Here is a 144,179-nt window from a genome sequence, read left to right as displayed (position 1 = left end):
CTGTCATGACAACAGATGCCATTCTGAATTAGGACTGTAAGCTGTTTCACACAAAATGAAAGGTGTCATTTCTGTATGTATTCACAAAGTGTGTATGTTTATTTTATCAACATATGAAAATGTTTACTTGTGGAAAATACTTACCATCTAAAAAACTCTTGCTTCCATTTAAGTTTTCCAGCTGTATAATGGGATTAGTATTTTGAGTTTTGAAAGAACAGCTGTAGTTACATTTGTTTGCTGTTTTTTGTTACTATATTAGGAAAAAAAAATATTCATTTTCAGTTTGGTCTAACTGGTAGTATCACTTTAAATTACAATATTCGGACGCTGAAATGCCATCGTTTAGCATCTAGTTTATTGGTTTTCCCCTTCCCAGAGATTGAAGGCAGAAAAAATAAACAGAGATAAGTAAACACAAGAACATCACACTTACTGTTTTTTTTTACTAAATGCAGTGTCAATATAGTTGTCCTCAAGAGCTTTTTTGGGTATCAGATTCCCAGCCCTATACTGGAGGTAACTTTCAAAATGGGGATGCTGGTAAAGAAATATTGATCAATTTTCACACCCTGTGCCATTTGTTTAAGACCAGAAGTCATCTCTGTAACTGCAAGAGCTTACAACCTGGGAAACTGTAAAGCAGTTGATAAACATTTCTCACTGTGATACCTTGTTCCTTCCTTCCTCCTCCCTCACCAGCAGCCTCACCAGCAAGGCACACATAGGAAGGGGGAAAATGTAAATTGCTCAGATGCTGCTGTTGCCTGACTGCCCTATAGAGATGAGACTGCTGTGACACTGCTGAAAAGCACTGCTGTTCGTTGTTGACAGAATCTGTCCAAAAGTGATTGTTTCTGCCCAGGGAGCTGCGGTAAGCGTAGATGCACCCCCTTTATCAGCTTCAAGTAAGATAAGAGTGGAGCCAACCAAAGAGCTGGTACTGAGCATTTCAGCCAAGCCCTGTGGACATAGGAGACGGTTAACCATTAGTTAAAGGCCTTTAGTTCTGTTAGTTCCACAGCAGATCAAGTAGCCTATATGGGTAGGGGTGGTAGGAAAACACGGTGTTACTTTATTAGTCCATATAACCCCTCTTGGGCTTGTCCAGGGAACTGTAGGTCTGCAGCCTACATCTGGCGTTGTTTCCCACCGTGGAAGCGGAGCACTACACTGAAAGATGAAGTGTGGATAATACGTGATGTTTTTTGATATATTAGTATTTCGCGCCAACTGCATTCCTGTGTAGATACTCAATATTTCTGAGAGCTTCAGGATCAATAGATGCCTAAGGACTGGAGGTAGCAATGGAAAAAAAAGGAAACAAAAATGAGGAAAATATGGGTGTCTTTGGCTTCCTGGGGGCTGTGCTGAAAAGCCTGATCAGGGGTATGAAAAGTTCAACCATGGCCAGTGGCAGCCGAAGTATCTGCTGACTTGAAAGCTTTAAGTTCCCTAGCTTAGGGCTAGGACTAGATGTCTAACCAGCTTGGGTAACATTAAATCAGTTATGCAGAATATTATGGAAAACAATAGAAAACAATTATTCCCCCTGGATATTTACTGAAATCTTTGAAACAGAGACTTCCATGGAGAAAAACTGTCAGCCTGGGTGACTTACAGTTCTCTGAGGAAAGGGCAGACCCCGGGCAGTCTATGCCGGCAGCCCTCAGAGTGTGCTTAACTCATTAAATGGTAAGGATCCTGGATGGAAAGATACAATACTAGCCAGCCTGAGATTTTTATTTTTATTTATTTTTTTTGTTGGCTACAGCTGCTGCTAGGGCTTCTGACAGCTACCCAGGTGTTCTTGTTTTCTGAAGGCTGTGTAAAACTAAACCGCAGTCAGACTGAGTGATTTTTATGGTGTCACAGAACTTTCTTGACAGAGGCTGGTCAGACCAGGTCGTATTACTGTCAGGAATTTCCTGTAGGATCATGTAGGGGTTGCTGTTGTTACCTCTTCATCTCTGAGTACGTATGAAGTAGAGATCATACACAGGCACAAGACTTGCAGTGGTTCAAATGAGCCGTATGAATGACTTGAGCAGCTTTTTCACTCCAGGTTGAGAATGGCTTACATTGGTTCAATTGGAATCTGCCACTAATTGACTTCAGGAAGTAAGAAGCAGGAAAATAAGATAATCCACACAGTAACTGGCACCAGTTTAACTAATGCCACAGGTCCTTGATCAGCTTAAGCAGGATAAATGGCTGCTGCTGCTACTACAAGGATGAGTCTCCCTCTGTCTTACACCATGGACTATTTGTTTGTACTGCCTTCCTTACACTGCCATTACTGTTTGTGCAGCCTTGAGTGAGCTGGAACAGGGAGTTTATCTGAATGAAAACTCAGCTGGCACAAAAAAATGGTTAGCTTTCAGCTGGATCAGTTCCCTGATGTGCTTCACCACATGAGCACTAGTGCTGGCAGAAGCAAGAGGCAGGGATAAGCGGCCACGGCTGTGTGACGGGCAGCCCCTTTCTGTAGCAGAGCTGATTTATACCAGATTAAATTGACTGTGGAATTTGTAAATAGATTTCAGTTCATAAATTTAAACAGGTGTTCCCCTCCCTAGGAAGTAAACCACAGCCAATATATCCATATGATAATGATACCACCTTCTATGCTCTCATCCTATTAGCACTGACTAATACAGAGGAGTAGAGCAGTCATCCCTCTTTCTGATAGCATATGGGTGAAGGTTAGTATAAACAAGATGGGAGCACTATTATCAAATGAAAGGAAACCGCTACAGCAGTCACTTGTGGAGCAACCTTATGCAGATGTTGTACAAATATGTAATGCCCTGTCACAGGCTGACATAAACTCATGGAATAAAATCAGCCTCATAGCAGAGCATCTTGTAGGTTTTCCTTCTACCGAGCCTAACCTTTAGTCATTAAATGTAATGAAAAAAAATCAATATGATAATGAAAGAGATTTTTAATGAAAATGAACGTAGTTTATGTCTTTCGGGTACAGAAATAAAAATAAAATAAAAAATTCTACTGCTACACAGGAGAATTGATAAGAAGATCTCAGTTATCTTCCTCTGAGGGAAAGTTTCTTTGTCAAACGAATCAATATGAACACCGAGAGACTGCAAGAGTGACACTTCTTTCTTCTTCTTCGTCAAATAAGAGAAGTTTTGATATTTTATTGAAGAAAAAGGAAGTACTGTGGAAGAAGTTTTGCACAATTATTTATTTTAAAGTTTGAAAAGATGGTGTTTTAAAGACTCCAGGCTCTGCAGAGAGCCAGAAAGTGTTTTTGTATGTTTAGCAGTGCTGAGCTCTACCACATTTTTGGCTGAAAGCACTTCTCCGTGTGCTATCAGATGTGTGTTTCTGTCTTGTTCACCATCAGGAGGCTGTGCCAACATTTCAGGTTTAAGAATGGCCTCAAGTTGCGCCAGGGGAAATTTAGGTTAGATATCAGGAAGAATTTCTTTACAGAGAGGATTGTGAAGTAATGGAACAGGCTGCCCAGGGAGGTGGTGGAGTCCCCATCCCTGGAGGTGTTTTGAAAACGTGTAGATTTGATGTTGAGCAACATGGTTTAGAGACCCTGAGAGTGCAGGGTGAATGGTTGGACTCGATGATCTTGAAGGTCTCTTCCAACCAGATGATTCTATGATTCCTTTTGGCTGCGTAAAGCTCACCAAGTCTTGTGCTGTCTTACTAAGGGGACATTTGGGGAGACTGTGTTAGTGCAGTCATGCACTCAAGCTGTATCTCTCCTGCAAAATTACCTTAGCCATCTATCTGAAAATCTATCTTTTCCATATATGAAATGCAATTGCTTGAGTTTAATGGCATGTTTTGACCTGGCTCAGCAGTCTTGCTTGGTGCTGTCAGCTGAAGCCAGAGTAAAATTTTCACTCAGTCAGGTGATCCATCGCTAGCAGTAAAGGACAGAAGCAATTCAAAGGTTGAATGGCTGTCAGGTGTTTCCCCCGCTGTTATCTTTTGGAAGTATTGCGGTGTTGTTAGCCTGTTGTTAACAGTGTTGCAGCAGGATATGACCCCAAAAAGCCTTCTAGGCTTAAGTGGCATGATACAGACGAGGAATTTCATAGCAGCCTTGAAGGAGTCCCTAATGAAATGTTGATCCCATAGCTTAATTCAAGGACAGAGATACACATCCTAGACGGCTGTGAATGGAAACTCCTGCATAGATCTTGCCTTTGACCTTTAAGATGGCCAAGGATACTGGAATTTCTTTAAGATGAAGCTACATGTTAAAGCTGAGCCAATGTTAGAAGGCTAATCCCCAAGTCAAGCATATGCTGGGGTTAGCACTGGCTCTAGTGGCATTTGACATCTTAGGAGCTGAATTCATTTGTTAACCTGGAATAAACCTATCTACATTTTTTTCTGGGATAATTTTCTGGCTTATGAATTGAAGCACCTCAGTGAGAGGTGCAGTGAGCACTGGAGCTGGCATGTAGAGGGGTGAAGGAATGAGTGGCTGGGAGCCAGGCATTGAAGGAAGGAGGCACGCAGGACATCTTCTCAGGTGTTATGATCTATTAGATTGTCCTAAACCATATTGCCTTGCTTCATCCTCCTTTTTCCCCTTCTTGAATTAACTGTTTCAAATACAAAGTAGAAAGCAGCTTGGATATATATATAAAAGTCACAAAATTGGGTATCAATGATGAGATATGTGTAAGGAACAGATGTGACACTTCTTGGAGAGTTATCCTTGTAGGCACTAGAGATGGCCGGCAAAAATGGAAGATCTAGTGGTTATTCTAATCTATGACGATAGCCGTTAAATGTTAGTATCTATTAAAATAGAAACAAAACACTGCTTTCAGCAGTCCACGCTTTCCTTTTGTGTCCAGTCTACTGCTCCACTTGAGAGCTGTTGTCCTCTGTGCCAGCCTTGTGTTCCAGCTCAACCCTGGCCCAACAATTCAAAATGTTCTGTGTGTGCCACTGTTTGCAGATGGCTTGCGCTCCTATTTTCAGTGAGGAGTGTATTGAAGTTGAAATTCTGCCATTACAATGGCTTCATTTCTGATCCATACTAACTGGGGAACTTTGTGAACTGAACTGGAGCTGCATGGGTTGGCGTCTTTAAAACACATCTACATACCACAGCCGGAAAATACGTAATGATGCTTGGGGAAAGCTGCTTTTGACAACAGAGGCCAAATTTTAGTACCTTCATCCAGGTACTCAGAATGGATTGCCATATCAAAAGACGGTTTCGAAAGTTTCTAGCCTGTGGGTGTTAGGGGCGGTTTGTGAAACACTTCTGAAAACACAAAAATCCTGGGATAAAAAACAAACTAGAAACCCTATGAGTGCAGTCTGGAATATAAGGGTTATTTTAAACAGTTGGATGGCACATGGGGTTACAGAAGGAAAGGAGCCATCTCTCTTTCAGCAATGGTCAACTCCAGGGTGCTGGAGTGCTCTGCATTGACAGTGGGATTAACGCGGGGTATCCCAAAAGCAATAGTGGGATCTGTAGAGGTAGAGTCATGCTCTTAGGGACAGAGCATGTCTCAACATATGCTTGACTTGGGAATTAGCCTTCTGACATCACTTTTCCCTTTTGGTTTGGGAAGAGTGATTACAGATTTAAGGAAAAGTGACTGTTGTAGTTCCATAGGCTGTTCCTAGGCATCTGCAAATGGTAAAACTTTTTCTTTTTTTTAAGTATGGCTATATCGTGAGAAGAAGAAACAGTTACAAGTGACAAAACTAATTATGACAAACTCTGCTTGATGACATTTGTTTGTTGAGACTGGTGAGATGCGTTGTGAAAACCCGATTTTCTGATTACTCTGCAGATTAAGAACGATGTGACACTGACATGGTAGGATAGTCGTTCTGCCACAGAAACTGGTGGTTATAGTATGAATGTTTTTTGTATAATTCTCTGAAGACAAGAGTGTAGAAATAGTCTGAGTCATCTAACGTGGGCATATTTTGAGCAGTTATATTAAAGGTGTGACCGCTCTAACATTAAACGTTCTGAGGAGGAATATCTGGAAGCCAGGAATTGTAAATTCATAGAAGATTTTTCTAGAACAAAAAGTCTTACTTAAGGACTACGAACGACACAAGACAGGATGTCAGCTGCAGTTTCACACTACGGTATACGTGTGCCTATTTGTGCAATGGTAACTTTTTTTTTTTTTTTCCAGAAAAGCCAATTTTTATGAACTTCCTGCCTTGCTTCTCCTCCCACAAACTTCTGTCTCCTCAGTTGTGCTGCCCAAATCATTGAGGTCATCGTTCAGAGCAGAGAAAAGATTCAAGTTTCCAATTATTTCACTTAAATTTGGGCCGTCAAAAATTTGAATTGATATAACTGTATTTAGGTGAAACCTTCACCTGCATGCTCACCTCCTCTGAATGACAGAAGAAGAAACTTAAACTTCTGTAAATATGGTGTTTTTTCAGAAGTGTTTGCTTGTAGCCACCTTTAGGGGTAAAAAAAGATTGAACCAGTTTAATAGATTACCGTGATGTCCTGAAGTCTCCAAGGGACATAGAGACTTGAAATGAGAACATGGTGTGTGCACGTTTTGTTAATGCAGTTTTGTTTGGCTAAAGATGAAAAAGAAATAGTTGGGGAATTCTGGTGAGCAGTAAACTTCATCCTAGGCAATGACAGCAGAGAAAATATCTGTGAATTTGGGACGACTTTACAGCTTGAGATGAGTATGTGTTTAACATTTATGGTGAAGCTTGGCCTAGTTTAATTCATTTCAATTGGTGCTTAATGGATGCTTTGGGAACACTTATAAACTTCCTCTTTAAGTGAAAATCTACCATTTTCTCTGCTAAATCTTCCTAGTTTTACAGGGGCACAGATTTCCAGGGGCCTATGACAGTTTATCATTTGGAAAACTGCCCTTCATTTCAACACATAAAAATTGACAAGAAAAAAATGCTTTCTTCTTTTAGTAAATTGTGTTGATGTTTCTCCAGTGGTATAAAATTTCCTCCACAGATCTTTCCCTGGGTACGTGTGTATTTGTAATAGATTAAATCTATTCAACAGAACAGATTCTATTCACAAGAATAAAACCAGAAACTTTTGTGGGAGAGGAACAAAATCCCTGATCCAGGTGACGGAACCATGTCATCATGATAACCCCTCTGATGTTTGGCAGTGTTGTATTAGCTGGGAATAGTGCTTGTGCAGCGGGGGCTAATGCCACTGAAGCATTCGTGCCCACCAGTCTCATAATGATGGATTTGTACTTGCATGCACATGTCTTATGTGCTCTTATCAAAATTATGGCTGCCGTCTATAAACTACTGCAAAACATCTGGCAAGATAATTTGCAAATTAGATGCAGAGCTACATTAATGAATATTTATTCTGGCACTGCTTCCTGGGATGTATTTTAACACCCAGATAGTGATTTGATTCGATGTCCATCTATGTGTGCCTGACCTTGACTGACGATGTCATGATAATTTTTAAGTGTCATCTTGCTGTGGTTTAACCCCAGCTGGCAATTAAGCACCACACAGCCACTTCATCACTTCACACACCCCCATCCTCACCCCATCCCTTGAGATGGGGGAGAGAATCGGGATAGTACCTTGAAGAAAATCAACTCTATCCCAGCCAAAATCAGCACGCTTGTCTTCACCGTGGTTTTACCCAGAGAGAACTCTCTCCAGTTAGCTTGTGTTTTCCCTAAAAACACCACAAGTCCGTCTGTTGAGGCAAAGCCACACCACCATATTAACTTTGCAGGCATTGCCTGCAGCTCTGCAGAGCTGCATTCACCCCATGAGAGCACACCATACCCCTTTCTTAGGCCTTCGTTGCGTTTGGAGGCTAGTCTTTGTCCTCCTGCACATGCTAATTGTTAAAGGGAGTTTGCTTTCCTCCAGTTGTGTGAAGGAGGAGAAGGACTGTGTTAGGGATCGTTGTGCTTTTTTACCCCTTCCTGCACGGAGTGAGCTGGCAGACTGGGAGGGATTTATTGCAGGGGCTGAAGGCTCGTCAGGGTGTCCCAAGGCTAACCTCTCATCAAATTGATACGATTTGCATTTTACTTTTCTGCTGGGCTTTACCACTGCCCAATTTGCCAGCTGTCAGCCAGGGCCTCATCATTATCTAGGACTCTGTTGGGATAGGCGCAACCAAATATTGACGAGTAAGAAGACCTCCACTCCATAAAACTTATAGATCACTCAGTACTTAAGAGTAACTCCTAGCATCACAGTTTTATGGTAATGAAGGAAAAAATGGGAAATGAATAGCTACTTTTCAAAGCACTGATCTACCAACTGCTTCTACAACTTGATAAGCCTGATCTTCTGTCTGGTTGTTTTTCTTCCCATAGCATCTAATCTCTCTATTCTTTCTCACGCAAACTTGCCTCAGTGCTAACTGTGTACCCCTCACACCGGTTAACCTCTCCTGGATGCTCCCTGTTTTTTGCCTTTTATAGGCTCCATCCCAGAGATCAGTGAAACTGTCAACTACAATCTCCTGGCTTCTACTCCAGCTCAACTTTTTGTCTTGTAGAGACCTGCCTGTGAATTTGTATCAAAAAAGGAAGATAAACACATAAAAGATTTTGCAGCAGAGATTATTTTTCAGTCTGATCACTTTCTCCCATCTCATTTACAGCATAGCCTCCCAAACCCTTGAGTAACACGTCTGAGAGGAGGGTGTACTCTGCTGTGGAGACTGGAAGCAGGAGAAGAGGTAATGGGAATATTGTAATTTGTTATCACTCTTGAAAGGGGAATTGAACTTCTAGGAGGGAGTAAAGGATAGAAAAGCCACAACGAGGTTGAAAAATATTGTCAAAAATTCAAATAAAAGGTTGGCTATATTGTTTTAAAAGTAGGGTGCTACTGCCAGTGTAGCTTATTCTGTGATAAGGTTTTACTCTGCCAGAAAATACATTCATTCCCAAGTGTTCATTTAGCAAAAAGAAGACTTATCTTTGGATGCAAAGAAAAAAAAAATTAAAATGCTCTGTCTTTATGCCAAGTTGAATTTCTGGGCTTGCATAGAGGTAGCCTCAGGCAACCATTCTGCGAGTCTGACAATGAGGATGCAGTCCTATAACTATGGCTGGTTGGAAATGTTGACAAATTGGAAAAGGCCCGATGTCCAAATGAGATGCTGTGGAAATGTATCGTTTTGACAGAGCATTGTTCAGGAATAGGAACTCACCTTCAAAAGAAGGAAAGAACTTGACAGTTGTAGCTCTCAGATGGGATTTGTGAGACCTAGGTTTGAATTCCTGCTTTCTCTGATTTAGCCAAGGAATGGACTTGGGTTTTCACAAAAATCTAATTTTAGTGTCCTAGGCAAAAGTGTATTAGCTATTTTGAAGCCCGTCTCTGTTCATCTGTTTCTACCTTCCTCTGTATTTTGTGCCTCGCAGATTTTCTGTGTTTTTGTTTTTTTTTTTTAAAAAAAAAGAAATAAAAGACTTGGCTTTGTATTGATGCAAAGCAGGAATATGTTTTACATCTTAACATTTGTAGGACAGGGAATCAATTTTCTGCCCAGCTCTGTCTGGAATGTAATTATGGCAATGTTAATATCCTTAGCTTTAATTCTTATTATTGATCCTTTTATTGACCCATGTCTGCTTGTTGTTGTGTAAATGCTGGCAAAGAGACTGGTAGAAAATAACAGTTATCAGGTGGTATCAATTAATTTTTTTCTTTTCCAAATAATGAAAGGAAGAAAATTCTTAATGTTTCTAGAGCAAAAATCCAAACCTCTCCCATGCTCTTCACAGTCTCTAATGCAATCTTTGCCTTCCTTTGGTTGCAAGCATTTTCTAACTCTCTACGCTCATGTTCACACTGAGTGGCTAAAAAATCTGCTGCGGCTTAAAAAATGAGAACTGGGGGCAGCATAAAACCAAAAATAAGTTCTATGTCCAGTTTGGAATCAGAATGTAGGAAAAAAGCCAGCAAAGGGCACTGCACTGACTGCAATTATTGCCATAATGAGTTTGGTTTTGTTTTTCAAGTATTACATTCAAGTTAACTGCTTTGGTAAGTGGCTGCAGAAATCCGGGGTGGAAAGGAGATAGGATACAGTCGCTTAGATTGTGAGTTTACATCTGATCTGAGTTCTTGACTGTGTCTAGGCAGTTTCTGAGCTTCTTCATTTCTGATGTCAGAGCATGTCTAGCATCCAAGGCATAGATAGCACAATACTTGGATTCAGTCTGTTTTAGCATGCTTTGTGCGTAATTAAATGGGTTATGGGTAGATTATTTTTGTCAAGTACCTTGGCAGATTGTTTCCCCTGCATGGTCAACATGAGGAAAATGATGACTTAGCCCTATTTTTATGTACTTACTTTATTGTTGTAAAAAAAGTAGTGATAATGATTTTGCTGTGCCCATGTATGCAGTCATGATAGACATTTGTCTGACAGAAATGAAGAGCTCTTTTGCTACGTTAGTCAAAGCCAGTTCTTCCCACAGAAGCTAACTTGAACAAAACTGTTGGTATTTGAGCAGATTTTAGTTTTTTTCTCTCATTTTATTCCAATAGAACTACCTAATGCAGACAAAAGGTATTATCTCATTAATAACTAGCAATAACATGTCAACCTGTGCATATTCATGGTGAAAGTGAAGGGCTTTGATGCAAGCAGTATGCTGCAGCCACGATGAACTGAACAGAAGTAGACCAGGTCACATCCAGAGACAGGTTTCCAGGAAGGGTCTTTTTTGGTGCTCTCAGTTTGGAGTTGCTGCCAGTTCTTTCTTCTGGTTGCCATGTGCAGATGTGGGGAGGTGGAGGGAGGAAAACTGTAGTGCAACACAGCAGCTAAAGTACACGCAGTTCTATCATGTAATTGCTGTGCATGAAGATGATGGCCAAGGTTGTGCCCTCCTTGTGCTAGGGCTCCATCTGGCCCTGGAGTTGTGTTGGACAGTGTTTTTGGGCAAAGTCAAGAAGAATGCCTCATCTGTGAGTACTGGGACAGTCACAGGCCACAGCTCCAACCTGTGGCTGGAGTCAGCGCAGCTTGAGTTTTAACTCACTGTACCAGGACGTGACAAATTGTGAAACTAAAAAAAGTTCTGAACTCTTTTCCAAAACCGCATGATAAAATATAGGATGAAATAATAATGAAAAACAACAGAAGCTGTCAGGGGAAACGAGGGATGATATTTGGTTGGAAGTTTAGAAAAAAGGTTTAAAGAAAATCCTTCAGGCAATTAAATGAAATCTAATCTGTTTCCCTCTCTGCAAGACCTCTGGACTGTAGTGTATTCTCTGTTATTGTCATGTTGCTTTCCAACAATGGAGTTTTAAAACTAATTCTTGTTAATTAGTTTGTTTATTTTGCAACCACCGGGCTTCTTCTCTCCTGTCATAAAAGATCTGACAGTTGAGCAGCTTGGTGAGTGTGCATGCACATTCGCTCACAGAGCTTTACTGTTTTTGGCAGTAAAACTTCTAAAATTTTGAAATCTAGATTCAAATCATATTTGCATTTGGATATTTGGAAAAGAGTCCAGGAAAAAAAGGTTGCTTGAAGTTAGCACTTTTCATTTCATAGTTTTTTCCTTTTGAGAGTGTTGTTTGGACAAAACAAAAGATGACAAATACCCTGAGGACAGAGTGAAGAAGGACATTTAAATATCTTCTCAGAAATTTAAAAAGTTTAAGTTAGTGTCTGGTCATGCAACTGTACTTCCACAATCTATAGATTACTTGGAGGTGCCCAGAGTTTGTTTTTTTTTCGCCATCAGGGAAGTATAGAAGTGCAATAGAAACAAATTGCAAAGCCTTGGGACCTTTTTGAAACCAGCCTGGGGTTTTCTAGGCAGCCGTGTTTGAGAAGTGAGCACAGGCTCCAGGACAAAGCAGTGTGTAGTTTATAGCGGGATTTTCTCCTTGCTTCTTCAGCTCTGAGGTTACTTCTCGTAAGCAGCAGCCTGAATTGAGAGGGAGCCCAGTGTGAACGCAACGAGAGGAGGGAAGCAGCAGAGTTACTGCCCCTTGCACATCTTGTAAACGCCTTTCTTAGACTTTGACCCTGGTCTGTCCTGCCAAATCCTACCTGTAAAATTTGTCTTTTATTATAATAATCTTGACATCATGTTTGAACACTCAGTTTAAAAACCTGAATTCACTAGGCTGTCAGGCTCTCTGCCCATGCAACTTTGTAGAGATCTTGTAAAGCATTTTACTCTAAGTGATGATTTCCCTGAAAGTATGAACATGAAAAATTTCAGGGTTGATTAATAATATCTTCTTTTCCTAGATGAATTCAAATTAAATAGATACAAAATGCACATTGGCTTGGATAACCTAGTATTTACTGTGAGGTACAGACAAGCTCATATGTAAATTATCACCTTATGGAATTGAAAATGACTCTTTTTTCACCTGAGGGCAGTGAACTTCATTGTCACTGCATAATCAGAACAAGTAGCTATGCAATTACTGTGAAACTACTACCACGTGATTACTTGTTACAGTGCTTTTGGGGCTCCTATGTCTTGATATAGGAAATTACTGCCCAAAATATAAGCATAGTGAGTGTAAATTGTCTGGAACACACTGGCTGATTTGTGTGGTGGGTGGAAGCTTATGTAGAATAAAAACTCCCTGTATCACATACAGGTAAAGGACAATGAATTTGAGAGTGTGCGTATCAAAGATATCCATACCTCGTGGAATCCTATCAATGCTACTGCTCCAGCTGCTGTAGTTACAAAGTGTTCAACAAATTGCCCAAAGCCTGTGACACCAGTTTGTCTCTTCACAGGCAAAGGTTCTGCTTGAATGTCTCTTCTGACTGAATGTCTCCCAGCAGCTCATCTGCTGAGGCTGCCAAGGCAGCTCCTGCTAGAGGATGAGCTGCTGCCTTGTGTGGTGAAAGGTTTCAGGTTTCCTTGATGCGGTAAAAGAGTTGAAAGGCTTTCTGTTAAATGACTGCAGAAATAACAAAATCTGTGCTGATAATGCAAAAGGATCACTGGATCTGTGATATGTCAGGACTGCATCAAGGAGAATAAGCTGTAGCAAGGTTATTAAAAAAAGCCATAGGAAAACAAAATGTCTGCTTTCAACTCTTCTTTCTTACCAGTCTGAAGGCAATGATCAGGTCCTCTTTGTATCTAGAGGAATAGGATGAGACACTGTACGACTATGAGGCAAAAGGACAGATAACTCACTCTTTTAAACACCAGAGGGTACTGAGGGATTTCTAATACTCCTCTGCTTAATTTGCTCCTGTGACACATACAGCTCGGGTGTTGGGAGTGCTTTCCTGCTTGTGTCTCATGACCTGTTGAATTCAACACACTTGATCTGGGGGACTTTTGTGCACCTCCTTTCTGAATGTTTTATTGCTGAGTTATTATACCAGAGTTTTAGACAGTAGGTGGCTGGAGACATGTATTCTAGCCCAAGGCAATTTAAACTCATGTCTCCTAGATCTGGTGAGAATGACCTTACCACCTAACTACAGGCTAGATTCTTAGCAGAGAGGTCTAAACTTGTAAATGCTCTTTTGAAGCTATGTTCCAATGCACCAAAAAGCCCCATGGGATATAGAGAACAGGAGGCATAAATCTGTACTTCTTATGCAGTGACAAATATATGGATTTTTATCTCAACTGTCTCTATGTAAATCAGACAAAAATCTGTAAATGGAGACTGGCAGCCCAGATCTCTGCTTTGAAAATGAGTGCACTTAACACCAGAGTAAATCAAAAATGTAACTCTCTAGTTTCTCTCTAGTCCAATGTGCTTGTGTGCTGGCACAGCTTCAGTAGCAGCAGTAAAGGATGCCCTTGCTGATACCTAAGCTTTAACATAGTGCTTGCAGCTCTCAGCTTGGGAGTAAGAGAGAGATGAAGGGGAGCTGCTCATGCTGAAAAACAGATTTTCCATTTCTAGATGAGCAGCTGTTTGTATAAAGATGAGTATCAGCTCAGAATCAGAAAAATATTTTGATTCAGAGAGCTGAAGAGGTATAATGACTTGATTCCTTAAAGACCGTTGTGCACTTGGGTTAGCTATACACACAGACGTGGTAGATAGAGACTGAGAACACAATTTTGACATTGATCTAGGTAGTGTTTGCCTATGAATAATGACAGGGAAATCAATAGCAGGTAACCTACACTATGGATTATACCTCTTCTTTATACCTGTGTAATTTTTCACATACACTATTTAATGCCCAGCATAGATTTATCCGTAATTTCTTTGTAGATTAATCTTCCTAGAGAGGAGCCTGTCTCCAACTAGAAAGGCTAGCACTTGTTAAATAACATCTGTAGTCTCAGCTCCCTTGGTTGACTTCTGTAGAAGTTATTTGGTCTCAAGTAGTGAGAAAGGTATAGATTGACTGTTCTTTTACCCAAGCGCCTGCTAAAATCTATCTGAACGCAACTGAAGACGTGTGCTGAAACAGCTGTTTTGCTCTTTGGTGTGAAAAATTAGCAAAGAGCCTTTGCAGAGATCTTCCTTCTCTTTGCTTTAGGTCAAAACCAATTGTTTCACATAAAATTTAAAAAAAAAATTATTAGTAAATATACTTTAGAAATGTTCCACTAGCAGCACGAAAATTTTACTTTCTGTAGTGTTTACCTATGTATACTTAGGTAGTCAAAATCTTCTTGTAGCTAGATTACATTGTCCTTATCCTGTCTCAGAAAACTGAAATTCTCACTTTCTTATTTAATCATTCTGGTAGACTTAAGCTTTTTGAAGATCTTACTTAGTACTTACTTTTTGAAGATAAGTATCAAACTTTTTAGGGAATGAAACTCTTGGGCTGTTCATGAAATATGAAAAAATATCACAGGAAGAACTATAAATTTGTGACATACTTGTTAATTCTGCAGGTGTAAGAGTTCCCAGAAGTCAAAGACTTAAGACTGTAAATTTTGGATATTTAAAGATCCAAATTCTGCTTCCTTTTTGTGGATGTCCAGCCTAAGTGTTGAAATTAATGCCATCTGTCTGGATTTATTATGCTGGTGTAACAGCTCAGATGGAAAGGACAGACTTGACAACCAGTTTATTATCTATAACTAGCTTGCATTTATAAGTGCTATAGGAAAGGTTGTTAGTTGGAGTGGAATTCAGCATTTGAGTCTTTGCCATTTTCAGTTCATTGCCTATCAGGGTGAAGGACTGAACTCATTATGATAGGATATACGTGATAGTTGCAAAATTCAGGAGACACAAAGGAAGAAAAAGCAGTTTAAGCTGAAAAATGTTAGTCTTCAACTACCAACTATTTAAAAAAAAGTTAAGATATGTCACTACACAGCTGCCACAGTCCTTGAAAGGCGTTTCAAGGACAAGGCAATCATTGGGCACAGTCAGCATGCATTCACAAAGGGAAAGTCCTGTTCAACTAATTTTATCCTTCTGTGATAAGGCCACTCTCCTACTGGGTGAAGGGAAGGTGGTGGATGTAGTTCTTCTCCATTTTAGTAAGGTTTTTGATACTGTCTCTCACAGCATCTTTCTGGACAAGTTGTCCAACTGTGAGATGAGCAAGTACCTGGTGCACTGGGTGAAGAGCTGTCTGAATGGTAAGAGTCAAAGGGTTGTCATGAATGGGACTACAGCTGGCTGGTGACTGGTCACCAGTGGTGCTCCTCAGGGCTCAATTCTAGGGCCAGTTCTGTACAACATGATTATCAACGATCTGGATGCAGGAGTTGAAGGCACCATCAGCAAGTCTGCTGATGATACCAAACTGGGAGATGCTGTTGACTCTTGAGGGACAAGAGGCCTTGCAGATGGATGAAGATAGATTGGAGCATTGGGCAGTCATTAATGGCATGAAATATAACAAGAAAAAATGCCAGATTCTGCACTTGGGATGGAGTAACATTGGACACAAGTATAAATTGGGAGAGGAGGAGATGGAGAGCAGCCCTGCAGAAAGGGATCTGGGGTGCTGGTTGACAGCAGGCTCAGTGTGAGTCAGAAGTGTGCTCTGGCAGCCAAGGGAGCAAACACCATCCTGGGGTGCATCAAACACAGCGTAAACAGCCAATCAAAAGGGGTGATTATCCCGCTGCAGTCAGTGTTGGTGCAGCCTCACCTTGAGCACTGTGTGCAGTTCTGGGCCTCACAATTTCAGAAGGATGTTCAGGTCCTCAAATGCATCCAGAGGAGGGCAACAAAACTGGTTTCAGTGCTAGGACATGTGGGAATTGTTCAAAGAGGCATCGGGGGGGTTCAGACTTGACATGCACTCTTCATCCATTTTGACCGCCCATGAGATGGATGAAGAGCTGCTGATCCAGCTGTTGGGGGTCTCCCTCCAAAATTGCAGAGCGACTTTCATGCAACAGCTTATCTGTGTCGCCATGCGACAGTGCAACAGACCTACATCTCTGCAGCTGGTCCCGAGGCAGATGTTTCCAGCTGGGGGCTCTCCAGGGCCAGCCACAGAGGAACCTGCTTGCCTCAGGCAAGCAGGAGGAACCTGGGGAAAAGCAGCGTAGGGTGAGGCTCTGGGGGCAGGCAGGCAGAAAGCAGTGAGAGGAGGCCAGGCCCCACCACGCTGGAGCTACACAGAGAGCTGGAGGTCTGACCTGGCAGGGGAACCCAGCTGCAAGACATGGGCTCTCTCTGGAGGCCACAGAATGCAAGAAGTTCAGACTTGATATTAGGAAACGTTTCTTTATCAAGAGGGTGTTCAAACACTGGGAACAGGCTTCCTAGAGAGCTGGTTGATGCCCCATGTCTGTCAGTGCCTTAAAAAGAGGCATTTGCGTAATGCCCTTAGTAACACACTTTAACTTTTGGTCAGCTCTGAAGTGGTCAGGCAATTGAACTAGATGATCATTGTAGGTCCCTTCCAACTGAAAATATTCTATTCTATTCTATTCTATTCTATTCTATTCTATTCTATTCTATTCTATTCTATTCTATTCTATTCTATTCTATTCTATTCTATCCCATCCCATCCCATCCCATCCCATCCCATCCCATCCCATCCCATCCCATCCCATCCCATCCCAACCCATTCTACGTATGTCGCTCCAAGAGACTGGCTCTGCTCAGAGGTCAAGTGTCATTAATTCATTAATTCAAAACCCAGTACTCCCACAGATTTCTTATCTATCCTTGATACATAAATGATTTAATCTTGATGACCAAAACTGATGGAAATATAGAATGAATTATTTTTTGAGTCCCTGGAGGTACTGGCTGGGACACACTGACATAAAAGTACCAGTAGAAGTAGATGTTTAAGGGCTGATCTCTTATTTTTTGGAATGCGGACTTTGGTTCTCAACCTCTCTCTATTCAAACTCTTCATCATTATTATGACCAGACCTAAACAAAATGTGGATGAGCAATAAGACTGCTTGTTTTCTCACAACATTTTGCGCCGTCTAAGAGCAGCTGAGGTACTCTCACAAGTTGAAGAGTTCTTTCCATATTGAAATCTGGCACCCGGTCTGGGGCTAGTAGAATAGCATAGAACATAAGTGAATTTGACTTGTTTTTTAATTCTGTGTAGGTTTTGCAGTTGAGGCACAGAATAGGTCCATCTACCTTCCCCCCAAACCTAAGGTGTGGGAAAGATCTTAGGGAAAAGAACATTACACTTTACATCATTCTCAATGGAAGGTGTGTAACATCTCCACAACTGGGATATTACTGTATAGGATGACACCTGATAAATACTAATTCCATTATACATAAGTTCCCAAGAAAAGCTTGCAGTCCTTGAGGAAACCTTCTTTCAGAGAACAAATTATGAGATATCTCAGCAAGATAATTTTAACTGGCCTAAGCGTGCAAGTGTTTTTTTCTTACAATCACTTTGGCAAGGGGTGTAATTTCCTGATATACATCCTCATGTGAGTGTGCATTTATACAGCAGCAAAGGTACTTATACTATAGAATTACTCAAGAATAATTACAAACCTATTTTTACTGCTGTAACTTGATCTGCTTTAAGTCATTGTTACTGCTTTAGCGAACCAGAGTGGGTAACACATAAATATTAACTATGTAGTTAATATGGCACCCTTTTCAAAACTGGAGGATAAACGATAATGACTCTCATAAGAAGGATTGCCTTTTTGGAAAGCCTGATGCAATCCATAATGAGGTATTTAGAGTGATATAACTTTCAAAACCTCAGCATATATCCCTTTTTCTCATTCTGGAGCAAAGGGTGAATGGGAGGGGAAGCCTTCTCTTTACTTACAAAATAAATACATTGCTATGAGCTTAAAAAAATATAAGACTTTCAGTCTGTAAAAGGTCAAGCAAACAATTTATGTTAAGTCTTTACACCAGCATCCGCAATTCAAGATGATCACTCAGTCTCTTCAAAGAGGCAATCAACTCATAAGATGGATGATATCATCTGTAGGATGATTTTGGAAAAAGGTGGCACTCATTAACAAAAAAAAATGGTAATTGCCCATTAGAAAGAAAGAAAAATAACCCCACTCAGATAACAAATTATTACATCGGCATGTCATTCAGTTAAAATGAAAAATTGAAAATTATGAAGGGCAGTTGCCAAAGTTTTGCGGAGAGAGGGTTAAGTTTAAACATATGGGAAAAAACAGACCTTGTCACAAACTATCTTGTGAGCTTGCAGCCTGGCACCAGCTCCTGCTGTGCACAGCAGGCATTTCCCCTCCAAACTAGAGCATGTACTCACAAGACACTAAAGAGGATCACAATTTCTCCTGATCCCTCCTTGAGGAACACATATTACCTCTGGCTTTGTCAAGAGGATATAGATCCATTCTGAAATAGGATTGAAAAAAGCCAACGAAAATGCAGGCAGAGATAGAGTATTAAAGATGCTGTTGCTGACTTTTGCTAGCAAAAAAACTCACCCCAAAAAGCTAAGTGAGCACACCAAAAACAATCAAAGCACTGTAAGTTATTTTCTTCTCTTTTTGTCTTTCTTTCTCTCTTTCTTTATGTGTAAAAGTTCTGCTGGTACACAGATTTTTCCTGGAAATTTGGAAAAGAAAAATCCACTGTAGATACAATCACATCGGCAAAATATTTGTTTTTTTTTTTTCTCCTTGTAGGTCAGCACAATCCATATTTTCAGCTACCTCAGTAGAGAGACAAAGCAGTACAGAATCCATGGTGTGGTCAGAGTTGCAGTGGAAAAGTTGATAGATACTGCTGAAGGTATTTTTGTACAGCTGGCAAAATGCATAGGTGAGGTTAAGAAGTGGCTGAAAGAGTTTATTCCACTAGACCTGCACTACCAAAAGCCTTTTAACATCAGCATTGTGCTACTGTTGGATGTCCTTGCAGTCACTTATTCATGCTTATATTGGTGGTGGTGGAGGAGTTTTTTTCTTGCTGCTTCTAGGCATTTGTTGATATTATCTGTCTCCATAATTTTTTGAGAAGCACAAAGAGAGGAGATGGACTTTGGCCTAAACAAATGACTTTAAGCCATTTTTATTCTGTTCCGTTTTGGGACACAAAGGTTAGATTTGGTGAGAGGTATTAGTTGGGGCTCTTGTAAATTTTTTTTCCAGTTTGTCACAACTAGTGATATGAGGTGCACCACAGCCAGAACCTCCTTGCTGTCGCCTGGAAGGAGTTGCTGAAGGAAGGCGTACCATCATCCTGTCCCTGGAAGACACTTTGTTGCAGTTTAAATGAGGAATGCTGTTAATAATTGGGTCATTTCAGACTGGGCTCTGACATCTCTCAGTATTCAGTGCAAGGCTGCCTGGATAATAGTGCTACTGTTTCCCTCTTCCACCTGCTACCATTCAACATCTGGAAGATGAGTCTGAATCTACAGCAGTATTTGAGGGCCTTTTTTTTCTGTGCATCTGCTCCTTTTTCAGGGGCGTCCACCACACAAAAGGTCTATCTAGAAACAACAGGTGATGCAAAGCATCTTTTTAGTTCACATTTTTTGGCCTACTGTACTCTTTGACATAATTTGACATGACACCTAAGGCATTCATGAGTTTTACTTTTCCTCCTGAATTGAAGGGGGACCAATGCCTAATCACCAAAGAGAATCTGGACCTAATTATCCGTGTGATGCATAGATGGGTTGTTGAACTTTTCAGTTCACCTGCTGAAAAGATTAGGTCTGACATTAATTAATTAGCAGTGGTCATTTCTGTTTAATATACCTCAGTTTGAATACTTGTTTTTCTGGTAGAAACTCTTGAACAGCAAGTGAGAAACCCTCATTGCTGGTTGTGTGCAAGGTGAGATAAATGAACAGCTCAGAAAAGGGCCACAAAGCATGACCCTGTATCCAGTCTGTCCCACTGGGTAAAGGTGCTTAGACCTAACATTTTGATTCAGGACCCATCTTTAATTTAAAGCTTCACTTGACTGCTTTAAACAGAAGACTGATTGCCTAGACAGATTTTCAGTGCTCCACAGCAGCAGTCTATTAACCTGTTTAGATGGTATCTACAGTGGTAATGAGATTAGAAACTAGAAAGGAAACTGGGAGAGAAAAAGAATTCAAGAAATTCAAAAGCACGTTAAAATTTTCGTGCTTTTTTTGATGAAAACATCAGAAATAAGGGTCATATTGTCCCACAAGTGAGTCTAGCCAGCTGATATGAGGTAATCTTGTAAAGACAGTCATGTACTAGCTAGATTCTGAATGAGGCTAATGCCTAGATAATATAAACCAATTAGAAGATGTTATGCATTTCTCCCCAGTAACAGCTCCTCACAGACTAACTATGCTCTTGGGACCACTGTTTGCAATAAAAGTAGTTTTTCTGGATTACAAAGACCTGAAAGCTGTACTTTCCAAACTTTCACTGATGACATTAAGTGTAAGCCTGTTTCAACAATTAAATTTCCATCAGGCTCCTAATTTGACAGCCACTGTTCTAGGGCAGAGACACTGTTCTGGGTCTCAGAAAATATCGTATTGCTTTTTCCAGAAGTACCTTTTGTTCCAGAGCTACTTTGTCTCTGGATCTCAGTTTTACAGCTTTGAAACGACAATGGATTTTAATTTATCCCTAATTTGACTGTTTTGCCTGATATAAGTTGTCACCTTCCCAGTGGTAAGCTCTGTTTCTCTCTCTCTTTATATTGGTTCTGTCTTCGTGAGATATTCGTGTTGCTTTTAGGCCAAGGAGATGTTCTTGCAAAGCATATATGTGAAATCCGTAGTTGCTAATTTGCAGATAATTCCTTCGATTATCAGTTTAGGACCTTACCGGAAGCTGAGGATCAGAGGGCTTCCACAATAGATCTTTATAGCTATATTTTGCTATTTGATCAAAACAAAGACTGGGCATCCTGCAGCCCTGCAGCAGGAGGGAATTTGTTTTTCATGGAGAAGCACAGCCTATTAGCAGTTGTGAGCACAAGCTATTGCCCATTACAGCCATTCTTAGAAGAGACTGCCTGTGTACACACATGGAAAAGTCTGATTCACTGGACTATGCAAATCAGGAAATGGCCACACTGAGATCAAAATCAACGGTATTTTAAAGTCTGCAGCTCAGCAAAAAGTCCACCAGGTGTTATGTTACAAAAATGCTTTTATATAGAAGATATTCTTAAAGTACAGAGTAGGTATCAACTGTAGACAAAGTTTGAAAATTGTGAACAGTTCAAAGAGTAACAGAGGAAACACAAGACTCTAAGGTTGCTAAGCCTTTTATTTATTTATTTATTTATTTATTTATTTATTTATTTATTTATTAAAAGTTTAAGCTTCTGGTAAGAGGTAAATGATTAAAGGAAGGCCCTGCGATAATATTATGGGCTTTGTTTTTCCATGGTTGAAGTACAGATATTGCTGTGGCTAAAATAGCAGGTTATAACACAATTAGATTTGCAGTTGTTCCACTGCATTTGCATGTGCGTGGCAGAAGCACTTCTGACCATAGAAACAGGCATGTGTACACAGAAAAGTCTAAAGTAAGGCTAAGTGATACTCAGTTTAAACTTACTGACTAGGTAGAGAAAGGAAAGCTTCCAAAGTGTAAGGAACAGTAACCTCAATTATCTAAAGAACAGTCGTAAGAAAAATCACCTAGTTGCTGAGAAAAAAGGTGTTAATAACTAGTTACTTGAACTATTTAAGTGGATACTGCATTATTTAATTTTCCACTTTAAATTTTGTACCAGTCATTGAAACTAATATATTAAACCCTTAGAGTCTTTCTTAAAGAAAATGTATTCTCTCTTACCTTGCAGTACTTGAGAGAAAACCCCACTACTTACAAAATTCTGTTCTTCTCAAGGAAGATAATTTGGGGAATTAGAGACATAACTAATAGACTTGTCTAGATGTCTATGAAAAACGTACAGATATTCAAGGGAACAAATATCTTTATGTTTGTAGAAAATGACATCCTGTGTCAAAATCTCTATTTGCAAATCCCTCCCCTCTCCCCTTTTTTTCCCCTCACAAACGAGTGTGAAGATCTCTGGATAGTGACTTGAGGTCTACTGACAGTCTTCCACGATGGCAGAAGCAGATCCCTGCAGGTACAGAAAGACACAGCTTTAGAAGAAATATCTCCTTTCATTTCTCAGGACTGTTAAAACACCTCGGAAAAGCTGATGTTGCTAGTTAGGGTCTACAAAACGTTTCTGTTAACAAAACCCAACTCTGAAATCTCGCTTGTAAGCCCAAAGACAAGTAGAAATGTTCTGGACTGCTTCCATACTGTAAGGGAGAGCACAAGCAGTGTGAAAAAAACCACAGATGTTTTCTGCTGGTAACACTCGGAAAGTATTTTGAGAATCTCGTCTTTATCCTTACTTTCCTCTGCAAGCGTAAATCAAAAGGAGGAATTCTTTGAACAGTGAACATGCACATTTTCTCCTTCTATTCAAAAAACCTTTCTCAGCCATTGGAATGCATTTCTGTCGGGCACTCAGGAGCACAGGAAATTTGAAGGGAGCTGTGAATAGCTGCTAACGGCTGCATTCAGAAGAGAGAAGATAGTGGAAGCTAGAAAAGCTAGAGCAGCAGTTTATTCTTTATCTAGTAGGCAAAAGTCAGATTATTGGACTTTTAGGTAGCTTACTAAAATCGCCTTTTTATAAACCTGGATTTTTCCTTTCTCGTTGTTTGATTAACACAGATTTTTGATTTAGCGTTTTTCCCCTCAAGTGACTAGAGAATTGTCTTGTGATATCAGGTTTCTCGGAGATGCTTTTTGACATGTTTGATGTCCTAGTTGTAATGTTCGTGTCAGCTGCCTTCTGCAACCTAACAGTTTAGGATCCTGCTTAGTGAGAAAATGTGTACTGTATATCTGCTGTCTCAGCCTCTGAAGCTAATTTACTTGCCACAGTCATCCTGAAATATATACCATGCTATGCGGAGTCCTACAAACACATTTGTACAGAGAGGAGTTAGTTCCTTTCTGCCACGGATAACAGCACCACAGTTAAGCACAGAAAAATACAGTGCTTTTAAAATGAGCCTGTTGGTAAACCTGTAGAATATAGACTTGCTTTAAAAAATTTCCTATGTGTTTTTTGTTCATCAGTCACAGTATCGGCCACAGGAGTGTTTGGGACATTCACTAAAACCCTGCCCAAGGCACAAGTTCTTCATTTTTGCATCAAAGTTTAATAAATTTAACAACTTACTTGTGAAATTTTCTTAAAAGTAGTGTTATGCTCCTAAATCCTACTTTCATATGTTCACATGTTTTTACATCTGCCATCATCTGAGAGCTATAAATAGTGATGTTCCTTTGATTGTACTGAAATACAATGAACTAGGAAAAAAATAAGACATTTTAAAACAAAGAAATATTGGAAACGTCTGTTGTACAAGGACTATATTGCTTTTGGGTATTCTTCATCCTGTCCTGGACCACAGGGCAGGACAATAAGATGACTTCTTGATGCCTTGTCTCCCTGTTTTTTGTGGCTCTGTAATTGCTTGATATTCTTTCAGCAGAAGCTGAGAAACAGGATTGTCCTTCAGTACTATATTTTCCCCATGTTATTGCCTAACACAGATTGAAGTCAGGGTGAAAGGAGGAAATGGCTCTGTAAAACTATTTTTAGGAAAAAATCATGCCAGTCTGCAATGGTTGGGGAGCTGTATTAATTTATTACCAGCATCACTTTGGCAAATATACAGAGAAAACGTGTGACTCTTTTTTCAAGTGTGAGTGCACCTAAAAAAATTATTTTCAGAGAATAAATTTGGGCTGTTGCCAAAGTTTCAAAACATGATCATGAACAGGATAAGTTGGTTGCCTCACCCAGTATTGGCCTTTCCCTATTAAGACCAAATGCCTGTTGATATAAAAAAGGTTATTTTCAAAGCACAGCATGTATAGTTCATTTCCCACATGACTTCTCTTTTTTAAAAAATATTTGCTTCAAGTGATCGGAAAATAGGTTCTTTGAAACAGCAAGCTCTCCCTGGCTTCCAACATGAAAGACTTTTAACAGTTTCAAGTAGAGGTTGGTGATTACGTAGTAAGGTTACACCTTTGAATTGTCATAACTGGTGGTCCTCTTTATTGTAAGTTTTCTAAATTGAGAAAACTTACAAGCAGCAGAAATACTTTCCTACAAGAACGATCCCAAAAATCCTGAACATTTATGTTAGAATGATTGTAAAATAGGAGCAAGTCAACTAAATTGAGGACTAGAAACATGCAGAGCAAGTATGGTAGTCAAACAAAACTTTAGAAATTATATACAGATAGCTTAGTTGTTTAATAACTAGCTGAAGAGGAATGAAATTTACTCAGAGACCATTAGCAAAAGAAGAAGGAGAGATGAAAGTCACTAAGGTAGTTAGTGTGAATTATTCAGCCATGTTGCCACAATTCCTATGGTAGAAAGATTCCTCCAGTGCATATTCTTACTGTGTGTGAGGCCAGGGACACATAGCTGAGGATATACCTTTGAAAATATATTTGTTCCATTGATTGACTCTAGGGAGAATCGAAAATATCTCAGGTGTGGTTGTGTCCTAAAGCAACTGTCTCTGTCCAGTTCTGTGGGTGTCTTCTGTTATGCTCTTAATTTTAAAAAGTGAAAATATACAATTAAAAAAAAGAGGGGAAATATTTTCAAGTTTTCCCTAACATAATGAAAAGACTCTTACCAGTTACCATTCTCAGCTTCACTGTGTCAGAGAAAAGAAGCAGAACCCAAACAAACCTAAGACAGAAAAAGGGATTCAGCAGAGGTATGAGGGACAAGTCTAAGTTGCAGCATAAGCAGGAAAGGTGGAGGAATCCCTCAAAGCAGATATATATATGACTGAAAAAAATCCCTCATTAGCAAAAGTTCATGTTAATTAAATTCAACCCATCGGAAAGACAGAGAAATCTTTTCCCTTCACTTAGTAAAAACATCAGTCGAGAACACTGACAGAGCTGCAAAGAGGATCTTGACCTTTCTAGCCTGGTAGGGAGGCTTTTACTTATTATCCTTCTGTAGCCTTTCAAAACCAAGGAAGAAATAACAACATACTCTGTCATGGAGTCCCTCTAGCCATTGCTTACCATCATCTCTTTCATGAACAAATCACTGTGAGAACTTGAAGAAGCTTTCCAGGTTGTGTCCTGTAAGACTTAAAAGCTGCTTCTTCTGCCTTCCTGCCTAGCGAGTCAGTCAATAAGCAGCTGAAAGGCAATTATCACCTGCCTACCCCCCACTCCCACTATGGATATCTGCACCACAGCTCACCTGAGTGAACATATGTCACAGCAGATACAGGCTGTCTATGCCTCTTTCTGGCACATACTGCCCCAGTACTGCACACATTGTGCAGCAGGTGTCAGAGGCAGATGCGATTTTACTGCTATAGTGGGATGAGGATTTATTTATAACGATGCAGGCATAATTGCTCCAGGAACATTTTGGAAAGCCAACGGGTAATGCGGAAAGATTTTTGTGAATGAAAAAAAATCCGTCTGCAAGAAATTCGAGTAAATGCCTAATTAAAAACTGAAACACTGCAGCAATGCGTCGAATGATTTCTCATCTTTAAAAGAAATCCTAATTACATTAAGCCTAGGATGTCCAAATAGGGTGGAGTTATGCCTTAGCAGAGCATTTTGAAAGTTGATCCAAACCCTTGCTTCCCAAACAGGGGCTCTGGCCATTACTTGGCGTTGGAACTGAAAGCTTCCACAAATTGGCAAGTCTTTAGTCCTCTCAAAGCCTCGTGGAATCACAGTATCTCTAGGTAGGCTTAAGGATCTTCCAAGTCAATACAAAACTCGGAAAGCCCTGTATGTGAACCTTGCCTCAATGCAGATGGATGCCTGCCTCCAGGAAATTTGCATCTGTAAAGTTTAAATTTGAACAAATCATCAGGTGAATGTCAGGCAGGTGGCCAAGGCTCTTGAAGTCTAACACAAGTCATCGAAGCTTTGTGGGCATTGTAAATTATACATAAATTGACATGTCAAAGGGCCCAGTCCTTTGGGAGAAATGGGATGACAATATGGATTTATGCACTCATTTTGCAACACAAGGGCACAACACAAGGTCAAGGCAAGAGAGAATAAAGGGCCAGAAGCCATACCTCCATTAAGGAAATATGAATGTCATTTCATAAGGGAGCTAATAATCAGCCAGTTCCACCACTGTTGAAATTAGTGGCGGCCCCTTGTGTAACCTCTGTTGGTGTTTTGAGTATGCCGTCATCTGCAGCTATTTGGGACGGATCTCACTGAATTTGTGCCATTTCCTGAGCACACAGCAGAATGACCGTACTGCAAGCTTTGGGAAAACAAGCATCTCTTTTTCTCATATGTGCAAAGCTACGTGTGCAAAACGCAAAATGACTTGCGAGGTAACTTGGAGAACTTTAAAGGGCAACTATCAGTAGGTGACTACTGAAACTTTACTCTGGGATACCAACATTCCTTGGATGCTTCTGCATTTGCCTGGTTTTGATATAAAGCAAAAAGAGAAACCTTGAGGAAGGGAACAGCAATGTCTCTTTGCAGATGTGTAGCGAGAAATATCTTCAAGTCATAGACTCCCTTGTAGCACTTGCATAGTTTTTTCATTACCTTCTTCTTTTGCTAACTTCAGTTTCTTGGTGTTAAATTGAGCTGGCAGTGTTACAGGCCATTTTAGACTGGTGCTTGCAGAATGCAAAAAGTGTGAAGCTGCCAATGAAGAGTCAACGAGAAGGCAGTGATAGCAGTTATCAGCTCCTCCACACAAATGTCCCGAGTTCTCCAGCTGTGTGAACCTTTCCAAGTTTGATTAAAAACGATTAATGTTTTGTGGGTTTTTTTTTAATATGTATATGTGTATATATATATATATATATATAAGAACCAGTTTGTATAGGCTTGCAAATTATAACCCTTCAGACAGGTTTACATTTGAATGCACCCAATTTTCCCATGGCGAACTGTGATTTTCAACAGCTAAGTCAGTTTTGGCATGGACGTAATCATACTATCTTGCGTGTGGTTTGCACCAGTTCATTGTTGTGCCAGAACTGACAGAGGTTGTGCCTCACCAGTGAAGCCAACATGTTCGTTATAGAATCATAGAATCATAGAATCGTTATGACATCATTCACATCGCGCTGAAAATACAGAAGGTCCCTAGTGTGTGAATGAGGGCAAAGATTTTTTCTTCCCTTCGTATTCCTTGCTATCGATGTGATGCAGCTCTTTCTGGATTAGTCTGGGCAGGTCATGCTGTTTAATAGGGAATATATGAGCTGCTTGTGACCAGTGAACTGCTTCTAGTCACTGGTTGATCACTTTCTCCCATCCCTTCAGACAGAAAGCAAGGGGGTTGGACCTAGATGATCTTCAGGGTCCCTTCCAACCCAAACCATTCTACGATTCTATGAAAAAGTGTCTTTTTCTTTCTTTGGCCTGTGACTTGAATTGGCTCAGCTGATATCATATTGGATGTTTCTTAGTCAAAAATAAGGGAGGTGGGAAGGGGATTTGGAAAATGAAAGAGTGGGAGGCATGGCTTCTGTTTCTATCAGCAAGCTCTGTTAACTCACCACCAGCTCAGCAATCCCACTGAAATTCGCCTTGGAGATAGAGTTGGCTAAAAACGTAAACATGGAATGTTGACTCTTAAAAACTGTGTCAGAAACATCACAATCTCTCTCATCTGTAATGCAATGATAATCCACAATTATTAAGACCTCCCAGCGAGTTTGCTGGGACAAGGACTGGCCAGCAGGCCAACAGCATTTTTTTTTTTTTTTGGTTCATATATCTGAAGATATAACACCATTTTACGTTAGCCTGATAGACATTAAAAAATGTGTACGCGCTGAGGCCAACAGAACTACATGAGTTAAGTTCCCAGCTATGTAAACTGGAATAGAATTAACTATGTTTTTCTCTGCATGTTTTCTGTATTCTTCCGGAAACTGTTTAGGCAGAATGCCACGGATGTATCAAACGTGTAGCAACTTAGAGATCCTGCAAATCTATGTCTTCTCTTAGTTGGAGTTGTATTTGCAATTGCCAGGATATAAATCCAGGTGAAATAATCTGTTAGTAAATCTACTGTGAGTTTTTCCCCCATGTAACTGTAAATACATTCAAATCCTAGGGGATGATTTGGGTATGGAGTGTTAAATGATGCTGAGTTAGGTAGCAAAGTAACATGACTCCTTTCCTTCTCATGTACAGACAAACATAGGCTTTAATTGCTCTGTCTTCCACACAGTATGCATTTTTCCTAGTTCTTTGAGTCCTGGCATCCTGTGTTGTTTGGTAATTCTTGCAGAGTTAAGGAATCTGATAGAGGTATCCTTTACTCAGCTCCTGTGCTGTTGTGGGTCAGTGCTGTGCCAGCCTCTACTCTGTCCCAGCACAAACTGGCTTTGAGTAATTATGGGTAGGACACAAGGAGAGGGCTTTTCACCTCCAAACAGAAGAGATGAAGGAGCCTCTTTTTCGATAGCGCTGGTGGGGTTTGATCAGCTGGTGAAAAATGGTCTGACTGGTGCCTGCAATAGCAGGGGACCAAATCCAAAGACCCTGGAGCTGAAAGGACCTTCTTAAAAGATATTTTCACCACAGTGGCTATCTATAAAATGCTATTTGAATAATGCCTCTTCTTTTTGGGTATTTTGTTATTTTCACTGTCGTGCATAAGCACTTCCTATGCTTTTTTGAATATCCGTTTTAGAAGTCTGTAATCTTGTTGCTACAGATCATAATGTCTTACAGTCCTAGTATAAATGCACGTTTATCTATTGCTGGAAATAGATAAAAACATAGCAAAATATTTATCTTAAAATTATTACCAATATCTCTGATTTTAAACTTTCTGAGAAATTATTACCAACTCTACTTATGAGTTCATTGTATTTGGATTTTTTCCACCTCATTCATCCATCTATAAATCTGTAATACAGTTATTAAAGCTGTGCTAAAGATTGGGCTTATTAAAACTTCCCTTCCAAATCAAAATGATGAATTTCGGTCTTAATGGGATAGTTCATTTAAACAAATTAAACACCATTTAAACTGTTTTTAAGAATCATTACATTCTACCAGGTTAATTATTTTAAAGTTATTATTTAATCTCTATGAATAGTCCAGACAGAAAAAGGATCCTTCATCCTTTCTTGCAATTCATCATCTACTGTGATAAACTGCTTTGTCTCCACCTGTAATTACCTTCTGTAATTGCCACTGCCCCCTCTTGTAATGTTTGCTTGACAGACTGAAAGGTAATATATATTTAATGATTGTAGCACCTTTAATATTGGCTGTTGTTGACAATACAAAGCTCAACTGCTTAAAGCTGTACTGGTAATGGCTAATGCTGTTGTTAATGTACTGCTAGTACAGAATTGGCTGGTGTGGAGCTTTTCATATGGATGGCTGGCAAGGTCTTCAAGTATGTCTTCTGTCTCGAGACTATGGCACATATCTGCTGGTGAGTCTGTGTGGCCACAGAATCACAGATTCATAGAATCCTTTGGGTTGGAAAGGACCTTTAAGATCATCAAGTCCAACTGTTAACCCAGCACTGCCAAGTCCACCACCAAACCATGTACCTAAGCACCACATCTACCTGTCTTTTCAATACCTCCAGGGATGATGACTCAACCACTGCACTGGACAGCCTGTTCCAATGCTTGACAACCATTCCAGTGAAAAAATTTTTCCTAATATCCCATCTAAACCTTCTCTAGCACAACTTCAGGCTATTTCCTTTCACTCTGTCACTTGTTACTTGGGACAAGACACTGACATCCACCTCACTGCAATCTCTTTTCAGGTAGTTGTAGCAAGTGATAAGGTCTCCCCTCAGCCTCCTTTTCTTCAGACTAAACAAACCCAGTTTCCTCAGCTGCTCCTCATAAGACTTGTGCTCTAGACCCTTCACCAGCTTTGTTGCTTTGCTTTTGACAGACTTCAGCATCTCAATGTCTTTCTTGTAGTGAGCGACCCAAAATTGAACACAGTATTCTAGACGCAACCTCCCCAGTGCCGAGTACAGGGGAATGATCTCTTCCATAGTCCTGCTGGTCACACTGTTTCTGATACAAGCCAGGATGCTGTTGGCTTTCCTGGCCACCTGCACACACTGCTGGCTTACATTCAGCCAGCTATCAATCAATACATCCAGGACCTTTTCCACCAGGCAACTTTCCATTCACTCTTTCCCAAGCCTATAGCCTTGGATGGAATTGTTGTGACCCAAGTGCAGGACCTAGTACTTAGCCTTATTGAACGTCATACAATTGGCCTCGGCCCATTGATCCAGCCTGTCTAGATCCCTCTGTAGAGCCTTCTATCCTCAAGAAGATCAACACTCCCACCCAACTTGGTGTCATCTGCAAACTTACTGAGGGTGCACTTGATCCTCTGGTCCAGACCATTGATAAAGATGTTAAACAGAGCTGTCCTCAGTACTAAGCCCTGGGGAACATCACTTGTGACCAGCCACCAACAGGACTTTACTCCATTCACCACAACACTTTGGGCCCAGCCGTCCAGCCAGTTTTTTATCCAGCAAAGAGTACTCCTAATCAAGCCATGAGCAGCCAGTTTCTCCAGGAAAATGCTGCGGGAAAGGGTGTCAAAGTCTTTACTAAAGTCTAGGTATTCAACATCCACAGCTTTTCCCTCTTCCACTAAGTGGGTCACCTTGTTATAGAAGGAGATTAGGTTATTCCTGACTGGGCAGTGGAACCCAGAAAGGGCTGCTAGGACCAGTGTCAGTAGTAATTCTTGAACCAAAGCACCTGCCAAACTCTGTGCTGGCTCTTCCGCAGCTGAGTGGTGGGACTCCTGGAACAGTGTCACCTCCACCTTGTGTACTATTCCCAGAACTCTCCAGGCCCTCAGTTCTCCGTGGCATGGGGATATATATATCTGTATATCTATATCCATATATATCTAGCTTGTGGCTTTTGGCCATGTGAAAATTTATAGGCTGCGAGGTCAGCAAACTTGGCGACTCTGTCCTTGCAGAATAGTCTCTTTTGCCAGAGACTGTACTGTGTTCCTGCTAAATATTTGATTCAGTGGCATCCACCTTCTGTTAACTAGCCCCGAGAGTCCTGTGTAGAGGAGATGCTCGACTGTATCTGGGTGAATTACCTTATCAATATTAATGTGTGTTAAGAATGTTCATAAAATTAAAACTTCTCCTTATCCTCCTCCAGGACTCCATTCTTATTCTTGGTCTTTGTATTTCGCTGCTTTCAGGTTAAAACCCAGTATTCTATATGAATGAAAACCATTAACAACCCATTAGACTGCACAATTAAATTATTTCTCTTCTTTTCAGGGCTGTCTGTGGTATAGAGAAGGAAATAAAGCGTGGAGAGAAGCAGTACGAAATTAGCCTCTTATAAGAGATACACTGACCCCAAACTTTTCATTACTACCCTAGGTCGAGCTTTTTTGCCCTAGTTTGAGCTAGCTTCTTATGTGCCACTTTGAAACTAGAAATTATCCTTGTCTGATGGCCCTCTCATCTGGTCTGCAAGCTTAGGAAATTCACCTGGACTGTTGTTGTCATATTTATTAGGTCATGCCAGTGTGATCTAAATTTAATCTATAATTGGTAGCATGACACTGAGTTGAGAAATCACTCAGCATTTTTTTTGCTGTGCTTATCTGAAAGTTGCTTCTCTGGGAGAAGATCATATCCAGATTCCCACTTCCTCTGCTCATAGTTTGTAGTTATGGATTAAAACTCCTTTTCCCCATGGCTCTATCTTGCCTTATAAAGTTGTGATAAGAATTTGGCAAAAGCTCAAAAATATTATGCAGTTAGGTGTAGAAGAGGTGGCTGGCTGCACATGAGCAAGGAACAAGTTTTAAATACTCTTGATGCAAATTTTCTATTTAAGCCATCTGGGTTACATCTTTATTGTAATTAAGTCTTTCTTCTGACTCCTGTGTAGTCCAAGAGGTGTTTCCTGAGTCAGTAAAACATTAAAATTACCTGATGTTTCTAGGTAAATAGAAAGTGATTCCAGCCAACCTCAAAATGCTTTCTGCGAACGTGCTTCAAAATCCCTTCATGGTCTGCTCTCACCTCTGCACAGTTGGTGAAAAGAAGGCAACGGGCAGTATAAGGGTGATTGCTATCTTGGTGGGCAATCCTTGGTCATGAGTCAGAATCCCAAAGTTCACTGTGAACCTTCAGCTCAGTTTTCTTTGAATAATCATGTGCCAGAATGGCAATATGAGGTCAGATTACACCTTTTCCCTTCTAAAGACAGGAGTGGGCACCTAACACACCAGGGTAAATATGTTTTCTGTTTTCTGATGTCACATTTTTTCCTAATTCACTGACCATATGACAGCCTTATGAGTTCTTACAAGGAAGCCACAATGATATTTAGTCTGTTGTTTTTTTTTTTTTTTTTTTAATTCTTTGGTGTCTCTATTCTTTTATTTAATCAAATTCAGGTTTATTGCCTTTGGATTTGGGGCTCTGCAAAGGCCAGTTCTATTTTTTTATTTGCTTTTGTGTTTTCTTGTGGCAATTAACTTCAAGCATGAGGTGTTTAAGGGACACTGACAAGGCATGCCGGCTACCGAGACAGGTTAAATATCAAAGGTTGCTTATGGAAGAACTTATTAGCTTACTATGAGCAGGTCAGGAATTAAAAATAAAAACGTATTTCTAGATTAGAAGAGAGAGATGGCTTCTCTCTCTCTCTCCCCCTCTCTCCGCTCTCCCCCCCGCCCCCCATCTATAGCTAGTACTTGTTCATGCTGTTCCTCCAGGAAAATTACTGTCTGTAGCCTAGTAATAGAGACATAGACTCCTTTGTACTGCATATTGTATACTGGACTACAGTGGGACTACTGGGACAAGGCAGTCATGCCAGAGCATTACGTGTTATAGTATCATATTCTAGCACATATTCTGCAAAATAGACTGTTGCAGCAGATTTATCTCTGAGAGTCCATATGATACACAGAAATAAAGGAGAAAGCAGACATTTGTATTCATCTCTCCGCAGCAGTATTGTTGAAGATAGAAAAAAACCTCAGGGTTCAATGCCTTAGACGAGACAAGCTGAGTGTCCCTGTCAGCTGGACAGTAGATGGCACCGTTTGTTTCCTTCTTAAAAGCATCCTCTTCTGCTGTGGTTTTGTAAAGCAGCAGGTCTGCCGGAGGGGGTGGCAGCAGTGTGTGTGCTGCTTCGTAGCTGCCTTGGAGTAGGAACATTCCTTTGATTTTCTTTAGTGTACCACAGCAGAGTGCAATGGGGCATGAGCTGTAAATCCGTGGGGTTCTATGGTGCGACGCGGTTTTCACAGGGCCAGCGAGTCGCCTCGTCCTCTCAGATGTACCACCTGGACAGGCTGCCTCGGCAGGGTGTTGCATTTGATAGCCCAGCCATCGGTTTGCTCCTGTGCAGACAAAGGTGATCATAAGGGGAACTGAGCTTTTCCATGTTTCCCCTTCTTCTTCCAGGTTCAATTGTCCTTGGAAAACAATGAGTTTGTATTGCTTGATAGTGCCCTATTAGACCTTGATGAAGATATGCACCCCTAGAAAGAGCTCGTGCTGCTTCGCTGACTTGGTCAGGGTGGACGGATAGCTATGGTTCGCTACCTTTAACGACACATCTAATAAGGCTGTCTGCTAAACCTGGCTCCTACCAAAAAGCCTCCTATTCTCAGCAATTGCTGGTCAATCAAATGTAACATACATCTCATTTCTGTTCGTTCACACCGATGGGCTCCTGTGCCTTTAATTTGTTGCACAATTAAATGTAATAAGAAAGATCGATAGATAACATGCCCATTATTACGCTCAGAAAATGCTTCTTAAATGAGGTGATTCAGTTCAAATCAGGTACAAGTGTAAGTAGCTCCAAAGGGAGCCTGAGGTTGAGTAAAGCTGTGCCTCCACTTAAAGTCTTTGTTCATCTTTCGCAAGGAGGGCTGATCATCAAACGCTAATGTTAATATTAGTATTGACGTGATTTCATCCTGGGATCCCTTATAACCTTGTTAACAACCTCCTGGGAAGAACTCAACCAGTCACAGCCTTGTTGTCTACACAAAGAAACTGGTAAAGTCTGCGGTGTCTTGTACAACTCTTGATTTTAAGTGCTGTATTTGTTCTCCACAGTGCCTGCAAAATCCTTCAAGAACTCTTGAACATTCTTTCTGTCATGATTTTGAAGTCCTTATACATTTACTGGAGGGCAATTTACCTCTGGACAAACAGCCTCAGTGAGCTGAAATTATTTTTAAGACATTTGTGAAATACCAGGGACAACTCTATAGGTATCTTGTGGTTCTTTGAGAGTTGCTTATTCCCAGAGCACTTGGGAGCTGTGACTCTTGAGGACTTACCTACTATGTCAACAGGTTTCCTGATGAAGTCCCTAAACAGCAGCAGAGGAAGAGTTTGCTTTCAGTAGAGCTATGCAATCTCACCAAAAAAACACAAGCTGAGCCATAAGCCAAGACTGCTGAAGCACTTGTGCGAAAGCGGAGGTAAGTCTGCACAAAAGACTTCATAGGACAGGTAAGACAGCAAGACAGTGTGACTCACAGCCCAGAATTACAAATGTTCCCTGAGACTTTGCCCATCATACAAATGCTCTGGGCACATTTCAGAACAGCCATATCTGGGCTGTAGCTCTGCCAAGAGTTGTAAATTGGTTCTTTCCTTTGGTGCATTCTGAGATTGCACAGAAAGGGCTGACCCCTCAAGGCTGAAAGGTTGCAGATATAGGAATCTGCCCTGCTGAAGTGATTTGTAATGTGACTTGTGCATTCTGCAGTATTATTACAGTTATTCTGCAGCTCTGACAGCTCGAGACTGAAGGCCACATGGATAGTGTGAAAACAAAGCAACAAGCAAAACCATTTTGTTTTGCTGAACAGTTCTGTTCACCATGCGATAAATTAGTATAGCAAGTTCTATCCCCTCGTCAGCCTGACTTTGTGTAAGTCTTCTAATAGATTTTGCTTTGTTTTATGCTTATGGGAAACGTGTCCCTAAAAAGCTGTTAATTGTCACGTGTTTCCTTCTAGCGGGTGCTTTGATTTTAGCTATGCTAGAAACGCTTCTGTTGTCAGTCTTTGTTGTCTGAAGCTCTTCCCACTTCTACTCACACTAGGTCTTGGCTGGAGCCTGTGTTACCCAGACACTCACCTGAATGTCCAAATTCTTCTACTGACCTTAATTTAATTGCATATTTTTATCCGTAGTGGAGTGAACAAAGAAGAAAGACCAGAAAAACTAGTGTATCTATTCCAATTAATTACCTATAGCAACCATTTAGACAGTAGATTATGTTGTTAGTATCTTTGCTGCCTGTACTTTGTGAGCTTTCTGTAAAGTGGCACACAGGAAGAGATTGTTTAAGTAGAGGAACTGTGCTCCAGCTAGAGCGGAAGTGGAAAAAAGAAATATCCTTTTGTTTGTTTATTAATAGTCAACTTTTGGTTACCCCTGTTGGATTATCTGAGTTGTGCATTTATCAGTGTCATAGGTGGAGGACCTACTGCCTTAGGACAGTAGCAAGGTTAGATGAGTACAGCGATTCATGATCAAGACTGTATTGCTTTCAGGGTGAGCTCATCACTGGAAGCAACGTAGCCACCGTCTCATGGAGCAGCTGGCTTCACACTGCAACAGCTTGGGCATTTTTGCATGTTGTTCCCAAGACCGGGATGCCAAGTATTTTGGCACAGGCTCCATCTCCATTTGGCGAGAGCTCCAGTTCGGTAAGGCTGATTAGCTCCGGCAGCCAAAATGGACCTGTCTCTTTATGAAATGACTGCTTCGGCACTGCTTCCCAGGCAGTGTTCCTCGTCCAGGAAGATGATTCAGTAGACTGCAGTGTCACATGAGTGCGTAGACCCTGTTTGGTCTGCTGGATCAGCTGGATGAGGAGCCCTTCGCAGGGGAGCACCGCGGCAGGTGAGCAGTGCCGTGTTTGAGACTCTGCTGAGGCTGGTTTGGCTCTGGCAGACTAACACTGCCGCTGCTGCACTCCTGTGCAGTAGGCAGAGGATACCTTTGAGGGAACTAGCCTCTGTCAGCCAAACATGCCTTAAATTGGATCAAGCCCTCCAATAGTTTTGGCTGGATTCAGACGAGCCTTCTGTCTGTTCACTGGTCTGTGCTGTCTGCTGCTCCCTTGTCTGTGGTGTTATCCATACTATCCAAGCTTTCCCTGTTATTGCCGATATAGCAGCTCCCCTGTTAACTCCAAGAATGGACTATGCTTTGATTGAATTTGTGCAACCTTAGATGCAAAATGTAACTTGGCAACCTGGTGTAGTGGAGGGTTTCCCTGCCCATGGCAGGGGGATTGGAACTAGATGATCTTTGAGGTCTCTTCCAACCCTAACCATTCTATGATTCTATAAAATGCTCCGAATGAAGCTGGTTTTTGGAGACACATTTAGGTATTGACTCAAGTTACAACATTTCTTTTCTTTATTTTTTTTTCCGTAAAGTACATTCAGATTCACCACTAAACAATATTGTATATTCTCTTTCTCTGTCTCCATCTCTTCAGTCACTTTTTATACCTCCTCTAAATCTCTTATGCCCTGCCTCAGTTGTTCTTCTGTCATTGATGTCTTCTCCTTCATAGGACAATTTTTTTTTTTTTTTTGATTACTTGTTGTCTACTTCACCAGCTGATCTCTTTTTCTCATTCTCTTCCCAACATATCCTAAATCTCTCCTTCTCATGGATAGGCCATGATTGTAATTTGAAGAATGGCTGATCTATGACTCCTTGACTAGGGCCAGGGAAGTAACTGCAAGGTCACCTGTCTGTTGCTGAGACGGTATTCAACATTTAAAGAGCACAAGACCTCTTACCTTCCTTAGCCAAAATCAACACCTGTGCAGCAACTGGTGGATACTGAAAAAGTGAGATGGAGATGATGTATCTTAATTGCTAATTAAGAATTATTTAATGTTATTGTGTTCTGAACAAAAATATAGAAACATATTTTCCTAGGCAGTGTATAAGAAAGCAGAACTATGGAGTGTGGTTTTCATCACACAAAGGATGCACTCTCTCTGCTCCAAAGTATTGCCTCCCTCACTGATTGCTTCATCAACTCTTGCAGCTGAAGTCTGATATGCATCACTGGTACAGGAAATCCACATAGCTATTTGGCAAAAATGTGCATGTTGATGGGCAGATGTATAAGAAGATAAAAATATCTTTGGCAAATTGGATGTGGTAGCCATGATCAATACACTTTTCATCATTGATGTTTGTGAAGAGTAAGATGACCGAACGGTAAGGACTTGTGGTGCAGATCTTTCAGGCATGTCACCATACCTTGAAACATGCTGCATCGAAGAAGATCAAAGTGAATTTTGATAGTATCTCCTTCAGGCTTGAAGACAGAATTGAATGTTTAAATCCGCAGTTCATGGTTTTCCCTGATTTTCTGCTTCCATTAGGGCCAATGTGATATGATTTCAGCGAAGGCATTGAAAACACAGCAATATAAAACTAGTATCTGAAGTTTCAGCCAAGCCCAGCTGCTGTAATTAATGCTCATGATTACTGGCAGTGATGAATAATAAACAGAGATGGTTGAAAAATGCCAGTTTTTTTTTATCAGAAAATGAAAATATTTTAATTGAAAAGCTAAATTTAAAAGGAAATTAAATCAGAAGCAAATTTTTGAAAACATTTCTGATGAAAAACTTATTTTTTTAAACATCAGACCCAAAACTTTGTGCTAAAACTGCTTTCTTTCTTTCTTTCTTTCTTCTTTCTTTCTTTCTTTCTTTCTTTCTTTCTTTCTTTCTTTCTTTCTTTCTTTCTTTCTTTCTTTCTTTCTTTCTTTCTTTCTTTCTTTCTTTCTTTCTTTCTTTCTTTCTTTCTTTCTTTCTTTCTTTCTTTCTTTCTTTCTTTCTCTTTCTTTCTTTCTTTCTTTCTTTCTTTCTTTCTTTCTTTCTTTCTTTCTTTCTTCTTTCTTTCTTTCTTTCTTCTTTCTCTGGTTAGGTGTAAGTCAGTTACTTTTTGACAAGATTTTCTAATTACGAATGGGCTTATTTTGTCAAAGGTACAATCAGGAAATTTCAGCCATTCATGCTGAATCAGGGCCCTGATGGGCCTCCCTGCATCTTCCCCACTCTTATCCCCCACCCTGTCCTGGGGTCCTTCCCCTCCTGCCCATTGCCCAGAACCCCAAGTCAGCCCCCCAGGGGCCACCAGCCCCTGCCCTGCCACGTCAGTGCTGCAGCAAGGATGATCTCCAGCTTCTCATGGCCCTGCCCTGCTGCACCATGGGGCAGTGCTAATAGGCAGGAATACTGCCATCAATACCAAGCAGTGAGCACAAAAAAAGTGAGCTGCCATCAGCAAGTAAAAGCAGAATTTGCTGTAAATCAGAATTTGCTGTAAATCAATCACTCATGGCAACTGCACGGTGAGCGTCTGTGCACATATGCGTCTATTTATCTCTTGCGCTTGCACAGACGTGGGAAGAGATAGTCTGTACCAGTGGAATGCAGACTATGTGTTGGTTTTTTGATTCTCCTTGCCCTTTTCCAAGGAAAATACATAAGCATGAGTAACATTAGCTCTGTCACGCTTTCCGTGGTGCAAATGAGATGCTGCCCTGGTGCTGTTGTTTCTTGCCCTGTGTTGAGTCATGCAGTGTAGATACTTTATCCTGCCTGTGTCTCTGCTGTAAGACCACAGATCATGTTATCACTTTACAAATATAGCATATTAGTACGTCTGGAAGGCTAGTCACGCTGTGGGGTTCAAACAGGTCTGGCTGGCCATGAGCTATGCTGCTGCTATAAACAGCCTCAGCGTCCCATGTTGAATAACCGCAGAGTACACACGGGAGCTCTGGACACTCATGTTCTTTAGTAGTAGGTAAGTGACAGTTTTGCTGATTGTTGTGTTTCTCCAGATGTGTGGGGTCAAGGTGGGAAATGGCAGGGAAAGTGAGAAGTCATTATCAGGTCTTCGTTGCTGCTACCAGGCTGTGGATTTTTAAATGGTAACGTATATGGGAAAAAAACCTGAAACACAGAGTGTTAGTCCCAAGTGGTGTGTTCACGGGATACCTTTAAAGATATTAAGATTCACCCCATATAGAGTTCCTTTAAGTAGATTTACACCTGTGACAAATCCAAACTTTATAATTTAGGAAAGCTTTCAAGACTCGCTCCGTGACTCAATTGTAATAAACCCTTGCTATTACATCTCAAGGACATATGCTGGTGCGAGAATGATTTTCAATAAAAAAATGATTGGAGAGGTTGGTCATTTATCTTTGTTGTCTGTCAAATTTTAAAGTGGAATTTAAAAAGAGTTATAGAACTTCAGATTCTGAAGGCCACTTACAGCTAATCTAACTGGTACAGGAAATCTAGCCTGCTAAATCTTTTGTGAACAAAGCCTATCATTTAAAGTCAAATATTGTCATTATTGTTGTTGTTGTTGTTGCTACCAGAAGTATTTATGTGCTATCACTGACATGTTACTTTCTGTACGCTAAAATGTACCAACCAGCTCTCTTCCTCTCAATAGTAGTTAACTGAACAACATTTCAAGGATTGGTGATGGATGATAATGCCCATTAGCCAAAGAGGTAGATCGTACCACACAGTTTCATCCACTTTGCTCTTCTCAGACAGAAGGTGAAGGTGGAGAATTATTCCAAGGACGATGTCCAGCTGTCCATGCCATCTGTGTCTCCTATCCACAGGCGTGGGAAGGTTTCATGCGAAAGGCTAAAGATGCAGCTGTGATGAGGGAAGAGAGCTGATAAAATACAGCTGCCACCTCTTGACTGTGTGGTGAGATTTGGACCATTTAAGCTATCATAACTTGTCTACTTGAGCAGTTGAAAGCAGCATCTTCTTTCACTTACCCAAATTGCCTGCCATATCTTCTTAAATCACAGAATTTGACTGCTTAGGAACTGGCTATGAGCATTTTACTAACCCTATGAGTAAAGTGATCTAGTATCTAACACTGGAAATAGGACTAAGAGGCTTGATGCCATAGGTCAGATGTAGGATTTTACTCCCCTTCTGCAGTAGAGGGAGACACAGGTGATAGGATTGGATTCTTGGATCAATGCATGGAAAATAGACCCGTGGGAGCAAAAGGAAATGATCAAAATTTTGAGAGTCTTCGGCTAGTCTCAATTAGGACAGGGAGTCCAAAACAACATTTATGATGCTGCTGTCCACACAGATAACTTCGGAGGCTGGACCTCGTATGTGAAAGGCAACAGTAGTAGTCTCACTTCATGAGGATGGTCCAGGGCCATCAACCTTAAGACAAACAAGAATAAGTCAATGAAAAATTGTGCTAAAAACCTGTATGGCATACAACAGGTCTGAAAAACATAAGACTGTAATTTTATGCTTAATTAAGATAATTTGATTGTATATGAAAGCCTCCATGTTTTGTTCAGTGACACTGAATGCTATTTTATTTGCTGGGGGTCTTTGTATGAGTAATTAAGTGGGGTCTTTCTAATCAGTTCTTAGCACATGCTCTAGCTTTCCCAGGACTCTGTTGTCTACTACTTAAGACAATTGTTTTCACCTGCTGACTACAGTTACCTTCATAGATTCAAACAACTTTAAAAACATGTAATATGCTTTTGAGCTTGCTGTTTTTCCTTTGTCAAGAAACAACCTTAAAATGTATGCCCGTTTCAAATATATTAGGCCTCTCTCAATCTTATGAGAATTAAACCTATCTTCAGCAAGGTCCAGTGCAAAAAAAAAGAACGGATTTATGTCACAGAAGTCAGTCCAGTGTTTCATTAGCTTCATTGTCAGTGGAAGAATCACTTTGAATAATTAGTCATCTCACTGAAGTGCTGAGGGAATACATCTGTAATAAATCCCCTTGCATATGTAACATCTATCATGCTTGATGGCAAACATATTAGTGTTACAAGAGTTTAGGAAGTATAAGGAATATTGTAATTCGGCTGCTAATTAATCCATAATTAAAGACCTAATTAATGAATAACCCTGTGAAAAATTGTCTAAAAATCAAGATGTGAAGACTGCAGTGATAAAGAGGAATCTTGTTTGTGAGACTGGTTAATTTACATCTAGAATAGGAATTGATTAATGAAAACTGTCAGAAAGACATTGTGCTGCAGCACTGGACAAAGCACGTCAAAATGTATGGAAACCAAGCTCAACCTTTGCATATCTATATCCACATATCTTTTCAGTTTTATGAAGTTCATGGTTATTTCTACCTGAAGAATAAGGAGTAGGTTAAGAAAAGACGTATTTGCCCTTTTAGTTGTGGTACATAAACAATGCAAAAGTTATTTATCTGTGTGTCAAAGAGGCTAATGTCAAATCTATTCTTAAATGCCTCTTTTATGAAATAGCTGAAGCAGAAAACTCAAAAAGAACTTGATTCATCAGAGCATTCAGGATTAAACCCTGTGATACACAAAGACACTAATTTCTGAAATTAACTTTGTTGGAAGCTGGACTAATTAATAGCTTGAAAGTGTCACTGTCTGTCTGTATTTGTTTATCTGGGAGCCAGCTGTCTGAGACCGTGCTCTTGAGAGAGCGGGAGGGAACATTTCAAACTCCCAAAACATCTGGGCTCGCGTCCAGGTGTCAGGACTGCTTTCTCCAGCCCTGGAGCAGCTTGCCCCTTTTCTATTTATTCCATAGTGCAGCTGCGTTTGCTGCACCTCTGCGGACCCAGGCCTTCAGAGGTGCACCTGCTGTGATCCATAGCATTGTCTTCCCCATGTGCTCCCCAGTACCCAGCCATCACATGCATGCATATACGATCAGAAGCACATCTGACTTGGACGGGAAGTGCAGCTTCCAACTCCGCAGTCCTCTCCCACTCCCCAAGTGGCACAGGAGAGCACTACCCCACTTACAAGCTGTGCACAGTTAGCACAATATAGTTGTATACTATTGAGCATTGTCACCATTTCTATTGCTCTTTCAATCACAGTATGTTTCTGTAATTTAATCTTTCCTTGAAAACACAAAAAATGTGTTCAGTTGCTATCCAAATGCCAGGATTCCTTTGAATTATTTAAAGACTTGTGAGATAAATGACTTGATCATTCTGAAGCACAGTTTGAACAAGCTTAGTTCCTAAGAAATTATTTGTGGGATTGGTAGGAAATACGTTCACCGACATTTTCCCCTACATAATTCTGCCAGCAATACTCATAAGATCGCAGCACATCTCCCACAGTGATTATCTGAAAGAAAAAGGACCCAAGTGAACAACACTGTTAAACAAATTGAAGAAACTAAAACATTAATAATCTGGCAACTCATGTAAAGCAGCAAAGGAAAGTATATACCGTGCTGGTAGCGAGGGCAACCAGGCCCCGTACAAACTCAGGAGGGCTGTTACAGAGACTGATATTGGCTGTATCTGCAGTAACAAAACTATGTTGGACATCTTCCAGACTCAAGAGAAGACACAGGTCTTGTTCTGCAGAACACACTGTTCACAGGCAAGTTAGCCAGCATCAACACTGATGCCAGCTGTGTTCAGAGGAGGCTAGACTGTAGTATAATAAAGCCAATCTAATTTTAGTTTATGACTGGTTGTATTCAACGTGCTCCAGACAAGACAGAGATAACGTTGGTAAACAAGGAGGAGTCGTAGAAAAATTGGTACACCTAGTCTTCGAAGGCCTCACAATTATCATATCTAACACGGCTTTTCCCCAGTGCTCCATTACTTTCCTTTCCAAAGAAGACTCTTTCCTCGATTTAATTTTTTGTGGTGTGCTCCTCAGTGCATCTATAGATTGATATATCTTAGATGCTGAGATAAGTGCAGGAAGGCTGCAAACAGATCGTTCAATGAAGCTGTTGATTTGAAGAACACTTCTCTGTGGAAAGCCTTCTGTCTGGAATTCAGTGTTACTTTTAGATTACGTATCCTTTAACGGTTTGCTTCTTGAAGATCAGGTAGATCATGATATCTTGTGATGCAAGCACAGGTAACTGAGATGAAACTCCTTCAGCATTAAAGACCAGCAACTGCCAAAAGACAGTCCCATTTTAAAACTCAGTTGCCCGAGCATTTGTTCATATCCCAGGTTGGTTAAAATTCCAGAAGCATTGCAAGTCATAATTTCCCCCCATTATATTAAGCCTAGGGAAAAAAAAGAAAAAGAAAAGAACAAAGAGTCAAATGTCTAATTTGGGTTCAGAGGCCAAGTAAGTGGTCATGAGATCACTGGCTGCTGTCAAAGATGACTGGGGAAACATCTGGCAGGTCTGTGGCAAAGCTGTAAACAAGGGATGGAGATATCAGTAGCTGAAGGGAGCAAGGGCATTTATGGGGCAGAATACTAAATCTCTCCAGTTTTACTGGTGGGTTAACATGGTCTGAAGCATGCATATCTTTGTAGGAACAACGTGAATAACTATATATAGAAAATAATAAAGATTATAAATACTACAAGACAGATATCTTCTTTTCCATTCTGTAGTTTTTCAACACCTGACTGAATAGATTCTGATCCAGACCTCCTGAGTACTCCTATTCTTTAAAGAAGGAAGTCTGAAGTAGATGCTAGAGAACTGTCTGTGTACCTTTAGGTGAATTTATACAATAAAATAAAATAAATGATAATATAAATGATAAAATAAAAATAATCCATGCAGATACTTAGGCGGACGCTTTCACTAGCAATAACGTTTGGCATCGATGTTGTATCATTTAAATGAAAACATATGAGTGTCATCGCTAAGATTTTCCATTTTGCCACCTAATCCTCCAAATGCTTAGGAGTGACAATATTCTTATGCATATGAACACTCTGTTTGATTTAATAGGCCTATTTATATCTATGGTTAAATGAATAAAATTCTTGCAAGATTGTAAAAATACAGTGTTGTTTTCTTTTTGAGACCAGAAATCTCATAGAAGAGTCTGTAAAAACATTTTTTCTGTTCCATACATGCAGAGGTAGTTCACGGCAATGAGAGACCTAAACTCAAATATTAATTGAAAAAGAATAGTCTTACGTGAGCAAGCACTTCTCACCTCAGCTGGCCCAGAGAGGTGGTGGATTCACCACCAGGTGGAAATTCACCTGGAAAGAAGTAAAGACGTTTCAGTGTTGAGATGGAACCTGCAGTAGGGCAAGGCTGAGAGGGCTGCTGAGGAGTGAGGCTTGATAAGGTGCTCTAGTGAAGGCACAGGGCTCTGGAGTGGTGAAATTGAGAAAAATTTGTAGGTCATATGATCTGGGCCTGAAAGTACAGCCCTCTGGAGAGAAACAGGAATTTGTAGGTTAGAATGCAGAGAGGGGACATACTAGTTATAAGGATTCTTGTGAGTGCCTTATTGATAAAAATTGGGACAAGGTTCTAGATGACCTAGCCTGCTAGTTGAGAAAGAGAAGATGTTGCAAAGGCTGTGATATTCAAAGGGATTTTTTTTTTTTAAAGATAAGTGTTTTTTTTTTTTTTTCTCCCTCTTCTTAAGCAAAGTATAAAGAGAGGGAAGGAGCGAAGCCAAGGGAAACTTCTTTCCTCTGCCATTAGTACAAATTTATCTGGTTAGAAACTCCAGTATCACTTTGCCAAATAAAGCAAATGCTTATTATAAAAAGCTCTTTTTAATTTCAAAATTAATTACTTAAAATATATATTACTTAAAAATATTGCCTTAAATGTAATGTGTAGGTGCTTCTGAAGGGAAAATCTTGCAATCACTAAAAAAAGAAGTGTATCCTGATTGGCCAGCTTTGTTTCTGAGCTAATCATTATGAGAAAGATAAGAAACCAGACTGACTTCCCAGTATGTTGCCTTTTAAGGATATTGATTAAGGACTTGTAGATTACCTCTTGGGAGGTGTAAATGGCTAGGGATAAGATTATTTGCTTCCATAGACACACACACAGAGCTATTTTCTCTGCAGGTGATCCTCCTGTAAATAATATCTTTGCCTTCTCTTTATGTTCCTGAATCCCTTTTCTCATGGAAAGTACTGTGCTTTTGTTATTAGATGTTACTGAAGAGCCTTGCTTTTGTGATCTATCTCACTAATAACTCATAAAACTGAATGAGTGTTATAACCACGCATCATCCAAGAAAAGTGTGCAAGTGATCTACAGCATAATTTATATGTAGATGTCACCGGAGAAAGACGGCATTAAGCTGCAAACTCAGTGTGGTTATGTAGTAGAGCCTTGCAGATGCAGGTGATGGTTGCTTTTGTGTTCAGGACTTGTCCTTAATGAAAGCAAGACTGCCTGTTTCTTGCGTCAGAAATAACTTGAGTATGGTTTTTGTTTTTCACTTGCTGCCATATAAGGGGGTCTGGTAATCCTCACAAGTATGGCCAAAGCTGGTCCTTAATGAGAATGTGTAAGTATGGAGTGCAAAAGTGCGAAAGGAGCAATGCTGAGTTACAAAATAATGGGAAGATTGGAAGAGGAGGGGGGCTGAAATATGTGTAGAGCTGGTTGAATAACTGTGTGACTGCTTTGAGCAAGGCAGTTGGACTAGATGACCTCCAGAGGCCCTTTCCAACCTCACTGGTTTGATGATTTCTGATAAGGGGTAAAATGCTAATAATGATTACCTGTGAAAAGTCTAGGTGTGGGAGGGAACAGAGGTGTGGAATGCCAACTGGAGAGAAGTTAGAAAGAAGTCTATAATGAGTCACTTCTCCACCCAGGTATAACTTCCCACCTGTGACTAATAGGCGCTAGCTTTGGGTTTTCTCGTTTAGGCCTAACCTGATGATTGGAAGAAAACAACTGCTGTATGTGAACTTGAACAAGTAGAGCCTTATGTATTTCTAGAAATGGACATTATTATCGCAAATTGCTTTTTTCTGCTGCAAATTCTTGCCATGCATGAGTAGGCACCCTGAAGAACCTGCGCTTAGGATCAGATAAGCCTAGTTTCTGCCAGCTTGCCAGGCTCTCTTTTCAGGGCAACATCTCATCATCAGGAAAATGGTGGCGTCTGAAATTTGGGAAATACACGTTCTGCCATCATGCTTGACACTTTATGCCCATTTTTTTGACTCGGACATGGAGTCAAGCAACTGCCCCATGAAGGTTGTTGGGTGACCTCTTCAAAGTTGTAGATAGCAGCAAAGTTTCATGTTTGTTGTGATGAGCACTTCTAATGCCTTAGCCACCCCGTGATCTGATCAGAATTTGTGGCTTTTGTCCTTCTGAAATGGTTAGTCCTGAGGAGTTACGATGGACACCTCTCACCCTTCACCCACATTTCTCCTCTTCTTGCTTTTACCATTGAAGAAAAACCCTGATGCATTGCAGCCTGATCCAATACGTGGATAAAAGCTGTATGAACTTTTCCAAACTGAGTGTCTAATAAATCAGTGTCTCAATAAAGAACAGATGACTTAACCTGGGAGACAGGAAGGTGGAGAACAAGTCAAGGAAATAGAGTACTTTCACAGTTTATTCAGACTTTGTGTTGATTAAGGCCATCTAATTCCAACAGAGGTCAAGTGTCCAGCTGCCACTTCACTGTCTCTCAGCAATTCAGCTCCTGTAATAGCCCTTCTACCAAAACACACTGCTATGAATTGGTCTATTAAAATGAATTAGATCCTGCAGAGTGACTGCTGGTTTGCAGCTACTGTGGGAGGAAAGACCTTGGCACTGGGTTTGTTGGTCTGGGCAGCAGAGGAGAATGTTTTATTTTATGTAGTAAACAGTTTCCTGTAAATTATTAGTGAATGTGTTTTAGAAGGGTGTAGTTGATTATAGATAAACCTTTCCACTGAGAATAAGGTCACCATTCTCATTACACTGCTATTAATGGGGTTTTGACTCGGCTATTGTCAGCAGTCAGTTCCAGATAGGCTGGGAACTATTTTTGCCTCATTGTTAGTGCTTGCAAAAATAAGCAAGCAATGGGAGCACCTTTATGAACAGCAAAGATAGCAGTTTATATAAACATCCTAAGATACAGAAGACCATGTCATAGAAAAATTTTGGTCTCTGACCAGTATCTGTGCCGGTACTTGGAGGTATTTGTAAGGGTGTTTCTTACCGAGATGACAAGTAAGGTGGACACATAAGAACATTTCCTCTTGGTGTACCTAAATATAACCCTTTTTAGTACACGCTGTGCATTTTCCGGAAGACATGAGAGTGTTTTGCTGGCTCAGAAGAAATTATTCCTTTACGTGCTACATATTACCAAGAGATGTATAGGTGAAAGGGGGTGAAAGAGAAAAAGAACGGTTATGAAGCTACAAGAGGAAAAATACAGAGGGAAAATAATTTCACCATCCTCCTCAGTATTAAACAGAAGGATAGATAATAAATAGCCCCAGTTGAAGGATATAGAGCTTGGAAAAAGTGATCACAGTAAGGTCTGAGGAAAAAGTAATCGATACAAGCTTGAAAACACTCAGTAAAGGAAGGAGCAGATTGCTTTTTAAATGATCAGTGGATGATCCAGCAGGGTTTTCTTCTTTCCTTTCCTTTTTTTTTGTTTTAAGATTATGAGTGTTATAATAAATGTGGTATCTAATGAAACCTCAAGCAAAGTTTAAATAACTGATTTTCCTTTTCTCTACTTTTATCTTGGTATAAGCAATTATTTTTAAAAGGCTTCAAACTTATTTTTTATAAGGTTTTCTTGCAGTGGTTCGGCAGACCATTTCGTAAAGAAGTATGCATGACAGAAGTCATGGATGGATGCGTGGATGATAACTTCCTTCTCCAAGTGGTAGAGGAATCAATGAGGAGAGGTGTTTTGCTGGACCTTGTTCTCACCAACAAAGAAGAGCTGGTGGGGAATGTGATGCTCAAGGACAGCCTTGGCTGCAGTAATCATGAAATGGTAGAATTCAAGATACTTAGAGAAGCAAGGAGGGTGCACAGCAAGCTCACTACCCTGGATTTCAGGAGAGCAGACTTTGGCCTCTTCGGGGATCTCCTCGCTAGAGTACAATGGGATGAAGCCCTGAAGGGAAGAGGGGCACAAGAAAGCTAGTTAATATTTAAGGATCACCTCCTCCAAGCTCAGGAGTGATGCATCCCAACAAAGAGAAAGTCAGGTAGGAACACCAGGAGGCGTGCATGGATGAACAAGGAGCTCCTGGACCGACTCGGGCACAAAAAGAAGGCCTACAGAGTGTGGAAACAAGGACAGGTAGCCTGGGAAGAATACAGAGTGATTGTCCGAGCAACCAGAGATCAGGTTAAGAAAGCTAAAGCCCTGATAGAGTTAAATGTGGCCAGGGACATCAAGAGCAACAAGAAAAACTTCTCTAGATATGTCAGTGATAAAAAGAGATCTAGGGAAAACGTAGGCCCTCTCCAGAAGGAAACGGGGGACCTGGCTACTGGGATATGGAGAAGGCTGAGGTTCTCAATGACTTCTTTGCCTCAGTTTTCGCTGGCAAGAGCTCCAGCTGCACAGCCCAAGTCACAGAAGGCAAAGGCAGGGACTGGGGGAATGGAGAACTGCCCACTGTAGGAGAAGATCGGGTTCGAGATCATCTAAAGAACCTGAAGGTGGACAAGTCCATGGGACCTGATGAGGTGCATTCATGGGTCCTGAGGGAACTGGCTGATGAAGTTGCTAAGCCGCTATCCATCATATTTCAGAAGTCGTGGCAATCTGGTGAAGTTCCCTATGACTGAAAAAGGGGAAACATAACCCCCATTTTTAAAAAGGGAAAAAAGACCCAGGGAACTACAGGCCAGTCAGTCTCACCTCTGTGCCTGGCAAGATCATGGAGCAGATCCTCCTGATGACTACGGTAAGGCACATGGAAGATAAGGAGGTGATTGGTGACAGCCAACATGGCTTCACTAAGGGCAAATTCTGCCTGACTAATTTGGTGGCCTTCTGTGATGAAGTTACAGCATTGAGGGATAGGGGAAGAGCAAGTGACATCATCTACCTGGACTTATCCAAAGCATTTGATATTGTCCCACATGACATCCTTGTCTCTAAACTGGAAAGACATGGTTTTGATGGATGGACCACTCAGTGGATAAGGAATTGGCTGGATGGTCTCAGTCAAAGTGTTGTGGTCAACTGTTCAATGTCCAAGTGGAGGCCAGTGATGAGTGGTGTTCCTCAGGGGTCAGTACTGGGGCCAGTGCTATTTAACATCTTTGTTGGCGACATGGACAGTGGGATCGAGTGCACCCTCAGCAAGTTTGCAGATGACACCAAATTGTGTGGTGTTGTGGACACGCTGGAAGGGATTGCATCCAGAGGGACCTTGACAGGATGGTCAGATGGGCCTGTGAGAACCTCGTGAAGTTCAACAAGCCCAAGTGCGAGGTCCTGCACGTGGGTCGGGGCAATCCCAAGCACAAGTACGGGCTGGGAGGAGAATGGATTAAGAGCAGCCCTGAGGAAAAAGACTTGGGAGTGCTGGTGGATGAGAAGCTCTACATGAGCTGGCAATGTGCGCTGGCAGCCCAGAAAGCCAACCGTATCCTGGGCTGTATCAAAAGAAACGTGACCAGCAGGTCGATGGAGGTGATTCTGCCCCTCTACTCTGCTCTTGTGAGACCCCACCTGGATTAATGTGTTCAACTCTGGAGTCCCCAACACAAGAAGGAGATGGAGCTGCTGGAGCGGGTCCAGGGGAGGGCCATGAAGATGATCCAAGGGCTGGAACAGCTCTGCTATGAAGACAGGCTGAGAGAGTTGGGGCTGTTCAGCCTGGAGAAGAGAAGGCTGCAGGGTGATCTTACAGCAGCCTTCCAGTACCTAAAGGGAGCCTACAGGAAAGCTGGAGAGGGACTTTTTACAAAGGCGTGTAGCGATAGGACAAGGAGCAATGGATTTAAACTGAAAGAGGGGAGATTTAGATTAGAGATAAGGAAGAATTTTTTCACTCAGAGGTTGGTAAGGCAGTGGAACAGGTTGCCCAGAGAAGTTGTGGATTCCCCATCCTTGGAAGTGTTCAATGCCAGGTTGGATGAGGCTTTGGGCAACCTGGTGTAGTGGAGGGTTTCCGTGCCAATGGCAGGGGGATTGGAACTAGATGATCTTTGAGGTCCCTTCCAACTCTAACCATTCTATGATTCTATGATTCTAAGTCCTCTGTAGACAATCTAGTTGCATTTAATGAAAACCAGTATATTGCGATGATTGTACCCTCACCAGTGACTCCGATAAAGAGAGTACAGTTGTACCTATTTTATCAAGATTTGTGTCTGTATTTATGTTAGTGATTTAGTAGCTGATTTCTTTCCTTTGTTGGTACTGAACCATTTCTACGATTTAGTAAGGGACACCATGTTGCCAGCCATGCTGTGTTTCACAGGATGTAAATCCAAGGTCTTCATCTCTTGTGGTTGCTAGAGGTACTACAGTGTGTTTTTTCCCTCGAGTGAAAAGAACGTAGCACTCCTATTGCGTCAAGCTCAAACGCCATGCCTGCTAAAGGGAATGAGAGCTTTGTCATCGAAGCCAGCGGGGTGCAAGGTTCTTGCAAGAAGCTTCTGTGATTTCAAGTGAATATGGAAAGCTTGGCGAGTTAGGGCCCAGTTCAGCTCAGTCCTCAACTGCACAGGATCTAATACATTGATACCACACCTTCAATTTTCAAAACGCAATTCTACACATACTAATATATCGGGACCATGTGTTCACAAACTTTTCACCTTATCTCTGCTTTAGGTAAGTTTTCATTGTATGTTACAGGGCTGGTCTTTCAAGGCCTTTCACAGATAAGTACCTACTTATGCAAACATTGGAAATTCCCTAATTCCACTGAAACAGGATAGCTTGGGTGCATAAAGATAAATACATGAGAGCCTAAGATGAAGTGCGTTTGCATGATTTACAATGAATAAATTCTTTATGAGTACTCGTTTTAATATTAGTTACATAAATTGTTAAAAATAAGTCTTTGAAGCTATTTTTGTCAGTGTTACTTAATCAAATTAATATTTCTTTGCTACTGTGTCTTTATCTTGGAAGGGGAAAAGTGCAAGGAACACAAAAATTCAACATTTAGCTGTTGCCATAGATTTTATGTAGAAGTCAATTGTATGCTACGTTTTACTGCCAGCACAAAACCCTAGACAAATTAGGTAAGATGGAAAGCATTCTATGTTAATATTTCTTATGACTTCAGCTCTTTTTCCCCAGTTAATTTTAATGAAACATGATTGTTGAGTTCCTTATTTTGCTCATTATTTCTTTCCTGAAGTGTTCATGATGGCTTTTTCTTGCAGGAGAAGTTAATGTTGACAGCATGGGACATCAGGTGATAATATTTGACTTTTCTCTCATAAGAGGACTGTGGGAAACTCGAGTTAAGAAGAACAAAGAACGTCAGAGGAAAGAGAAAGAAAGATTAGAAAAAAGCTCATTGGAGAAGTAAGAACTTTTCTGCTGTTCATTTTAACTGAATCCATTATTGTTATTATCCACTAACATTGTCATATACTAAGCATTGTCAGATGAGTCAAATTTTTTTTTGAAGGAGTTGATTTCAATGATTTCTCACCTCCTTTCCTTAGATGATTGTAAGACAAATGCAGCACAAACTGTACTTGTATTTCATTAGTCCCTGTTCTTTCCTATATAGATTATGACTTACTAATGGTGTATTTTATTGTCTGCTGTGTAGCTTTAATTTGAACAGAAAAAGAACACATTTTGTACTTTTCTATTGCTCATATGCTATATAAAAGTATGGCTTTTTATTATGGAATTCATGAAAACATGCTCATAAAATTCAGTACTAAGAAATACTCTAAGTCTTTTTCTTGAGTTGATAGGAGAAAGAAAATGAATTATATAAATGGACACATACGATTGCTTCTGAATAAGAGAGAGAGGATAGAATAAAAGAATTATCAGAGGATTTTTTTCTTGTTCAAATATTAAAGAGAGCCTTGATTAAAATGCTTACACCCATTAATCATGTTATTGGTTTTATTATATTTATTTATTGTTTCTTTAAGCAACATTTTGGTTTCTTTATGTTCATTTCTGTTAGAGATAGTGAAATATTATACTGTGATGACAATGTTGGAAACATGTGACTTATCATTTTTCCCTTCTGAGAAGAGAACAAAGCAATAAAAATAATTTTATATTTTAGAAATAAAATGCACAGGGTTAAACAGTGCCCTTGTCTGAGACCATGATTTCATTGAACCTTCATGTGGTGTTTCAACCATCTCAGGAGAACCCAGCTCACAGATTCTAACTATCAACAGAGTGGCTGGGCTAAGAGTAGACCAGGGTAACAAAAAGTCTGAATGCCCTTTCTGCAAGACTTTTCTTTTAAATATATCCATAGTCGCAGTCATGGTTTTCCTGTCTCTACCCAAAGCCTGCATTAAAACCAATAATTCTAACAAAAAAAAAAAAGAAAAAAATTGAAGCTGGTGCTTCAGATTAAATTCTCTAGCAAGGGTAAGCTTTGCTTTTGATATGAGCTGAGGTATAGAAAAAGTTAGCTGTTGTGAGTGTTACCTTCATGGTGGAAAAGAGAAGTGAAAGGATTTGGGATGAAACTTGATCAGATCTCATTTCCGACCTGGATGCTACATTAAGAAGTGGCTTTGAGCATTTCTATTGCAGATAAAGCAGACGGCTCTCTACTTTACTTCTGTATATGTCAGCTAGTGACTCCTGGGGTGCCACTACAGCCTTCTTCATAAAAAGAGTATTATGGCTGGAAATCCTCCCCTATAGCTTCTAATGGCACATGCAGTCATCTACAGAATTTACATTGGTCCCAATGTTCACCTAAATGTCGGCGTCCTCCTGCTGTGTTTTGTTTCGTTTTTGGTTCTCTGTGGTGCAGAACATAGCTTCTCAGTTCACTAGTACAAAAGCAAACCGGAAGTGCCGGACATGGGGAATTTCTGTATGGAAGAGGGAAAGAGGATGACCTTATAATCTCTGAGGTAGCTAATTTCAGCTACTGTGTTTTTTGTCAGTAGTACACATTAAGCCTCATATCTTACTGTGACTTGTGTTTTCCATAAAAACAATGCCTTCTTCACACCGTTTCTGCCTGTGATTATTTGCCATCCCCTAGCTGAAAGAGTGGCGCTTGACCACCTGTTCTGCTCTTTTCCACTAATGAGATCTGAAGTCATTCTGTTATCTTCCTGCAACAACTGGAGGTAGGGAATTTGGGGAGCGATGCAGAGAAGAAAAAAGTTCCAAGTGCACTTTCAGCGTTCACGAAAGATTTTTTTTTCTTTTTTTTTTCCCCTTTAACTTGCAGTTTGCATATGGTACTTTATCTCATTGCATATCCTCATGCAATCAAATTCCATGTGTGACCAAATTCTGGTATTCTACTCAGAGATTAAAATTTTACCACTGTCAGGTAGGTCCACTGAAGTCAGTGCTATTACTTACTGTTAAGTCACAGTAAGAAAGTATTTTGGAAAGGATTGCGACCTAAAATGATAATTTCAAAAAGGCATTGAAAGAAGACAGTTTCCCAAACTGGGGACTGCATTCCAGCATTTAAGATTCTAGATATTTACTTTTGCCAGCAGCCAGAGTGAATTCCCAAGTAGGGCTGAAATTAATAGAGTTTTTCTGCAAATATGCTAATGTAACAGCTGAGTTTGGAATCTCGCCTGCTGAGACTGCTTTGCTTTTTTTTTTTTTAAAAAAATATATAGTTTTTCTCAAAAAGGTTACAATTCACTAATGTCCTTGAGATTGTGCAGTTCCTATAATCCATGTTGCTATGTAAAACGACCTGATAATATATAGTGAATTGTAGTGTGCATTATTTGAGGAAAAACTCCCAATTAACCTCTAGGGAACTTTACTTGCCTTGGGGCAAGGTAGTTTAGTTCCTGAAGGGTCAGTATATAGTCACGTGTAAGACACTTCTCTTTTTTGACTGAAGATTGTTTAACAGGAAAACCTCACAAATAAATTCAAAGCTTGAACTGTGTTTGCATTAATGGTGAGGTCTTGTGCAGATTTTGGGAATTCACAAGTCTAGTACGGATGTTTAAGCAGCTGGCCAGTGAAAGCTGATTCTGGAGAACAGTCTGCTGAGAATATTGTGAAAGGCTGATATCAGGCTCATTCTGATACTGATATTGGATCACTCTGAGTGGAGATAATCCAGTCATCTGTTTCCCCTTTGGTCTTTTGGGACTGTGGAAGTACAGCAGTTTAAGGAACCCTTGCTTCTGGGGGCACATGTAAACCAGCAACTGAATATAAAAGGAGAAGAAACAGAGCAGTGTTGTGCAGGAGTAATTTCATTTTACTTCATTTCCTTAACCCCATCAGACAAGTCCATTCTAAATCTCTCATAGGATATGAAACACGAACTGTTAATAAAAATGTGCACTGTTCATGGTTATCTACATGTTTATGAAAGTCCGTGTTATGGAAAGAAGCTTGTGTTTATAGCTCTGTTTTATATTTCAACTTCTAGACTCTGGTAGTGGTGAACGATCTTATACTGTACCCCAAAAGCCTGAATGCTGTCAGACTAACTTAATGTGGTATGATAATTTTCCTCATTAATTTTTCCTTCCTACCTGTCAGTTGTTTTGGAAAGGGAATAAGAGTGAAGGTTTACAGTTAGATTTTTTTTTTATTAAGGATTGCAACATGTTTGTCTTCTGCGAGAAAGGCAGGTAAGGTAAAAATTGAAAGCTGGCAAATTAAGCATTCAAGTGAGGAAATGCCAGAGCTGTTTGCCCAGATTAGCTATCTAAACCTTTGCTGTGAAATGGCACAGCCTCTCTTGTTCACCAACCAAACATGCATCAAAGATAACAGTTTGTTCAGCCACCTCTTCCAGTGTGCCTCTTCTCCAAAAATTTCCTCTCAAGGTCTGGCTAGATAAACGTGCATGTATTACTTTTCTGAGTTATGCACTTCCTGAATGTTAAAAGTCAAAAGAAAACTTTCACTCTACAGGCAGACAGTGACTTTTTTCCCCTGAGAGGTTATGTGCTTGTTTAATAAAATAGATTTGTCTCTACCTCTCTGCCAAACTTCAGTGTTTAACTCTGTTGTATTTGTACCTGAGCTAAGATCTTATTTGTGATGTTTACCTTTATTGTCCCACTTGATAGCCAATTCAGAAATTTTTCTAAACAAGACCAAAACTCAAGCTGGGAGTCCTCAGCCCCAAACACCAATTATAAGCAAAAAGTTGAGAGTAGATCTGCGGCATTAATATGCACTTCACTTATTTGCCTCTGTTTTTAGGCACTTGTGCATACAGGTCTTGCATCTAATATAATGTACGCAAACGTGTTGAAAGATAAAAGCTGCTGTTCAGCCACAATCCTTTACAACCCATGGAAGATCCTGGCAGAGGAAATTGGAATTAAATCAATCCAGTTGAATTTGAAGAAAATGCTACTCGTCCATCAGGAATATTAGTCTGGGCTGAGCTCCAGTTTAACTGTGCTGCTCTTATAAAAATTCCATAGGCTTATTTAATGATCCTGTGTGACTAGTGATTCTGATTTAAGTGTCACCCAGGAGTACTAAACTGGTGTCACCATGGAGTGTCCTGGCTATTTCTTCCATCCTGATTTAGAGGAAATAGTGACATCTAATGAAACTTCCTTTCTTTACCTAAGAAGCATAGCTTTACCTCAAGATCTCCTAATCAGACGTTGAGCAGTGGATGACTGCAGAAGGAAGAACCATTCAAAGAAACCCAGCTACTCCTTATTTACTGGGATGGCTTTGAAATCATTACTAATGCAAACTTCTTGATTTCCAAGCTGGTTGCTCCTTAAAAGGGTTCAATCTTTGAATTTAGTCTACCATAATTCTTTGCATCAAGTTGATAAAAATTGTGATTTTGCTGGAGAATCTAAAACGCCAAGCAAGGAACTCCCATATCCTTGAAAAGAAATACGTATAATAAAAAACTTTAATTATATGTTGTAAAATCTTTTTGCTGCAGACACACTCCAGCAGTGAAGTAATGTTTGGGGAACCATTACCTAAGACAAGTTTGGAACCTACCAATTCTGTTTCCCTGCTGATCCTGTTTTATATCTACAGTGTATTGTCCTGAAAGCTTACTGAAAAACAGCAACGTATTGGGAAATATCTTGCCAGAATTAGCCTTTCCTCTATACCATTTACAGTTCTCTTTAGTGACAGATGTGCTTTTGTGTTACAGATGTAAAGGTATGAAACATAACTTTTTTTTTGACAAGCATGCAATCAGCCTTTTTAAAAATTAGTTGGACTATTTGCATGACTGAAATGGAAACACTGGAGTAGTTAAGAGTTGGAACCTTAGATCTCATCTAGATCCTATGTCCAGAAATATTTTTTTTTTTTTTGTATTCATACTCCCACCTAAATTAGGCTTGACTTGACTAACATCCACTTTTTGAATACTGAAAATGATAGTTGTTTCTTTAATCTGACTGCCACTGTTTGATCAAGCTCTAGAGGAAGATCGAAGTATTTTATTACTGAAGAGTAATAAAAAGACATAAACTTCAGGAAGGCTGTGATTTTGTAACCAGCTCATTTGTTTGTCATGTGAAAATGTGTTCCTGGAATATCAGGAGCCTTTAAAGTGCCAAGACCAGAAATTTAATTTCTCTAGAAGTATATTAGCATATTTAAAGACTGATTTTATTTATGTGGATATTTTTTTTTCTCTTTGTCACAAAACTTAGATGCCTTTCCTGTCTTTCGTTTCATGCAATAGCCTCCAGATATGACAAATGTGGTGGTAATTTTATTTTATTTGAGAATTGTCACCAAAGGAAGACTTAAAATGGTCTTTATTTTCACAAAGATCCTTTAAGAAGTACCATCATCTCAATTTTTTGACAATGACAGAGCTGAATGACAACCATGTAGCCGGATACCTTTGGTTTGATCTCAGCTGTAACCTGCAAATTACAGTTTTGTAATCTTTGCTTAATGATACATACTGGCTTGATGTAAGTCATACCTCCAGGCCAGGAAAGCTCATATTGATTCATTTGGTTAGTGTTTACCCCAAGAGTACAAGCGGTGATTGTAAATTATTAGACCTTTTGCCCTTGGGATATATCATATTTTCATTCTGAGATGTATTGTACAAAATTGTGCATGTTTGTTGCTCCTTATTAATTCACTTTCCATCTGTTCAAAATGTGCTTGTACATAGTATTTAGCCTGGTGACCATAAACGGGCATTCTTTAAAAGCTTGACAGAGAACGTTGCCATCATTAAAAGTATGAGTAAAGAAGAAATTTGACACAAGATTTCCACATCAGTGTGTGAAATCCCTGTTGAATTCCTAACCAGGTTTAATTTTTAATGCTTGTCTTTCTTCTGAGGTCAATATTTTGCTGACTGATTTGGTTAACAGCAGTTACTGTTATGTGCATTTTATTTATTTCGCTAACAATGTGTCATGACCTCTTGAGATTTCTGTTTTTCACATGTTATCAGTAAAGAGTCAGAGGATAGTTTATTCTTTCATCTTTAATGTAGCTGTTTTCTTGTGATTTTCTATATTCCTTGTTGTGAGAGAGCAAGATTTGAGATCCTGAGATCTTGTGTTCCTGGGGTCTACCTGACAGAGCCAGCACTGAGGTGTACTAGAGGAGCTCATTGCCTTACTTTTTATCAAGAGTTAGATTTTTTGACCTCTTCTTCCTGTTTGTTAAGTTTCTAACATTTTTAGAATTTATACTGAGAGGAACGATTCAGTTGTATTTTGTGCATGAATGAAGAGAAACGAATACAAAAAAGGCATGTTGGCAGCAAGCTTTTTCAGTGCATTGAATTACGCACTGAGATCAAATGTTTATTGCTTTGGTAGAAAATGAAGGAAATTCTATGGAAATGAGAGGTCAGTAATGCAGAGTTAAGCTTCATGGAGAGACAGAAAAGCTGTATGTGGAGGATTGGAGGAGGATGTGAGAAACAGCAGTACAGCAGTGGTAAGTAAAGCTAGGATTATTTAGAAGGCTTAGAAAAAGAGAGTGCCAGGGGTTTGGTCCTTTTCAGTTCCTGCCTTTTAATAGTTCAAATCCTTTTGTTGCTTCCATCCTGGAGGATTCAATTAGCTATGCTCACTGGTACATGAGTTTTGGAAAAAAGATGAGTAGATGGTTTTGACCTGTTTATTTTTCTTATAGGATATGAAGGTGTTATTGTCTAGCTTTACCCAGTGATCTCTTGTTATCGCGTCTTCCCTGTGTTGTGCTGGTGGTCTCAGGGGTTCAAATTACAGATTGAACAGGCAAGATCAACACTAAAAATTGAAGTGTCTCATGTGTCAAGGCATCTGAAAGAGGTGTTTTAGCTTTCATGTCTGCTGGTATGGAAAATTCTGTCATCTGAGTGCTTCCAAACAGCAGCTGGAGGCAATACCCTTTGGTAGGGCTGCCTAGTTCAACCAGGTGCTCGTCTCTCTCTCTGTCTCTCTGTAACCAGAAGTATCAGATACGGCATGTTGAAGGACCACAAAATGGGCTAAGGAGCTGTGTCTGCACTAACCTATTTTCTTGTCTCTGTCATAGAAAATAGCTTCAGAAAAGATTTTGAGATGTTGAGGGTTGGTGGTGGACTCTTCCTTGACTGTACTAACTGTCGTGTGTTAGGCCGCTCCAGCAACCGAACCCCACCCCCAGCCGCTCACTCACCCTCCCCCACCCCCAGGAATGAGGGAGAGAATTAAAGAAGAAACGGGAAACCCGTGGGTTGAGATAAGAACAATTTAATACAGATGATTTAATACACAGCGTAGATGCTCACCACCCCCTCTTATCCGCAGCCCGTCTCGTCCCGAAGCTGCAATCCTGGACGAATGCGAGGCCCCGAAATAGAGAGGGGCAGAGAGAGAGAGTACTCCGAGAGTGGGAGTACTGGGAGAGAGAAAAAAAAAAAAAGGCAATAGAGCAAAAGCGCAGCAAGCGCAAAAGAGCAAAAGCGGTGAAAGAGCCAAAGCGCAAAAGCCCTTCTGTCCAGCTGACCCTCACTTTTATACTGGGCATGACGCTGCATGATATGGAATACTAATTGGCCAGTTTGGCCCTCAATCTTAAGTTCCACCACAAATCACAAGGGGAATCGTGTCCCCCTTGTCCCAACTATGCTCCTCCCTTATCCCACCGTGCTTCTGCACTCCGGCACACTGAAAAGTCCTTGGAGTTTCACGTCCAACCACAAACATCAACTTGCTATCAACATTCTTCTCAGAGCGAGCCTCTGAGTAAAACCAAAAACACGAGCTCTTCTAGCTGCTAAAAAGAAGAGCTAACTGTCCCAGCTAAAACCAGGACACTAACAGATTCAGTATTCCTCTAGGGACTCCCTGAGCTGAATGTCTTCCTGTATATGTTTTCTCTCTGTCCAGTCTTTTTCTTCCTAAGTTGTTTACGTATCACAGCTCACTGTGATGTAAAGTAGTCCACAATTAGACAGTGAGAGAAACCAAGAGATTTACTTCAAATATATATTTCTTTATTCTCAAGTCTTCTCCATTGACACTTTAAATATCAGAAAGTCCTCCAGATGTCTACTTGTAAAGACCATACTGATCTTTCTAATGAAAAATGAAGCCAAGGATAAGTACCTTTCTGCAGCTCTCAATAACTTTTTAAACTATTCCTTCACTGCTATTTTCGTATTTTGATAAGTTATTGCCCCCACTGCATCCCTGAGAGGCTTTCTGCTTCTGATATGCTAGAAATCCTTTTCCTACTCATGTGTATACCTGCTGTAAGTGGCTTCACTTGCTTTTTTTTTTTTCTGTTTTTACATTTAATTTATCAGAGCTTATACTGCCTTCTCGTATCTTCATTTGAACTAGTTTTGTGGTTTTTTTTTTTTTTTATTTTTCTATTTTTGGAAATGAGGGGAGAAAGATCCTTACAGTGGCTTTGTCAGAATGTACTTACTCAGCGGTTGTGTTATCTTCCTGCAGTCTGCCAGCACTTTACCCAGTGAGCTGTACTTTTAATCGACCTTGCTGTTATATGTAGCTCATCTTCTGAAACATTTGTAGAAGACATTTTTCCTTATTTTCTCTTTATAAAGATGTTGCATGGGAATACATTGCGGTCATTATTACAGAAAGGGCTTTCTGTAGTTCTCTGATGACCCATGAATAGTGTGCTGCTCCTTGAAACTAGATCAGGTCCTCTTGTGGTCTCTCAAGCTAGCTGCTCTGATAAACAGCCATACCTAGTCTTCAGGAGTATATATAGTCTTCAGTGTGTCAATGTGCTGCATGCATGCCCATAGCTGAAGTCTCCTGCTGTTGCTGTACGCTGCTTTCAAGCCTCTCTAACACCCCCTAAGGTTTCAGTAAGCACCACAATTTATGCTGGGCAGTTTACAGCTGTCTCAGGAATACATTTCCTATTTAGGCATGCAGTTTTGATCCAAAAGGATTTATTTCGATAGCATTGAGTCAAATATGACTTTTAATCTATGCTATCATACACCCATAAATATGCCCTGCCCTGCGGTTTCTATCTCATAACTTGCTATGAGTGTCTAAAATCTACTTGTTTTCACCAAGTTCAGAAGATTCTTCTTGTACCTGAGTTTGCAACTGATTTTTCATATGTGACTTAAAACCAGACATTCTATTTCATGTGCCATTGTTTTAACATCTCAGCATTTTAGAGAAAATCACACGCTCAGCTGAGAAAATGCTTACACATTTTGTTACTTCTTACTCGAACTTTACAAACTTGCATCTGATTCTCTTTATAGGACATGTCATTTTTTACTTTCTCTAGTGGGCACATTATCCTGAACTTTGTACCCTTCTTCAGCTGTCGGTTTTCTTCAATTCTTTAGCTTAAAATTTCTGCCAGAGTGTGGACATTGCATAAATGAATCTCATGCACCACAAGAACCTAACATTCAAAGTGTGAGATCAGATTTATGATGCAAGGGGCTCTGCAGAGTCTTATTTTGGTATAAGGAATGCTTGCTTCAGTTAATCAACCTGTTCCTTAATTGACTGGGCTGAAATAAATCTCTCTTAAATTAAAGCACGTGCTTTTGGCAAAGCTTTATTATATCACATTGAATTTGCACCTGAAGTTATATGGGTAAAAGCTTGTCCTGGAGGTAAGCCTAAAGTTACACTGGAATTTAATCTGAAATTAGTTGTCATGTGATAACTTTGACATTTACCTCCACCTTCTGAGATGATATTGGAAGGTAATATGTACAAAATGAAAATAGATCATTATACTTGAACAAGAAAAGGCAGGGAAAAGGGAATATTTCTAACTTCTTACTTCCTAAAATTACTTTTTTCCAGCTGAAAAATTTTGCATATATCACTAGGTCTTTGTTTTTATTTACACACGTATCTTGTTCCAGGAGAATGTATTTCCCACTCTATTGAAATAAAGGGTGTAATTCATGCTGTTTTCAGTGACAGCACCTCAGTGTGCACTTTTCTGTTATTCCCTGTGTGTCACTATTTTGTTAACAGTACATGAAATCCTGCTTATCTGAAATGTATGCATAAGTCCAGAAAATCTAAGTATGACTCCAGGAATGCCATGGTGGTGTTTTTCTTTTTTTTAATGGCAATACATTAGGTGCATAATTATATTTTGTTAAATACTTGTGCAAACAAAGATCAAGTTTAAGACTTATTTGCCATATTGTTTCAGCTCATTCACGTAAACCCTTTTTGACACTATTTCAGGATAAAGCAGGAATGGAATTTCATACTAGAGTGCCGGAAGAAAGGCATTCCTCAGTCAAAATACCTCAAGAATGGCTTTGTAGACACTGATGTGAAGATCTTGGACAATTGTGGAAAGACTCCTCAGCTCCAGAAGAGGCATGCTTTGTCAGACGAATCAAATAAGGAAAGAAACAAGTTTATTTTTCAGCTTTCTGGAGAGCAGTGGACGGTAAATATAATGGAAAATATGTTTCTGTTAAAGAATTTGGGTAGCTTAGCACTGTAAATTTAATCCACAAAACCTTTTTTTTTCCCAATGCATATGAAATTGATGCTTTTTTGTAGTGTTAGAAGTGACAAAAGCATTTCCTATCTTACTCTGAACTAGTGGTTTAGTTTTCAAATATGCTTATTTTAAGTTCTCTACTGATACATGCAATTTAGCCTTCTCAAAAATTTAGGTATAAGCAATCATATTGCAATAATGTATCTTTCTCTGAAACTCCCCAATGGATGGAAAAAGGTGAAAATAATATTTAGGCTTGTTGTTTTGTTGATGTCTTCTACTACTCAGAGATCTGTCTTCTTGCTTAATGATGTGATAACATTTTTCTCAAGCTCTGTTTGAATCAAAACTAATATTAGCTTCAATCCACAATGGTCTTGCTGAAAAAAACCCTCTTTTTACTTGCAGTTGTGTTTGATGTGAAATAGCAGTTTGGAAGTAAGATCTGAATTAATGCTCTTTTCAAATTCACCAAAAGGTGGATTAGAGTTGGTCTGAAGTTTTCTAGAGTTGTTAAACCTCTGAAATATACACTACTTTATGAATGAAAAATTAAAATTAGAACTCTTAGTTTTATGTAGTATATAATTTTGAAATATATTTTTTGGATTTTCATTACAAAAAATGCAAGTTTAAAAGCCAATTGATGAAGTGGCTAAATTTTACTAAAACAATTCTTTTAATTGACCTGAAAAGTAACTTTGTCCTAGCTGATCTTGAATATGAAAATGTTTCTTTTTTCAGCTGTTGGGTTTTCTTGTTTTTTTTTTTTTTTTCCTGGCTTTAGATTTGTCCGGAACAAACATAAAATAGATTAAATTTCTGGAAAATAGAAACCCCTAGTTCCCATCCAGCGCTAGTAAGGAGACTATTTCTTCAGCCAATGCCAATCATTCATGCAGCAGGATTGGTTGCTAGAGAGCTATCACATCTCATCTTTCAAGAACCTTGGATGTTGAAAATGATGTTAAAGCTTTGTAGTCTCATATTGCACGCTTTCCTGTGTTGTAAACTTTGTAGATCCATTAGGAGAAAAGAAAAAGATATCACAGCTCCTTAAGTAATGATACAGTAGCAACTGCAAATATTTTCAGTATGTCAGTGAGCAGAGAGCTGCATAACTAGACTTTTTTGTTGCTTATTCTCTTTTGTGAAACAGTTAATATTTTCCCTTTGCCACCATAAACAAGGCTTTACATTAGGAGGCAAAATCAAACATACATAGTTTGCTCTGTTTTCCAGAGCATTTCATTTCAATTTGACACGCTGAAAGATTGCATTTAAAAGATATCTGTCCAGCTCTAGCCTGGTTAAAATGGCCTTCCTATTTCAACAAGATACTGTGACATAGTTCAGGTGTCTGCAGACAAAGATAAAATCAAAGCTACTTTATTTAGAGAAGATCAACGCTCCTTCAAAATCAAGGAACATTACCAGTCTCTAACAGCTAAGAATTATTTGAAAAATGTGAAAATCCACTCGACAAAGTTCTGAAAGAAGTTTATTTCCCCTTATTGCAGAAATGTTTTTAAAATTATATTGTTTATACAAATCATACCACTTATCCTGCTTTTTTTATTCTCAACAGCTGCTTCTAAACCAAAGACAGAATCAAACATGACACTCTTTTCCACTATTACTCTCTCACAAAAAAGTGCACTTAGGCAAAATGAATTTGCAGACTATACTACCAAAGTTACACAGGCTGGCAATTTGCATGGGAAAAGATCTGTGGACATGTGACAGTTTTCTCAGAGACGTCTGTATGTTACGTAGCTGGGAGCTGTGGTATCAATTGTGGGCTAGTTTTTGTAGTGGATTTTGCACACAAATACATCTATGAGTTGAAAGTTTGGAAGATTAAGCACTCAGACACTAGGAGAAGTCAGAGCTGCGATTGCCTGTGCAGTTTTACAGGCACATAACCAGCTTCATTTGCTGTTGGCTGGCCACTTACTGCTGGCAGCAGCAAACAGCATAGCCCCGTGAAGTGTCCATTTGGGAACTAGCTGCTGAATCCTCTATCTCACTTGCTTTTAGCTGATAAGTATTTCTATTACGTTTCCCCTTTCCTCTCATCAATGAAGCAGTAATATATCCTCCAGACAGTTGATAGCTAAATCTGAGTAGGTTGCTGGTATGACTTACAGATCTAATTTTGAGAACTGAGCTTGCTTCTGGGCTGTACTAGTTCTCTTTCTGGATGCTGTGCAGTTAAGTGTCACAGAGGAATAATCCCCAGCATAGGGATTTTTCAAAATTGAAGCAAGGGGCTTTACCACATCCTTCCTGTAGGTCTCAATATCAGAGCTCTCATTGGAAACTTCAGCAGCAAATGAGCTGAGTGCACAAATCAACTGATGGTGTTATTTGCAACGTTGCAGTCAATTAGAGTGGTAGCTTGTGTTGGACACTAATCAGTGCCCAGGGTGTGTAGATGGTAAAAATGTAGGCATGTTGCAAAGATGCTATTGTCTCATGCTCCATAACCGTACAGCCTAGCAGTGAATCTGGCACAGTCATTCTGCGTTGTTTAGTATGAGGTTAAAAATGGGTTTTGTAAAACTCTCCATTGTATACTGGGATAGCTTGGACAATTATTTCAAAAATCACCTGGATAGTGCTGTTTTGAAACTTAACTCAGATCTCCTTCTGAGAACCTTTGTAAGGGAGAAATTTAGAGCAGATCGCGCATTTTGAATTCCTAATAGGAATTCCTTCAAGGCCTCTGTGCCACTTCTTTCCCACCTCTCAAATGCTATTGAAATGATAATGTGTTTTCATTAGGTGGAGACCCACTGTGCCTGGTACTTGTAAAGTAATTATTTTAACATATCTGAGGAAAGATAAAGCTCATACAATGAATATTAGGTTAGACAAATAGGCTCAGAGTATTAGCTAAAGAGAGGAGGGCTTGATTTTACAGTATATGAATTCTGAGGAAATGTATTCTGTTTATGCAGATCCATAATTCCTTGTGGATCATTCATTCTTCCTAGTTATTGTTCATTTTTAGGCCAATTTTTTGAGACATACGGTTTGAGCCTCTAGCTAGATATCTCAAGTCACAATGGTTTTCTAACAGCGTGCTCACACTAACCCAATGGAAATCTTCTGAACTACAACACTAGTAGGATTAATATCAAGCCTTTGTGTTTGAAGAACATATACTCAGTGAGTCTCTCTGAATCTGAAAGTCTTCTTATAACTTGAGTACTGGTTTGGCCATGCCTGTCCAGGGTGGTTAGCTTCTGGCTCTGGACAGTGGTTGATAACTACAGTGATGAAACAGTTTACCTTTGTCTGTCAGAGGTCCATCTGGAAGCGGCTGTGTGTCAACACCCTTAAGGTTCAGTGGTTCTCATTTCCTGCTTTACATACTAACCAAATATTTTTGGCTCAAGTGTCTACATCCCTGTGTGGTGCATTTCTGCCAACTGGGAACCGTAATCAATTACTATTGGTGTTTAGGAAAGAGGTCTTATAATAACAAATGGGTTAGTCTCATAATCCGATGTTGTGAATGCAATCAGATAGGCCTTTCTCTTCTTTCCTCTTATCTTCACAAAAAATGGGCACAACCTAGTTGTGTTGCCCCAACAGTGAGTTTCCTAAATCCTCCTGTGTTTGCAAACTCCTCGGAACTTGACAGCACAAGAATGGTGTACTGTGCTACAAGTAATTTGAGGTTCTCAAGGTATGTTTCAGAAAAAACTTTTGTTTATCTGAGACATTTCCAGGCAAACCCACTGTGAAAAGGAGCTGTATAAGGACTTTGGACCCTCGAATTGTGTGTTTGAATCAGTTGCCTAGCAGAGAATGACGGAGAGTTGATGAAACACTTAATTGAGATCCTTTGTACATGTAAACATGTATCTGCTGAATTAAATTAGTTCTTCAGAGAAATAGCACTGCTATTAGAGAAGAATGAAAACTGTGGCAAAATAATGCCATGAATATTCATATGAATTTTTCAATGAATTCATTTAAAGTCTGTTTTTCCCCCCTGAGTGTTTACTTTCTGCTCCTAACTAATGAATGCTTATTCTCTAGCGGATCAGTGAATTTTAAATGATTTTCAGAAAATATTCAGTAAAAACAAATTTTTGAATTTATGATATCAATATTGGCAAAGGAATGGTGATGACGTTCACTCAAATACAGAGCAGGGTTATTCTTGGCTGTTCTTTACCTAAGCAGAGGATCTGAATACATACCTACTTTAAACAACTTTAATGTCAAATGTGTGCAACAAGTAAATGAATGAGTGACAGTTAAATTCTTATAATTCATGACCTTCTTGTATATCATTTATTCACATAAAAAGGCAGCAAATTACTTAATACATTTGTATTTATTCTGCCAATTTTATCGTCTAAGATGCTGTGTATTTTCGCAGAGAACAGAGAATTCCCATTTATAATTTCCAACTCTTAGTCACAGCGAGGTATTTATTTGCCAAAAAGGGTCAAGTAAAATTGCTGTATGGAATAGACAGAGAAAGTATCTCTTGTGCTTATTTAACTTCCAGAGTTTCCCCCTCTCCCCCTAAAATTCTTAACCCAGTCAGGAAGTTTGACCCAGGTCCTCCTTAGTATGTCTCATGGTGGCCTTGAGACATACTAATTTTGGAACTAGCTCCAAACTTTCTCAAAGATGAGGGAGATTTGAATCCAAGGTTTTGGTTTGGCCCATGACAGACAAAACTACAGAGCTGGAAAAGATCAGTATTCAAAATTCTCAAAGCTTTGATGACAGTTTTATTTCAGGCTCATGTCTAGCAGGTAAATTATCTCCTAATTAGAAATAGTATAATCAGCAATGGTTGCAGGTTTGCTATTTATTTCCTTTTAGTAGGTTTTTTTTTTTTTTTTCCCTCCCAAAAATCAAAGGAGTTAGAGATATTGTTTTGCTGTTAAAGACAGAAGACTGGCTATCCTCCAAGTGTCAGTCTTCATGGAGCAATTTATCAGCAGGCTGCCAGCTTTAGCGTGGCAGCAGAAGATTACAAAAGAACACAAGGGAATCAGAGAGTAAAGCAAAAGTAAAGCTTGTGCAAATTTCAGTTCCCATCCCTGTCTAGTTTGTAAATGAAATAAAATATCACATCAATTTATGTTTCAACAGCACAAATAAAATGTATTGTAAGATGAATATTGCTAAAAAAACCACATTGTAACAAAGTATTTGTAAACTTACATTTGCAAGTTGCAGATATGATTGTAAGATTTAAAGAAATAATCTCAAGAAAGATAAATAAGTCAGGGCAATTGGTAGAAGAATGGAACCCCTTTGCATTCTTTTGAAGTTATGCCTGAATTTATCTCAGTTACTGAACAAGAATATCTTGATGCTTTAAACTACCTTTAGTACAGAAGTAAAGACTTTTTGAAATCTCTTTCACATTAATAAAAAATAAATTTTGAAATATTTAGCTTAATTTTTCCAAAATTATGAAGGAGTTTGATCTTAATCTGAGAGAGTGCTTTGGACTCTCTGTTTTAAAAGCATCAGGAAGAAATTTGTGGGATACCTTTCAGTCTGGGAGAACAGCAAGGCTGTTGACTTCTCAGGGGCAAGCGTTCCCCTTTCCTCCCTGCTCTATCTGCCAGTAAGAAGCTGGAGATGGTCTGTTGTGACAACAAGGTGCAAAAACCCAGTAGGTCAGTGGAAAGACGAAGACAGACCTGGACTGTGGAGAAATAGAGTGGCAAATGGTATCTGTTACCCAGGCATCTTTTTTTTTTTTTTTCTTCTGGTATGACTGTTCTGCATCTGCTTTATCAGGGTTCTTCCCTACAGCCGCATCTATGACACTCCTGCTAAACGCTATTCCCTATGTGCTGCATTTTCAATTCTGTACAGGTGGGAAAGACAATACTCAGTGAATCTGCAGTTGGCATTTATTCTTTTATTTTGCTGCAGAAAAACGTGCAGCACTGAAGGTGGAGGAGTGGAAACTCACTCCAGAAAGTTGGAGAGATTTCTCATTACCAGCCTTAAGGCATTTCAGGCATTTTATTTTTTAACTGCCATAAACTGACAAATATAGAAGATGGATCACCATGCAATATACACCTAGTGGGAAAATGAAGCAAGAAATGAAACGACCCATATCAAATACGGAAGGGCAGGTAGCAAGGCAGAACTACATATATAAGCTAAGTATCTGCAAGTGTAAATTTAAAAAACCTGAAATTAGAGGCAGCAACAACCCAAAAAAGAACAGCTTATGATCAACAGTCTGATATATCTTTAATTACAATTAGATGTTTTAATCTTACTAAGAGTTGAATAGGACTATTCCACATTCAGAAGTTCAGAATTAATAAAACACACTTAAAATGCATCACTCTTGTTAATGTCTTGGGGGATCTATGAAATGTAGAAGGAAAAAAAAAGGGTGGGAAATGCCCTCAGTATAAAAGTCAGTAATTCCTACTGTGTCGTGTTCTTCATGCACAGGAAACAACTTTGGAAGTTATAAAGGAATTAAAGGCTGAAACTTTTACATCTCTTTTTATGGAGCAAAGTTAGTGATAGCACCTCACCCAGATTATTTATTCCACATGTTATCAATCCACAGGGATACAAAACCCAGGACAGACTGGTAAATTATGTGCTGCTTTAGAAAGTGGAGTTTAAATGATCTGACCTTCAACTTTATGAATTGATTTTTGTCTGTTTCAAGTTCAAGGAATTTGATGACATAATTCAAACAAAGATGTGTACATCTGAACCGAATACCAATTAACTAAACAAATTTTATAAGAATTAAAGGATTTAAAACTTTGAGATTCAGTAACTGTTGGAGATTTTGGACAAATAGAATAGTCTTTAAACTACTCAGATGCAAATCTATTTGCTGTGTATTTACAACAATACTAGAATTCTTAAAGAAAAAGTCCGTGCATGACTAAGCAAGAATTAACTGCAATTGTGGACTGATTTAAAAATTGACTGGTTTTATTCTTCCTAAAAAAAATCAGTAAAAATTTTCAAACATTGCTGAAATAACTTAGGAAGTTAAATCATGTACTGAAAAAAGACTTTCAAAAGGTGATATGTGTGTATCCCATCTGAAACATTTCTGTTCCTTGGACTGTGTTCCATCTTGGCAAACAAATTTTGAAACATTGGCAGGTATTAAGAATGCAGTCACACTTTTTTTTTTTTTTGTGGCAAACTCTATTTAGATATTCTCCATACACCCACTCTTCTGTTCTATGTTGCATTTTGCTACATCTTGATGTGTGAATTAAAGCACTGAAATGTGTTTTAAAAAAATCCTCCAGCTGGAAAAAGAAGATAATATGGGAGACACCAAACAGGTTGAGTACTTCGGATAGGTTTCAGTTTTAGAGCAAAATGACTGCATTAGCAGTTAAAAAATGAATATGTGGTGACAGACAGCTGCAAGGCTCTTCAAAAGCAAACAGCTCCCATGAGGGTTTGGCAAACTGCTGTTCTACATCAAGATAATTAAGGCAAAGTGTTGAGGTTTGGCTGTGGAATTTTTTCCCCCTGTATTTAGAAACATGGTAGAACAAAATTCTAACTTGATACATTCTATTTACCTGTTCTTATTTCCTTTACAGGAATTCCCAGATTCTCTGAAAGAACAGATCTATCTGAAAGAATGGCACGTGTGCAATACATTGATACAAACCATTCCAGCTTACATTGCATTATTTCAAGATCTGAGAGTGCTGGAGTTGTCAAAAAATCAAATCAACCATCTTCCAGTGGAAATTGGTAAATTGGTTCAAGATATCCAGCTACTTATACTTATGCCATATAACTATGTTGCAGGGAAATGAGCATCTGTGGATATTCTTATTCATTTACTTGTAACTGTCTTCTCACTTGTTTCCAGTGATCAGTCCTCTCTAAATATTTACAGCTCTCTGGCTGTAATTATACTTGCCAAATTTTATGCAATACCATGTGTGTAGCATGGCTCAAACATAGGAAAAAATGACACAGTCATCATCACAGAGAGTTCTTCCTGATATCAGGTAGTGTTTTATGTTCCTTACATGTCAAGAAAAATGGAAGTATTAGAGAATTGTAAACCTCAAACAAGATGAACTAACACATAAGATTGTGGTAAAAGGAATCAAAATTATAATGTGGCATAAAATCCAACTTTTGAATCTTATAATGAGTTCAGTAATGACCTCCATTTAACAAAGTGGTATATTCAACAACAGAGTCTTTACAGAAACAAATTCTTAATGCTTACATGCTTTGGCCTTTGCTATTTTAAGCTGCATAATAACAAACAGTGTTTGGCACTCTAGTGTTTTCTGATCTTACAGTATAAAAAGCTTGTTTAAAAGACTACAATGGTTTGAGATGGATTTACTGCTCTTACAAGGAAGAGTGTTGCTGTAACTGGTGTTATCTTTGAGAGCTGAAGAAATTGTGTTCACTATGAGGCCCCCTAGTCAAGTCCATGCACCCAGGTATACTAATACCTCAGCCTTTGTTTTTAAATGCAGTAGTCCTAAGCTTTCTCCATGACTGGTATTCCTTATGTGCACTAAAAGCTAACAACTTTCAAAAAAAAAGGATAAAGACTAAAACCTCTACCCCTATAATTATCAGAGGTTTAACTAAGAAAAACAGGGGGCAAACATCCTGAAATACAGAAATCAGTGCTAGACAGACACTTCCACTCTTTTCTGCTCTTTCTACTCTGTTAGTAGAGTAACACTAATGCTTTTGATTTATATACTAACATTATATTTTACACAGAAAATTTCCCACTGACATTGAGATATATTTTATAGTTTCAGCCTGGCAGCTAAATACACCAACAAATCATAAACAAGACACAAGCAGGAGACAATGAACATGAAATAAACACTAATTGTTTTGTCAGCACTTTGACTGTGCAACTTAGATGAGTCAGTGAGTTTAATGGACGCATCTTGTACCGGCTGGTGTAGAAGAAAGGGGAAAAGATACTTCCTTTCCAGAGGCTTCCCTAAACCATTAAACATAAGGTTTTAAGAGGTTGCTGCTTAACAATCGAGGCAGGTAAAGGCTAAGAAAGTTTTTTTCTTTCTTCTTGCAATATTGTGCTTCATTAATGGAAATGATCCCCAAGTAATCTTGAATGCTAATAAAGTTCATTTCCAGAATAAAACCACAAACCCAGATCATTCTAGCATAACCAGTTCTCTGTAGAAGGTGACATAGAAGCCATACCAGGCCTTTCTTGGGAAACATGGAAGAAAGTTTCAAATGCTTCTAGTAACAACCACTGTTCTTTCAACTGCCTTTAAATGACATAATTTCTGCTCATCAGTAGCTTTCATGTTATTCTCATTTATTCATTTTCTCTCCAATATGCTTATCCCTCCAGCCTATACCCAAGGGGTTGCTTTCTTCCCTTCAGTGTTTTTGTAGCTGCTTTTTTATGTAAATGTTTGGCTGGAAGGGCCAGTGAATATTAGAACACTGTTTGCCGTAGGTCCTGTCTCAGGCACAATCTTACAGCACTCATCTCCTCCTCTTAACAGCGAGCTCTTGTTCAGAAATTTTTTTTCAAGATTCACTAAATGAGAGCAGGCATGACAGTACTAAATACTTACCTGGAGAAACTCAGATTTGGACCTTTCTTTTTTGATACACTGCATAACCAAATTAACAAATTTGCTTAGCTGTAGATGCTATTTATACAATAATTCTGCATCACAGTGATAATTCTAGCCTGTCCTGTCAAAGACATAGATTTAGCAATGTAGTTTAAAAAGAAATAATACACAAAAAACACTCCAGGCCTATGCAACAGAACAGTTCAGCAATTTTTTGCCAAAACTCTCTAATGATTTTCAGTCTTAGTGAATGTCCTGTGTTGTCAGACCACCTATTAGTAATGCAATGGAGCTACCCTTGTTGTTATGGCATAAATAACAGAGAAGTTTTTATCTCAATTTGTGTAATGGTCTCTTTGTTGACATGTAAGGTGGCATGCCTGCAAATGGTTATGGTTTTATTTCATGTACTATATATGCATACAGACGTAGTCACTAATATATATTGGAAATGTTCATTATCTTAGTAAGACATTATTATGAAAGATCTTGGATATTATGAAGTTTTTGAATGCTGCTTCAAAATGAAACCTTTCATACTTTAGTCATCTAGCTGTTAAATTATCACAGAGAAAAGAATCGATGTGGGCTTGGTTTGGGAGCTCTATCTAAGCAAGGAGTGAGGATTGGGTGCTAAATCAGAAGGTAAGGTCTCTGGAAAGGTTAAGTGCTAAGGTATTCATCATTTTGTGTTCTGTTTACAAAACAGCAGCAAGTAGGTAAATATCACAGCTAAAACATACTTGAGAGTAATGACAGATGGTTGAAGTTGGCAGTGGCACGCATGCTGTTGAGTCTTTAATCTTCAGACAGAATTGAAGCCAAGTTTAGATCAACAAATCATCCAGCAGAAGCTAAACTGGTAAGCCATGTTCGGTCTACTTTTGATTCTCACAAGAGGGCTTTAAAGGTGTGAGAGAACAGGAGATGATAAGAATATTTTGAATGAAAATATAGTATAGCTGCAGTATTGGTCTCTGGACTAAAATATCTGCAAGAACTGAAGTTCATGTTCCTGTTTTACCTGATACAGAAGGAAATGCCCTGCTCTGAATCAGAAAGAAGAAAGACTTGAATCCGTTCTTAGATATTCTAAACCACGCTTTTAGCTATAATCACCTATGCGCTTGAACAGATCAAATTTGTGTCAGGAGACAGATGAAAATACTTTCGATTTTATTCTTTTTGTGGAATAGCAAATATTTTCATGGGAAGCAAGTAAATAGAAATAGAGGAAACTGAAAAATGGAGTTGTATGTCTCAAAGTTGTCCCATCTTGTTTTCCCAGGAATAACAGAAAAAAATAATGAGCAGGGGTGTAGCCAGGGCATTTTCTTTGGCAATGGCTTCTGGGTGAGTTTGTGGTTCTGGCTCCGGCTGCATGGCTGCAGTGCTGTCGCTGTGTATCAGTTAGTGCTAGTATATTAGTAACTGCTGTAATTGGAAACATCTAACTGAATATATTCACGCACTCACACAGGAGTGAGTGAACTGCATTTTCATATGATCCCAAAGCTTTTGTGCTGAGATGGGCTAGTGAGGTTATATCAGGATTTTTTGTCCCACAAATATTCATGAAACATCTCAAAGAGCTGTTAATAAAATCTGTGTACCTCATTATATTCTCTCGCATTTTCGATATGCCAAATATTTAGGAGGAAAAATAACTGTGTTTTTGAGACATATTTTATATAAGAAATCACAGGGAGTTTTTTTGGTCTGCTCTCTACCTCACAGTATAAAATTTCATTTGTGCATACCATTAATCCAATTTCCTAGAACTCAGAGGGGAAAACTATAAGTAATACAGTTTTAAAGGACTTCTAGATACCTAAAATAGCTTTTTCTATTAATAAGATTCCCAGTGTGCTGATGTGTGAGTTTCCAAGAAGAAAATACATATTCTCGATTTAAATGATGTCTAGTTCTGAGGAGTTGCTGACTCATCTCTTACCCTTGCCATTTATTCAGTATTGAATACTATCTATCCAACAGCTCAATCTTGTATACAATTGGCTAAAATTTTGTTTATATTCCCCATTTGAAGGGGAAACACTAAATACCTCTGCTGTAGGTTGACTGTTTTTAGGAGGATGCCAGTTTCTTTAAGGCTAGCTTCTCAAATGATGGCTTACTTGTACTGTAACAGCCAGTAAGCTCTGCAAAATTTAACCCTTGATTGGTGCATGACAAAAGTACAAAATTACACTTTTTATTGGACCAGCTAGAGAGGAAATAATATTTTTTATTCATCTGCTTAAGCTACCAAAAATGGGAATATTGTACTAAAATGTAATACAAACATGCTGTTTTAATAGATTTAAACATCATTGGAGCTTGCAAAGGCTAGTACTTTATTAAGCTGAATTTCCTGAAAGGATTTTAAACAGTGCCATTGGGTATTGAGCTCAGACAGTAAACGCTGCCATGGAAACTACTTATTATATAAATTATTTTTGCCAAAATATTCCTATCTATTGGCTTTGTCATACTGCTTTATGTAACTACATTAGATATAACAATGTTAGAACATACTTCTTCTACGCAGTGCAGATTGGTATTAGCAAACTCTGTGATTTATTTCTCAATCTTCAGTCTGGTCACAGTGGGAATGTTGCAGGCTGTGCACACCATTCTGGTTATGACAGAAAAGTTTTATCCAAGAGGAAGCTTTTTCAGTTTCCGAGGTGATCAAAATGCATTGTTCTATGCTTCCCAAACAGTTTACTCCATGTTTATTTCTGAAGCTCAGAAAATGTTTTCCAGTCTGGAGACTGAGCTTATTCTCTACTTTGCCCTCATGAGATATGTTTATTTTTGGACATCCCCAGGGATCTCTCTCTATCTCTCTACCATTCATCCTACAAGAATTTCCTAATATTTTTCTGCCTTTATATTGCTACAAGAAAAATTTCCTTTTTTGTTTTTTTTTTTTTTTTTGGTAGTAATCACTTGCAATTTCTTTCAGTATGTTTAATTTTTTTAAGTTGAACATATGAAAGTTGGTTAAAGTATGAAATTTTACTAGCCGAGAGTCACAATCTGTTACTGTGTTATAGCTTTTACAAGTCCTGGTGGCAGAAAAGGGTTTTGCAACTTTGTGATGCAAAAGGAGTTCAGGAAGTCTCATCTCTTCTTTGCTTGGATGTTTTGAGCAAAAGCAAAAAAAAAAAAAAAAAGATTGATGTTTTAACTGTTACCCATAAGCCTGAACGTCAATATCTCCTTTCAGATAAATCAAAGGTAATGTCACTAATTCAGCAGAGAAGACTGGAAACAGGAGATTATTTGTCTTGGCGCATAGGAAGTGGCAATCAGATCTTTGTAGATCAATGCAAAAATTTGCTTTGTGTTTTACTCCAGTTAGTATAAATTGATTTACATTTGCATTGAATGGAATCCTTAGATAATAAAGGCTCATCTGTATTTTGTCTCTGACATCTTATTAGGAGCACTAAGGTAGGCTTGTCTAAACAGTGAAGTTGTATCATCATTATTACTATGCCGCATTGTCCATCAGAAGTTATAGAGTTTAATTACTGGTTTAATTTTTTTAAATAATAGATGAAAATTTTAAACTGGGAATAATCGGTATCTTAGGCAACAACTAAGGCATTGCAGCTCCCACTTAAAAATAAAATATTCTTAACTGCGAAACTGCCAGGGAAGCCATGGATTTCATTACTGCTTTTACTACCTCTCCTTAGAAAACACAGACATGTTAGCTGTTTAACTCCCTAATTTGCGTTTTTTATAGAACTGAAAATTCGGTGCCATTAAGTACAGTTAACAATAGCGTTGTAGCAGTAACGATTTTATCATTACTACTTTTAATTGAGAAGTTGTGCTTGAGTGTTATTTGAATGTATAGGTGGCAGGTGTGGTGATCAAACCCTGCTCTACATTTGTGCAGCTGTGAAGGGGGTGCCACCTCCTCTGCCCCTCCTAAGGCTGCCTCAACGGCTGTGTTGGGTGCTCATTAAGCCTGGTATTAAAAATATTAAAAGAGAATATTTAAAAGAGAACTTCTGCACTAAGAAGGTATAAATAAGCCCCTAAACACAGATGACAGGGTAGTGAAAATAATTCATACTGCCTTATCTCATCACTCCCAGTCCCCAATTGTTATTGCAATAAACTCCAAATGTAGGTGAGAATGGCTGGAATCTTACTGACAATACCTATGGCGTTTGAAGGTTATTTAGGGATTCATTGCTCTCCAATTTTACTCTCCTTCAGCTAAAATACCTGGATTTGAGAATCTTGGATTGTCATGAATGTTGTCTTCTAGTCATATATTTGTGCTCTTTCTCTGACAAAAATAGCCTAGCAGCCTTGTTTAAAAGGTCTAGGGGAATACGAGAGTAACGTCTTACTCCTTTTGTCTGAAAAAGGAAAAGATCTCCCTCTGTAACCTGCATTACCACTCAGGTGACTCATATAACCTAATTCTATCCCTGGGTAGATTGTTGCTTGTAAGAAATTTAAACAGTTTTTCAGAGGAAAGAGTAATTAGAGACAAGAAGCTGAATGGAAACCAGGTTGAAATTATAAATTTATAAAGGATAAACAAGTTGTGCCCAACTCGTTTGGTTTCTGTCTTTTGAGAAGATGATTGAACTTCAAGTAATAGATCTTGTCTATCTGTCACCCCATAAAGTATTTGATATGGTGAATTATGGAAAATGAATGTTTGAATCTAAAAAAATGCGCTTTGAAGCAACAATCGTAAAAACGAGCGAAGGACTTGCGAAAGCAGAGGCAACAAGGCACTCATTTGGAAAAAGAAGCTATTGGTCAGGAGGAAGATCACTTTTGCAGTTTCTCAAGGATCAGTCTTGAATTTATTTCTTAATTATTTTGAGGAACTGGGCTACTGAAATTTCCTGCCGACACAGTTTGAGTGGTGTTAGTGCACAAACAGGAGGAGATATGAAAAGCTGGATGAGCAGATGGGCTTCCAAAAAAGTAGGGAGATTAAATTCATGATTGCAGAGTGCAAAGTCATGTACTCAGGAGCTAAAAATTTGTGCAGCAAGTCATGAGCTCACTAAATGCAAGAAACAAAATTCCTAATCCAGTGGTCACAGAAAGACAATCCAGTATGACACACACATTGTGATCACCTAGATTCAAGAAAAGTTATTTCAGATGGAAACAGATGCAAAAGAAGCCAATTAGGATCTTTTGAGAAGGGGAATTTTTATTTTGTGAGAGGAGATTAGAAGAATTTGCTTATCCAGGCTAGTAAAATAAATTCTGATATGTCTGCTACCTATGAAAACATCAGAGATGTAAACACCAGGGAAGGACAAGAGCTATTTAAAGATAAAATTGGCAAAAGAATTAATAGTTATAAAACCTCTACAAATAAAATCAGACTTGGATTCTGAAGACTATTCTGCATCATGAAAAGGATGAAACTCTAGTTTTGTTTTTCCACAGAGCAGTGGTTGTAAAAAACCAAACTACTTTTAAGACAGAGTGTGATAAGTCAAAAAATGGGACTATGTGAAGTTGTGGTGTAAGAGTTTTATCCAGGAAGTCTTGGCAAGTCCTGTGTATGTCTTACGGTTGTAGAGGGAATGTTAATGCTTGACTACTGCTCAGATGTCAGGTGACATAACTCAATCCACTGGAGAGCCCAGAGGTGAAAAAATAGCCATTAGATGGAATTGGAAGAGATTGCTCCTCACAAGCAAATCTTGGTGAACTGTATCCCACTCATCTGTGTTGTCTTGAGTTTGTTATCAGAATTAAATTCAATTGTAAGATTCATGGCTTTTTCCGGTACTTTTCATAGTCTTAGCCACAGCAATTACTGGCAATTGACTGTAGGTTCTGTAATGCACTTCTGTCAAATTAGAGATAGAGATTTTATATGACAAGAAAAAATGTGATTCATCTTCTACTTACTTGCTTTCTGACGCCTGTAAGCTGGGACAAACCATATTATGAACATTAGCATACATTTTAGAAACTGTGAAAGGAGAAAAATCTTGAAAAGTCATAGTTTCAGAAGGTAGGAAAGTCAGAAAAGGAAGCAGTGCTTACCTCCATCAGTCTACTCAGAAATGCAGTTAAATTATTGCAATTTTTTTTGTAAGCAACTCTGCTCCATGTCTCCTAGCTAGGCGTTGGAGATGCATCATGTCCAGTGAGAGCAGAGTTAGACAAGAGGGTGACTAGGATGTTGGTGACACTAAAAGCCTTGTCTACGTTAGTTCTACAGCTACTAATGGACTGAGAGGTAAAAATTTCAGTGGCTGAAAAATCAGCAAATGTGTCTGTTGTGGGTTAACACTTACAGGCAGCTAAGCCTCACACAGCTTGCTCATCCCTCTGCAGCTGTTTGTTCAGTCTCTCACAGCAGGATGGGAAGAGAATTGGAGTGCAAAAGTGAGAAAACTTGTGCGTCACGGTGAAGATAGTTAATAAGGGAAGAAAAACAAACAAAAAACCAAACCAAAAAGTGATGCAAAAGCAATCACTCACCACCAGCTGACCAAGGCCCAGTGCTTGAGCAATAGACACCTTGGAAAACTAACCCCCATTCCTCCCCCTACTCCAGCTTTTACAGCTGAATGTGATGTTATATGCTATAGTGTATGCCTTTGGTCAATTCAGGTCCAGTGTCTCAGTCTTGTCCCTTCCCATTCTCTTGCCCACCCCTATCTCACTCACTGGGGCAGCAGAGCGAGAAGCAAGACAAGACTTTCATGCTGTGTAAACACTGTTCAGCAGGAGTGAAAACACTGGTGTGTTATCATCACTGTTTGGTCACAAATCCAAAACATAGCACCCTATGGGTTGCTATGAAAAAAATGAACTCCATTCCAGACAGACCTAGTACCATATTCCACTGCTAAAAGAAAAGACAAAACTTTCTGGTGCTAATGGGTAGTTCCTTTTTCATTCCAATGGGATTTGCTCTCCTTCTGAGGGATTAATTGGATGAGCAATTAATTTGCTGTTCTCTGATTCTCTATTTTAAAGACATTTCTGCTTTAAGATATTTCTGCTTCAGTGATTATTTTGTTGCAATGAGGTGGCAAGTTGATGTTTATCTATTTAGCATGTGATATAATACCTTCATTTGTCTGCATCTTGATACTATACCTGGTGAGGCTTTATCATAGGTAGGCAAAACTTTTATTATTTTCGTGTGCTTAAAAATCCCGAAATAAGGTGGTTCATACATTTATACCATTAAGTTACTTCTATTACTTTCTTGCACCAGCCGCAATGACCCTTGTGGGACATAAATGTATTGCCAAAACTATGCCTGTTTAGTCTTACAGAAAATTTTGTTTCTAGTATTTTAATTAAAACACCCTTTCACAGAGACTAGGAAAGACAAGATTACTTTCCTAAAAGGACAGCTGAATTTTGAAATACCACCTCAGTTTCTATTTCTGGCAGAGCTAAAACCAGGAGGAAGCTGAGCGGAAGATTCTGTGTTTTTCTCTGTTGCAACCTGTAGAGAATAATATAACGTAGTTCTTACCATATGCGGCTTGTTTGCCACCTGTGAGAAAGATTTGAGTGGTCCAGCCATCATTTGAAGACAATGTTGTATCCAAGGGAGACTCTGGGATTTATGTAAAATGCTGTGTCATTTGGTGGCTGCTGGTATTGGTCATCAAACTGAATGCCTCTGCCTCTGACAAGAGCAATTTCTCAGGGGAAAGATGTGGGGCTTTCAATTCTCTATGTTTTTTCTCTGGCCTTTTCTGTGGAAATATCATCTGGCCTCTGGTAAAGATTTCCACACACTGCAAAAAGTGAGCAGCTCTAAAGCAACTTTCACTTTGGAGGGAGTTTAACTGTTAGTGCCTTAAGGATAAGCTAGCTGTTATGGCATGTTTTGAGCACTTGAGACGTGCTGTAGAGAGATTCTCTCCAGTGTCATTCAAATCCCAAGAAACACCAAAATCTTTTTGAAAATTTGATTATAAATAAAAGACTGGTATAATGTAAAATTGTGAATCTGGTGTATATCTTGTCTTGGTTTGCCAATATGTAGCCTGCTTTGAGAACCTGTTGACACAAGATGCTGTTCTCTCCTGATTTCCAACTGCTGAATTGCATTTACATTTCTTACTGATGCTTTTCCTGTGAATGCTGTGCTGTATCACTGGTTAGAGTGGAATATGACAGGAATTCCACTAGTTAGGGGGGAATATTGCAGATCATACCAAGCTGAGTGGTACGGTTGATAAGCTTGAGGGAAGGGATGCAATCCAGCGGAACCCTGACAGGTTGGAGGAGTGGGCCTATGTGAACCTCATGAGGTTCAACAAGACCAAGTGCAAGATCCTGCATCTGGGCTGGGACAATTTCCCACATCAATACAGACTGGGGCTGAGAGGACTGAGAGCAGTCCCACAGGGAAGGACTCGGGTATACTGATGGGCAAGAAATTGGATACGAGCTGACAATGTGTATTTGCAGTCTAGAAAGGCAATTGTATCCTGGGTTGCATCAAAAGCATGGCCAGCAGGTCAAAGTAAGTGATTCTTCCCTTATATTCCACACTTGTGAGACTCCATCTGGAGTATTGCATCCAGTTCTGGGGTCTCTAGTATAAGGAAGATAGGGACCTGTTAGAGCAGGTCCAGAGGAGGACCAGGAAAATGGTCAGAGGGCTGGAACACCACTCCTATGAAGAAAGGCTGAAGAGAGTTGCAGTTCTTCAGCCTACAGAAGTCTCCAGGGAGACCTTATTGCAGCCTTTCAATATACAAAGCAGGCTTATGAGAAAGATGGAGAAAGGCTTTTTACCAGGATCTGTAGTGACAGGACAGGGAGTAACAGTTTTCAACTGAAATAAGGTAGATTTAGATTTGACACAAGGAAGAAAGTTTTTACAATGAGAGCGGTGAGACGCTGGAACAGGTTTCCTAAAGAAGTTGTGGATGCCTTATCATGGGAAGTGTTCAAAATCAGATTTGACAGGACTTTAAACTGGATGATCCCTTCCATTGAAACTGAAACCATTTTATGATTCTGTGATTCTATGATCATCTATGTAATACAACAACACAACTGTCATGGAATGTTCTTATTTTTTTATATACATACTTAAGGATCCCTTTGCTAACACATCAGCTATTTGATACGTTCAAATTCCTTACTTCCTTCTCCTTCACAGTATAATTTGCATCTTTTCAGTATAATACATTTTGCATTTTAATAATGTTTCTAAACCTGCTTTTACTGAAGATTAAGTAATGCTATAAATCAAAGAAATATGAAGTATAATGTTACTAAATGTAGCCTAGAATATTAAAAGGACCTTAAAATTAAGCCGACAAGGATATTAAATTGCAATAAAGAAAATAATGAAAAAATGCACACGGCCATTATCTTTTGTAATCAAAAGTATGCAATGCTGGATACGAAATGCAGAATTTTTGGTGTAGTAAGCTTAGCAGGAGCGATTCTTCCCACTGAACAGGTTCTGCAAAAAGCACTAAGATGCTTTTCAGTTAACAGACAAGTTTTCTGAAGTGACCAAACCAAAACCCAACTTCTCTAATTTCAACTGAGGTCAATAGTTACCTCATCCCTGGTAGAATCAAGATCTTTGCGAGTCTTTGCTACCTTCCTTTCAAACTCTCACCAAAACCATTGCTGACTAAAGGAAATCCATAAGAGTGCAACAAAACACTATTACCTCCACAATGTTAGTGATCACTGGAGAAAATATTTATTAATCTCTTACTCGTCATCACATTAGGGAGTTTTTTACTTTGTTAAACTGAGTATGCCTTTCATTTTTGCTTTCTGCCTTTTTTTTTTTTTTTTATTGTGCTGACTTTAATTATCTTTCTCTCACAGGCTGCTTAAAAAAACTTAAAGTGCTTAATGTGAGTTTCAATAATTTGAAGTCAGTCCCTCCAGAACTGGGTGACTGTGAGAATCTGGAAAAACTGGATTTGTCTGGAAATATGGAAATAACAGAGCTCCCATTTGAAGTAAGATAACTAACTGTGTTTCTTCCATTTTTTTAATTTGGCTTATAAAGTGTTTTATCACAGTCTTAAAATCTTTTCTTAAGAGATTAAGTCACACTCCTTGCAGTTTTTAGCAATAATGTTTTAGGAGTAATATCACTGAAATGCCTTAACAGCACTTTAATGGGACAAAACGTCTTTGTTTTGGTTTTCAAGTGACTAAATTTTACTTATATTTATTCTGATACATGAAGCAGGACATGATCCCAAAGGGGATTTGATCAGTGTTGATAAGGAGAAGGCTGCAAATAGCTATTTTCTGTGAAAGTGAAGTGCATCTTGACAGTCAAATTCACATACTAACCTTCATTTGTTCCCAGTGACTATCTTCCTTTAAAAAGAGTATGGAGAGTTCTATAAACAACATTACATGTTGCTATGAGCAGAAATATCTGTCTGAAAAGGATATTGCATGTGAGGCATGGTATGAATACGTAATCAAGACTGAGAAAAAGACTCCCAGGCATGCACTAACATTGTTTTTGGTGTTGGATGCATAACTGCTCTTTGCCACAGCTACTCTGATACTTATTGTTCAAGGAGAAATGAGACCATCGACTGGTACCTAACCACGGTTTCAGATGTCATCTGTATTTCTCACATTCTTAACATCCTGATTTCTGGAGGGTGAGTAGGGGGAGCTTTAGGGAGAAACATCAGGCTTGTCTTTACTGGTTTCTACTTTTTCTCTAAACATCTGTTACTGGTGATCTGCAGGCAATGTTGGAGTGGATTAAACTTATGTGAGATATGTTTTGACCTTGCTTATGTTCTGTTCTGAGGAAATGTTAAGAGTAATTAACTCTCCCCTTTGACTTTTCACTGTGAGGTAGTTTATCTGAGAAGAATTGTTAAAAAATATTGTGAAGGAAACAGAAACAACGAGTCAACACTGGCTTGTGGACATTGCATAGAAATGCTAGCAACAGCACAAACAGTGCAGGTGTCCTTTCTCATTCCTCTCCTCATCTTTCAGATAGCAAAGATAGAGGACAAACCAGGTAAAACTTAACTGGTGAAAAGAAACCATAATAAAAACAAAAAGAAACAGATATCCTGAACAGGCAAAGGAATTTAATACAAGCATCTAGGAAAAGTGAGTATATTCAAACCAGTGGACTAGAATGGTGAATTTAACCCCAATCATTGGTGTGTTAATATCAATGAGTATTTTCTCAGTTACTTCTAAAGGCGATGTAGTGCAAAGGCTTACCTATGTCTATGCATTACATGCCTTTGCATGTAAACCTAACTGTACAAGTAAGTCTTTCCAGTGCTGAATCCTAAGAGACAAGTGTTTCTCTTGGAAAGCTCAGTAAGTTGTTTTTCTCTGGCAGTCTCCTATTCGATGGGTTTGAAATCCACTAAAACAGTGTAAGCTGCTGTGTAATGGTTCACTTACAATCTATGGAAAATTTGGAGCTGTGCAAATGACTTTATATAACAGCAAAAACTGGAAGCAACATCATGTCAGCATGGTCTAATAGGTCAAGAAGAAAAATATTTGCATTGTCTATCATGTTTCTTTATTTCTCTGGAGATTGATAATTTATACTTGCAGTGACCTGAGAGGAAGGTTACACAAAATCTTCTGACTTAGTTTGTAAAATTAGTTTCCTAGAATCAACATTTCAAGGGCTGCTTTGGAAGCTGAACATACAATTAAAGGAACACTCATAAAATTTTCTTAAACACTGCACAGTGTTTGGCCTTCAGTAGACTCAATATGGCTGATTTTATTCAGAGCAAATCAGTATCCTTGCTAATGTAATAGGTGTCTGATGTTTGATCCTCAGATGGGCAAAAGGTGACAGTCACTAGCGGGTAACTATTTAGTGAGTTAAAATATTGAATTAGTCTGAACAGTGTAAAAAGCAAAAACAGAAAGGCACGGTAATGTGTTGTGGTGGGTTAAACTTGGCTAGTAGCCAAACACCCGCCCAACTGCTCACTCCTTCCCCCTCCTCAGCATGACATTGGGAGAAAATAGGATAAGAAATCTCGTGAGTTGAGATGAAAGATGGAGATTGTTTACCATTTACTATTGTGGACAAAACAGACTGTACTTGGGGAAGATTAATTTATTATTTGCCGATATATGTTTGGATGGTGAGAAACACAGACACTAAAACAATACCTTTCCCCTCCCCATCTCTCAAGATCAACTTCACTCCTTTACTCCAGATTCCTCTCCCAGCCCTGAGTGCTGCAGGGAGGTGGGGGGAGTTCTAGCCAGTACACAGTGGTTTAGTTTCTCCTTCCTCCTCATGCTTCTCCTCTGCTCCACCATGAGGTATCCATGGGCTGTAATTTCTTCAAGAATACCCATCTACAGCAGTGTGGGTCTTCGATGAGCTGTGGTGTGGCAATCTGCTCCACCATGGACTACCTTCTCTTACTCAGACCTTTGTGTTTCCTGTGCTCTTTCTCACTCTTTTTATTCTCTCTCCTTTTCTCTGGCATTTTTTTCCCTTTCTTAAATAAGTTTTTAGAGTGGCACCACACACTTGGCTGAGGGGCTCAGCTGCATCCTATGGTGGGTCCCATGGAACTAACTGGAACTGTCTGTGTCCGGTATGGGACACCCCCATGTCTCTTCCCACAGAGGCCACTCTGTAGCACCCATGATGCAAAGAACTTGCCATGAACACCCAAGACAAACTTTTATGACCCTAAGTTACACAAATTAGATCCATTTTTACCTAACAGAGTTGTTATTAACTTTTATTAAGCCATTGAAATGCTCATAAGTGTTGTACATCATTCTCTTGTGTGGTGTAAGCACTGGTAAATGGAGAGTGTAAGTAAGTGAGCAAGCATGTGCAAGCTCTGTTTTGGTAGGAGAAGAGGTTCCCTTTACAACATTAGGAAAAAAAGAGAAAACTTGACAACTGATACACAGCATAAGGTAGAAAGTAGCTAAAAATGTTTCTTGCTTGTTATCTTTTAAGGGATTCAATTTTTATTTGACTTTCAAATCCTCAGAAGTTCCTTCAGGGAAGGTGAAAGAAATGCATGAGAGCAGCATCAGAATTCTCCAGTGCAAAACTTAGTCGAAAGAAATAAAGGCAAACTTCAGCCCAGCAGAAATGATCAAAGTCTAATTTTACCTTGGTTTTCTACATAGAATAATGGTCAGAGAGACACTGATAACATATACGAAAATAGATTCAAAGAGATTGATAACATACCTGTAATTCAGTCCAGAATTTTTGACAGACCCATAAAGGTTTATGAGATCATCAGAACTCTGAGACTGAATTATATCTTCAGTAATCAGTTTCCCTGTTCCCTTTCTATCAATTTCCTTTATGTCAGGTGCAGAAAATAGAGAGATATTGAAGCTTTTAGTTTATTTGATTATTTAGTTTTTTGCTTTCTTAGGAAAAGAAGTCTTTCTTTCTTTCTTTCTTTCTTTTTTTTTTAAAAAATAGATACAGAATATTACTTGATGAGCTAATTTAGAGGGAGAAATCTCAATGAGATGGATTGTGTAACACAAGACTGTAGTTGCTACATAGAAGTGGTAGGGGGCGAACATAGGTTATCACACAAAACCATACAGTGTCACTAAATACCCATTTTGAATTGAATTTCCTCATTTGTGAAGACATCTACCATATATGTATATAAATATTTGATGTTACATCGGTTGTTTCTGTGCCTGATTTGTCAGTCAGCCACATAAGAAATTCACAGACTGTTACGATATCTGTTAAGTCTGTTAATTTGTTTTGTAAGCAGGGATACTTCAGGAAAGACAAGATTCTAGGCATTTTTATCTTGTACTATTTTTCAGGTAAACTACAATCATTAAGGAGGTTTCCAGCATGTATACTAACTATACTTCTTGCCTTTTAATCTACCAATTTCGTTTTTTAATGCAACTGTTTTAAGCTGAGATATGATTGAGATGTTATAGGACAACTGAAATTTTGTGAATCTTCATTCTCCGTTAACAGATTCAATATCTGGTAGCAGTACATCCACATTTTATACTGTGTTGAGAAAAAAACTCATGCCAAACCATAGCATTCTGCTTGGCCTAATGCAACCTGTTTCATGGAGTGGCTGTATAAGTCTACTAGGAACATGTATGTCCAGTACCTTGACTTTTGCCAGTATTTCCATTTGAGTGTGCTTGGGAGCAATGCCTTTAGTGTCATGTCTTGTGCCATAGCACTTGTCTGCTCATTTCTTGTAGAAAGCTCTTGCCCTGTTTTCAAAGGCCACTTCCAGCACTCTGCAAGTCATCTCGCTGAATGAGATAATTTGGTGCCTCATTACAAAAAAATGAGGGTGTGTGCTCTCATCTTTTACTTTCTCAAGTCTTAGGATTTCATACCATTCCATACTATGCCTGAGGAAGAGCAAGCTGATTCAATGACTACTTTTCAATTTATTTTTCTCTCTTCTACTGTTGGATGTTTAACAATTTTAGATTTTAAAAAGTTCCATTTAACTTTAATATTAGATTATTATTAGTTTCAAAGTAAGTCCTTTGGCAGAAAAGGTTTATGGATCTGCAGTTGAATTTGAATCTGTTTTGGCCACATTTGTAAAATACCACCTTTCTCTGGATATGAGTGAAAATATAAATTGAAATCAAATATAAATGTTAGAAAAGGCAACCTATGTGGTGCTCCATTTATGCAGCCAGTTTCCAACAGAGACTTCTAGACCTCAGTGACCAGGCTCAGCAGGGGAAGCTGCACTATGTTTAGGGCACAGTCTTCCCAGAGATGACACAGCTGATAAGACTCCTCTGTGGAGATGAATTTGTTCTGCTAGCTAAGATGCTTAGGAGACGCATGGTCTGTATGTTATCCAGTCTGGCTACCATATTCTGTAGCTGCGGAGAGAAGTGGAGAGATGGATGGATTTGTTTCTAAATTTCTTGTACCTTCTGTGTGTGAATTAAAGAATTAACATGAGGCTAGTATTTGTATTTTAACTGTTGGATAGCATTCCTATTGCTATTTTCATACATGTTGTGCAACTAATTTGTTTTTCTAGAAATAAAACCAATATTATAAATAATGTGTTTTCTTATACAGGTTTGTAGAAAAACTGCTGTGACCTTATTTCGAGGTGTGTTTGCTTCAGAAAGTATTGCTTTCTGAAGGTATTTACTGAGTCGCCCAATTAATGTTTCCTGTGCATGGCAGAATACCTGCTTTGTGCTGATATTTCAAAGAAGAGTTTTGCTATGTTGAAGGGCCAGTTCTTCTTCTATATTATAAAATTCTGCTAATAATGCTACATCAGCCAGGGGTATCTATAGATATGACTCAAAGGAACTTTAACGAGAAGAGAGGAAAGATGAAGAAATTCTCATTTACTTCATTGGTACCATCTGGTGTGGTACATGCTGTCAGTCACAAGACAGGCAAGTCACTCCACACTACCAAGCAGCAAGACAGAAATGCTTACAGACAGGTGTTCTGTTATTGAAAATAAATTAAAAAAGAGCTTTGCAAAGTATTCTGCTTTGAACAATGTTCAGTACCACATCTGAGCAGTCCCAGAAAGTGATCTGAAATGTTTTTTGTATCCTTTTTGAGGTCTGGGTAATGTAAAATGAAGGAATGAGACAGAGACTGTTACAGCACATGAATACTTTGCCAAAGAGCGAGCATATATGTGTATGTAAGCATTTCCATGTCAATCCTGTATAAACTGATTTTTGTAGTTCAGAGAAATGGCAAGGTTATGCTTTCTGGCTGTTTTAGCACACCTTGTTTTCAACAGATCAAATAAAATCTTGTTTTGTATTTCTCGCACATAGAAGGTTTCAGCTAAGTCCTGATATAACCAAGTACAGGCTTGGGGAGATTTCAAAAATCATAGAATAGTTTGGGTTGGAAGGGACCTTTAAAGGTCGTCTGGTCCAAACCCTCTGCAATGAGTAGGGGCATCTTCAATAAGATGAGGTTCCTCAGAGCTCCATCCAACCTGACCTTGAGTGTTTCCAGAGATAGGGCATCCACCACCTCACAGGCAACCTGTCCCAGTGTTTTATTACTCTTGTAAAAAATTCCTTCCTTATATCTGGTCTGAATCTACCCTCTTTTAGTTTAAAGCCATTATCCCTTGCCTTATCCTAACAGGCCTTATTAAAATATTTGTCTCCATCTTTCTTATAAGCCCCCTTTTGGTATGGAAAGGCTGCAAGAAGATCTCCCCAGAGCCTTCTCTTCTCCAGGCTGAACAACCTCAACTTTTCCTCGTAGGAGAGATATTCCAGCTCTTTGATAATTTTTGTGGCTCTCCGCTGGACCCACTCCAACAGGTCCATGTCTTTCCTGTACTGAGGACTCCAGAAGTGAGTGCAGTACTCCAGGTGGACTCTCATTAGTGGAGTAGAGGGGTAGAATCACCTCCCTTGACCTGCTGGCCATGCTTCTTTGAATGCAGCCCAGGCTGGCTTTCTGGCCACACATTGGCCAGAAATGCCAATGCTTGTTCATGTCCAGCTTTTCATCCACCAGTACCCTCAAGTCCTTCTCTGCAGGGCTGCACTCCAAATTCATTCTGGAGTTTGCCCCAACACAGGTGCAGGACCTTGTGCTTGGCCTTATTGAACCTCATGAGGTTCACATGGGCCACTTCTCGAGCTTATCCAGGTCCCTCTCAATGAATGCCATCTTTCAGGCTTGTCAACCACACCACTCAGCTTGATGTCATCTGTTGAGTTACTGAGGGTGCACTCGATCCCACTGTCTATGTTATTGATGAGGGTATCAAAAAGTACTGATCCCAATATGGTCCCTTGAGGGACACCTCTCATCACTGATCTCCATCCAGACATCGAGCCCTTGATGAGTAGTCTCTGGATGTGATCATCCAGCTAATTCCTCATCCACTGAGCAGTCCATCCATCAGTCCATATCTTTCCAATTTAGAGAGAAGGATGTTGTGGAGGATCATGCCAAAGGCCTTACAGAAGTCCAGATAGATGACATTCATAGCTCTTCCCTTGTCCACTGATATAGTCGCTTCATCATAGAGGGCCACTAGATTGGTCAGGCAAGACTTGCCCTTGGTGAAGCCATACTGGCTGTCTTGAATCACCTCCCTGTCCTCCATGTGTCTTAGCATACCTTCTAGGAGGATCTGTTCCATGATCTTCCCAAGCACAGAGCTGAGGCTGACAGGTTGATAGTTCCCAAAATCCTCCTTTTTACCTTTTTGAAAAAATGAGTGTAATGTTTCCCTTTTTCCAGTCATCAGGCCTTCACCTAACTGCCATCACTTTTCAAATATCATGCAGAGTGGTTTGGCAACTGCATCAGCCAATTCCCTCAGCACTCTGAGATGCATCTCATCGGGTTCCATAGACTTATATATGTTCAGGTTCCTCAGGTGATCACGAACCTGATCTTCTCTTACAATGGGAGGGACTTTGATCCCCTAGTCTCCAGCCTGAGGACCATCCACTTGAGAGGTGTGGGAAGAGAGGTTGCCAGAGAAAACAAAGGCAAAAGGCTGAGTGCCTCATCCTTCTCCTCATCCATTGTTACTAGTTTGCCAGTCGTGCTCATCAGGGGGGATACACTTTTTTGACCTTCCTTTTTGGGCTGACAAATCTATAGAAGCCCTTATTCCTCAGGACTGTGAAGTACAGCAGTGCATGATCACTGCAGCCCAGGCTGCCTCCAATCGTGACATCACCAATTAGCTCACTTGTGTTGACAATCAACAGGTCCAGTATTGTATAACTCTGGTAGGACTGTCTAGAGATACAGGAGTTATAACTGGTGCCATTTCTCTGCGTTAATTATAATTAGTTCTCTCTTGCATCTTTCAACAATGCTCACATATGTGACCCTAAAAAGAAATCTGATGCAATTAGAGATTCATTAAGCACTTAACATTAGTCTACTAAGGTTTTCAAACACAGCAGTATCCAAAACAGACACAAATAACTTTTATACATTAATACAATTTCAAAAGATATTTTAAAGCTGAGGTTTAAGAGCCGGAAAGTTTTTGGTGTGTGTTGGTCTGGTTCTGTTTCTCTACCCAGCCTGTTTAGCAACAGAAAACATTTAACTGGAAGAACAGAGACACAGCTCTATGAAAGTGTGGGGCGACATCAAGTAAGTTTCCACTAAGCATCTCCACGTAACTTGTATTTGTGATCCGTGACTCACACCTCCCAAAGTCACACCCTGGTTATGCAGGCAGGACACCAGCAGTCTCAATAGAAATGTAAAATGACAGGTTGTTTTACCAGAAAGTTATTCTTCAAAGCTGTAAACTTCCAAACTTGTTTCTTTCCCTTGCCATTTGTTTTTTTATGTGTGTAACAATTATAAAATGAAAAACACAATCAGAAGGTTCTACAGGACATTAATTTCCCAGGGGTTTCCCTATCCAGTCAGGCACCAGAAGAACTCGCCTGTAGCTCCTTCCTCTCTTGCTCAATGGGATTAAAAAGGACCTGTAAAATCTTCACATTTGTAGAGTTTCTTGAAAGTTACAAAGGAGTCATGTATGGGATTTGTTAAAAACTGAATTTTATTTGTGTGGGCTTTTCAAGACTGCAAAGCAGAGAGGAATGGTGTAATAAAGGGCTTAACTTGCTACAGCGTTAAGCCAACCTCTGGCAAAATTCTTCGTTTTAAATCACTGGCAAAAGTCCAGCTGACTTCAATCAGACCAGCATTTCTGTGCATACATTTTGCAGTCTCAGAAATGTTTTTCCAATTGCTTGGCTTGGGTGCGTTTCTGTTAGACAGCATTTCATCTTGCCCTTCTTTGCTCGGTGCTTGTATTCTCTTTCAATTTGCTTAATGCTTGTGACGAGTTGCTTTCCGATACAGTTGGCCAAAGTGCTGTCAATCCATGCAAAACAACAGCTGCTTTATGGAACTGGCATAAGATGGAACATCGAACATTAGCAGGGGGGATGTGAAACCCAGAAGAGCAGGTGCAAAGGTGTTAGGTGTCAGAGGAGATTCATGGAGGCCTTACTGCTGCAGGAGCTCTCATAAACGTTTTAATAGACAAGGGGCTAAAGAAGGGCATGAATCTATGTTAGGAAACAGGATTATGCAGTTAGGCACAGGAAAGTGTGTCAGTTGATCCTGTTCTTGACACTGTGCTTCCAAAGTCTACTAATTAATATAACATCACTTCAAAACCACTCCACTATCAGAGCAAGTCAGCAGCTAATAATAACAGTCCTCTTCCCTGGAGAACCAACCCATGCCTACCTCTGTGCTGTGGTATCAGTGACCTTTCCTTTACCTTCCACGTGAGTTCAATAAAAGTAACACCACCTTTCATGGTCTGATTTTTTTTTATTGTAGACACTGACAGAGATGTAGTTTTACAGCATAAGGGAAGACTTAACGATGAGCAAAGGGGCATAATGTGAACACTACAACATGGTTAGTTGTTACAAAAAGCAAGAATTTGATTATAAAAGAATTCAGTCGTAGGAAAGAGTATTTGATACCGTTCCACCTCTGCTTTCTCTGAAAACAGTTCAAAAATCTCGTTGAGTCCAATAGCAAAATAAGCTTTCAAAATCCTGGTTATATATCCTCCTTTCTCATCAGTGAGATAATCTGAGGCAGATTTTGTATAACTACTGAATAGAAGCAGAGAGGAAAACAAATACATAGCACTATCACATTCACATATTTTAACTTAAAGAAAAATGTCTTTGGTGCCCACATACATGGATTGATGAGAGTCAGAAGGGAGTTGTTGGTGAAGGGAGAGAAAAACATCTTATTTGTTATTCCATGAAGTGCAGCTAAAGAGAGGTATTATTTATTCTATAAGAAGAATAAAGTTGGAGAGTCTAACTGAAGGTAATGCATTCCATTTATTACTGAATACATTTCTATCAGTTGTTAACTAATTATAGCTAGTTACATGATTGATCAAGTCTTCACAGCTGTATACAACACTTGGTAAGGCTGACTGTGATTTTTATTCGTCATCATTGATCAGTGGGAAAGGCACAAGGACAAGAGGCAGTCCTATCACCTGAAAGCAGATATCATCCTATTTTTTTGTCTCATATAGAGCTCAGTCAGGTAAGATCCCTACTCTTCTAGTTGTGGGCGAAAAGGTGTAGAATTATAGCCAATGCGAAGTGGAAGAGATGCTACAGATGCAAGGGAATTCAGTGGAGGATATAGCCCACTGGTTCCTGCTTTTCTTATTGAAGAGATGCCAGCTCACAAACCTAGGCCCCTGTCACACTTCTGAAGAAATGCAAAGCACAGTGCGTTTCAAGTTAAGAAATTAATGGCTGGAAAACCCAGAACAAATATAAAAAAAGAGATGTCTCTTCACCTGTAGTTTAGACTATCCGTCATATTCACTGTGACTTGTCATAGAGCTGTTTATCACTGATGGAGTTTAGAAGGAGGTGAGTAATTTTACGAGCAATAAAAACACAAGTTACAAAGGTTATGGTAAGACTGAAGCAACTTCAAGCTTTATGATGTAAACACAGTTTTGCAGGAATAATATTTCCCAGATCTCCCTTATCTTTTACTTTGCAAAATTGATCCCGGTACTTTTTTTCTTCCTTTCTATTTTTAACTGACATTTGTTTTGTTTGCTTTCCCATCACCTGCGTTACTCTAACCTTATCAGCCCATTGCCTTCTGGCCTAATCTGCAGTGATACTGTTAATCCTGGTCTGCCAAATTCCTTGACCCAAAACTTGAGACTCCATGCATCAGTTTACACGGGCAGTGTGGACGCTGGGTATATGTGCCCAGTGCTCGCCTGCATGTAAACTTTGTGTGAAGAAAGTGTATGACTATGTGACAAAAGTTCTCCTGACTGTGTCTGGTTATATGATACATGATTATGTGGCTATTTAACTGGGGAGAGTATGCATCACCAGACTGCTGCTGAGGGCTATGACTCCTACCTTCAATTCTGTCAAGCAGTGTATGGCTGGCTGCCAGGCTGTCTTTGAGGCTGCTATTTTGTCTCATCTTGAAATACAGAGCTCGTCAGTTAAATGTTATGTTTGACTTGTGTGATTGTGGTTGCAGAGGGGTTGCAATGAATTAGAAGATACATGTGTCAGGATCACACGTGGATATCACCATTTCATGACTAGCTGTTCTTCTTTTCTGACTTTGTTGCCGATATATTTTGTTTGTTTGTTTGTTTTTTTTGGTTTGATTTTGGCAGGGTTTTTTGTTTTCTCTTTGAATGCACTCCTTGCAGGACAGCGAGATGGTTAACAAGAGGCCAGGCTACCCCAAACTGCTTTAGTTGAAACGTTTTTCTTTGTCAGAAGCTGGCTCCAAGTCTTCAGGCTACTAATAAAAAATGCTCTTTGAAATGATGGTTAGAGGCAATAAAAAGGTTGACTAGATTCAAGGACCTAATGTGATGCTTCAGAATCGTAGAATGCTGGAGTACATTTTTTTTTAAAAAAAGGGAAGAAATAAGCAGGTTATAAAAAATAGAGAGTATCTTTAACCTCCATTAATTTAATTACCATAATCAAAGAAAGTCTTGATAGGTGCCCGAGACTTTCCATAATACATACCTGGAGTAATCCTTAGTATCTCAAGACTACAAATCGAGAAACCTGTGTTATACTTTCTCTGACATATTTTTTGACCTTGGTAAGTGACTTCTTGCCACTGTGTTTCTGTTCACTTTCTCCCATTTGCTTGTCATGGCTATTGATGATATTAAAACTGTATAGTAGAGATCTCTCAACACGTGTTTTTACAGCATAGCATCACAGAGCTTTATTTGCAGTTCCACGTGCTCTGGTAAGAATGTTGCTAGCATTGTAATACACTGCTACCTTCCAGATCTGCTTTCCAAAGAACTTAACTTTTACCAGTTTTCACCTTTGAAACCTCAACAAGCAAGCTGAATACAGGGTGTTCAGTATTATTCTACTAGAACATCAGCATGGTGTTTGTGCCATATTCTGAGGTTGAAAAAATCTGAACTGTGCTTGTTTGAATAGTGACATAGAAATAAAGGTTTTCATTATTTTTGTAAATGTCAGTTTCCTCTGAATTCTGTAAAATTCTTAAACTGAAGAAGACCTTTTTGTTGTTACAAATCCTATAGCCTAACTACATAACAGTTTCATTTTATCAGGAAGTGCAAAGTTTATTGGTTATGTTGCTCTTACATTGTGAAGGAAGATTGCACCACGAATTTGCCATTTCTTGCTCAACTGTTCTGAACTTTACAGTCTTTCCTAATCTTGATTTAGGTCTTTCAGAACTACTGCAAAACAAAAAATTAACAAAAATAGTATTTTTCAATTCTGTTAATGACTGTTGCTCATCTCTGAATCTTATCTACTGTTGTATTTTTCCTTGAAAAAAACTGACAGTAAGTGTGGTGTTTTGTATTATACGTCTATAATTGTTTTATTTAGTGGCAAGTAATTTAGGGGTTAATTATTGTATATCGCATTACATATATATTCAACTATTTATTTGGCTTTTCGACCACTAGTGTATATTGAACACAAGACTTTCACTGAATTATATACAGTTATTTTTTTAATCTTTCCATCTTTTCCCAGGTTTCAGTCAGTTTAAGAAATGTGTGTAGCTCACCGTTCTTATATTAGCTTGCACTTCGACGTATTAGATTTTATTTACAGTTGTGAAAATCTTGACAGTTTTATATGCATGCTGTTAATAACAAATGTTACTCCTTCTAAGTATTTGTTCAGTAGTCATAGTTTCCTTTGTTATATTCATATTTTTATATGCTCAAAACATTACACAGGTATTTGTATAACATCATGTTCACAGAAAATATTATCTGGCATTGCACATGATATATACAAATACGCAGCAGTTTTTTGTTGTTTAGTATTAAAAAATTACAAGGGAAATGTATGTCTACAGCAGCAATGTGTAGCTAGGCGAAGATAAGTTGCTTGGACACAATCTGAAGGGGAATAGGTAGTAAAACACTTGTTTGGAAGCTGCTTGTTTTGATATAGGACATGGGAAGAAAAAGCATAAAATGTACCTGAGCTTATAGTGTTTCGATACCGTGAAACCTGGTTCTACACAATTTATCTTTTGAGTAACTATGCTGTGACAGGCTGGATGACTGATTTTATTAAACATCTTTTCCTTGTTGTTTAAGAGACACTAGACAAAATTTAGCAATCCAAGGAGCATTATGGACCAAATCTTTAGCTGTATTTGTGCCTACCTTTTCCTGAGGTATTTTGAGTTGACGGAAAAGATCCCAACATAATTTAGACTTAGAAGCTTGCCTGAAATATAGAAGCTGCTTGGCTATACTGAGGACCCACACTGAGGATACTTTCTATGCAGGCAATTTTTTTTTGTTTTTCAAAAAGATGATTTCAACAGGTGCTTCATTAGAGTATGAGGGAAAAAAAAAAAAATAGGAAAGAAAAGAAACTTCAGTGAATTCCCAGTAAAAAGCAGATGAGGTTTGTAGGCTTGCTATGTTCTCATCCGTGGGGCAGTACCAAAGATCACGTGGCTGGGTGGCATTAGTGCAGAGCTGCAATGTGTCCAGTGTCTGCGCCAGGTCTCTATAAACTCCATGTCAGTGGAATTCTTCCTGTAAAAGAAGTCTTGAAAGCCCAGCTTCACTACAAGCTTTCATAGGCGTTGTGGTTCAGCCCAGCTGGCAGCTCAGCCACCACGAGGTCACTCCCTCACTGCTCCCCTCAGTGGGGTGGAGAGGAGAAAAATGTGACAAAAGAACTGAGGGTCGAAATAAGAACAGGGAGGGATCATCCATCAACCATGGCCCTGGGCAAAACAGACTCAGCTTGGGCACAAACCAATTTAATTTTTAATGGCTCATTCAGAGAGGATAACAAGAAACAAGCCAGATCTCAAAAAACACCTTTCACTCACCCTTCCCTTCTTCCTGGCTCTACTTTCTCTCCTCGCAGTGCAGGGGGACAGGGAATGGAGAGGCTGCAGGTCAGTTCATCGCAGGTGGTTTCTGCCACTCCTTTTCAAAGGAGGAGGACTCCTCACTCTTTTGCCCTGCCCAATGGATCCTCTCCTCATGGGACAGTCCACAGACTTCTCCAGCATGAGTCCTTCCTGCAGGATGCAATCCTTACCCATCAGATTTTTTCAGCACGGGCTTCTTCCCCAGGGTGTCACAGCTTCTTAGGCAGCTGTCACGGCTCTGGCATGGAGTCTGCCATGGCCTTCAGATGCCTCTCTGCCTCATTGTCAGCCTCCAGCAGCTCACGCAGACCATTCTCTACCACTCCCTTCAGGCACAGGCACCTCTGCTCCAGCGCGGGGTTCTCCAAGAGCTGCGGTGGATGCTCCACTGTTTCTCTCATGGGTCGCAATGGGGCTGCTGTCATCTCACCATGGACTGCAGGGGAATCCCTGCTCTGGCACCTTCTACTGCTCCATCTTCATTGTTCTTGGTGTCTGCGTGGCCATTTCTCTCAGGTCTCAGTCCTCTCGATGAACCTCAGCAGCCCTGGCAGAACGAGCTCCTCTCAGCGTGTGCCCTGGGAGTGGGGCGTGTCAAAGCTCTCCCAGTAGTGTCGCTGCAGCCATCTCCAGTCGGGCAGCAGCAGCCCAGCGTGGGCAGCCGCCCGTCTGGGAGCCCAGGGTCAGCCCCCGCCTCTCTCCTCAGTGTAGGTGCAGTCTCAGTTCTGGATCTTTGTCCCCATCTTAAATATGGTATTCGCAGAGGTGCTGATGGCTCAGCCCCGGCCTGACGGGGTGGGGAGGGTCTCACCTGGCACTAAAACCCGCAAGAAGTCATAGCCTCACGCTCTTAATTACACCAACAAATTCTTAGAAAGTAGCCAAATGTCTATTTGTGCAAAAACCCTCACCCACTGTGCGTACAACGTATGTGCCATTCCTCAGCTTTCTTGTCCAGGTGAGGAAAAGACCTCTCCTACATCTGAGTCTTTTACTAATATTAGCTATATTTCCAATTTTTACACGTTTGTATCAGAGCAAGACATAAAGCCTCTTAGAAATATTGTTAGAATATAGAAAGAAAAGAATCCTTTGGGAAGAGATGAACACAAAATTTTTCCTGTTGAGTTTGTCACCACCTCAAAGAAAGGAAAGGAGGGAGAAAAATTTACTATAATCCTGGCAAGCCACAAAGCTGTGAACTGTTGTGTTCAATTGTTGACAGTGTTCTCAGTTGTAGGTTCGTGTACTGTCAGTGTCATGCACAGGTACTCTCTGGCATTAAAAGAAAAATAATTTTTATGATAGACATTTTGCAACAGTTTGCTCAACTAGATAAGGTCTAATGCCAGACCAGATATGTCACAGGGTGCAAAACAGACTTATCTCCATTTTGACTTTCCTGAAATCGGGGATTCTCTTTATGAAACTCCTGCTCCAAGAACAGATAAATTCAGTTCCAAGTTGCAGGGTTCTTCTGCTTGGTAGCCAATTAGTGGTATTTGTCAAACTGCTCTGATTCCCAGCACCACAGCAGGCAAGTATCTTGTGCATTTTAGTGAAGTTACTCTGTGTCAAGGCAAAAAGAAGTTCTATCATTTCTGTTTGTAAAGCAGAATCCATGGAGATGTTTATTCCTGGTGTTGTAGGAGGCAGCTCATTGATCACAAACCTTCTGACCTTCATTGCTGAAGTCAGAATGTCTCTTTCCCCTTAATATTCTGTCTTCCACTTAAATTTATAAGCAAGCTGACTTCTGGCTGACATTCCATGAAAGTCTTGTTTCCAGGTTTATCAGGCTATATCTGATCAATCTGGTGTAGAAAGCTGTTGTCATTGCCCAGCATCAATATCATAGAATCATAGAATGGTTTGGATTGGAAGTGACCTCAAAGATCACCTAGTTCCAACCCCTTGTCTTGGGCAGGGACACCTTCCTGCAACCTTTGAGCAACCTGATCTAGTGATCAGGTTGCTCAAAACCTCATGCAACCTGGCCTTGAACACTTCCAGGCATGAAGCATACATAACTTTTCTGGGCAACCTGTGCAAGCATTTCACCACCCTCATTGTAAAAATTTCTTCCTTATGTCTAATCTAAATCTATAAACCTTATATCTAATCTATATCTACCCTCTTTCAGTTTAAATCCATTTCCCCTTGTCCTATCACTACATGCCCTTGTAAAAAGTCCCTCTCCATCTTGCTTTCTTATATACATAAGGTGAAATGATTTCACCATCAATCATCAAAATGGTCCTACTGTAATAGGTTAGAGCTGTAGGATCATAGTCTCAGTTTCACTTGAATGTTTTTCTTATGTATTTTTTCTCATTATTTATTTTGCTTCTGTCAATATTATGCTGTTACCTGGTTCTCTTCTACTGTTCAATTGTTGACACTGTTCTCAATTGTAGGTTCTCTTCCACTTCAAATATCCTCGATATTTTTTTCCTTTCAAGTGAATGGTTGCTATTTTATCGATGGAAAAAGATACCACCAACCTGTGTGTTGTAATTATTTTTGCTATCATCTTTGTTTTGAATATCTTTTTTGAGTTGCTACAGAATAAGATTTCCTTCTCTTTTGGATGTTTACCACTGGACCCACTTTCGCAAATAGTAATTTACCCTAGGTTTCAGAATGAGCTTAAATGAACATACTCAGTTTTTAAAATCGAAGAGTAACTTCACAGGCTACAGTCTCTTGTCATGGCTAAACAGCATCATTGTATATATTTAAATCATAATTACAATGCCATCCAGAGGGACCTTGATAGACTTGAGAAATGGGCCAGTGCTAACTGCATGAGCTTCAACAAGTCAAAATGCAAGGTCCTTCACCTGGGTCGGGCCAATCCTAGGCACAAATACAAACTGGGTACAGAGTGGGTTGAGAGTATCCCTGAAGAGAAGGATTTGGGGGTGTTTATAGGTGAGAAGCTCAACATGAGCTGACAGTGCGCTCATGCGGCCCAGAAGGCCAATCGCATCCAGGGATGTATCAAGAGAAGCGTGGTCAGCGGGTCAAGAGAGGTAGGGTCTCCCCCTTTACTCTGCTCTTGGGAGACCCCTCCTCGAATACTGCATCCAGTTCTGGTGTCCCCACCATAAGAGAGACATAGATCTGTTGGAGCGTGTTCAGAGGAGGGCCACAAAGATGATCCAGGCACTGGAGCATCTCTGCTATGAGGACAGGTTGCAGGAGCTGGGATTGTTCAGCCTTGAAAAAAGAAGACTTCGAGGGGACCTAATAGTTGCCTTCCAATACCTGAAGGGAACCTACAGGAAGGCTGGGGAGGGACTTTTTACAAGAGTGTCCACTGATAGGACCAAGGGAAATGGGTTTAAGTTGAAGGAGAACAGATTTAGATTAGATCTTAGGAAGAAATTCTTCAGTATGAGGGTGGTAAGACTTTGCAATAAATTGCCCAGAGAAGTTGTGGATGCCCCCTCCCTGGAGGTGTTCAAGTCTAGGTTGGATGGATCCTTGAGTAGCCTGATCTAGTTGAGAGACGTCCCTGCCCACGACAGGGAGGTTGGATTACATGATCTCTAAGATCCCTTCCAGCCTTTGCCATTCTATGATTCTATGATGACATCATTTGAACAATATCTCTTCAAATGCTGTTTCATCTTGGAGCAGAAATGAAAAAAGTTTTTGGCTTTGTCTCTATCTTGTTGTGAAAGTGAATAATTTTGGTCATCTCTTGGTGAAGGCACAGAATATTTCTTAAAAGAGTCTTCTAATATATTCAAAGGACCCTTCCTATTGAAACATTGTGGAGAGATCAGTTAATGCTCATATGCTGCTGACATTACTGCTCTTCCTCTTCTATTGGTTTTAATTAAAACATATGGAGAGTATGCACCCAAAGTGAGCTACTGGATCCATTTAAGTTGCTGAGAAACCTACAATTGACTTTTGTTAGAGCCTGGTTTTCCCTTCTAATGTGTCCTTAATTTATAGGTTTTGGAGATTTAAAATGAGATGACTTTATGACGGCAAAGTGCAATAATATATGCAAGACTGTGTGTAGCTGCACCAGTAATACTATGAAAATTTAATGTAACTAATCAACATAAATTTATTTTTGAGACAGCAGACTTGTTTTGGCTTCAGCCCAGAAAATTATTGATTGTGTACTTAATTTCATGCACGTGACTCATCTATTGGCTTGGAACAACTCCTATAGTTAAATTTAAACACATGATCCACATTCTTAGGGATTTTAACTGTATGAAGATAGTTCTGCTCTTATTACTACGTGGTTCTTCAATCACCTGTGAATGATCAATACCTGTTTTCTGTGAACATTGCATATGCAGCCAGCTTTCTCAGTCTGCAGACCTGATGGAAGGTTAGTATATACAAAAAACTGCTCTAACAAAAAGCAAAGTCTCTTTCTACAAACTTTTTATGCTTAGATCATCACAGCTATAATTACTCTATTAGACTTTAAATATTAGGTGTTTGAATAATGTTAATGTTCCAAAGATGAAAGGGGATAATGTTAAACTTCCAGGTAGACAGTCTGGCATCAGAATAACAATGTCTGTTTGTGGATTAACTCTGGAAAAGATTTAAGACTTTAGCATTGCAAAATCAGAATAATGTCGTTTGGGTGAAGACTTGCTTCTATATACATTTCCTGGATTTAGCTTATCATGTTAACACCAAATGACGTGCTGTTTGAAGTCATGCATTTCTACATTATAGAGGGTTTTGTCACAACATACATGAACTAGTACGCTATCACTAAAGGGTGGCATTGACTGTTAAACGCCTTTCCCTCCTCAAGTTTAAGAGTCCAATTTGGAAGTCTGATGGTGAACTGGGCTGTAAATATACACATATATTTTTACGAAAGACATCTTCTGCCTCTAAAGATGCTTTCACACTGTTTCTTTAATTGGGGCTCTTCTCCAGGAATGTCAATGAAATTATAGAAGAGCTCTGTGAAAGAAAAGCTAGGGATTTGGTCTGAATGCATGAGATTGAAGTGGGCAACTCTGCAGTTTGCACCTAGGGTGCTCCTTTGTCAAACATACTGTACTGCTTTCAGCAAGATAATAAGATGATGAGTGAAAATCTTTGCGTTTTGAGAGACAACATATGTGATAACCAGATCCTACTGAAGTGGCACAAATTTTCTTTGAATTCATTGACTCTGAAATTTCTGGGAAAAGACACATTTGCAATGCTTTGATAGACATTTCTGGGTTAGTCTTTTGTATGTCTTGTCATACATTGACTTTGATGAGATGCGGATTATGTCACAAAATGCTTACACGTAATTGATAAATACAATATTTTTGTGGTAAGACTTGACTTAGCTTTACACCTGTCCATTTGTTGGTGCTAGGTAGTAGGCAACTCATGATAACTTGCATGTAAACTTATCAGTAAATCTCTTTCATGGCAAAAAGCAAAACGGAAATAAAAACATACCGATTAATCAAATAACTTGTTCCACCCAGGACGTAGTGTCCTATTCTTTCAAATGAAGGTTTAACTGTCAGAGGGAAAGAGAAGCAGTGGAGTTCTACAATGTTATCTGGATTATTTCCATGAACAAAATTATTAAGATAAGCAAAATGGGGCAGTTTGTCAAATAAAAATGACAAGAGTGATTAAACGTAGGGACCACAGTAAGTGAGTCCAGGTAGCTAGACTATCAAATATAGCTATTTTTTAAAATGGAGCTTGCATGAAGCCTATATACCGATTGATTCAAAGTCACATAACAGAGGAAAACAGCAAAAATCAACATCAAGTAAAAATAAATTATAACGTAAAAATGATAAGGCAGCCATGCTTGTTTGAAAATGAAATGTTATAAGAGGTGCAAAAATCCATCAGTGCTTCAAGAAGAAATAAAATACACAGGGTTTTCTTTGGAAAGTATAATACATAACTGCCATAATTTCCAACGCATTGTATATCATAGGTGTTTGTTGGTAATATATCAGAGACAGATTAAATAAAAACTCCATTAGGTTTCAACATACTGTAGAAAATGGACAGGTTCTGTTAAATATTACCCTAAAAGAACAAGTGCTGAGGGCTTGCAGCTTACACAATGTAATCATGGCTCCATATATTCTGTGGCATGCTGAACCAAACTTTATATCAAGAGAGTCCATGGCCTTATATTTTGTTGGTACATTTTTATGGGAGTACAAACTCCTGAAAAGTTTAGGTTTTCATCTAATCAAGTATTAAAAGAATCTATTTTCAATACTATATGAAAAATGGCAGAAATAGCTATTTATTAAAAAATGATACTCCTACATTAATGTTACTTTTAATATTTAATGCAATGAAGCACTTTTGGGAAAACATGTAAAACAAGTTACTGCTGTTGAAGAGATATTGTTTTACCCCCTGGTGTTAGTGTTACCAAGTTGTTTCAGCAAGACAGGTGACTGTAAGTGAAAACAAAGTGTTTAGGAACTTGGGCGAACAGTGATGTCAGTTTATTTTAAAATAGATTTCCCCTTGGTGTTTACAGACTGTGGCTTTCCTTCTTTGGGGATGGTTTGAGAACATTTTGTGTGACATCTAAGCCTATTGGACGTTGTTCTAATTCTGTGCCTGCTAAATATCTTTTGGGGAGAGTTTGTTGAAAGAAATGCATCAGCAGTTTTAACAAATTGTTCTGAGTACAGAGAAACTTGAAATATTTCCTTGAGATTTGGAATTGTGACAATAATTTGAAACTACAAAGTAAATGCAGCTTAAAGATGACGCCAATTAGTTTCTCTGTTCTCTCATTGCTCCGATCTACAAGAGTCACTCTACTTTCCTTCTTAAAAGGGAGGTTCTGTTTTGTTGGAAAAAAGATTCCATATCTGGAAAATTTATATTATAGTAGTGAGTGTTCATTGCTAGTAGTCAGTCCTCAAGATGACAAAATAGTTTGGAAGTGAGAAGTGTCAGAATAAAATGTGTGCTTGCCTATTTTGAACCAGGAGTGAGACACTTCCATGGCAGTACCTCACCAAGGCTGTTTTAACGCAGTGGTGGGCAGATTCCAAAATTAAATCTCTGATTTGAGAAACTCCCAACCTCTATTATGTTTTTGAAAGGTAAACTTAATTGTGTAGTCATTTGTAATACAATAACTTCAGTAAATTCCCCTTAGAAGATTTCCCCCAATTTTAAAGTCTGGCAGCAACATGAGGTTTTACCGAGAAAAAACATAACAAAAACCCAACCAAACAAAACCCACACACGCCACAAACAAAAAAAACCACGGCCAATAAATCCCACATCAAACTGCCTATGACACAGCCAAGCTGTGAATGTGAGCATTTTAAATGGCATGGACCAAATTAAGATGAAAGTCTGGCAGTATTGCAGTAAGAAGAAGTTTGAACATGAGATATAACAAAACAGAACTTGATTCTTAATAAATAATAATAATAAAATAATTCTCAAGGATTCAAAATGTATTTTATTACTTTATAATTTTATCATAATTTATGCTGTTGATTTCATTTTGCTTAATTTGGAAGTGGTAAATATATTTGGTTTGAGATTTTTGGTTCTTAATTATTTTCTACATTCTAAGAAACCTTCAGGCAAAGACCAATGACAATATTTTTTGCTACTTTCTCTTCTGTATCAGGATCTATAGAGCTAGATTGTGATGTTGATGTACGATTAGAAGCTGAGAGACATAACTTCCATTCTAAAGTACTCTTTTTCGTTAACATTTATGCTCCTTTGACATTCACTTTAGCTAGCTGCATGGTTTTATGAACACTGATAGTGTAAATAATTGATTCAGTACACAGAGAGCTTTATTTAACACATTTATTTCTTTAACAGGTGTATTTTATATTTGTAGTTAACCTGCATTGTGCTGAAGTTTTATTACTTAAAAATGTAATTCCTTTGAACAGCATTCAGATAATAAGCTTTAGTGCGTCTTAGTATGTATTTAGCTTTCAGTATGGAAAATGTATTTTTAAAGATCTTTGAAAAACTTTGGACCAAATTTTTTGTTGGCTTAAATTGGCAGTTTCATTTTCTAAGAGTCTCCTAGCAATACACTCTCAGTGCATAACAGACTTATAACAAAGGAAATCTATGTATTTTTGATGGAAGTTATAAAATCTCTGATTTTGAGAATAACAACCTGCCATCTATTAATTATCAAAACTGTGTTTTGTCACTTCATAGCGTAGTTGATATGTAACCTAGGAAGGAATGAAGTCATTATCTTGTTCCAGCCTTGGTGTTGTCTGAAACCATAGGGTTTTTTTTAGAATGAAAATTTAATTCAATACCATGACAGTGGTGGTGATAGGTGATAGGTAAATAGGTGACGAACACTTTGGGAGGTAGTTATTTCTGAAATCCTTTTTCCTATAAAATGATGACTAAGAGATAAGGCTGGCAAAAAGCTAAGTAAAAAATAATGCAATGATTATTTTTCTAAGTGCTTTGAAAGGGGTAAGAATGTTTGATTGTTGATGAATGAAATGTCTTCTTGTATTTGCAAAATGTGACTAAAATAAAGCACCACTTCTTTCTAGCTAAGTAACCTGAAACAAGTCACAGTTGTGGATGTGTCAGCAAACAAGTTCCATTCTATTCCAATTTGTGTACTCCGGATGTCTAATTTGCAGTGGTTGGATATTAGCAGCAACAACCTGAAAGATCTCCCAGAAGACATAGACAGGTAGTTTATGTTTTAATTTATTGACAGGCTTGTGAACTATAAAGCAAATCTAGAAAGTAATAAGCTTCCAAGGGATACCATTAATGAAAAATCACATGAGAAAATCACGTTTGGAAATGCATCAGATAGTTTTACATGTAAGCTTTACCATTAATATTGATGGACTAGGTTGGAGAACAGAAACTACGTTTTCTAGCTCATTGATGGCAGATTGCAGAGTCAGTGCCTCTAGTGTTCAGTTAAGCAATCACATTTTCTGTTGCATTCATGATAATTAGTCATGATATCCAGGCATTATTATTTGGGAAGTTCACGGGGCATGCTCTGCAAAGTAGCGCGAAGTACAGGAGACTCACCATATGGAGTTGGCAGCAGTATCTTTCTGAAGGGAAGATGGAGTGGAGGGAAAGATATACTAAAGCGTATTGAAGTTACTGAAAGAATCTGATAAACTTTGGCAGCAAAGTAGAAAAATATTGGTAAGGTTAAAAAAATCCTTCTCTCCAACTCTAAAGTATATATGCATGTGCACATGTATACTCGCACTCTCAATTTAGAGATCCACTAGTATTTGTATTTTTTAAAAAATCAGTCCTTTACTAGGACTTACTAGCCTGAGAAGGCACTCTTCTTATCCCTGGGCTTATTTATTGAATCTGGAGTCCTGTTGTAACTTGGTCTACAATGCTTTACATAGCTATAAGTTAACTAAAACACATAGTAACTAAAGTTTATTAAAAAAAAAAAAAAAGGATTCTTTATTGAACTAGGAATAGAGATCTCTGAGGCAGAAGAAACTTCACAGAAAACTTATTCAACCTTAACTTTCACAAGACCTTTGCTGCTGGGCAAAAAGACTTTTCTGGGACATTATGTAATCACAGATTCTCTGACAGCAGGGCTGAAGTCTTAATTTGTATTAGTAATTTACATACTCCAGCCACAACAGCATAAACCTGCTATTATTTTTTTCCAGGAGATCTGAGTAGGGATTTTATTAACTTCAAATGGCTTCTAAGAGGATATTTTTATTTTATGGAAGGATACCTACTCTAAGGTCATTTTTCCCCTGTAACCTATACATTATTCTTTATCTCCAAAATATTCCTTTTCCACATTTCATCTTCTCCATTTCCTACTGAGTTGCCAGCCTCGATACTGAAGCATCATAATCAGACACCACAAAATAAGGTTTTCTTTGTTTAACTTTGTGTTTTGAATTTTGAGATCTCTTGGGCTCATGTGCGTTACGAAAACTAGAAAATGTCAGGATATCGCCCCCCGGTAAACTGATACTCTTATTCAGACTCATGATTTCAATGCCCAAAGTGTTGAAGAACCTCAATGAACTACCATGAAGCCTGTGATTAAAAAAGACGAGTTGTTAGCAAACTGAAGCCTTAGTTGATATTTTTCCCTGAATTCAAACATACCACATGGGTCTGATAAGCAATAGCCTGCAACAGTGTTTTAGGAATGGACCCTTCTGGTCAAATTAGACAAACTTGTTTCGTCTGTTTGCTATGCTTTTCATCTTCTATCTGCTCCAAGGAATAAACACTAAGCCACAAATTATGATTGCATTAGGAAAAGCCAGGGAAATAAAGCAAAAGCAGCCCAATGCCTTCCTCCACAAAGCACTATCATTAAATTGATTTCAGTGAGACAACTTGCAAGCACCAGGACCAGGAGCTGGTCTTTCTCCTGCTCCCCTCAGTGCTAATTACTAGTGAAAAACAATAGATGGGAATATACTGCCTAGCATGGATGTATCTAGTTCATGGAAACTATCAAATGGGCAAAGGTGTGAGCTGGCGACCTATATTTTTCATTAGTTCTGGGATACACATGGTGATGATTTATATCATATTCTGTCAACATCTTCTGTATGAAAGCACAGTAGTTTTTGGAACCTTTTGTCTTGGACATGCTTCTGAGTACTTGTCAGAGGTATGCTATTAATATCTATAATGTTTAACCATGGCTGGAAGCTTCCATTAAAGTTGATGACAATTTGTGAAAGTGTGGGAAGAGTAATTTTTGAGAAGCCAAAGATGGTGCATGTAATCGTTCTTCTTTTAAGCAAGATTAAGCCTGTATTGCTATTTTGGATAGATGTTCCTCTCTGTGATAAATATTTTAAGTTATCTTTATCTTTTACATTTTTACAGGTTAGATCAATTGCAGACGCTTCTCCTACAGAAAAATAAGTTGACTTACCTTCCACGAGCTCTGGTCAACATGCCAAAGCTCAGTTTGCTAGTTGTCAGTGGCGATGACCTGGTTGAGATACCCACAGCCGTCTGTGAGTCAACCACAGGTTTAAAGTAAGTAAAAATGAGAGAGAAAGGGATATGTTCTTAAGAAGATAAGGTAGATGCACCCAGGAGAAATACTTTCATAAGCATCAGTTTCTACCATACCTGGTAATCAAATTCTAACCCAATCTATGTCAGAGCCCTTGAGGAGGCACTAGTGAGACTGGAAATTGCTGAGGAGCCCCAGCTTTTTTATTTTCATCTTCCAGTTCCCCACAATGTGCATCTGTATGCCTAAACTGCTATTCCTATGTAGATTTGATTGTAGTAGCTCTAACGCTGGAGTCACAAAGCCATGCCCAAGAGTAGGACCAATAGTCTGGCAGTCAGCTGTTGATGAGCTCAGTGCTGTCAAAAACGTGCTACCTGGAGAAAGAGACATTGCTAGTTAAAAGGCCAAACGTAATTTTAGTAGTTCGCGCAGTCTTTTTTGTGAAATAGCACCTTGCTGCTGCATGCTGGATAAGACTAAGAGGTCTTTTAGTCTGTAATTACAATGATCTTGCATTTCTGCAGACCACGTTCACGTCTTTCATTATGAAACCATTTAAGACTCTATACTGAGTCTGGCTGGGGTGGCACATAGCAGTCCTTTGTAGCTAAAAAGGTGTTGGTAACACACCAAGATTTTTGACTACTGTGAGCAGTGCTGCCACAACATCAATGCTGTCTCTCCAACCCTTCCCCACAAAGGCCAGTAGGCTAAGGATAAGCATGAGATTGGAAGGGGACATAGCCAGGACAGCTGACTCAAACTGACCAAAGGCATATTCCGTATGATATGATGTCATGCTCAACATCAAAAGCTAAGAGAAAGGAGAAGGGAGGTGGGTCATTTGTTGTTAAGGTTTTTGTCTTCCAAAGCAACCACTACATGTACTGATTCTCTACTTCCCAGGAAGTGGCTGGATATTGCCTGTTGAGAAGTAGAAAATAATTTTTTTTTCTTTGCTTTGATTCGGTGCATGGCTTTTACTTTTCTTCATTCAGCTGTCTTATCTTGACCTATGAGTTTTTCATCTTATATTCCTCCTCTGTCCTGCTGAGGAGGAGTGAGAGAGCTGCTTGTTGGGCACCTGGCCAGCCAAGGTCAACCAACCACAGACTCACAGCAATTTATGAGATTTTAAAAAGTCTTATGATTTGTTGAAGCATTTGTTCTTTTGAAAGTAACAATTCTATTGATTTTTTTTTTCCTTCTTGGAGTGGTAATATCATGAGAGATTTTCACAATGCTGTGCACTTAATTTGCACGTTTAGTAAGTTGTTTATGTAACTATCTAGTTTTTTACCTCCAATGTGTAGCTTCAGAAAATTTGCAAATACGACATAATGCATGTCCAGTCATGCATTGTAAAAGACAAGTAACACAATAACAATCAAAAATGGAGATACATATTGTCGGCTAAGTGATACTGGCAAAATTCCAGATTGCTAGGCAATGTTTTTAGGATGGAGTCCATACTGCTCATTAACAGACGTGGAATTACGGTGTAGTCTGTCAGAAGTTCCATAATCAAGAAATGTATGTATTATTGCAAAGAATGATTTATGCAGGTAGGCAAAAAGAAAGAGATAAATCTGATCATTTTTATATAGAAAGTGGAGTATAGAGAAGATGCCATTTGAAAACTGCATTTCTAACTATAAAAGGACCCTAACAATGCCATAATGCAAAAATTGAGCAAATGTTACTTTACGTTTCCCCTTCAGGCTGCAGTAACAACACCTAAAACTTCATTCATGTTGGCCAGTGATGTTCAAAAGCCTGTTGAATATACTTTTGTGTTACTCTCTCTAGATTCGTAAGTCTCAAGGACAGCCCAGTTGAAACTATTGTATGTGAAGATACTGAAGAAATTGTAGAAAGTGAACGGGAACGGGAACAATTTGAGAAAGAGTTTATGAAAGCATATATTGAAGACCTAAAGGAAAGGGGTATGTGTTAACTTGCAGTAAACTTCCTGCTGTCTTGGATGTAACTGCAGACATACATTGGGAACATTAATTTTTAAAAGTACAGGCAATATATCCTTAAACTGTAGTTGTATATTATGGTATCAAATAAGACTAAACATGAAACTGTTGAATGTGTTTTGTTAAAAGTTTGGGCCCTTAATAAAACACTTGATATTGAACAAATGTATGCAAAATAATGGTGTGTTTGCACATGCATTAACCTTAATTCAACAATGCTGTATGCAATGATTATCCTCATTTTGCAGCTTTATTTACCTCTCTTGGGATTAGCATTAACGATTTTGGATTCCTGCAGAAGTGAGTGTTCCTCCTCGAAAAGAAACACAGTGTATATATGAAACGCTCTTTGCATTGATAGAACATTCTTTAACAGTGTATCTGTATCAATGCACTAATTTTAATCACTGCAGAAGTATTGTATTAAAACCTCTGCTTTTGCCTTTATTGCACAGCACCTGAAAGTTTGTGTATTACTGTATTTTGCTATTCTGTTTTATATTTACTGTAATTAAGTAACCATCAATCTCTTGAGTTTTGTTTAGTAAAAAGTGTTAGGAAACAAAAAGAAAATTTCCTGTGAGCCAAATTATCCTATAGGCTCTGTTTAAATCTCTTTGAGAGTTTGCGTGTAGAAACGAACATTTATGGAATTGATCTTACAGTATCTTTTCATTCATTCATTGCATGTAAATGGTCTATATAATGGTCCTACAAGATCTGGTAAAAGAGGAATGTAAAGAAAGGCCACAGGTTGTGGCTGCAGAATATTTTTCATGATCTGATACTGGGCAATTACTCCTTAATGTCGATAAGCTGCACAATTGAGTATTCAAGCCATCTACTTCTAAAGTGAAGCCTGCTATAAAAGTGCCAGATTCTGACACTGGTAGCAACAGTGATTAAAATGGAGAGAACGAATGGAGGAAAAACTGAGATAATAATTTGGGTTCAGAGATATTAATGAAATATGTAATGATGGAGTTGTATTTACATACTTGTGAAATACGGAGTCTGAGATAATGATAACCAAGCTGCCTGAAACCTACATTTGGCCCTGTCAAGCATGGGCCAGCTTTATAACCCTTTGGGGCAAAGCAACTCAGGGATACACTTCTCTGCTTTCCTAGACAAAACTGATCTCCATACTTTTTATGATGAGGCTGGACCATGAATCACTCTTGGATTTCCTTCTGAACTCTCGTGCTATAGATTATGCCCACACCTGCTTTAGAAAAGCAAACTGGAGAAGGAATAGCTTCTGTATAATACGAGCCAGTAGAATTTCTGAAAGATAGCACAGAGATCACTTGTAGAGTACCTTTGAAATAAAATCAAACCTAGCTATTTCTAGCTAAGGGCTCCATTTATCTGTGCTGGATTACCTGGCTGAAGTCTGAGATGTATTTCTTTTTTCTCTTTTCACAGATTCTACTCCTTCCTACACTACAAAAGTATTACTGAGTCTTCAGCTCTGAAGATCAAACATCTCTAAATCACTAGTGAATATCAGAATAACTCTATTTTTATCCACCTGAGTAGAAAACACTAGAGACCATAGATGGCCAGAAGCACTTCAAAATCATCATGAATTTTTTTATTTGTTACTGTAGCTGCTTCCAGAAACTACAGATAAAACAAAGCACAGTAGAGCCTTCACAAGATACTGTTTCACATTTTAAATCAACATATTTATTTTCAAGTCCACAGCAACAGCCACTAATTTGCATATAGACCTGCTGAAAGTAAATAGTCACTGTAATAAAGTATACACAGGCATAGATGCCCTCAGGATGAAGACATTGTGCATTGTAGTTGAAACAGTGGAACATAAATAATCTTAAAAAGAGATTTGATTTTATAAGACGGGAAGGATTAATTTAGAAAATGGATGCGATCTGTTGTAATCTTAAGACCAAATAACACAATTAGTTCTTTACAATATTTAAAGTGCGAACACATATCTAGCTGTTTGCATTTATTTTCTGTTCTTCAAGGAAATTTTCTTCCTTGGGGTTTTCAGTTTAAATTAATTTCAACAACTTTATACAGAGAAACTGTAGCAATTCTGTTGCTTTTTTTCAAGCATATTATGAGCTTTTACCTGTTCATAAATTCAAGTACCAATGTGGCTGAAACTTTTGTGTTAAGCAGTCTATAATATAAGAGTGTATTAAATAAGACTTTGAGGACAAAGCATCAGGAACAAAACTATCAGCAAAATGATGATAAAGGTCTTCTACTAATGGTTTCAGATTGGAGCATTTTGTGGAAAATTATTGGAATTTTCTAAGTTGTATAAGAATGAGTTCACTGGATAAAATATTATATTGCTTGCTATTTAATAATCTGTGTATGTATAATTATGTAAGTGTACATACTGTAGAGTTTCAGAAACCTAGATTTACATATTGTTTTGTTTAATAAATCAATACTTTTTAATCTAAAAAGACTTGAGAGTTTGAGAATTTAGACTCAAATTAGAGAATTTAAATAGTCCTAAACTTCTGAGTGCAGTTAAAGGAAATGGTATTTACATCTTACTTTTTATTACAGATAAGCTGTGTTCAGTTTTGTGCAGTTGAGTGCCACTTAAGTCAGTCAGTCATATTTAAAAAGCAGAGCAACAAACGATGTGTTCCTCTAGAATTCCATATAAAAAAATACTTCTTTTGATGTTTTCTTTCCTTTTTACCTTTTTAGCATTAATTCTTTTGAAAGAAGAGAATTTGTAAATAGTAGGTGTGTTATTTATCTCAGTCACAAACTCCTGCAGTTATATTACTATCCAAAATGAAACCCTCTGATTTGGTCTTTGGGTATTAATGCAGATTTTAAGTAAGTACTGGAGCAAAGACAAAGTTTCAAAAAACTGCAAGAAAACTTGACGTTGATCTGAAACAGAATAATGGAAGATCTGTTTTTTTTTCTGTTTGTTTGTTTGTTTTTTATTTCAAAGACCAAACTTTCTTTCAGTGAAATTATGAATTTGGTTATTAAGTATTGATATTGATACAATAAACTTCTGTAAGACATCTGATTTGGCATTGTTTGAAATTTCGAGAATTCTATTATAGTCTAATATGATCCACTGAAAAGTGTACAAATGGAAATCACAACTGCTGTATTTAAAGAATGGAGACATCCATTATGGGAGTCGTAAATTTAAGAAAAAACTTGAGGTGCAAACACAATTAACTAAACAAAAGTTCTCAGTGCAAATTCTAGTGTCAGAATTGTTTGATATGTAAACAGAAGGTACTTGAACAAAGAATTTGTATTAATGCTTATAACACTGATGCTAATCTTATTTGAAAGATTTCTGCTGTTCACAGATAAGAGTGATGTAGATAAACGGGGGAACATTCAGAAGAAAGCCAACAGCACAAATAGAAAACATGCATTTTTAAGTTTTTTGAACAGTGAATAAGGCCATTTACTTGTCATGTTTATCAATGAAAAATGACAGTCTAGAAACAGGATTTTTTACTGCAGCAGACAAATGTAAGGCAGAAAACTAAAACTCGAATTCACACGTTTGATAGAAACAAAAGGCCTGTTCTTCAGTAAGGGTAAACATTGGACAACTCACAAAACACTGATAAATTCTGGGTCACAAACAATCTTCAAACCCAGGTTACCATTTTCCCTAAAAAATTGCTGTGACAATTAAGCCATGGAAAATAGAAGGTCTATAGTATACAGGGGACCAAACTAGTGTTACTCGACTTTAACGTCCAATGGGTAATGTCAGCTGTCACTGAAAGTCTTAATTTCAGCATAACTGAATTTGAGTTCTACTTCTATGTCCTGTACAGCAAAAATACTGTGAGAACATACTTATGACATGCTGTTAAATATAATTTCATTGTTGTCATCCATTGCAGTATAAAATCTATGTGTCAAAAGACACCTCTTTTTGAATTTGGTCGAATTTTATTGGCTTTCTACTCAACCTGGTTTACTAGTAATTTTACTTTAAACTTTTATCTTTCAGTAAAAAACAACACTTCCAGAGAAGAGAATTCTGTCATTGGCATGTTGCATACTTTCTTTTCAATTTTTGAAGGAGAATGATTTTATGAACCAAAGGGATAGTGTGTACTAATGGCAATTTACGCTATTTCAAACTGCTGATGTCAGATACTTAGATACCTAAAGGAAAGCAATGTGTCTTTTCTTCCAAGCTGCAAAATCAACATGCATGTGTTGTGTACAGCATTTTATTGAGTGTGACTAGCTGCCAGATACTATACTTCCTAAACCTCAACTCTTTCCTTCGGTTTCGCAAGTAGTCACTATTCAAAAGCAGCAAGACAGGCAGCAATTGAAGTATGTGTTATAAAATACTCACTGGCTCAATGTGCAAAAGTAAATCAGATAATTACCTTTCATTGTATTACTTTTCCTTGTTCTGCATTGATTTGACCTTGTTTTTAAGGATAGCAAAGTATAAGCTGGGAAGATAGACTCACAATGAAAGCAAATAACCTGAAATTTAATTAATGAATACCTAGGAACAACATAGTCTTGCATTAGACATTGGTTTAAAATTTACAGTTGACACTGGGCAATGCATTCTTTTTTTCCCCTTGAATATTTACATACCATTAGAACTGTTTTGCTGTGTTTATTTTCTTCAAAGGAAACATCGAGCAAAATGATAAACAGGGAATGCTCTTTTCTTGATGTTACGACTTGATTTCAGTAGCTGCTAGGTTCTGGTTTGTGAAGGATTTCTGTACAGATTATCACCTGCTTCACAGAGGATGGAAAGATATTGGAAAGCAGTGTGTTTTTTTTCTGATTTTGAGGCCTCATTTGAACTAGTCTTAATAAATAGCAGAACTGTAGTTCAGCGTAATTCTGGTTATGCTCCTCTTGGGTAACCTTTCTACATATGGAGCAGTTGAGGAAGGATCTCCTCTCTTTCAGTAGCTGAATCTGCTACTTGTGCTGGTTCCAGCTGTGACTATATTCTATCCTATGGCCCGCTATCTTCTTCACTTCACTGGTCCGTTAACAGCTATGGGTGCTGCTTAGTGTAAACAGGCGATCTGCATGGTGTTTTCTTTATGTGTCGACTGGCATTAATGTGAAAGGATCATTACTATCTCTTACATCTCCCTGGAACTTTCTGTTTTCTTATTGCCAACTGCAACATAACTACTTGAGGTTTAGCAAAATCTTAGTCAAGATGCATTTTATATCTAAAAAGCAACTACATCTTAAACATATAGCCTCTGCTAAGTTCAGAGTTTCTATTTTCCGCTAATGCTTCCAGCCTTTTCCTAAAATCAGCAGTGACATTTCTAAAGAATTTGAATTAGCTGTCAAAACATAGTGAATAGGATCTGTAAGGAAGGATATAATCTCAAGGAACTAAAAATCAGTTTCAGGCTATACAAGAACAGTGTTTGAATCCAGATTTCATATACAGCATTACATTTTCTTTTTCATTCATTATATAGGTCCAGACAAGTTGAGGCTGAGTCAGCCTTTGGCCCTGTGTATTATGTAATGACTTAATATGTTTAGAAAAAACATAAGCCTTAAGCTGACAAATACATGTGGTGCTCCTCTGAGCTACTATTGCTACTGTCTATGCCTTGGACTGATCGGATTTTTTGTGAGTACACTAGTTGCAGTGTTTTGCATAGAGGAACACAAGAACATATTTCTTTCAGACTTCCTACAGGTTTATGAATGGCATGAAAGCTTAATCAATGTTTCATTTTTATTCTGTCTTTACTGGTTTAAAAAATTGCAGTGAAGTCTCAACTGTGGTATGCGTATAACTTTCTGTCAAGACAAATATTTGAAAATAAGTTGGTCCTAAGTTTGTTGTGGTCCTGCCCTGGCCCCAGGGAGGTAGAGCACGTCAGCTGTCTGCTCTGAGTGCATTCAGAGAAGGTGAGTTCAGTGGTTAGAGATTGGCAACTGCAGGAACCATGAGTGGCAACACTTGATATGACAAGGTAGCTAAAGGACATTGAACTTTCATTTTTAAAAAATGTAAATCTGGTTTTGTTTTTGCATTCTGAAGACCTCCATATCACCAGAGTTCCTTTCTCTATAGTTATGGAAGCTGTACATCAAAGCACATGTTGGCGTTAAGGCAGCACATGATTTCACAAATGAGGGTTTAAAGAAAGCAATAGAATTTTAGTTGCAGTACAGTGACCATTTACAATACTGCAATATGGCTGAAAATTATTAGGATATATCTGCTTTTATGCTATAGGTAGGCTTTGCACATATTAGAAGATCTGATTATAGGAAAACTTCTGCCCAGAAGATGTCCTGTATTTTCTTTTCCTCTTTGGACTACTGTAAGGTTATACTGCATTAAGCCAAACTATCTGGAGCTTTCAGACTCAGGGTAATTAGGGAAAGACTGTTTCACCTGCCTTTTCCTTTCCTTTCCCCCCCCCCCCCCCTTACTTCTTTTCCTTTTCTTTACTCTTTCTTTCACTCTTACTTATCTGGCAAAAAATCAGAAGTTCATATTGGAAATCTCTCCTACAAATTAAAAAAAAAAATCAGCACACAATTTTCGAGAGCTTGTTTGCTACCTGGAACTGACAATCAACCACTAAACTGAGTTGTCCCTGAATCAGTTGTAGCAATTAGCATTTGGCACGTGCTATGTGTATAACAGGTGTTGGCATGCTCGTTAGAGGTTCTTAACAGAGAAATACTATGTCTTGGCTGAGGGGATTAATTTACAACCCTTTTCTCTCCTGCCTGTCTGTCTCTTAATGCTTTAGGTATGATACTAAATTAACACTCTGATATTTACTACTTAATCATTCCTTGGTTTGTTAACATGTTGCGTGTTTCATCCCAGGGCATATCATGAACTGGCAGTAAGGCTCCTGCTCCACCCAAAGCCTTGCATCTGTGGGATAGGTTTGCTGTTCTTCTGGTTCAGCCCAGCCCGTCAGCCACCACTCAGCCTCTCACACTCCTTCCCTCAGTGAGATGGAGAGGGGAAAAACGTGACAAAAAGACTGAAGGTCAAGATAAGAACAGGGAGGGATCACCCACTGACATGGTCCCGGGTAAAACGGACTGAGTTTGGGGACAAATCAGTTCAATTTATTAACAGTTAGTTGAGAGGATAACAAGAAACAAGCCAGACCTCAAAAAACACCTTTCACCCACTCCTCCCTTCTTCCCAGCTCTACCTCCTGCCCCGTAGTGCAGGGGGACAAGGAATGGAGGGTTGCAGGTCAGTTCATCACACATTGTTTTGGCCACTCCTTATTTAAAGGAGGAGGCTCCTTACATTCTTTTGCCCTGCTCCAGTGGATCTCCTCCTCATGGGACAGTCCACAGACTTCTCCAACATGAGTCCTTCCCTAAGGATGCAATCCTTACCCATTAGATTGCTCTGGCATTGGCTTCTTCCTCACAGAGTCACGGCCTCTTAGGGAGCTGCCACCCACTCATGCAGAAGAAAGTATGGCTAGGAAAGCCAAAGCCCACCTGGAGCTAAAGCTGTGAGGAATGTCAAGTGTAACAGGAAGGTCTACTATAACTATGTAAATGGTAAAGGAAAGACTAGGGAATATGTGGGCCCACTGCTGAATGGGATGGGGACCTTTACACACGATGTGGAAAAGGCTGAGGTACTGAATGCCTTTGTTGCCTCATTCTTTACTAGCAAGACTGGCGTTCAGGTATCCCAGGTCCCAGAGACAAAAGGAAAAGGCTGGAACAAGGAAGACGCACCCTTGACAGGCAAGAATCAGGTCAGGGACTACTTCAGCAAACTGGACATACCTAAGTACATAGGCACTGATGGGATGCAGCCATGAGGGCTGAGGGAGCCGGCTGATGTCATTGGAAGGCCAGTCTGAATAATATTTTCTCAATCATGATGACTGGGAGAAGTGCCTGAAGAATGATGGAAAGCAAGTGTCACTCTAATCTTGAAGAAGGGCAAGAAGGAGGACCCAGGGAACTATAGGTCAATCAGCCTCACCTTGATTGCTGGAAAGATGATGCTCATCCTGGAAACCACTTCCAGGCACGTTAAAGACAAGAAAATCATCAGGACCCATCAACATGGCTTCACCAAGAGGAAGTCATGCTTGACCAACTTGATAAACTTCTACATTGAAATGAATGACCTGATAGATGATGAAGGAGCAGTGGATATTGTCTACCTGAACTTCATTAAGGTCTTCGACATTTTCTCCTGTAAGATCCGTGTAGACAAGCTGTTGATATATGGGCTGGATGAACAGATAGGAAAGTGGACTGAAAACTGGCTGAACGGCCAGGCCCAAAGAGTGGTGATCAGTGATACAAAGTCTAATTAGAGGCCAGTAACAAGTGTTTTATCCCAGGGGTCAATACTGTTTAATCTCTGTTTGACGTCTTCATTAATGATCTGGATGATGGGGTAGAGCGTACCCTTGGCAGGCTTGCTGATGACACAAAACTGTGAGGAGTGGCTGATACGCTAGAGAATTATGCTGTCATCCACGGGGACTTCAATGAGCTGCAGAAACGGGCTGGATAAATGGGCTGACGGGAACCTTATGAAGCTCAGTGAGGAGAATTAGTAAAGTTCTGCACCTGGAGAGGAATAACTCCACACACCAGTACAGGCTGGGGCTGCCAAGTTGAAAAACAGTTTTGCAGAAACTGTCTAAGGGTTACTGGCAGACATCAAGTTGAACTTGAGTCAGCAGTGTGCCGTTGCCAAAAGAAAGCTAGGGCTAATGGTATCCTGGGCTGCATTAAGAGGAGTTTTGCCAGCAGGTCAAGACAGGTGATCCATTCCCTCTCCTTTTCACTGGTGATGTCACACCTGGAGTACTGTGTCCAAGTGTCAGCTTCCCATTACAAGAGAGGTATGGACATGCTGGAAAGAGTACAACGAAGGGCCACTAGAAAGATTAAGCACCTGGAGCATCTCTCCTATGAGGAAAGGCTGAGAGCACTGGGACTGTTCAGCCTGGAGAAGGCTCAGGGAGATCTTATAAACGTATATAAATATCTGAAGGAAGGGTGCAAAGAAGATGAAGTTAGGCTCTCTACAGTGGTCCTCAGTGACAGGAGACAGTAGGCACAAACTGTAACACAGGAGATACTTCCTGAACATCAGGAAAGACTTTTTTACTGTGAGGGTTACCAAGCACTGGCACAGGTTCCCAGGTAGGTGGTAGAGTCTCCATCATTGAGAGATATTCAAAAGCTTTCTGAACATAATCCAGGGCCACCTACTCCAGATGACCCTACTTGAGCATGGGTGTTGGAGCAGGTGATGCCTAGAAGTCCCTTCCATCTTCAACTGTTTTGTGACCCAGGGACAGAACAGGTGTCCTGAAAGCTGCTTTGCTTCATGTGGCTAATTCCAGCCGTAATGTTTCAGCACTACTGAATGTTTGTATGGCAGCTTTAATGGAAAAGTGTTATCTGCTGTGTTGTCAACTCTGACACCCTGAGTATAAATCCTGACTGAATATTTCTATATAATGCAGTAGTGTCCAGGAGAACTAGACTGAAATAATATCTTAAGTCATGAGTGAATGCTGCCTGACATTCATCATAATTTGTGGATGTTACAAACTGCTTCAACAAACAGAGCAATTTGCTTCGTGTTAGAACTACTTCCTTCTATATGTGCTGAAACCAGTACCGCTGTACTGTGCATCAGATCTTTGGATTAATACGTGTGAGGATCATAAGGAAATTCAGCAGAAGTTTGCAATAATGCTGTAATTTCGCACCCTCGTGGTAACGTTTCAGGCCTCTTTTGTGTACCCCTTGGTGATGAATGTTGAGAAGGCCTGTATAGCCCTGGATTTCTTGTTAAAGCGTGACCTCTGGACTACATCTTACTTGCTATTAGCCTAGACTGGTGCAAACTGCACAGTAAATGGCCAAATGACCTGCATTTTACAGTACTCTCTTCTTTCTACAGAGTGCTACAGGGCTTTCCTGTAAAAGTAGTGAACAAATGTCTAAGTGGACAATTGCTTTGGCATGCTCAGATGTTACAATTTTTTTTAGAGCTTGTTGCATTTGGTGTTAAAATAAAACAAAACAAAACTTAACCCCCCAAAAAGCAGCCTCTTGCCTGTGTTTAAAATCCAATCTCAAGTATGAGGAGCACTGATAGGCTCAGGTCAGTAAGTAAAGACATTTTAAATATAAAAGACTAAGCGAAGGGGAGAACAATTTCAGAGGAAATCTCTGAAGGCACTAATAAGATATCCTGGTCAGAGTCTGACAGTCATTTCTTTTTGTGGTGGTGTCAGCATAATTAGTTCTTCATATTGCTTTCTGCCCCCTCAGGGAATTGATGTGGGTTAAGTTTTTTTGTGGGTTATTTTTAATTCAGATCAGATCCTCAGTCTATTTGACTGTATCTGCTATCATAAAGGAGCTTAGGAAAGTGTTTCCTCTGAAAAGAAACTCCAGCACATTACCTCTGAAATAAATGCTCGCCGAAGTACAGCCTTGCCACATTAACAACCAGGTTGTGAAGGAGTTGTAGGTTACCTAGTTAGACCTGTCTCCTGACATTGTGTGATCTATATAAAATCAATGTACCAGGTACACGTGGGAAGTACCACTGTGAACTATCAGAACAACAATTGTAATTGGCACGTCTGTAACATGGGAATAAGAATGAACTCTGGAAAACAAAATGTGAGCCACATCTGCGGTACTTAAGTATTGTATTTTACGTGCAATCTTCTGGGAATTGTACTCTGTCTCTCATGCTCTATGAAGTTCTTAATTTCAAGGGCTTTCATATCTAGTTGATTGTTCTACTTCCTTTCCTCAAAAGCTCACAATGAATTCCTTATGATCTATTTTAAACTAATATAGACATAAAAATATGAGAAACAAATAAAACCCAAGGCATACTAACCACTGTCTGAGCAATGATAGCTCTGAACAGAATTCACTGATCATTCATATTATTATTTCGGAGGGAGATAAACATTTCTGGAGCAGTTTTCCGTTGGAACTTTTAATTTAATCGAAACTGATTTTATAGATTATATGTGCGGAAAACTGGTGAATATACTTGTGTCTGTAACATTTTTTTTTTATAAACTCAAGGCTTTAATTTTAAGTGCAATATGTTGCAAGAGCAAGCAGGCAGAGCGTCGAGCCCGGTCGGAAGTCCCTGACTAACATGGTGGTCACTAGGCATAAAGCTAAGGCTGCCTCCAGCCCGGTGCCAGTCACGACCGACGCAGCCTCCCAGACGGACCCCCGCTGGATGCGCGCTGCCACCCAGGTAAGCTGTAGGACTTGTCCCCCAAGTGTATTGGCTCCGGTCGCTACCGGGGAACTGACTTGTGGGAGCTGTGCCAGGGTGGAGGAACTCCTCCGCCTGGTGACAGAGGTCAGAGAGGAGGTAAACAGGTTGAGGGCCATCAGGGAGTGCGAGAGGGAGATTGACCAATGGACCAGTACCCTGTGCTCCCTCCCGCAGACCCAACAGCCTACCACAGCTTCTCAGACCGAGGAGCCCCCACCCTCTCCCCACCTGGCCGGGAAGAGGAATCCAGGTGGGAATGAGCAATGGCAGCAGGTCCCTGCCCGGCACGGCAAGCCTGCCCCCTCTGCTCCCACAACTACCTCCCAGGTTCCGTTACACAACAGATATAAAGCTCTGCAAGTGGAACCGACCCCCAGGGAGGATGACGATACACACACGCTAGTATCCTTCCCTAGGACCACACATATCATCAAGACATCCTCAGTTAAGAAGAAAAGGCGGGTGATTGTTTTAGGAGACTCCCTTTTGAGGGGTGTGGAGGGCCAGATTTGTAGACCTGACCCTTTACATAGGGAGGTCTGCTCCCTTCCTGGGGCAACAATTAGGGATGTGATAAAAAAACTCCCATCTATAGTCAGGCCCACCGATTACTACCCTCTTCTTATTTTCCAAGTTGGTATGGATGACATTAGGAAAAGAAACATCCGGACTATTAAGAAGGATCTCAGGGTTTTGAGAAGAATGTTGAAGGGATCGGGGGCCCAAGTAATATTCTCTTCTATCATACCGACTTTGGGACATGACACGGGATGGAAAACAAAGATCGAGGATTTAAATAATTGGCTACAAAAGTGGTGTGACGAACACAACCTAGGCTTCTTTAACCACGGGCTGACCTTAATGCCAGACCTTCTATCTAGGGATGGGGCGGGTTTGTCTCCACGGGGGAAAAGGCTGCTTGATACAAAACTAGCTGGGATCATCAACAGGGCTTTAAACTAGATGTGAAGGGGGTGGGGGGGATTGTCAGACTTAGAGGATTAACAGCCGAGGATGACTCTCCATTGTCTGATGAAAGGAGTGTAGGCAGGTGCCTTCGGCCTGCTGCCTCAGTGATAGTAGGGGGTGATATGTGTAGTCAGGAGCAACACACAAGTTGCCTAGAGGTAAAAGAAAATCCCAACAATAACAGCTCAGGAAATAAAGCTTCCACCCCTAGGGGTGCAGTGGGGTCGAAAGCCCAACTTACGTGCTCCTATACGAACGCACGCAGTATGGGCAATAAACAAGAGGAACTGGAAGCCCTCGTTATCCGGGGAAACTATGAAATAGTTGCCATCACTGAAACATGGTGGGATGACTCATATAACTGGAGCGCTACCATGGATGGCTACAAGCTCTTCAGGAGGGATAGGAGAGGTAGGAGGGGTGGTGGGGTTGCCCTGTATGTAAGGGAAGGTCTAAACTGTTTAGAGTTAAATGTTGGGGATGACTTGGTAGAATGTCTGTGGGTGAAAATCAAAAGGGGGCCTATGAAGGTGGATATTGTAGTGGGAATCTGCTACAGGCCACCCTATCAGGACAGTGAGACTGATGAGCTATTCTTTAAACAACTGGGGGAAGTCTCGTGCTCACTAGCCCTTGTCCTTATGGGTGACTTTAACCTACCTGATGTCTGTTGGAAGTATAACATGGCAGTCAGGAAACAGTCTAGGTAATTCCTGCAGAGTGTGGAGGACAACTTCCTATCGCAACTGGTCAGTGAACCGACTAGAGAAGGTGCTCCCCTAGACCTGCTGTTTGTGAACAGAGAAGGTCTTGTGGGAGATGTGAAGGTTGGAGGACGCCTGGGGCATAGTGACCACGAGATAATAGAATTCTCAATTCTAGGGGAAGTTAGGAGGGGGAACACTAAAACGGCCAAGCTGGACTTTGGGAGAGCTGACTTTGGGCTGTTTAGAAGTCTGGTTAACAAAGTCCAATGGGAGACAACTCTCAAGGGTAAGGGGGCGCAGGAGGGATGGTTACTACTCAAAAAGGAAATTCTGGAGGCACAGGAGCGAGCTGTCCCTGTGTGCCGGAAGTCGAGCCGCCGGGGTAGAAAACCGGCTTGGATGACAAAGGAGATTTGGGAACATCTCAAAAAAAAAAGGGATGTCTATAAGTCTTGGAAGAATGGGCAGGCATCCAGGAATCAATACAGGGAGGAAGTTAGGACATGTAGGGAGATAATCAAGGGGGCAAAAGCCCAATTGGAACTTAGACTAGCCTGCTCCGTAAGGGACAACAAAAAGTCTTTCTATAAATATATTAATAACAAAAGGAGGGCTAAAGATCACCTCCAGCCCCTACTGGACTCAGAGGGTACGTTAGTCACTAGGGATGAGGACAAGGCTGAGGTCCTTAATGCCTTCTTTTCCTCAGTCTTTAATAATAAGGTCAGTAGTTCCCAGGTGAGCTGGCCTTTGGTGTCTGAGTGCGGGGAGGGAGAGCAAATCGAAGCTCCTGTGATCCAAGAGGAACGGGTCAAGGATCTGCTCCTTTGGCTGGATGCCCACAAGTCTATGGGGCCTGATGGTATCCACCCGAGAGTCCTGAGAGAGCTGGCGGATGTCATTGCCAAACCCCTGTCCATTATCTTTGGACAGTCTTGGCTCACTGGGGAAGTTCCGCTGGACTGGAGGCTGGCGGATGTTACCCCCATTTACAAAAAAGGGCAGAAGGAGGATCTGGGGAACTACAGGCCTGTCAGTTTGACCTTGGTGACGGGCAAAGTCATGGAACAGGTTATCTTGAGTGCTATTAATGAGCACATACAGGTTAACCAGGTGATCAGGCCCAGTCAACATGGGTTTATGAAAGGCAGGTCTTGCCAATCAAACCTGATCACCTTCTATGACAGGGTGACCCATCTGGTTGATGAGGGAAGGGCTGTGGATGTAGTTTTCCTTGACTTCAGTAAAGCCTTTGATACAGTTTCTCATAGTGTTCTGGTTGAGAAACTGATAACTGCTGGCCTGGATAGACACACCCTCCTTTGGGTTAAAAACTGGCTGGATGGCCGGGCCCAAAGAGTGGTGGTAAATGGGGCTAAATCCGGCTGGAGGCCGGTCACCAGTGGGGTTCCCCAGGGCTCAGTGCTGAGTCCAGTTCTGTTTAACATCTTTGTCAATGACCTGGATGCAGGGATTGAATGTACCCTCAGTAAATTTGCAGACGACACCAAGCTGGGAGGCTGTGTCGATCTGCTTGAGGGTAGGGAGGCCCTTCAGAGGGATTTGAACAGACTGGATCGTTGGGCTGAGGCCAATGGCATGAGCTTTAACAAGGCCAAGTGCAGAGTCCTTCACTTGGGGTATAAAAACCCCAAGCATCGCTATAGGCTCGGGGAAGAGTGGCTGGAGAGCTGCCTGGCGGAGAAGGCCCTGGAGGTGTTGATTGACTACCGGCTTGATATGAGCCAGCAGTGTGCCCAGGTGGCCAAAAAGGCCAATGGGATACTGGCGTGTATCAAGAATAGTGTGACCAGCAGGAGCAGGGAAGTGATCCTGCCCCTGTACTCGGCACTGGTGAGGCCGCACCTGGAATATTGTGTCCAGTTTTGGGCCCCTCGCTTTAAGAGAGATATTGAGCTCCTGGAGCGAGTCCAAAGAAGGGTGACTAAACTGGTCAAGGGGCTGGAAAATAAAACTTATGAGGAGCGGCTGAGGGAGTTGGGGCTGTTTAGCCTGGAGAAGAGGAGGCTGAGGGGAGACCTGATTACAGCCTACAAATACTTGAGAAAAGATGGTGGGGAGGTAGGGGAAGGGCTCTTTACATTAGTGTTGGGTGATAGAACAAGAGGAAATGGGTATAAGCTTCGTCAGGGGAGGTTCAGGTTGGATGTTAGGAAGTATTTCTTCTCTGAAAGGGTTGTCAGCCATTGGAATAGGCTGCCCAGGGAGGTGGTTGAGTCCCCATCCCTGGATGTGTTTAAGAATAGGGTGGATGATCTACTTAGCGATATGGTTTGATGGGGATTAGGGATGGTTGGACTCAATGATCTCTAAGGTCTTTTCCAACCTAGAGATCTATGAATCTATGAATCTATGTTGCTGCTATCCAGAGTGCAAGGGTTACTTTTTTTAAGATCTTCCAGTTTTATGGCACTTTTCTCCTGTTTTATTTTCTAAATATCTAGGAGGAAATTTGAGGTACTTGCAGGACAAATTATGTGATTGGAGGGGTGTGCTGGTTTTGGCTGGGATAGAGTTAATTTTCTTCATAGAAGTTGGTATGAGGCTGAGTTTTGGATTTCTGCTGAAAACAGTGTCGGTGATACAGAGATGTTTTTGTTATTGCTGAGCAGTGCTTACACATAGCCAAGGCCTTTTCTGCTTCTCACTCCACACCATCAGTGAGTCAGCTGGGGGTGCCCAAGAAGTTGGGAAGGGACACAGCTGGGAAAGCTGACCCCAACTGACCAAAGGGATATTCCACACCATATGACATCATGCTCAGCATATAAAGCTGGGGGAAGAAGGAAGCGTGGGACATTTGGAGACAAATTTGACGTTTGTTTTCCTAAGTAGCTGTTACGCATGATGGAGCACTGAATTCCTGGAGATAGCTGAATACCTGCCTGTTGATGGGAAGTGATGAACGAATTCCTTGTTTTGCTTTGCTTGTGTGTGTGGCTTTTGCTTTACCTATTACAGAGTCTTTATCTCAATCCACAGGTTTTCTCACTTTTATTTTTACCATCCCACAGTGGGGGGAGTGAGCAAGTGGCTGTGTGGTGCTTAGTTGCTGTCTAGGGTTAAACCATGACAAGGGAGAATCTTGAGGCTTGGGGAGAGGTAAAGTCCAAAAAGGTTACAAAACTGAGTTGTTTCTCTTGGTGTTTCTGAATGGAATGAAAATCCTTCTATTGTCTGAAAGGCGTGACTGTAGACTTCAGTATTTTGGAAAGGTTTTAATTTATATTGATACATTCCATGGTTCTGACGCTTCAAGGGACAGCTGTTGTTTTAGGTGGCTGTGGATGTTAGACAAATAATTGCTGTATGATACATGAGAGAGGAGTTTCGGAAAGCATCAGAAATTTACATCATTACCCAGGACTACCTTTTCATTTCAAAATCTATTGTGACTTCTAGCAAATGCAGTTGGAACTGTTTCCTTTTTCAGTCTCTTTGGATATAATTTCCTTGGGCAATTGGAAAAAATGGTCCACTCTCTATTCTGATACAAAAATGGAAGTTTTTGCTGGGATCTGTTGCTCAAAAAATACTGGAAAACTGTTAAACCTATGACCTGCTGTTGTAATTAATGTTGCAATACATAACAGGTGTGTTTCTAAGTCTAAAGTGTTCTCAGCCTGTACTGGAATACCTCAAAAAGCTTTTTAATTTAAAAGATGCACTGGAATTTGGGTGTGAATTATGCACTTCTTTCCTCCCTATAATTGCTCTGGCTAAGCTGTCAAATTTTTGTTTAGAAATGGATGATTTTTCTAGCTCTCCAGCTTCATGTCTTATGTAGGTCTTTATAAATGTGAGCACAGTTTTTATTCTTCTAACCTGCTGACAGAGGTAGCTCTTATGAAAACTAACCCCAACAATAACAGAACCAAACAACATCTTAATGATGGCTAGAGGAGCTATTGTATTTTGAAGCTGTGTTAGCTGTTTCAGTCCAGGCTAGTCCTTATCAAATATCTATATCAGATATATTTTTTTTCTTGCTTTACTCTTTTGGCATGCCTCACCCTACATTGCACCCTTACTATTTCATCCCCTGTGTATTATGTAACTTTCAAACACAGTTGAATTTAAGAAAAAGAACGGGGTTTTTTTGGTTGCTCAATGTTTTTCTTCTCTAACCTGCAACATTAACTACATTTCAAAAACAAAACCTGAGATAAAACTGTTTGTTGAACATCTCCCTGGAAAAATGTTTTGTGTTCATTCTGACCAAAAGAAGCATCCTGGAAGCCTGTGTCCAGATGCAGCAAAAACTGTGACAAAATGTAGTGTGAAGCCAGCTCATTAGAATTTGGTTTTATCTGGCTGTTTCTATAGATAAAATTTCAGCATCTGTTGGCAAATAACAAGGACTGACAAGTCAGCAGAAGCACTGCAATGCAGATGTTGTCCCAAATATGGGTTCTCTCACTCAGTGTGCAAAAAGCTGGTCCACACACAGAGTCAAGATGTTTGTTTTATTCCAGTTCTGTGCAGAAAAGGGGCTCTAGGTGGTAATTGCACAAAGGTATCACACCTACATGCTCAAAATGGTGCTATTTATGCATGCATAATTACATATGTATAAGCTATAACATTTCGATCTGGAAACATTCTACTAAACCCTCTTCTGATTGGCACAAGTTGTCCTTGTCTACAATTAAGGGTATAAGCTTATACCCTCTAGAAAATTAGTGTGCCTGCTCAGTGGGTGAGGGTCTTCTTCAGGAGATGGGTAGCTTCAGCAACAGAGGTGTGGTTTTCATATTAAAATGAGAAAGTTCAAATAAAGGACAAGAATTTTGCAATTAGTTAAACAATTCCAAAACAATTTGGCAATTAGTGGCCAAATTGCCTAGATCCTGGTACAACAAGATGAGGCTCTTAATTTCTTAAAATTAAAATGCTTAGCCAGGCCTTTGTGACCTGACTTTATCATCAATCTGGTAATCTGGTGACATATTTTACATTACAGGGACAGTAGAGGCTGTAGGACCTGTGTGGTTTTGAGAAGGATGCTGGACAAGGTGCTGCGTTTCACAGCTACATATGTTGTCTCTTTCTTGCAAAAAAGACTGTCTGCCATCTGCTCTAGGCATGGCTTAAACTCTACATTCAGCACAGAAGGCTTTTATTAACTTACCGTTTACCAGTGGTCTATAAAAAAAAGCATGCCTCCAAACTTGTACGAGCTTTGCTTTCTGAGGTTTCTGAGGTTTAGCCCAGAAGACTTAGCTGCTCCTCATTTTTGTCATTTCAACATACAAATTAGCCAGCTATCTTTCAACAAATCTTTGTATTAAGAAGTAGTACAGTCTGGGCAGCAGGAAGGAAACTTACCCTGAATCTCTGAGGTCCTGTCTTCATGGGAAAGAGATTTCTAATTTAATTTTACAGCAGGATGTACCTGTACATAGAAAGTGTGGCAACTATGCCTGTTAGTAGAAAGTTCCATGGCTTAGTACAGTTCTTATGTCATTTGTGATGTGAATAGGGCATATACTACTGTAGCCATGTCACACACACAGATGCAGTGAGGAGTGCTCAGAGGGCGCGCAGGGCTGTTCACAGCTCAGCCAGACACAGACTGCTCCTGGTTCGTAGGAGACATGGGGAGAGCACAGGGGCTGACTGTACGGGCAAGTGGTGAGAGACGTGGTGTACCTGGATGACTTTTGCAGTGACAGGAAAACCAGCTGCTCTCCTGTCTCCTGCCTGACGGTGGAACGCTGTGGAAGCGACAGCTGAGTGCAGGGGGTGCTTGCTTTCTGGCCTGGTTCAGGGGTTCCTGAACATGACGTATTTAGACACCACCAGCGGTGTGAACAAGGAAGAGGCTCGAGGAATCAGAGCTGACAGCTACTGCCATGTGTAGCCGCCAGGTAGCAGCCTCCATCTTTTTCCCACTCCTACTCTATACCTGGCTCTGTCTCCTTCCCTGCTTTGGGTGGCTGGCTACCTACCCCTAGCCACCTCGCTAGAAAAGCAGAGCTCCAGCTGACCCAGTAATCTTAAAATCTCTTATTTTATCCTGCTTCTTGTGTCTCTGCAACATGCATTGGTAGTAGCACAGGCTGGGGAGAGCTGGTTGGAGGCATCTCAGTACGTTGGCATTTCATGTCTTTCCCTTGCCTGGCTGGAGAAGGGATATGTGCCCAGGACTGGCATACAGATGCTGAAAGTGGCTTGTGTAGCACAAATGCTAGGTGTATCGCTGTCTGCCTTATCCTTGGGATTTGTATTACGGCCTAGGGGTACACAAATACGTGTTGCAAACTTTTATTATTCCTTATTTCGTAACTACTTGAGAGAGGCTTTGATCAAATTATTAAGAATCACTTTTGATAGGCACACTGTACAACACAGAGATTTTCCTCCCCGGTATTACTGTTACTGAAGATTGCTGTAATATCTAGCACTTTAATTTAAAGCCTTGTCATACTCTAGATTATGTAAGAAAGGCTTATTAGAAAGGAAGCTATCTGACATTGGGGTGATTACTCTGATTTCGTATAATTCACATCTCGGAAATCGGTGGCGTTTTACCCATGGAGATGAGTTCCCAAGATCTACTTTGACTTCTGAAGTTATAGTAGAAATTTTCAGAAAATTACATACACTCATATACATTAATTTCTTTTGCATTAACAAGCCTTAAGCTAGACACTTGTCTACATTTTAAAACCTGTCCAGATTAGTTTAGTTAAAGAAAATAGCATGAATTTTATGTTCACATAAATTTTTTTTTAATCAGGTGTTTGTAGTAGAACTGTTGAAGGAAGAAGACTACAGTGGTGTGTACGCTATAGTAGTGAAGTTGATTGAGAGGGATCATTTGGGAAGATAAATAAGCTTAAAGTATCTAGATGAAACATTCATCACTGTGAAACAGACCATCCAACGTACTGTGTGCGTAGTTAAGTAGGGCTTTTCTTTTCCCCCAGAATTTTTATCTAAAATGCAAAATTTAAAAATAAGTGTAAATTCACAGTGTTATGGTTACATTGCATGCATCTGATCAGGTGATTTTGAACAGTTCTGAAGCTGGACAAATATTTCACCTTCCTTCTAGCTTGGACGTTTGCTACTACTGTCTCCTTCAGGGCTATGTGACAATGCCTTTAGATTCATAAGATATGAATATCCTGCAGACTTTAGAATCCTTGTGAGTTCATAGTGACTGTAACTCCTTATATAAGTACACTGTGACTGATTTCTAGCCAAACTGTCTTACGGACACCCCACAAATGAGTGTCCTCTGTGTTTTCTTGCTTCCGTGAAGTGTCTCACACTGTTGAAGCTGTCTTTTGTAAAAATACTGGAAGTATCAGTCTTGGTGACTTTTCTTCTATGAGTTTTTTGAAACTTGCTGGTTAACTTCAAAGTTGAGACTTGTTTTTAGCAATGTGAGCAACTCTCTGCTCCCCCTTCCCCCCACCTCGGTTACATGGAAAGTTTTGTAGAAATTATAGCATGATAGCAAAAGGGTAGGAGAGTACAGTGTGCCAATTACTATAGCTTTAATGTAATATAGAATTTAGCTTAACTTATGTCATGGACGTATAAATTTCACAAGGATATCATATTGCTTTTCTTGACGATTTTTAAAAAATTAGATTAGTGTTTTCTGTGTTTCAGTTATGTTTTTTAGACCAAATCTATTTTCATTTTTTTGCTAAGTTTACAGAGATATTCAGCATACTTTTAGATGTTTTAGAAATCTATTATTTTTTCTTGCATTTTGTGATCTTGAAAATGCAGTTCTTCCTCATAACTTGTAATTTGAGATTATTAATATGTAATGAACATATTAATATATTTGGTGAATAGTTCTGCAGATATCAAAAGAATGTAGTCAGAGAGTTAGATGAGTGAATAGTGGTAGAAAAAGTGCTCTATTTGTCTGCAGTCGGCAGATTTTTTTTTTTTAATAATCCTCTGAGATGTCATCTCAAACTTACAAGTCATTAAGAGAATGTACTGATGAAGTTTGAACTGGATTTTCTATATTCTTTGTTGCATTTCTTGACTTGATTACTTGGTCTTAACTGTGTTGAACAAGCTGACTGCTTACTGAGCATTTTGAAAGATTTGTCATTTGTGCCATCTTTAACATTCTACAAGTCACACTTGAAATACTTATAAAATCACTCAGCTTTGTGGGTTTTTTTAGTATTAAATAACTATGTTATGCTAACTCACCAGTATACATATTTCTTAATAACATTTTGCTGTTGTTGTGGGAAGACTGATATGTTTTATTGTACAAATTGCTTTGTTAGCCTGCCTTCTGATGGATATAACTTTTTCCAAAATCTGTAAATGCATGTTTTCGTTGGCCAAGCAGAATGTGAAATACCATAACACCTTGGTATATTGACACAATTCAAGAGACACAAAATCTATGTTTTGTAATGTTCTTCTCTTTCAACAGTCTTTGACATTTTCAGGTTTATTCTTTTAATGTTTACCTACTGTGCTCCTTATTACTACAATGACATATTTCTTCTTTCAGCTGGAACCAATATGATTTAAAGCATCTCCTGGTCACATTATAATGCATTTTCTTAGCAAAGGTTTCTTTTCTACTGCACATGTTAACTTTCTAAAATAACTGAGATTGTGTTGTTCTCTACAATGCCGGGTGTATAGAATTTAACTTGAACAATAACTTGCAGTGCACATTTCAGATGATGAATATCTGTCATTTTTGTATTCATTTGTAATTACAGAGGAAGATTTAAAAAGTAAAATATTTGTTTTCCTTTTCTCCAAGCTATTTTAAAAATCGAGTGAATTGCATCTCATCTTGTCATGTTTGTTATTTCTAGAAAACCTTTATAGTTTTTGTGCTACAGGCAGCGTGGTGATTTGACATGTAGGGCTGGAAGGCATATCCTTCAAAGCCAGGCCTACGTCACTCAAGACTAATGCTCATCTCTCTCTTGCAAACTGGCATCTTCCAGCTGGAACTGCAGGAGCACTTTTCCTTACTTGTTTCCCGAGTTCATATATTAACAGTGCTCTCAAATGCTGTTGTCAAACCTTTGATTCTGGCAATTAGAAACTTCCTTCTACTTGCTTATTTTTGTCCAGTCAGTATTTGTTTGGTCTTGTACCAAGGTTGACCTTAAACAGATTTTTTTTTCTTCTCCTCGTATGTAATTCTCTAATGCGTACTGGCAGCAAGATTGTTCCTTCTTAAACCATTCTCATTTTCTCTGATTAGATCGGATGCTCTCTCTTCATGGTATTTGCACTGATCTTAGGGAGCTTTACTCTGTATAACTGTTTTGAAGAAGCCTTTCCCTTTTGTTTTTCTTTTTTTTTTTTTTTATTTTTTGCGTTGATGACTAAAGAGGCACATTGAATTACATATGTGTTTCAGCACTTCTGTGTGCAACACTAAGGTTTCACCAAGTACCCAGAAAAATGTGCAGTTTTTCTATGGCTGTCCTGGACCAGTGACTTGCTGTCATGCTGTTGCTTACTGGCAAATCTGGATTTTTCTCATCATGTTCGAAACAATCGAAGAGAAGCCACATGACTCCCATTTTAACCAATTCCCTACCTTGCAGAACTTGTACTAGTCTCCATCTTCTCAATCTCAGCTTTCCACAAGAGCATCGTCCATTCATTTATAATAAAGCAAAACGAATGTGCTTCATTTTGAAAGAGCTGTTTTTGCTTTAGGAAAAGTTCTATGGGGAAAAAAAAAGAAAAAAGAAGTACTATTGCAATGACTCTTAAAATATTGTTCATGTTTAGTATGTTTGCTTCATGAAATATTCCCTCTTAAAAATAGATGATATTGTTAAAAAGTTTTGAATTATAGTCAAAGGTAAGTCCTTGTGCTTGTTTATAATGCTGTAAACAGACTCTATGGATGCTTTTAAAAGTTTCTCAAACATTAAACATATGTCTTCTCTCACCCTCGAAACAGAAAAAGATCAAAATGAAAAATCTTATAATTCTGTTAAAAATTGTTTGTTTGTTTTTACGTGGTCAAAGATATGCATAGTTGTTTCGTTTATCTTAGAATCATAGAATCATAGAATGGTTAGGGTTGGAAGGGACCTTAAAGATCATCTAGTTCCAACCCCCCTGCCATGAGCAGGGAAACCCTCCACTACACCAGGTTGCCCAAAGCCTCATCCAACCTGGCCTTGAACACTTCCAGGGATGGGGCATCGACAACTTCTCTGGGCAACCTGTTCCAGTGATTATTGAATTATCCTTAAAATTTTCAAACACACATTTCCCCAGAGAAATAAAAAGGGGAAGGAATAGGAAAAAGTATTTTCAAGATTTTCCAGAGAATATTTTAGTCAAAGAAAGCAAACAATAGAGAAGAGATAGTAAAGTAAACGGACATTACAAAAAACATGTTAAATCATGGAACAAGTATGGTGGGCTAACCCTAGCCAGCAGCCAAGTACTCACCCAGCTTCTCACTCACTCTTGCAGGATTTGGAGAAAATAGAAGGTGAGAAGAATTGCAAACAGAGACAATGACAGTTTAATAAGAAAAGCAAAAGCTGCGTGTGCAAGGTAAACAAAACAAGGAATTCATGCACCGCTGGCAGATGCCATTCCCTAGGAAGCAGGGCCTCAGCAAGGGCAATGGTTGCTTGGGAAGACAAATGCCAGAACCACAAAGGTCTCTTCTCCCTCCTCTCCCTTATCTTTCATTGCCAAGCAAGACGTCATATGGTATGAGATGATGCTTTGGCCAGATTGGGTCAGCTGTCTTGACTATGTTCCCTCCCAGCCTCTTATCCACCCCAGTCTACTCAGGGGGAGAAGGGAGAAGGGACAAAGCCTTAATGCTGTGCAAGCACGCACTATTCAGCAATAACGAAAACACAGGTGTGTTACCAGTCCTGTTCTAGCCACGAGTGCAGAGCACAATACCCTAAGGGCTGCTATGTGGGAAGTTAATTTCATCCTGGCCAGACGTAGTACAAGGATAAATACAAATACCATGTAGAAATGCTAATTTTATGGACTTTCATGTTTCAGAAGGAATTTTGTTAGTCAGTCAAATATTAGGTTGGGGTTTTTTTTGTTTGTTTCCGAACTAAAGAATAACAAAGATATCCAGTGCAGTTTTCTACTTCTCAGAAATTTATTAGTTCGTTCAGCAGCACATTTTGAAAGAAGATAATCAAGTGTTTCATTAAGATCAGTTTCATTGTTTCGCTGGGAGTTGTTATCAAAAAGGAAATGGAATTTTTTCTTTGAAGAAGCAACATCTAAATGTTGGTCATGTAGTATAGAGATCTCAGCAAATGTAGATAAATCTGTTATTGTAACCTCACATTTGTCTTCCTCTGCCCTTCGAATTTTAGAATCATAGAATCATAGAATGGTTAGGGTTGGAAGGGACCTCAAAGATCATCTAGTTCCAACCCCCCTGTCATGGGCAGGGAAACCCTCCACTACACCAGGTTGCTCAAAGCCTCATCCAACCTGGTCTTGAACACTTCCAGGAATGGGGTATCCACAACTTCTCTGGTCAACCTGTTCCAATGCCTCACCACCCTCTGAGTGAAAAATTTCTTCCTTATATCTAATTTAAATCTGCCCTCTTTCAGTTTAAATATTTATTAAATATTTAAACGCAATATTACAGATGGGGTGTAACGAGAGCAGAGTAGAGGGGCAGAATCACCTCCTGGCGACCTGCTGGCCGAGCTCCTTTTGATGCAGTCCAGGATAAAGTTGGCTTTCTGGGCTGCCAGCGCACATTGCTGGCTTGTGTTGAGCTTCTCATCCACCAGCACTCCGAAGTCCTTTTCATCAGGGCTGCTCCCAATCCATTCTCCGCCCAGCCTGTACTTGTGCTTGGGATTGCCCCGACCCACGTGCAGAACTTTGCACTTGGCCTTGTTGAACTTCACGAGGTTCTCACAGGCCCACCTCTCCAGCCTGTCAAGGTCCCTCTGGATGCAATCCCTTCCCTCCAACATGTCAACCACACCACACAGCTTGGTGTTGTCAGCAAACTTGCTGAGGGTGCGCTCGATCCCATTGTCCATGTCGCCAACAAAGATGTTAAATAGCACTGGCCCCAGTACTGACCCCTGAGGAACACCACTCGTCACTGGCCTCCACTTGGACATTGAACCGTTGACCACAACTCTTTGAGTGCGACCATCCAGCCAATTTCTTATCCACCAAGTGGACCATCCATCAAAACCATGTCTTTCCAGTTTAGAGACAAGGATGTCGTGTGGGACAGTATCAAATGCTTTGGATAAGTCCAGGTAGATGATGTCACTTGCTCTTCCCCTATCCATCAATGTTGTAACCTCATCATAGAAGGCCACCAAATTAGTCAGGCAGGATTTGCCCTTAGTGAAGCCATGTTGGCTGTCACCAATCACCTCCTTATTTTCCATGTGCCTTAGCATAGTTGCCAGAAGGATCTGCTCCATGATCTTGCTGGGCACAGAGGTGAGACTGACTGGCCTGTAGTTCCCTGGGTCTTCTTTTTTTCCCTTTTTAAAGATGGGGTCTATGTTTCCCCTTTTTCAGTCATAGGGAACTTCACCAGATTGCCACGACTTCTGAAATATGATGGATAGCGGCTTAGCAACTTCATCAGCCAGTTCCCTCAGGACCCGTGAATGCACCTCATCAGGTCCCATGGACTTGTCCACCTTCAGGTTCTTTAGATGGTCTCGAACATGATCTTCTCCTACAGTGGGCAGTTCTTCATTCTCCCAGTCCCTGCCTTTGCCTTCTGTGACTTGGGCTGTGCAACTGGAGCTCTTGCCAGTGAAGACTGAGACAAAGAAGTCATTGAGAACCTCAGCCTTCTCCATATCCCGGGTAGCCAGGTCCCCTGTTTCCTTCTGGAGAGGGCCTACATTTTCCCTAGATCTCTTTTTATCACTGACGCATCTATAGAAGTTTTTCTTGTTGCCCTTGATGTCCCTGGCCAGATTTAACCCTATCAGGGCTTTAGCTTTCCTAACCTGATCTCTGGTGGCTCGGACAATTGCTCTGTATTCTTCCCAGGCTACCTGTCCTTGTTTCCACCCTCTGTAGGCCTTCTTTTCATGCCCGAGTTGGTCCAGGAGCAATTTGTTCATCCATGCACGCCTCCTGGTGTTCCTACCTGACTTTCTCTTTGTTGGGATGCATCACTTCCGAGCTTGGAGGAGGTGATCCTTGAATATTAACCAGCTTTCTTGTACCCCTGTTCCCTTCAGGGCTTCATGCAATTGTACTCTACTGAGGAGACCGCTGAAGAGGCCAAAGTCTGCTCTCCTGAAATCCAAGGTAGTGAGCTTGCTGTGCACCCTCCTTGCTTCCCTAAGAATCTTGAATTCCACCATTTCATGATCATTGTCCTTGAGCGTCACGTTCCCCACCAGCCCTTCTTTGTTGGTGAGAACAAGGTCCAGCAAAGCACCTTTCCTCGTTGGTTCCTCTACCACTTGGAGAAGGAAGTTATCATCCATGCATTCCAGGAACCTCCTGGATTGCCTATGTCCTGCTGTGTTGTCCTTCCAACAGATATCGGTGTGGTTGAAGTCCCCCATGAGGACCAGGGCTCGTGAACATGAGGCAGCTCCTATCTGTCTGTAGAGGGTGTCATCCACCCGGTCCTCCTGGTCAGGTGGTCTGTAGCAGACCCCCACTACTATGTCCCCTGTCCCTGCTCTGCCTTTAATCCTAACCCATAAGCTCTCAGTCGGGACCTCATTCGTCCCCAGGTGCAGCTCCATGCACTCTAGCTGGTCCTTGACATAGAGGGCAACTCCTCCTCCTCTTCTTCCCTGCCTATCATTCCTAAAGAGCCTGTACCCTTCTATTCTGACACTCCAGTCATAGGATCCATCCCACCATGTCTCCGTGATGCCAATAAGTTCATATCCCAACAGGTGTGCACACACTTGTAACTCCTCTTGCTTATTCCCCATGCTGCACGCATTGGCATAAAGGCATTTAAGTTGGGCTCCAGATGAATCTGTCTTCCTGGCTGGACTGGCTGGAATTCCCTTCTTCTGTTCTACAGGTACTTCCAGCATATCTTTATCATTCTTGATATTCCCCCCCTCCCCCTTCAAATCTAGTTTAAAGCCCTGTCAATGAGCCCTGCTAGCTTTTGTGCTAAGACCCTTGCTCCCCTCTGAGAAAGACAAGCCCTATCTGGTGCCAGTAGGCCTGGTGCCATGTGGCCCATCCCATCATCAAAAAAGCCAGAATTGTGGCAATGACACCAGCCATGGAGCCACATATTAATCGACTGAATGCACTTGCTTCTTCCAGTGTCACTGCTTGCAACTGGAAGGATGAACAAAAAGGTTACCTGTGCCCCAGATCCTCTTACCAGCTGTCCCAGGGTCCTGAAATCCCTCTTGATCGACTGTGGACTCTCTGTTTCAGTTTCATCCCCACCCACATGGAAGAGCAGTAAAGGATAGTAGTCCGTGGGCTGTACCAGCCTAGGAAGTTTCCTAGCAACGTCTTTAACGCAGGCTCCAGGGAGGCAGCAGACTTCCCTCAGAGCAGGGTCAGCCCGGCATACTGGACCTTACAATTTTCTTGTAATTCAATGTTTATTTGCTTTGTCCTCATACCAGTGGTGTGCTAAACACCTGCTTCTTTTTCCTTCTGTCTCTTTTGATATGCTAACCCGCTTCTTTTCTCAACTCCTTCCTTCCTTCCCTTTTGGCAACGGGTAGTCATTTTTCAGTTGTTTGCAATGTCTGTATCTGTACAGAGATTGCTTTACAGTACATTGCAAGTAAGCTTTCTTCTTCATCTAACGAAGGATAAAGCTATTTTTGCTTTAAATCCAAAGGCTGAAGGCTTCTACTTTTAGTTTGCCACTACTGGAGTTTTCCGTAACTCTTCTTCCTCAGTTATCAGATGAGTTTGTATTCTGTACAGGTGACTTATATTAATTTAATAAACAGAAGTTTCTCTCCTAAATGTATAACTAGATGACGACCATCATGATTATGAGGTTCAGGAAGAGGTCTTCTAAATGTGCTAATCATCTTGAGTTAGCAGTTGACAAAAATAGCTCAAGTTAGGAAAGATCTGAGGGAATCTTATATCCCTCTGCTTTCACCAAAGGAAAGCTTCTCCTATTTCAGCCATCACTGAAATGCTCCTTGTAGGCTGGAGACCCACGAGTCATCCCTAACATGAACATGTGAAGCTGTGCACTGCACTTGTGAGAATGGCTCTGGCTCTCTACACCAGATTAAGTTGGGATGTTTTTTGTGCAGTTTGCCTTGCCTTTGTTTGTACATGGTCTAGTGTTTATTTTCTAAACCTTAAGAAACATTCCTATTTACTGACGCAAGGCCTGCAAATTCGTACTTAAAGTTGTACTTTTGTCAGCCAATGCACTGCAGGTGCCAAATGTTAGTTCAGAGGATATTAACTAGGTTGAGCTGTCTTTTATCAGTATTTACTGTTCATATAGCCATGTTCATTTTGAATCGATTGCTTTACTGAAGTATGCTTAAGACTGACCTGCTCAACCTCAGTAGAATGCTTTCTGGAAAAGTTTCCTACTGACAAAAAGAGACACTTACAATGTGGCTACTTCTCCATACAGCCCCAAGCTTGAACAAACAGTAACTACTGCAGCATATTTGCAGGTGGAAAACTGAGAGGTGTTGTGTGAGACTTCAGACACTGATTGTACAGATACCTCTTTTTTCTGTTAAAAACTTGACATTCTGTCTCCAGAGATTGTCTTAATACCTGTAAGTGCTTTCAATGATGTGCCCTTAACTCTTATCTTTAATTGCAATGCTGTGGGCTCTTAATTCAGTTTACAGCACTGCCAGTTTTGAATAACATGTAAGCATATTTAAGCATAGTAAAACCCAATCACTCACACACCTCATTCGTCTTTAAAACTTTAGCCAGGACACCACTGTGAAGTCAAAAAGTTGCCCTTTTCATTTAAAAGTTAGGCTTAGTTCCCAGCACTTGTACTGTCTCTGCCATGCGTAACTGTCAGGATCTCGATTGCTACTAATGTTGGAGCTGTGGAGGTTTTCTCCATCCTTCTGTCTGGCAGCCTGGTACTGCCACTGATGCTGTGTGCTTATTAAGAAGGTGAGCAAAATCTGCTGCAATATCAAAAGTAAGATGAGAAGAATGTTTACAGGTTTTGATTAGTATAACAGCTGTCACGTTGTTATGTTGCCATTGTTAGTGTGGATATGTGAATTGCAGCGGTCCTATGCCACTTGTGTGCAAGTCGTAGGATTAGGAAAAGGGGGATTTTTTTCAATTCAGTCCTTGATTTTATTTTTTTTTAAAAAAACAACTTCCGTGAAAGAAAAACAAGGCCCAGTGTTTTGTACAAGATTTCAGGTGAATGTGAAAGCAGGTTTTAGTGCTTCTGCTACATTTGCTACAGCAACTTTGCACTTAGTAGTTTTAAATGATGTAAGGAAAACATGAGTTGGAAAATGTTAGTATGAGGCCAGTGGGAAAGAAGACACTGTGTCAGAACTGAAAAACAGAGATCAAAATGTATTTCTTGTATTTAAATTCTTCTTTCCTTCTAAAAAGAAAATACATTTCTTTCAAAGTCAGTGCCAACATAAAGTGTAACTTATACGGCATATAGTACACATTCTCTGTTTTAACCTTTAGTTTATATTTGCTGTATTTTCTGAGCCTGCCTGACAGATTGTGCTGGGTTTAGGTGATGGGTTTTGGTAGCGGGGAGGGGCTGCAGAGGTAGCCCCTGTAAGTAGCTGTGAGAAGCTTCCCCGGCTACAAAACTGGTCGTTCCAGTCTCCGGCCAGGTCAGACCTCATCTCCCCTCAGGTCAGGGCTGAGCCAACCAGCGCCTCTGTGAACACCCTATTTAAGACTGGGACAAAGGAGCCCAAACCGGGATGGACCCACAGTGAAAAGAGAGGGGAGGCAGGGGCTGGCCTCTTCTTGGGCTGGTGACTGCCCACACTGGATCACTCCCACTAGACTGGAGATTGCCACGGCTGTGCGGATTGGAGCACTCTGAAGGGCCCAGCTACTGGTGTGTCCGCTGAGTGGAATTCGTCTTGCCGGGACTGACAAGGTTTGTCAGACCGGTTGGGCCCAGCAGAGCTACAATGGAGAGAGGACTGAGATCTGAGAGAAACAGCTATGCAGACACCAAGGTCAGTGGAGTGGGAGGAGGTGTGCTGGAGCTGAGATTCCCCTGCAGCCCGTGGTGAGAGGACAGGTGGCCCCTCTGCAGCCTGTGAAGGTTAGCAGTGGAGCAGAGATCCACCCGCAGCCCATGGAGGACCCCATGCTGGAGCAGAGACGCCTGAGCCTAAGGGAGTTCATACAGGACTGTCTGTATGGGAAGGACCCCCATGCTGCTGGAGACTGACAGTGAAGCAGAGATACATCTGCAGACCATGGAAAGTGACTCCACACCCGAGTGGGTGGCTGTGCCCTAAGAAGCCATGCCTCCATGGGAAAAGCCCACACTGGAGCAATCTGATGGATAGGGATTGCATCCTGCGGGAAGGTATCACGCTGGAGAAGTCTGTAGACTATTTTCCCATGCGGAGGGGCCCCACTTTGGAGCAGGGGAAGAGTGTAAGGAGTCTTCTCTCTTTGAGGAAGGGGTGTCAGAAGCAGCGTGTGATGAACTAACCTGCAACCCCCATTCCCTGCACTGCTGCAGGGGAGAAGGTAGAACCAGGAAGAAGGGAGGGGTAAGGGGAAGGTGTCTTTAAGATCTGGCTTTGTTTCTTGTTATCATCTCTGAATGAACTGTTAGTGAATTAAGTTGATTTGTCCCCAAGCCTGTTTTCCCTGGGGCCATGGTTGGTGGGTGATCCCTCCCTGTTCTTATCTCTACCCTCAGTCCTTTTGTTACATTTTTCTCCTCTCCATCACACTGAGGGAGAGGAGTGAGCGAGTGGCTGAGTAGTGGTTGAGCTGGGCTGAACCAGGACACAGATGTATTTTGCTATACTGGATTTGTATCACAACTAATAGTCTATAATTGTGAAGTGTATGTTTTATATATTGGCAAATAAGCTCACACATTTTGATTGAATATTTTAACAAATGCAGTTTCTGTGTTGCTTTTGTGTTGCGTGTTTTTAACTGCTAGTGGAATAACAGTGTATTGGAGGAGATACCGCACAGAGAAAAAAAAAAAGACTTTCTAAAAGACTTCTTGTAACCCAACAGGTAGGAAACAGCCCTCAGAGAGTAAATAAGCAAGATTAACCTGACACTGCATTGTTAATCGACATGATAATGTTATTTCAATTGCCCTTAGACATATTTCAGCTACATAAGCAGACATCATACTGTAGGTTTATTTAGGCTTTTGAAAAACAAACAAGCAAGCAAGCAAGCAAACAAACAAACAAAAGGACAGATCTGTTTATTGGCTAAGTACACTCAAGAAATTTCAACAGAAAAGTAAAAAATGTTAATGTAAAGTCAAAGCGTCTTTTCTCATGCTGGGAATCCCTACGTCTTCTGTGATATAATGTCTCGAGTGCCAACAAAGGTTAATTGTCATCTTTCACTCACGGAAATCTTTACCTGTCCTCCCAGCTCCCTCTCTCAATGAACAAATGCAGAGTATATGTGTGGTTTTTAAATCCTGTTTCTATCTGGAATCTGGCATGCTTCTCTTTCTTTTTACTAGATGGTTTAAGAAGTGTCTGTAAAATCTGACATGTTTACGTGACTTCATTAATTCCCTTTTCCTGCTTGACGTTCAAGGGTAGCATCAATTCCAGCATGAACAGCAAAAGAGAGATTGAAACAATGTTTGACAAGAAACTAAATAATTTAGCAAGTAGGATACCTGAGCTGGAAAACTTTAATGAAGATCTTGCTGAAAGAAAAGACAAATCTTAATGTCATGAACAGGAATTGAGGTCCAAACTTTCTAGGTCTGAAGAAATATATAAAAGATCATACAATCCTTTAGCTGCTAGTTGAAAATCAGCTCATAGAGTGTTGTGGGGCCTGTACCAAGGGGTGCTTTAGGCTCTTTAAAAAAATTAAAATAATATTGGGACAAGTGTGGCAGATATATTGCATTTTTCTCACTTTCTTTTCTTTTAACAAAAGGATACTATGATGCAGGTAAAAATATTATTTATCTTTCTAACCTTCTTTTTATGCATTTGAGAAACTTAAAATAAAACTAAATGAGCCAGGCACTTACCTATTGTAGCTGGAGAAAGATTATACCAGAAGACAGTACTAAATTGTTTAATCATGTCTTCAGAAGGCCAAAAAGTTTTGCCCAAACATCTCTCACTAAGCCCAAACCATACCAGTCCTGTGGATGCTGGTGTGTATCAGCAGCATGAGAGACCAGCATGCCGCCAGCACTTCCAGCTTCAATACTGGTAGGGGATTGATCAAGTCTCCGTAACATCAGAGGTAATTCCAATACCAAACTACATTTCATGCCGCAGGGGAAGCTGAAAAAAGCCCTGTAATGCTCTAAGAATTTTTTCCTTGGTTCCATGTCTTTATCTTCTTGAGATGATCCTTTGAGGTCCCTTCCAATCCCTAACATTCTGTGATTCTGTGATTGTACAGCACACTGACTTAATCAGCCAGCGCTCTGTTTCTAGCTATAGAAATTTCAATCAGTGAAGCTGTGTGGGCCTTCAGCAGCTGAGGATTGGTACTTTATTCTGATGCATAGAATGAAATTTTTCATAGGATTCGTATTTCTGTAGACTTAGGCTTAGTGTGCTGCATCTGTTTCCTTCAATTATTCCATATTTTTGATTTAAATAGAGTTGATACTGAAATATTTCCTCTCAAGTGCCTCGATGCTGTGTTACTGCTGACCCATAATTGTGTATTTTTTTTCTCAATTATGCAAATCCTTGCACTCTGACTGATGAAGGTTTGATTTGCATAATTATTAGATACTTATTTCTGAATAGCCATGAAGAGTCTATCAGCTATGCCCACGTTAACTGACTACAGTCATCAGTCTATCTTTCCTGAAGCCATGCCAGAACTTGTTGTTTCCATGCCTACTATGTCTTTCTTTGCCTCAGAAATTTAAATGCAACTTATGTTCAAGAAGAAATCACTATCTCAGAAGAGGAGGAAGAAATAAAGACTGGACAGTAATCTAATCAATTAAGACTGACTGGCTGATGCTTTGGTGCTTTTGTCTTTCTCTTCCCTTCCTTTGCTCTCTCCTTCCCTTCAGTCCTCTGGTCTAGAAGACCATGTTGTGCATTTGAAGAAAAGCAACTACTTTGTATATCAAAAGTCTTGAACCAAGCCAAAAAAACCCTTTCCAGAGCAAAATATAAGAGGTAAGAAGAGTAAAAGGAAATTGCTATCAAGTCAAGTTTAGGGCAACAGGTTTCGTATACATAGAATTAGAGTTAAATAATCAATATGAAAAAAGAGGATTCTGTGAAACCAACAAATTACATGTTGGATGGTAGCTGGCTACGAGTTGTAATAAATCCTTTTATGGAAACTGAATTCTTCAGTTTTGATGTGATTAGAAGTCTGAATATTAGAATCATTAAACAGATAAAAAGGTTTTGATCTTGTGAAAACTGATGAGAAAATATAATAAAAAATGCTATATAAACAGTTTATTCTTTTTCACAACTCATCTAACTATTGTTAAACCCACAGTTTTTCACAACCCATCTAAAACTTATTAAAAACAATTTATGATCATGTTTGTCATTGTCTTGTGGACAGGATAATGTAGCTTAGAACATTTTTGTTCTATGAAAAAATAGTTAAGTAGGTTTTAAATCGGTTGAAACTTGTTTTAAGAGATAAAGATCATCAGCTTTTTTTTAAAACCTTTATTACCAGGCTTAAAAAAAAATAGAATAGGTAGAATGGACACCATAGAAGAAAATATTGAAAGACCTGGGCCTAATATCATAAGATACATAATCACACTAGTCGGCTAACCAGATACTGCAGAATGAGATGTCCATTGATGATGTCCATTAATTTTGTAGTGAGTATCATTATTGAGCACATTATATAGTATCATTGAGAGGTGGGTCTATACGAACTTTATGAAGTTCCAATAAGGACAAGCGCAAGGTCCTGCACCCAGTTCGAGGAAATCCCAAGCACAAATACAGGCTGGGTGGAGAGTGGATTGAGAGCAGCCCTGAGGAAAAGGACTTGAGGGTGTTGATTGATGAGAAGCTCAACATGAGCTGGCAACGTGTGCTTGCAGCCCAGAAAGCCAACTGCATCCTGGGCTGCATCAAAAGAAGTGTGGCCAGCAGGTCGAGGGAGGTGATTCTGCCCCTCTACTCTGCTCTCATGAGACCCCACCTGGAATACTGCATTCAGCTTTGAAGTCCCCAACACAAGAAGAACATGGAGCTGCTGGAACAAGTCCAGAGGAGGGCCACGAAGATGACCCATGGGCTGGAGCACCTCTGCTATGAAGACAGGCTGAGGGAGTTGGGGCTGTTCCGTCTGGAGAAGAGAAGGCTCCAGAGTGATATTAATAGCAGTCATCCAGTACTTAAAGGGGATCTACAGAAAAGCTGGAGAGGGACTTTTTACAAGGGCATGTAGTGATAAGACAAAGGGCAATGGCTTTAAACTGGAAGAGAGTAGATTTAGATTAGATATAAGAAAGAAATTCTTTACATTGAGGGTGGTGAAGCACTGGAACAGGTTGCCCAGATAAGTTGTGGATGCTCCATCACTGGAAGTGTTCCATGCCAGTTTGGATGAGGCTTTGAGCAACCCAATCTAGTGGAAGATGTCTCTGCTCATGGCAGGGGGGTTGGAACTAGATGATCTTTTAGATCTCTTCCAATTCAAACCATTCTATAATACTATGATTATAGAGCATTCTAAGTGACAAGGAACCGAGGTCTTTTGTTGGAAAATGAACTGCCTACTTTTGCAAAATAGGCTGAAAAAGTAGGTACTGATGTTCTGAATAATCAAAACCACTATATTATCTGTGGCAGAATTACAGCTATTTTTGCTAGCCTGTCAGCAGGAGTCACAATAAAGTTTGTTGACAGATTCTCATGAGTAGCCCTGTCAAATCATGTGTATTTTAATCATGGAGCTCATGATATTCAATATAATCTGATGTGACTCAAAATTTGTGGTTCTTTCCTACTGTGTTGGAGCTGTCAATGCATGAAGATTAGAAACCTGGTGCTGTTGCAATTGGATCTTGGACTCTATATGTTGGGAGAAGTTTATTGTAAATACTAGGAAACTAAAACCTATGCAATGAAGATTATCCTTAGTTGTTAAACCTTCCTTTATCCTAAATCACAAACTTATTCTCTGAGGTCCTGTCAGGCACTGATTCTCTGCTTACATGAAGCTTCTTGAGGGACTGTATTTCTTACCTGGTATTTCAT

General features: G+C 39.7%; 1 protein-coding gene across 1 annotated transcript; it reads left to right on the top strand.

Annotated features, from left to right (window-relative positions):
* Window positions 1-51,595: 51,595 nt before the first annotated feature.
* Window positions 51,596-110,306, top strand: LRRC2 (leucine rich repeat containing 2). The gene is made up of 8 exons (XM_086629632.1): window positions 51,596-51,741; window positions 62,028-62,238; window positions 69,894-70,050; window positions 81,744-81,880; window positions 104,388-104,533; window positions 106,705-106,860; window positions 108,653-108,789; window positions 110,257-110,306. Exons 1-8 carry the CDS (start codon window positions 51,617-51,619, stop codon window positions 110,304-110,306), a joined length of 1,119 nt encoding a protein of 372 aa, XP_086485758.1. The 5' UTR covers window positions 51,596-51,616.
* Window positions 110,307-144,179: the final 33,873 nt, after the last annotated feature.

This window comes from Tauraco erythrolophus, chromosome Z (assembly GCF_009769465.1).
Source record: "Tauraco erythrolophus isolate bTauEry1 chromosome Z, bTauEry1.pri, whole genome shotgun sequence".
Lineage (NCBI taxonomy): Eukaryota > Metazoa > Chordata > Aves > Musophagiformes > Musophagidae > Tauraco > Tauraco erythrolophus.
This window is presented reverse-complemented; position numbering and strand designations above follow the sequence as displayed.

Bases quoted from the DNA above. Each gene is read 5' to 3' on its own strand.
- LRRC2 (XM_086629632.1), top strand. From the start codon at position 51,617: ATGGGACATCAGGTGATAATATTTGACTTTTCTCTCATAAGAGGACTG. The intron at 62,239-69,893 runs GTAAATATAATG...TTTCCTTTACAG, and splicing joins TTTCTGGAGAGCAGTGGACG to GAATTCCCAGATTCTCTGAA. The intron at 108,790-110,256 runs GTATGTGTTAAC...CTCTTTTCACAG, and splicing joins TGAAGACCTAAAGGAAAGGG to ATTCTACTCCTTCCTACACT.